This window comes from Heloderma suspectum, chromosome 1, assembly GCF_057233095.1.
Source record: "Heloderma suspectum isolate Gila_16-S chromosome 1, 16-S_ref, whole genome shotgun sequence".
Lineage (NCBI taxonomy): Eukaryota > Metazoa > Chordata > Lepidosauria > Squamata > Helodermatidae > Heloderma > Heloderma suspectum.
In genome coordinates, this window is record NC_139458.1 from 308,538,301 (window position 1) to 308,682,479 (window position 144,179).

The 144,179-nt window shown below is 46.2% G+C and overlaps 1 protein-coding gene across 1 annotated transcript; it reads right to left on the reverse strand.

Moving 5' to 3' along the window:
* Window positions 1-19,885: 19,885 nt before the first annotated feature.
* Window positions 19,886-61,680, reverse strand: LOC146359346 (uncharacterized). The gene is made up of 4 exons (XM_084814366.1): window positions 61,660-61,680; window positions 27,231-27,324; window positions 20,154-20,360; window positions 19,886-20,051 (listed from the first exon to the last, which is right to left on the reverse strand). Exons 1-4 carry the CDS (start codon window positions 61,678-61,680, stop codon window positions 19,987-19,989), a joined length of 387 nt encoding a protein of 128 aa, XP_084670492.1. The 3' UTR covers window positions 19,886-19,986.
* Between the last annotated feature and the right edge of the window lie 82,499 nt (window positions 61,681-144,179).

Consider the following 144,179-nt stretch of genomic DNA (forward strand, 5'->3'; position numbering starts at 1 on the left):
GGGAGAGGGAGAGTTTGGATAGGGCCTGTGAAGAGGTAGACTGAGAAGAGATAAATTGTGAAGAGATCAAGTGTAACTAGTGTGTGGAAAATACGTGTGTGCATGTGAGAGGTTACACATATACAGAAGCTTTAAGAGTTACTTATTTACTGTTTAACATCTTAATGCTGTAATTAATAAATATTTCTTTGTTCTATAAAATTCTGCGCCTATGCCTCATGGCTACAAAAGTGTAAAGTAATAAAGGGAATAATATGGGTTAGAATAAAGCCAGTGTGACCTCACATCTCACAGAGTAAAAGGGTTGGACCTGAGGTAAAGGTCCTGGTGTCTAGAGATGTATGAAAGTCATTTACCTTTTTGCAGGGGTGATTCGCAGTGGGGGGGGAGGCATTCTGCACCTCCCCCTGAAATCCTAACCTGGCTTGCTCCCCTCCACGGTAACTCTGCAGAGCCGCCGGCCGGGTGCATTCGCAAGCGTCTGGAGCCGGTGGACGCAAATGGCAGCGGCTATGGTGGCTGCCATTTGCGTTCATGTTTTTGGCCGTGATAGGCTATGTAAATATTTACGTATCTATCACAGCGAAAGACAGGGGTGCAAATGGCAGCTGCTACGCCATTTGCACCCCTGTTTTTTAATCACGATAGGCTACGTAAAGATTTACGTAGCCTATCACGGCAAAAAACAGGAATGCAAATGGTGGCGGCTACGGCGGCCGCCATTTGCGTTCCCTTTTTTTTGCCGTGATAGGCTACATAAATACTTATGTAGCCTATCACGGCCTCTGGAGGGATGCAAATGGTGTCCCTGCGTTAGCAGTGATAGGCTACGTAAGTATTTACGTAGCCTATCATGGCCTAAATGGGGAAGCGAATGGCGGCCGCATCAGATGCGGCCGCCACTCACAAAGCAGCACGAACAGCACCAGGTAAGTGCTCCGTTTCGTGTGCCGTTCGTGGGGTGGTGGGGCGAGGGGCTTCGTTCCGCCACGGATTTCGGGGGGCCGAATGCACTGGCATTCGGCTTCACTGAGATCCGTGGTGGAATTCTCTGACATCCCTACTGGTGGCAGCATTACTGTGTGTGGGGGGGGAGGTGTTGCCTGCTTTGGGAAAGGCTTATTGAAAAGGTATTCTCACTAGTCAATAGACGGGAATGCTACAAGAAGTTTGCGAATTCTGATAACTGTTTATCAAAACCAATCTGAAATTAAATTCTCACCCATTCCTAAGCTTCGTGCAGTCTTGGAAATATCAGGGGAAAATATGTTGGATACCACGAATGTCTTGTCCTATCACTTTTGGAACAAGGGTTTGAACAAGAATCACACAGAGATGTGTCTCTGCATATTCACACAGTATGTTTAGTGCTGCAGTAATTAGAATGCATTTTGTATCTTTAGTTTTCTGCTTCACCTTTTCAACTTGGTTTATGCTCCATGGTTTCTAATCTTTTATAACCTTTTCAGTCTGCTTTATGTATCTAATGATTTTGCCAAGGAAGCATACTTTCTCTGTCATTTTAGCATTTCCTCCAGCACCTTGTTTCACAATATTTCTATTTTACCTGGCAAGGTTATCTGACAGCCAAGGGCAGAACGTACACTGGCTTTCCTCTGTTAGCATAAATAGGAGGAGCCCTTGCTGCCCTTTAGTAAGCATGGGACTTCCTGAATGTGTAAATGCTCTGCCTCTACTACTCCCTGCACAGTTTCTAATCAAGTCAGGTGGCACATCTATTGATTGGCTACTTGTAGAAGGTAGAAGACACCATGGATGTAGCACCATGAAATTCATTGCTACAACAACACTATGAATCCATTAAGCACCCATTAAGGTTAGAAGCCCACACCCCAAACATGCACACAACTCCCTTTTTGCACCTTGTGCATTTCTGCACCCAACTCTCTAACGAGGAGATAATCTCACTGTAGAAAATCCAAGGAAAGGTAAATACAAAAGGAGCTGATCTTAACAACAGCCAAGGCAACAACAACAACAACAACAAATCAACAATCAAGTTGGAATATATAATAGCAAATGAATAAATAAATAAACTCAACAAACTATGCAGATACATGTGACAACTTTTATAGAATAGCCATGGTGGCTGCACTGTGGCCAATGGAATGTCACCAGGTAGTGAATGTAAACTGGAACAATGGATTTCCCCAAGAAAACTAATTGCACCAGTTTATGCTATTGGTGTACCGCTAGAGGTCGCTTATGCTAGCAGTACATCAATAGTGTAGTCGACCAGCAATGTTGCTGGTCGACTTACCTTAGGTTGTTAAGTTTTTGTTTTTTTGTTTCCCCCCCCCGCTATGTTTGTGTATTATTCCCTCTTTTAAGTTCACAAATGTAACACAATAATGCAGGCTGCCTAACGTCATGATTCGACATTCATCTTCAACACCAGCTCATTAACAGGTTACAGTTATGTTGTATTTTAATGTGAACTGCTTAGGGATTTTAATATGTCAAGTGGTATAAAAGTATTCTAAATATATCATAAATATATAAGTATAGCCTAAAAAATGAAAAGCAAGCAACACAACGCATCTCTAAATAAATAACATGAAAACTCTCGCGTGATGTCTGCTATATTATGAGCATTTTCATGTTATTTCTACCTTGTTGCATTTATCTCTCTATTCATTTGATACCACATATCCCAACCTAATTGTCGATGTTTTGAATGGGATTTTTTCAAAATCTACGTCACTCACTGACAGTGCCCTCCTTGTTACAGACAACTGCCTTTCTTTTGCTTGTGCCTGGGAAATCCCCTCCCAGGACTGCTCTTTTGTAAGGTGCTCTGCACCCAAGTCTGGACACACCAGCCCTTCTCCCTCTGGGTCTCTGCCCCTCAACATTACTGAGCTGCACTCCTTTCTCCTTCTAGTCTAGAGATGGGCAACTATGGGAAGTTCGGGGGGCATTTTCACCCCCTTCAGACCACCCCCGGGGGGTGGAAAAGCTCTGACCTGTCTCCAATGCTCCCTGAGTACCTCATGAGTACTCCTCTACCCAGACTAAATGATCTGAATGTTACACATGCTTGGCTCCTTTGTATTTTAGCCTGCATTGTCATCAGGCTGTTCTCCAGGGCCAGGGTTGCAACTTGTAATAGGAAGAGTTTTCCCCAGCATACCATTTCAGCTAAATTCCTCAAACATTCATGTTCCTGAAGGGCTTATTTCTTAAAAACAGAGAAGTTTACAGATGTGTTCCAAGTGAGTGTGGTAACAATGATGCAAGATGCTGCCAAAATAAGCTCATGGCATAATAAACCATTAAACTGAAAAGCACCATAGTACCAGTTTGTCTTCTTGAAATATTAATCTTCACTAGCAGTAGAAGTCTTCTCATCATTGTTTCTCTGAAATCAGTTTGTCTCAGCTGCTAAGCAAATATTCAGACACATGGGAGTACTGTTTACATAAGGCTGCACTGAAATAGGGTTATGGGGAGATAGATAATGATGAATCAGAAGATTGTTGGTTCTGTTGTAATTTGTGTAGGTGTGTGTGGGGGTTCCCCCTAACGTGTTATTTTTCTTTCTCATCAAGTCATTAATAAATGAAATTTTAATGAGGGTGGCTTTTTTGTGTGCTCTTTTGTATACATTCCTTACAGCTAAGAGATCAGTTAAAGGTACAGACATATGTGAAATCAATACTTTAATGTACACAGAATGACAAGGGCATGCAATAAATATACTGGGAAAAATGATAGCCACTCTGTATCTCATTCATCTCTCTTTACAGTAGTTATAGAAACACTCTTTACAATAGGTATAGAAATGTTTTGTGTCCTCCATTGCTTGCCCCAGAACAAACACAACAACAACAACAACAACAACAACAGGGTTTGTGGGGCTATACGTGAGGCTGCCTTTGAAGACGGTTCAGAAACTCCAGCTTGTGCATAATGCGGCCACCTGAGTATTGGTGGGGGTGAGGCGATTGTCAAGGGCTCCTTGGAGGCCTCTCTCAGTCTCAGTCTAATCCAGTAGCCAAGTCCAGACACAGACAAAGGGATTCTTTTCAAAGCTTTATTCCTCTTTTACAACTTAACAACTCTACTGTTAGCAAGTAGCAACTAGATACGAGCAGCAGAGTACCTATGTCCTAAGTTGGAACAGTTGGTCCCCGTTTGAAAGGGAATTACTGGCAGACCCCTGAACTTAAGGACTAGGGAGAGTCCCTCCCCTTTTCCCTTGGATCCTCTGGGCGCAGCCGTTGTTTGCGCGCCAACCGGGCACTACGTCTCCTTTCTGCGCCCTCCATTTGGTGCCGCTCTCTGCGTCGGCGTCGCGCGTCCATCAAGTCTGCTTCCCGCGCTCTGTCACTCCCAGGACTGCTACCTAAGCTAGGAATGCTGGTGGGAGGAATCTCCGTCAGCTGTTGGCCCTGGGAAAGAGGAGTGCGCTCCTCTCCCAGCAGCGACTCCTCTTCCTCAGAATCAGAACTACTCTGGGATTTTATGGGCTCAGTGTTGTTAGAAAAAGGGATGCCATAAGTGGCTGGCAAGCCAGTCATGTAGGCATAATCAGTAATAAACATATTGACACACTCATGACTAATGAGTCAGCTAACGGCTCAGTCAGTTGAAATGTCTTGTGGCTAACGGAAAGATTGTAGATGGGGGGAAGGGTATAAAAGACTTGGGCGTGCTTATCTCTGGGTCCAGACAGCTCTGCACCAGTTTTGCAAAACGACTAATAAAATATTGTTGGATCCACTGCTGCCTGCCTGGCATCCTTTCTTTCAACCAGAAGCAAGAACTTTTGTCTAACAATTTGGTGCCGTGACTCGGATCCTGCTTTGGGGCGCGTCCCCTTCTCGCTGAGCCAAGGGTCTGCGGAGGAGGAGTGGCCACAGGTAGTTGTTTTACACTGCCTTCTCCTCTCATTGGCGGCGGTGAAGGCACTTGGGGACCAACGCCAGAGGGAGAGGGAGACGTGATCACTCCTTTTAGGCACTGGCAGTGGATCAATAAGCAGCTGGACGCAGCTGCGGGTGGGACAAAAGAGGCCTTTGGGGTAAGTGAAACAGCTTACGTTAGGGGATAAACGTGGGACGGTGGTGTGTTTGTGATTGTGTGAGACGCCTATGGGCGAAGCGAGTGAGGAGCCCCGATCTGCATTTCCCTACCCCGGCGACGGGCTGGGTTAGAGGAGGACGAAGCGCGAGACTTGTTGATTGAAATTGCCACCATCATGGGCGGGTCCCAAACCAGGCCTGAAGAAGAGTCCCCTACGCCCTTAGGATGTTGTTTGTGCAATTGGTCATGTTTTAAGTAAGATTATGGAACTAAGATGACGAAGGATCAACTTGTCCTTCTTTGTGCCCGGGAATGGCCAGTATTAGAACCCAAATGGCCACCCAAGGGGTCTTTTGACCCAACCCTGGTATCTGCTGTGCATATAATAGTAACAAAGAGGGGAAGTTGGGACCAGTTCCCCTATATCGATTCATGGGCGACCTGCGTACCCCTTGGCGGCAAGCCTGCTTCATGGGTTGTCAAATGCATGTCTCTGGCCCTTCCCATGGTGGTCAATAAGAAACCAACAAAGAAAGGGCCACCTAGGGTCGTGGTCACGGCACCGGAGGACCCACTGCTTCCTCCACCCTATGGGACAGCCGTCGCCAGACGACCGTGCCCATTACATGCACCACCATCTCCTGAGGAGCCCACCCAGCGGCCAAATGCCCCCGAGGAGGACACCTCTCATGAAGTGGTGCCAGAGGACCCTGTCCCTCTAGTTGAGTTCCAGGACACTTTGCAAGATCGTCTAGATTCCCTTGAAAAAAGTTGGAAATACTAGAGGACACATGGGGACCATCATCACAGGAAAGGGCCCCTGAAAAGGGCAGGGAGACAAAAGGGGGGCCTAGCTACAATTTGCGAAAAGATCCCCAGCCACCGGTGAAATTAGCCTTCCCCATCAGAGAGGTCCCCGACCCTACCACCCAACATCCTCAAGGGATGATGTTTGTCTATATCCCATTCACGACGTCTGACTTGTACAATTGGAAACAATTTAACCCTCCTTTTGAGGAGGATTCCGGCCCACTCCTATCCCTGATGGAGAATATGAAGCTCACACACAACCCCACATGGGATGATACACAGATGCTGTTAAACACCTGTTTCCTTAGTCAAAAACCAACCAGCCTTGCAGGGGCACGGGCCAGGTTTAGAGATGAACACCCCCAGGCAACTGAGGATGAGACGGCAGCAGCTCTGCCCACAGGACGGCCCAATTGGGGGGTGGCCACAGCGTCACTGAGACAGCTACATGCTGAGTATTTTCAGTTCATTTTGGCAGGCATGAAGCAAGCCGCGCGGAGGGCCCCCAATTTGCAAAAAGTCTTGACTTTAAAACAAGACAAAAACGAACCTCCTGCCATGTTCCTCCAAAGGCTAAGGGAAGACTTCACCAAGTATACTGATATTGACTTGAATGACCCAAATAATTTAAGGATTCTCATGACTCAGTTCATGGGAAATAGTTGCCAAGACATCAGAAAGAAGTTGCAAAAGGTTGAGGGAGGATTGGCGGCTGACCTAGGTGTTTTAGTAGAGGTAGCTCAGAAAGTTTATGAAAGATGAGAAGAAGAAGAAGAAGAAGAAGAAGAAGAAGAAGAAGAAAAAGAGAAAGACAAGAGGCAAGCAAAGCTTCTCGCTGCGGTTCTCAGACCCGACAAAGGAGGAGCTAAGAAGGGAGGAAAAGGAGGGAGGAAGGGGTCCTCCCTGGGAAGAGACCAGTGTGCCTTCTGTAAGAAAATTGGGCACTGGAAGCATGACTGTGAGGCCTTGAAGCAAAAAGAGAGAGAGAGGAGGATGCGGGGATGGGGCAGAAAAGATTTTGCATGAACAAGAAAGAGACTAGGACAGACCGGGGCCCGGCCCCCTCTTAGCTGTCTCTGAGGCAAGACAGGACCCCATGGTCAAAATTAAAGTTGGGGGCCACTCCTACAATGCCCTTGTAGATACAGGGTCCGCCCTGTCCATCCTCCCCCTTAGCCAACCACCAACAGGAAGTGGGGGATCCACCACCATAATGGGGGTCGAGGGAAGGGCAACCCGAGTACCCCTTTCTCATCCCTTGCTCACCAAGGTTGGGAAAACAGACCTGGAACACGCATTTGTCTGTACCCCCTTCTGTCCAGTGGCATTGTTAGGAAGGGACTTATTGACTAAGCTCCAAATTGAGATTGCTTTCACTCCTGATGGAAGGATGGAAGTACGGCTCCCCAAGCAACAGAGCAGTAACTATCAAATGGCCCTTTTAAAGGTCGCAGAGGAGCCCGCCTCAGAGGCAGACGAAAACTGGTGCTTAATAGAAAACAGAGTCAATCCCCTAGTTTGGGCCGGGGTCGGAAGGGCCTCTCGTGCCCAGTCAGCAGCACCGTACAAAATTCCTCTCAAGAAGGGAGCCAAACCAGTTCATGTGAAGCAGTATCCCCTCTCCCGCCAAGGGAAGCTGGGCCTACAACCAGTAATAACGAAGGTCCGAGAGGAGGGCCGACTCACCGAGACAATGTCCCCCTACAACACACCCATTCTCGCTGTGCCCAAAGGGGAAGGAAAGGGGTTTTGCCTGGTGCAAGACCTCCGCCTCATTAACCAGCAGATCGAGGCCCCCCACCCTGTAGTCCCTAATCCACATACCCTCCTTGTAAGAATTCCAGAAGACCACGCATGGTTCACTGTCATAGACCTAAAAGACACTTTCTTCAGCATCCCACTCCACCCCGATTCAAGGCCCTTGTTCGCCTTCGAGTGGGAGAGCCCAGAGGGTGAATCAAAGGTTCAATTAACATGGACAGTAATCCCTCAGGGGCTCAACCTTTCACCGGTCATTTTTGGTCAGCAACTCCAAAAGGACCTGGAGCCTTGGGTCCACCAACACCCTGAGGTGCATCTCCTCCAGTGCTGTGATGACCTCCTGATTTCAGGCAAGACCAAAAGCAAGTGCCTAAATGGAACAGTCTCTCTCCTTAACCATTTAGCGGTGTGTGTGGGGGGGCTATAAAGTGTCAAGGGAAAAGGTGCAGCTGGCCCGCCTGACTGTAAAATTCCTGGGCTATCACCTAACTAAGGGGACCCGGAGCCTGGGGCGGGAAACTGTTGAAGTCATCTGTGACACCCTTGTCCCTGCGTCCCCCCGCGAATTAAGGGCCTATCTGGGGTTGACGGAATTCTGCCGGCTATGGATAGCAAACTATGGGGAGATGGCGCAACCGCTATATGAGACGCTGCAAAAAGATAAATTAGATAAATGGAAATGGACTAAAGAAATGAATAGGTCTTTCCTCAATCTCAAAGCTGCCCTTGTGTCGCCACCTGCCCTAGCCATACCAAATCCTAGTCGACCATTTAGACTCTATGTGCATGAGAATAAAGGCGTAGCCTTGGGAGTACTTTGCCAGCGAAAGGGCCCCTCCTGGAGGCCAGTGGGATATTACTCCAAGGTCCTTGATGTCGTGGCAAGAGGCTGCCGAGTTGCTTAAGGGCAGTGGTGGCCACAGCTGTAATCTGCAGTGAGGCCGAAAAGATGACAATGGGAGGACCCACCAAAGTCTGGGTGCCACATGGGGTGTCACAGATTCTAGGGTCAGGAGGAGGAAGCAAATTTCTCAACCCAGCCCGGCACTCCCAGTATGAGATAGGCCTGTTGACAAATGAGAATCTCACTTTTAAGGCCTGCTCTAGCTTTAATATCACCACACTGCTGCCGACACTACAGGGCACAAGTGGACCAGGGCCCCCGGATCATGATTGCCTCGAGGTGCTAGACCTAGATACCAAAGGCCGACCAGATCTCGAAGATGAACCAATAGAGGGAGCCAAAGATCTGTTTGTAGACGGGTCTAGTTTAGGGGTGGACGAAAGTGACTTACCTGTCCTCGAAGCTTGTTCACGGTGGGGGGGGGAGGCGCTTCGCTGCTCCCCCCGTGAAGTTCAGGCTGGGGGGGAGGCTTCCCGCCTCGCCCGGCTGAAATTCAGGCCGGGGAGGAGGTGCCTCATCTCGCCCGGCCGCGAACTCCGAAGTCTTTTTTTTTTTTTAAAAAAACGCCCCCGTGATAGGCTACATGACGATTTACTAGGGATGGCGGAGAATTTCTCCCCGAAACTTCGGGGGGCCGAGCACCAACGTGTTCGGCCCCCCGAACAAGTTTCGGGGAGAAATTCTCCACGCCCCCCCACCCCCCGCACCACCCCTGGGATGGGACTTACCTTTGCCGAATGTCCCTCCCGGCGGCGGGTCCGGCCGGCGGTTCAGCGGGTGTTCGTGCGGGGCGGGAGCGGCAGCTGGTCTTTTGACCGGCTGCCGCCACCGCCATTCCAATAAAAGAAAAAAAAACAAAAACGCCCCCGTGATAGGCTACGTGACGATTAACTATAAGGGCTATTTGCGTTGCCCTTATTTTCGCCGTAGTCTACGTAAATCTTTACGTAGACTACAGCGACCAAATAAGGAACGCGAATGGCGGCTCCCTATGGGGGCCGCCATTAGCGTACGCGCTTTTTTTTTTTAAAGTCACCCGTGATAGGCTACGTGACGATTAACGTAGCCTATCACGGCTGACTTTGCAGATCTAGCCGTGATAGGCTACGTTAATCGTCACGTAGCCTATCACGGGGGCGTTTTTGTTTTTTTTAATTTTGGAGTTCGCAGCCGGGCAAGGCGGGAAGCCTCCTGCCTGGCCTGAATTTCGGCCGGGCGAGGCGGGAAGCCTCCCCCCCGGCCTGAACTTCATGGGGGGAGCAGCGAAGCGCCTCCCCCCCACCGCGAACAAGCTTCGACGACAGGTAAGTGACTTTCGTCCACCCCTACGATTAACGTAGCCTATCACGGCTAGATCTGCAAAGTCAACCATGATAGGCTACGTTAATCGTCACGTAGCCTATCACGGGTGACTTAAAAAAAAAAAAAGCGTGTACGCTAATGGCGGCCCCCATAGGGAGCCGCCATTCGCATTCCTTATTTGGTTGCTGTAGTCTACGTAAATGTTTACGTAGACTACGGTGAAAATAAGGGCAACGCAAATAGCCAAGTATACAGCCAAGTCCCTACACAAGTCTGATTGCTTTGTATGCGCAGCTGGGAGATTTATCGCTAGGGTCTTGCCTTTCCCCTTAGGTTGGGGCCAGTCTTCCCACCTCACTTGCATAATTCATCTGTTCCAACACCCTGATGCATGGGGGGACAAAGATTGTCAGTATCTCAGCAGACTCTACCCTCCCTTAAAACTAGAAAATCGCATCATACCCCCTGTATCTTCCATAGAAGGGTGGAATCACACTGGATGCATCCACCGGCCTCTGGAGCAAGGTAACATTTTTCTGGGGAATCTCTCAACCTGCCTTAACACTTCAACATTCTATAATGCTTCTTTACCTATCCCACGGGCCGACCTGTGGTGGTATTGTGGGGGGCCTAGAGCTCTTTGAAGCCCTTCCCTTAAATTGGACTGGAACCTGCGGGTTAGTCCAGCTTGCAGTCCCCTTTTCCATCGCTTTCCACATGCCCCAGCAGCTGGCCCATTCCCGCCAGAAGCGCAGCGCGACCTCTTTTGATAGCCAAATATATACAGATTCAATAGGAGTGCCAAGGGGAGTCCCTAATGAGTTCAAAGGGCGAAACCAGATAGCTGCAGGATTCGTGTCTACCTTGTTTTGGTGGGCAACCATTAACAAAAATGTAGATTGGATCAATTACATTTATTATAATCAACAAAGGTTTATAAACTATACCCGAGACGCTGTAAAAGGATTGGCTGAGCAGCTAGATGCTACTAGCCAAATGGCCTGGGAAAATCGGCATGTTCTTGATATGATGTTAGCAGAAAAAGGAGGGGTATGTGTTATGTTAGGCGGACGGTGTTGTACCTTCATCCCTAACAACACCGCCCCAGACAGCACGGTAACAAGAACATTGCAAGGTCTCACCACCCTATCTGAGGAACTGGCCAAAAATTCAGGGGTTAACAGCCCCTTGACCGATTGGCTGGAGAAATGGTTTGGAAAATGGAAACATTTAGTGGCCTCAATACTTATTTCGCTTGTAGTGGTTGTGGGAGTTCTGTTACTATTTGGTTGTTGCATCATCCCCTGCACCAGAGGCCTATCCCAGCGGTTAATTGAGACCGCCCTGTCAAAACAAATGCTTTTGCTTTACCTAGGGATGATGGAGAATTTCTGAGAATTTCTCCACGAATCTAGGTGAGGCCGAATGCCAACGCATTCGGCACCCTGAAATTGGCGGTGAAATTCTCCGCCCCCCGCCCCCCCAGGATGGGACTTACCTCCTGCAAATGTCCCTCTCGGTGGCGGGTCCCGGTGGCGGTTCGGCGGCGGTTCGGCGGGGGCAGGGGCAGCAGCCGGTCTTCCGACTGGCTGCCGCCATTACAAAATAAAGTAAAAAAAACACAAAAACCCCGTGATAGGCTACGTAACGATTAATGTAGCCTATCACGGCTAGATTTCCAAAGTCAGCCGTGATAGGCTATGTTAATCGTCATGTAGCCTATCACGGGTGACTTTGGGGAAAAAAAAGCGCGTACGCAAATGGCGGCGGCCCATAGGTGCCGCCATTTGCGTTCCTTATTTTGGCACGTCTAGTCTATGTAAAGATTTACGTAGACTACAGCGAAAATAAGGGAACGCTATTTGCGTTGCCCTTATTTTCGCCATAGTCTACGTAAATCTTTACGTAGACTAGACGTGCCAAAATAAGGAACGCAAATGGCGGCGTCCATGGGCCGCCGCCATTTGCGTATGCGCTTCCCCCCCCCAAAGTCACCCATGATAGGCTACGTGACGATTAACGTAGCCTATCACAGCTGACTTTGGAAATCTAGCTGTGATAGGCTATGTTAATCGTTACGTAGCCTATCACGTTTTTTTTTTCTTTTTTCACTTTTTGTTTCGCGGCCGGGGAGAAGCGCCCCTCTCCCCACCGCGGCCTGAATTTCGGCCGGGCGAGGCGGGACGCCTCCCCCCCCTCACCTGAACTTCGGGGGGAGAAGCGAAGTGCCTCCCCCCCCACCGCGAAGCCAAGCTACGAAAAGGTAAGTGACTTTCGTACATCCCTATTTACCGCGCAGACAAAGAAACTCCGCTTTAAGACATGAGTAAAGACTTAAAGGAGGGAATTGTTAGAAAAAGGGACGCCATAAGTGGCTGGCGAGCCAGTCACGTAGGCATAATCAGTAATAAACATATTGACTAGGGTTGGCAGAAAATTTCTCCACGAATCTTTGGGAGGCCGAGCGCCGACGCATTCCGCCCCCTGAAAGTGTTGGGGAAATTCTCCGCCGGCCCCCCGCCCCCCCCCGGATGGGACTTACCTTCGGTGAATGTCCCTCTTGGCGGCGGGTCCCGGCGGCGGTTCGGCGGCGGTTCGTCGGGGGCAGGGGCGGCGGCCGGTCTCCCGACCGGCTGCTGCCGCCACCATTCCAAAAAAAAAAGTAAAGTAAAAAACACACACACGCACCCGTGATAGGCTACGTAACAATTTACATAGCCTATCATGGCTAGATTTCCAAAGTAAGCCGTGACAGGCTACGTAAATCATCACGTAGCCTATCGCGGATGACTTTGGGAAAAAAAAAGCGCGTATGCAAATGGCGGCACCCATGGGCGCCGCCATTTGTGTTCCTTATTTTGGCATGTCTAGTCTACATAAAGATTTACGTAGACTACGGCGAAAATAAGGGAACGCTATTTGCATTGCCCTTATTTTCGCCGTAGTCTATGTAAATCTTTACGTAGACTAGACGTGCCAAAATAAGGAACGTAAATGGCGGTCCCCATGGGAGCCGCCATTTGCGTACACGCTGTTTTTTTTTTCAAAGTCACCCGTGATAGGCTACGTGATGATTTACATAGCCTATCACGGCTGACTTTGGAAATCTAGCTGTGATAGGCTACGTAAATCGTTACGTAGCCTATCACGGGTGTGTGTGTGTTTACTTTTTTTTCCGCGGCCGGGTAGACGGGGCGCTCCTACCCGGCCTGAATTTCGCAGTCGAGGGTTGGGGCGGCTCCCCCCCAGCCTGAACTTTGGCCGGGCGAGGCGGGGCGCCTCGCCCCCCTCGCCTGAACTTTGGGGGGAGAACCGAAGCACCTCCCCCCCACCGCGAAGCAAGCTTCGAGAACAGGTAAGGGACTTTCGTCCATCCCTAATATTGACACACCCATGACTAATGATGTAGGGATGTCAGAGAAATTCTCTCAAAAGTGAAATGGGCTCGAAAACAGTCACTTTCGGTTCGCCGAACCCTTTCCTGAGACGAGGTGCCCAGGTCTACCTGAACGTGAGCTCACGCAACACTTTTTATTTTTTAATCTGCCGAAAGTTTTACGAAGGTATTTACGAAGGCAACTTCGCAAATTAGGACGAAAGATGGCGAAAGGGAACGAAACTATTTAATAAACATGCAGTTTCCTTTCCTGCTACGACGCGGCTTTCTTTTACTGGGAGGGATGGGGTCACGAAGTGCACGTAGCCTGTCTGCCCTGAGGCTGAGCTGCATAGCCTCATCTTTTGTTTTATACTTTTATTGTATGTGTGAGGTCAGGTTCAGGTCAGGTGAGGTCACCTGAGCGAGATCCCTCCAGGCCACCCCCCCACCAGGAAGATAATTGAGGGGAGGGAACTCATCGACCATTTATCCCCTGGATTCCCGCCTTTAGTTCACATAGGACGGCGGTCGTGCAGCAGCCTCACTTGCTCCAAGCTAGACTCCAGAGTCCAGAGACAGACTAGAACAGGCGCCGCTGCTGCTCCGTCCCAGCTGCTGCAACTTTCTTTCTCTGCATCCCCGCGTTCTACGGCACTGCAGTTCAACCTTTTTTCTTTTTTCTTTATTACAATGAAGGTATGTTTACTTTACCTGAATGTGCCCTTATGCTTAGTGATTTTGGGGTGAGATGGAGGAGCAGGGGGAACTGGGGGGGAAGGCATCCTGCAAGGACTCCATCCCCCATCCTCCTGGGCTTTCCAGGATTCACCCATGTGCCTGCCTATGTATTTCTTTCTGGGGCGGGGGGGGGGAACTGGAAGGCCTCCATCCATCCCCCATCCTCCTGGGCTTCCCAGGATTCACCCATGTGCCTGCCTATGTATTTCTTTCTGGGGCGGGGGGAGGGGGGAGCTGGAAGGCCTCCATCCACCCCCCATCCTCCTGGGCTTTCCAGGATTCACCCATGTGCCTGCCTATGTATTTCTTTCTGGGGCGGGGGGAGGGGGGAGCTGGAAGGCCTCCATCCATCCCCCATCCTCCTGGGCTTTCCAGGATTCACCCATGTGCCTGCCTATGTATTTCTTTCTGGGGTGGGGGGAGGGGGGAGCTGGAAGGATTCCATCCCCCATCCTCCTGGGCTTTCCAGGATTCACCCATGTGCCTGCCTATGTATTTCTTTCTGGGGCGGGGGGAGGGAGGAGCTGGAAGGCCTCCATCCATCCCCCATCCTCCTGGGCATGGATGGGCCACATCCTCCATCATGGGCTTTTCAGCCTAGTCTGCTGTACAATATGCCCCTGTTTAGTTAGCACTGAATGGCTGGATTGGAGGGTAACTACTTCTACACTGTACTATATCTGCGATTAGGCTGTTCACATGATTTCAGCTTTGCCACATGCATTTATGTCTGCTTCTGCCCAGAGACATGAATATGGAGAAAAGAGGAACCCGTGGTCAATCCGGCACTCAAAAGAGGCGTGGACGCCCGGCAAGAACATACACCGCTGAGGTTGCATTTCAGCGGTATTTTAATAATGAGATGGAAGTGGAGGAAGCCCAAGGTGTGACCAGCAGCGACAGCGGCCCCAGCCCCAGTCCACCCCGCACCCGTAAGCAGCGCACACCACCAATTTCCGCTACAGAAAGTGACACAGGCACAACCGGCCACAACTCCAGAGGAAGAGGAAGAAAGTTCTTGGATGGTGAGCGGAAGGGCAGTGTCTCCAAACCCAAAGTGGATGAAAATGTTCCCAAGGAGACTCTGCAGCGGCGGGATGAAAGTCAAGATATCTACCTCATTCCAAAGGATGAATCTGGTAAGACTCTGTCACCACAGGTGCTTGTGAATATCTGGATACAAGTAAATGTCTTTGAATATTTGAATAGTCCCTACATTAGCCTTCTGCAACCTGCAGCCTTCCAGATGTTTTGGGCTACAACTCCCAGCATTATTGACCATTGGTCATGCCGGCTTGGCCTGATGGGAGTTGAAGTCCAAAACCTTTGGAGGGGAGCATTTGGGGAAGGGATCTTCTTCTTCAACACAACAAAACATACACGACTGTTTTACATTCATTCATATTCATTGCTGTGAACATATTTCATATTATTTAAAAGTTACATGGTGCTCCAGTACAAAAGAAAACCCCAAGTCTTTAAAAGAACTGCAATACTTTCTCAAACGATACACCTTTTCGGTGGGAAAACACTTCAGTGTTTTGTGCTTGCTTGTTTCCAAAGCCATTCATCATAGTTTGCTGTCTTGTGGGCTTGATCTCTTTTAACTAGAGCTGCAATGTGAATTGATTAAGCAATTACATTTCTGAGGATGGTTTTTAAAATGTTGCAGAAATCTGAGTCAGAGACTTATTTAGTCCCTTTAGTCTGACCCCCGATATGGCTACTACAAAAAGAGGGCCTGACTAATCAGGCACTGCTCCTGGGGGACCACAAATGCACTCTTGAAAAAGGCAGTGGGATTCGCCAAGTATGTGCTCAGGCCAGGACCAGCCCTATCGTTAGGGAGCAGTGAGGTGTTGTGGCACAGAACTGGGAGTGCTCCTCAGACTGCCTTGCAGCTCCTCAGCCAGCTTGTTGTCCTCTGGTGTGGTGGAAGAGGCTTTCCCATTGTCACTGTTCAAGTAAGATTCAGCTATCGCCCTATGTAGGATGGAGGGGTGCCATTTTACCCTTTGCCTCAGGAAGCAAAACGCGTTGGGCCAGCCCTGTGGGGGATGAGTCCCACACAATGGTATAATAGAGCTGATGAAAGGAGTGGACCTTGCAAGGGAGCCAGATATCTCCTCCCCCATGCTTTTCATGTTTTCACCAGTGAGGACACATTTAGATAACTCTCGTTGAGTTTCCCTGTCTGTACAGTACCTTTTTTTTGCACCTAATGTGTTTTCTCAGTGCTCGGTAGTGCAGGAGTAGCTTACAACTGCACCTTGTGTCATGTGGATTGATTGCGAGTCCTCCAAGCTATGTTTCATAGATTGCTACAACAACACAGTTTTATTTGCTTGGCTATTACTCATGTGTAAAAGTCGCAGTTCTCATGAAACTCTGCTTCTATGTATTTTGAATCTTTACAGAGATGCCCACAACCGTCCTCCCTGCATCCGACAGCGGAAGTGGACAGGTGAACCAGGTCCACAGCTGCCTGCTGATGATCACCTCGTGGGCGGCGGCTCAGGTGATTTTGAAAAAAAATGCTGGAGGACTTAGCATCATCAGTGATCCGGACAGCGAAGATGATGAGGAGCTCTTCTATATCACTGATGTCCCTGCTGAGACTGGGTCTGACTCTGTTCTCCACTTCCAGCCTTCTGCGGGACCAATCCCAAACCTCAGGAACAAACGTCCCCTGCCAAGCACTGGTCAGCACCATCAACAACACCATCAACAACACCATCCACAGATGAGTGGAAACATGCAGCTCCAGATGCCACCTCATCTGGAACCGAAGGCCCCATTCCCCAAAGAAGAAATGGTGGTGGCAGGGTGAGCTCCTATGTGTGGCGCTTCTTCAAATATGCAGAGAACGACCGCTATGTCGTGATGTGCGATATTTGTCAAAGCCGTGTGCGGGCGGCTAGGAAAAGAAGGGGGCTGTCCACGAGTGGGCATGTCTGCCATGAGGCGACACATGGAGGTGCATCATCCGCTTCTTGTGCCCAAAGATAGCGACGGGAAGCCACAACCATCCAAAAAGAACAGTACCGCCTTTGCCTCATCTTCCAAAGACCTCACGCAAAGTGGTCTGGGTGGGAAGGGCACAGAAGGCAGCTTTGCTAAGAGGCAGGTCTCACTGGAGAAATGCCTTGCGCTGACACAGAAATTACCCTCTGACAGCGCCCAGGCACGACTGGAATCACCTCCCGACAGTGGCCATTGCAGCACGTATGCTTCCCTTCTCCCTGGTGGAGGATGAAGACTTTTTAACCTTACTTAAGAGCATCTGCCCTCGGTGGGATGTCCCCTCTCGTCACTACATTAGTGGCATAGCCATTCCAGCCCTGGCTTCTGCAATCAGACGGGTGCTCCAACAGGATTTGAAATGTGCAGTTGGAGGAAGTGTACATTTAACGAGTGACACATGGACAAGTAACCAAACAAAGTCTTATCTGTGTGTCACCGCGCACTGGGTATCCATCAGTGCGAGCCGCCGACTGAGTCGTAGAACAGCGACATTGTCCCTCACAATGCTCTCTGGGACACACACAGCGGAAAACGTCAGCAGCAGCATCAGTGGTGTTGTTCAGTCCTGGTTGGCCCCCTTAAATCTTACAGTGGGCTGTGTAGCAACAGACAATGCCACAAACTACCTAAAAGCAGCCCGCATTGCATGGCTAAACCACGTTCCATGCGTTGCGCACTGCTTGAACCTTGTGGTGCGTTCTGGATTGAGCAACGCCTCCCCCAAAATTGGCAAGCTACTTAAGGTGGCCCGATCCATTTGCACCCACTTCCGGCAGTCCTGCTCAGCAATGGAGGCAATCGGCGCCATCCAACGTAGCCGTGGCCTTCCAGAACACAAATTCATTTTGGATGTGTCCACACGCTGGAACAGCACATTGCATATGCTTCAGAGACTCTGTGAGCAGAGACCAGCTATAAATGACTACATCACTGAGAAGCAACACCACTCCAAATTTTTTGTCACACCACATCAGTGGCTCTGGATGCAAGACCTGGTGGACATTTTAAAAATTTTCGATGAATGCACAGCAGTACTGAGTGCAGACTATGCCACACTGGGCCAAGTGCTACCTCTGCTAAGGATCATAGAGGGGGTGCTGAGAAAACGCCATTCTGAGATTTGTGAGCGCACCAGTGCTGGAGGCAGGGAATTATTCCCCAATCCTGCAGTTAGGCTTGCAGAATTCCTTCTGCAGGAGCTGGGCACCAACAAACACATAACTTCAATCAGGGGGGACATGAAATACGTTGCTGCTGCATTCCTTGAACCACGGTTCAGGGATAGCTCAACAAGTGCGGAGCCTCCAAACGACAACCCTGACTTCCAAAGTTTAAAAAAATATTTGACTGAGAAAGTCATGGAGTGCTTCCAGAGAGATGGGCTGGATGAGAAGGAGCTGGGTGAGGCTAGTAGGACTACTACCTCCCCTGAAGACAATATCTGCAGCAGTAGCACCATCACCAGCAGGACGGGCAATGATGACGCCAAAGCAGCTGCACCACCAACAGAGTCAGACACAGGGGCATCTTGTCTCAAGTTCAGCTTTTACTCCTCAATGGCAGTGGAGCTTGGTGTAAGTGGGCGCAGGCGGGGGGAATGTGCCAAAGCAGCCAGGAAAGCATCAGCCTATGATGTGGCTGTCCGGGAACTTGAAGGTTATTCAAGAGAGAGTTTCTCAGGAACACAGATCAGCCCAGAGAGTGATCCTCTCCTATACTGGGATACAAAACGTGGTGTTTGGCCACATCTGACCAAAGTTGCCATTTGGCATCTATCTTGCCCTCCCTCGAGTGTGGCCTCTGAAAGGCTTTTCTCCACCACAGGCAACATTGTCACCGCCCACCGAAGCAGACTCACGCCACAACATGTCTCCACCCTCGCCTTCATACTCTCCAACAGGGGATGGATTCCCAAGGAGCACCTCCCCCCACCACCACCAGCTGTCAGCAGCAGAGTAAAGCAGTCATCAAATGACGAGGAGGAACCCAGGGATGATGACACTGCTGCTAATGTGAGCCAGAGTTCTGAGGGACAATGAGGCAGAATGATACAACTTGTGAGTGGTCACACTGAGGTGTCCCTCAGAACTTTGTCCAAACCTGCAGTCCCTGTTTGGCCTGGGCAGAGCCCAAAGCACTGGCGATATGTGGCGGAGCTTAATAATACCTCACATGCAGAATCCAGTTGCGCTACCCGACTGTGTGTGGCGGACTATGCAACAGCGTACATCCCTACTACACACACACACACACACACACACACACACACACGAGTTCTCTATGCATCCCAGTGTACTCCACTATCGACTGTATATGTGTATCTTTACCCCTCTGAATGTTAGTATGATTCTGATTCCCCAAATGTATGTATAGTTCTATTTCTCTTGATGTTGATGTATGCTTTTAATTCATTTAAAATTCTTTCATAAATCACGGAATTGCTTTCAAAGACCTTGTTGTGGTCTCTCCCTGGACTCCCTCAGCTTTTGGGTTTTCCTAAGGACCGAGAGCTCTATGTGAAAAGATCCCTCTGGTATGCGTCCAGTTTACATGTATGTGATATGCACCTACACATAAAACAAAGCATACTTCATAGAATCGTAGAGCCACAGAATCATAGGGTTGGAAGGGGCCTACAAAGCCATCGAGTCCAACCCCCTGCTCAATGCAGGTATCCAAGTCAGAGCATCCCTGGCAGATGGCTGTCCAGCCTCGTCTTGAATGTACTCATTCATAACATCAGGGATGCGGACTGTCCATCTCCCTATGAGGGAAGCTGTTCTTGTTTGGCTGGGATTCTGGGGAGGCATTCTTGTTGCGGTTAACAGTAAGCAAACACAGAGATCATTGTGTACAATGATCTAGATTTAAGAAATTATATCTGTGGACTTGAACCAAGGAATTGTAACCTATTTTTTACAAAGAACTTTATATACAAACAGAACAGATCAAGACAAAACACAGAAACAATTCAATAATTCAAAAACAATGTTGGGCTGGCTGGCTGTGGCTGCAGGCCTCAGCTCGTAGGAGGAGGATGGCTTTCCCGCTCCAGGGCTTCCACCCTCCTTCGAAGGTCGCCACCTGTGTGTAGAAAGAAAGAGAAGAATAAAGCACAATGGTAATATGCATCTTGCAGGCAGAGTTGTTAGCTCAGGTCAGGTGCCATTCTGTAGTACTACTTACAGGTCCTCCTGAGCATCTGGACATCTCTTATCAGACGCGTCAGGATCACAAGAGGAGGGGCTTCATCTGTGGAAGAAGGGTGGCCTTCCTCCACAGATGCTGCTCCTCTTGCTGCTGGCTCTTCCTCTTCCTCCTCCTCCTCCTCCTCTGTCCTCTCCCTCTCCGCGGCCCTCAGTGCCTCCTCCACCAGCAAGGCATGATGCGCAGCTGTGGGATGTCACAGTAACAGAATGAATGCCTTTATATATGTGGTGAGTGAACAAAACCACAGTCACTGATCTGTCTATCACCATCCCCACTACCATAAGGACCACTGATTCTGTCCTCCCACCACAAGGTCTAATGATGAGGGGATAATTAGGGAGGCAGATTATACAGTACTGACAGTTTTGGTGTGATGGGGACTGTTGGACTTCTGTAAACATGCACAGGATTGCACTTCTAGTCACCCCACTTCTACATTTGCAATGCCATGGTATCTGTTCATTCTAGTGATGCATTGCATAAATGCCACCTTTTTTCCTAGTGCAAGGAACCCAAGGCAGCGCACATTAGCCTCTTCCTCTCCATTTCATGCTCACAACAACAACACTGAGGTAGGCTGGGGCTTTCTGACTGGGCCAAAGTCACCCAGCGAGCTTCCATGGCTGAGTGGACTATACCCAGATCTCCAAGGTCTCAGATGAACACTTGCTCATGAGTTGATTGGAGTGCCAATGTCTTGGTAGAAAGTGGGGTGCAAAAATTCAGCAATCACTACATGAAGAAGGAAGACGACACCGAGAGGCTGGCCCTGTTGCTGCTGGGCTGGCGCCAGTCCCCCTGTGTGCACTGCAGAGACCGGCAGCAGTAGCATTTCCCTGGAAATGGACAGTGTGTCAGTGTGTAATATGAGTTGTAGTAGCCAGGCCCGCATAATCCTATGCATGTGGTTGTACAGGGAAAAACAATGCAGTTCCCAGCTTCCCATCTTCAACCAGCCAAAGTGGCTGGAAGATGATGGGACCTTTTTCTGTCCAAGTTCAGCAAGCATAGGATTGCAGGCTAAAAATGTCAGGATTTGTTTGTTTCTCCATGAGAGAGACCACAAAGAGATAGCTTCATTTTCGGTACACATCCTTGTCTTCATATTTAGTTGAGCTTGATGATGGGATAACTATAACTTACCAGGCATATACCTCTGCAAAAATGGGGGCCGGCCTGCTTGGACCCACACTCTGCGGATGCGCCAGTAGTAGGCGGGGGGGTTGGACAGCGGTGCCCTCCGCTCGGCAGCAGCAATCCCCTCTCTGACGAAGGACTGCTTGAGCACCTTCCATTTGGACCTCAATTGTCCAACTGTGCGATAGTGGCCCGCTCGCTCCATCCTCCTCTTTATCTGGGCCCAATAAAGTTCATTGCGGCAGGAGGAGCTGCCAAACAGCACTGCCACCGCCTCGCTGCGCTTAATGTTGCTGAGGAGGGCCTTGGTCTTCTCATGGTCCCACCTCCTGCCATGCACTGGTGCAGCCATTTTGCAATTTGCACACAAACAAACAAGACAGCCACGTGCACAACCACCACTTAACTACACACACACAGACCAAACCGTACAAAAACACCACAATGCACAACTACACACACACACACAGACCAGACAAAACCACAACAATGAACAAACAACAGAGGAAATCCAATAATAAGCAAGCACCACCACTAACACACCACCACCACCACACCACAGAACTCCACCCGCAAATCCCCACGCAGACGCAAGTGCAAATGCAGACGACATTCAGGAAGTTAGCAGGAAGTTGACGACAGATTTTGTGGAAGCGGAGCTGCAGCCCCGTTTTTTTTTTATTGTGACTGTGTGAGGCGGTTAGGTTAACAACAAGACCAGTAAACGCGAGGATCATTAAGCACAAATACACAGAAATTAATAAAATCCCTGTCCCTGTCCCTGTCTGAGAAAAGAAGACAGCGGGGAGCACACAGAAGGCGGGAAAGTGGGAAACATATTTCGGGCAGCAACGAAAAATACGTAAATAATTACAAAAATAGTGGAAAAGTTCTGGCCAAGGCAATCCACCTTCCGAGAGTACGGCGGAAGCAACAGGGGGATTCCCCCCTACGGAGGAAATCCGTAAGCAATCACAACGTAATATTTACAATTACATTGTAATTGTTAATCTTTACGTAGACTACGGCGAAAATAAGGGCAACGCAAATAACGTTGTCCTTATTTTCGCCGTGGTCTACGTAAAGATTTATGGAGACTACGGGGGTCAAATAAGGGCAACGCAAATAGCGTTGTCCTTATTTTCGCTGTGGTCTACGTAAAGATTTATGGAGACTACGGGGGTCAAATAAGGGCAACGCAAATAGCGTTGTCCTTATTTTCGCCGTGGTCTACGTAAAGATTTACGGAGACTACGGGGGTCAAATAAGGGCAACGCAAATAGCGTTGTCCTTATTTTCTCCGTGGTCTACGTAAAGATTTACGGAGTCTACAGGGGTCAAATAAGGAACGCATTTGCGTACGCGCTTTTTTTTTCCCCCCAAAGTCACCCGTGATAGGCTACGTAGCGATTTACATAGCCTATCACGGCCACGTGGTCTTTTTTTTCCCCCCCTTTCGTAGTTCGCGGCCCGGCGAGGCGGGAAGCCTCCCCCCCGGCCTGAATTTCGGCCGGGCGAGGCGGGAAGCCTCCCCCCCGGCCTGAATTTCGGCCGGGTGAGGCGGGAAGCCTCCCCCCCTTTGCCTGAACTTCGGGGGGAGAAGCAAAGCACCTCCCCCCCACCGCGAAAAAAGCTGCCAGACCAGGTAAGTGATCTTTCGTACATCCCTACTAATGAGTCAGCTAACGGCTCAGTCAGTTGACATGTCTTGTGGCTAACGGAAAGATTGTAAGGGGGGGGGAAGGGTATAAAAGACTTGGGCACGCTTATCTCTGGGTCCAGACTGCTCTGCACTCATTTTGCAAAACGACTAATAAAATACTGTTGGATCCACTGCTGCCTGCCTGGCATCCCTTCTTTCAACCAGAAACAAGAACATTTGTCTAACAGTGTCCACCCTGACAGTGGTTACTGGTGTATTTCCAAGCCCAATTCAAAGTGCTGGTTTTGTCCTTTAAAGCCTTAAACAGTTTGGGACCAAGTTACTTGAAGGACCGCTTGCACTCATATCAGCCTGCCCACAGTTAAAGATCAGAAAGAGAGGCCTTTCTCATTTGCCCACTCGTGAGAGCAGTCAGGTGGGTGACCACACGTGAGAGGGCCTTCTCTGCAGTGGCCCCACACCTTTGGAACAAGCTGCCATTGGAGGCCCACCATGCTCCGTCATTGCAGACTTTTAAGAAGGCCTTAAAAACATGTTATTTTACCTTGGCCTTCTATTGATATGACTGCTATTGTTGCTGTTACTGCTAACATCATTGCTGGTTTTATTGTTGGCTTTTATTGTTGTTTTTATATTTTTATCACTTTTGATATTTTAACTGTTTTTATGAATTTTATCGTTGCAAGCCGCCTTGGGAGGGCTTCTGCCCTGAAAGGCGGCCAGGAAATATTATAAATAAATACATAAATAAATAATAGAAATTCAAGGTGCCACATATAGCCATATTATCATTCTATCAAACAGTTCCCTCATACTGATCGTAGAATGTTTCAAGAGCCACCTGATGGACAAGACTGGATTGTCATACATGGCTGATTAGTGTCTATTCATACTTCACTTTGTTTTTATAGTATATGGTACTTAAAAAGAAAAAGATATAATTTCCTGCTGTTATGGATTTCTCACAGTTGTATGCTGTGCTTTTTATCTCAGAGTATAGAAGATAATGCTCATGTAATACCAATCCATGGACAAGTTGTGTGTCGATCCTTTCCTGTTGCAAGTCCTGCATCTGAAAGTGGGTTCTTCATTGGAAGAAGCATTGGAGGGGTGTGTGTGTGTGTGTGCATCATACTCCCACTGAACAGCAGCGGTTCCTTATTCACCTATAGTTAGGCATGTAAGAACACACCCTAGGTTCTCTGTGCCCCCTCACTGAAGCAGAGTCCCTGCTCACTTCCCACCCGAACCTGTGCTCAAGCCACCCACAAGTTCAGTGAATTCCCCAGCACTCACCACGTATCCATTCAGTGAGCACCGCCATTTTTGTGCTTTTGCTTTCTAGGAAAAACAGGAAGTTAAAAACATACACATATTCAAATATGCGCAGTTTGGAGCAGGGAAAGCTAAATAAGCGCAATATTAGAGGGATTATACCTCTAATATTGCACATTTTTAGCTTTCCCAGCTCCATACTGTGCATATTTGAATATGTGCATTTTTTTTAACTTCCTGTTTTTCCTAGAGAGCAAAGGAGTGAAAATGGCGTCGCTCACCGAATGGGTTTGCGGTAATACTTTGGAGCTCAAGTGGGCATGAGTTGGGGGTGAACAAGGACAGCATCTCGGTGGGCGCAGTTCAGAGGTCACAGGTGGGAGTTGCTCGACGAATTCCCGAACCCCGAACTGCGCTCGCGACATCCCTACCTATACTATACTTGTTTCCATTTTAGAAATTACATATACAAATATCTGAAAAACAAATAATAACCAAATAACTCTAAGGGTGCAATCCTATGCATGGTTAGACAGACAAAAAGGCCTACAACTCCCAGCATGCCCCAGCCAGTTGTGCTTGCTGGGGCATGCTGGGAGTTGTAGGCCTTTTTCTGTCTAAACATGCATAGGATTGCGTCTTAAATCAGTCTTCCCCAATCTCAAGTCAACAACCTAGATGACAGTCTACAACTCATTATACCAACCATTGGCCACACTTTCTGAGGATTATGGGAGTTGTAATTGAATGACATCTGGAAAGCCAAGGTTGGGAAAAGCTACACTAAATAATCTCAGGGTTACTCAGATTTTTGAGGCCTGCAGCAAAACTCATCCCTATATGTGAGGCAGATTGTTCTTCTTCTCCCCTGTTGGAGCTTAACAGTTGGCTTCAGTGTTAACAAGGAGCATAAAAAGTTGAAGCTCCCCCTTCCTGTATTTGCACAGCTGAGACATTTGATCAGTATTATACTCTTAATCAGTGAAAGGAGGAAAAATATGAACCTGGGTAATCAGAAAAATAAAATAATCTTTTTAAGAACAAGCTGCAACAAGTAAACAACAGTGGGTTTTTTAGTTTTTTGTTTTAAAAAGAGAAACATTTTGGATTGGATAGTGGGATCTGGTAAATGTGAAGTCTTTGAAATCTACACATTCCCAATGAAGCAAAAGTAAAATAAACCTTGTTATAATCTCTTGTTCTACGTCCCTAGCTAGGATCTGCAGCTTAGAACAAAGGAGGTGTAGCCCATAGCAAAGTTTTCATAATCCTGCAGGACTAGTTACATGCACTCAAGGAGGGTTTTGACTGGTGTTTCCCAAAGAACAGCCCCAACTGAGTTTCAAAAGCAGTTTGTGATGCAAGTAGTAGGGATGGCTGAATCTGTCTGTGTCCCTACAACGTTCACACTTTTTGAATCATAAGTGTGTTCCATCCCGTTTCTGCATCAGTTTGCAATTTGGGAGGTAAAAGGTCTGCACAAAAATCTATACATAATGCATGTATCCCAATATATGTGTTTTTTGTTTGCAGACATTAGGAGGAATGCATACAAAATGCACGCATTTGTAGCAGCACATATTTTTGTATGCATTGTTTAATCAGAGAACTCTACTGCAACATTCAGAGAAGTGCAAAAGCTGAAGGATAATTGTGTGCTGAAGATTTACACATTAGTGTCCTAAGTGCACAGCTCATATTAAAACACAAACCAAACTAATTTTTCCCCATTTCTAACATGTAGTAAAAATGCTAAGCTGGACTGTGTGTCAGAATAGTCATACATATTGTATCCAGGCACAGAGAATTAACCATTTATTGTCCCCTTAAGTACAGCTCCCCCTTAATCTCCCCTCTCATTCTTCCCTTGGATTGGGAAAAACCCTGCCACATACCTGTGTGCCATGCTGTATACAACCCTGTTTAAGAAACTTGTTACTTTTCCAGCATCTGTTTGTGGTTCAACTGGGCTCAACAGAAAACAAGGAGGAAGTGGAAGGGAGATGGAAACAACCCTTAGGTTAAAAAACAATTAGCTTTCAAGCCAAACTCCTTTTGAAACTTTGCTGTGCCTGTTTATGAGCCATTATGGGCCAGTATCAGCTGCCTTCATCTCTTTCCTCCCCTCCTAAAAACTTACCTTTCAAAAGCAATGATAGGTGGGAGGGAAAAGCCATACTTTGCCAGGGCTTTGAGGTCCTTAGTAAGGAATCAGAAACCCTGGAAAATTACAGTTCCCAGATATCTTTGTGCTAGGAACTTCCTATTGCTAAGATTTTGGGGGATAAGAAGGTCAGAGGAGAGCGCTCATCTTTTTGCCCTAGATTCTGCTTCCAGAAAGGGAAGGGTATGGAGGGAAGAAACTGGATGTACAGAAGGCAGTGGACAGGGAGGCATTCAGAATGGGCCAGGTCTTTCTGAGATCTCAGAGAACTTGGAGAAAAACTAGAACTTGTATTGCTAAAGAGATACTTCTGTGTGAAAGGGGCGGGGATCCCCAAATCTTGCTTTATTCATAGCCGCAGGAGAAACAAGGCAACAGAAGCAAACTGAGGTAATGATCCTGGTCTCAAGTGACAGCCAAGGCTCAGAGATGGAGGAGGTTGAAGCCCCTCAACATGTCTATGGCCACCATACTGCTGACTGAAGAACGCAACAAGGTTTCAGGTAATGAATCTGAGGGTGATGGTGGTAAAACTTCAGACACTGAGCAAGACCCTCACAGATCTTTCCCCTTAGCCCAATTGCTCTGAGCAGCCAAATAGCTCCTGCTTCACAACACCTGCCCAACAGCAGATGGAGCACACCAGGTGAGAAGCCCTAGAAGCATTCACCTGCAGGCCAAGGGATTGTCTTTTTAAGAAGTCATACTCATAACTCATCAGATATCGGGGGATGGGACATAGGAAGGGTTGTTCAGACTGTGGAAGTTATAGGACACAGTCAATTTCCAGCTTCCATTTAAGGAAGTTGCTTACCTTGAGCTCCCTGAGCCTGCCTTGATGCCTCATCATGACCTATGGTGAGCTTCTGCTTGAGGTCAGGACATGGCAGCCACTGCTTCCTTGTGGCCTCCAGCACAACAGAGAAAGGTAGGGAGCATTGCCTAAATATAATTTGTCAAAAACAAGTCCTGCCAGACAAATCTGATCTCATTTTTTGATCAAGTCACCTCCCTTGTAGACCGTGGGAATGCTGTAGACATCATATACCTCGACTTCAGCAAAGCTTTCGACAAAGTGCCCCATGATATCCTGATGAGCAAACTAGCTCAAAGTGGGCTAGACGAAAAAACGGTCCGGTGGATCCACAGTTGGCTACAGAGTTGGACTCAAAGAGTGCTTATCAAAGGGATCTTCCCCAACTGGGGAGAGGTAACGAGTGGGGTACTGCAGGGCTCAGTCCTGGGCCCAGTGCTCTTCAACATTTTTATTAATGACTTGGAGGAGGAGGTGCAGGGAATGCTGATCAAATTTGCAGATGACACAAAATTGGGCGAGATAGCTAATACTTTGGAAGACAGAAACAAAATTCAAAGTGATCTGGATAGACTGGAGCACTGGGCAGAAAATAACAGAATGACATTTAATAGGGATAAATGCCAAGTTCTGCACCTAGGAAAAAGAAACCAAATGCACAGTTACAAGATGGGGGATACATGGCTCAACAACACTACAAGCGAGAAAGATCTTGGAGTTGTTGTCGATCACAAGCTGAATATGAGCCAACAATGTGATGTGGCTGCAAAAAAGGCCAATGCTCTTTTGGGCTGCATTAATAGAAGCATAGCTTCCAAATCCCAGGAAGTACTAGTTCCCCTCTACTCAGCACAGGTTAGGCCTCATCTGGAGTACTGTGTCCCGTTCTGGGCACCACACTTTAAGAAGGATGCAGACAAACTGGAGAGGGTTCAGAGGAGGGCAACAAAGATGATCAGGGGACTGGAAACAAAGCCCTATGAAGAGAGACTGAAAGAACTGGGCATGTTTAGCCTTGAGAAGAGAAGACTGAGGGGAGATATGATAGCGCTCTTCAACTACTTGAAAGGTTGTCACAGAGAAGAAGGCCAGGATCTCTTCTTGATCATCCCAGAGTGCAGGACATGGAATAATGGGCTCAAGTTACAGGAAGCCAGATTCCGGCTGAATGTCAGGAAAAACTTCCTGACTGTTAGAGCAATATGACAATGGAACCAATTACCTAGGGAGGTGGTGGGCTCTCCCACACTGGAGGCATTGAAGACGAGGCTGGACAGCCATCTGTCAGGGATGCTCTGACTTGGATTCCTGCATTGAGCAGGGGGTTGGACTTGATGGCCTTGTAGGCACCTTCCAACCCTACTATTCTATGATTCTATGATAATATGTTAGGAAATATGCGCAGTGGTGGAATCATAGAATCACAGAATCATAGACTCATAGAATAGCCACAATGTGATGTGGCTGCAAAAAAGGCAAATGCTATTTTGGGCTGCATAAATAGTATAGCCTTCAAATCACATGAAGTACTAGTTTTCCTCTACTCAGCACTGGTTAGGCTGTGAAATGGATAGGGATTTACGAAAGTCACTTACCTGGTCCCGCAGCTTGCTTCGCGGTGGGGGGGAGGCGCTTCGGTTCTCCCCCCGAAGTTCAGGCCGGGGGGGGAGGTGCCCCGCCTTGCCCAGCCGAAATTCAGGCCAGGGGGGAGGCGCCCCGCCTTGCCCGGCCGAAATTCAGGCTGGGGAGAAGCGCCCCATCTCCCTGGCCGCGAAATAAAAAAGTGAATGTAAAAAAAAAACCAATTTAAAACCAATGTAACAATTTATGTAGCCTATCATGGCTAGATTTCCAAAGTCAGCCGTGATAGGCTACGTAAATCATTATGTAGCCTATCACGGGTGACTTTGGAAAAAAAAAAAAAAGCGCATACGCAAATGGCGGCTCCCATGGGCGCCACCATTTGCGTTCCGTATTTGGGCCCAGGTAGTCTATGTAAAGATTTACATAGACTACGGCGAAAATAAGGGCAATGCAAATAGCCCATGGGCGCCGCCATTTGCTTACGAGCTTTTTTTTTTTTTCAAAGTCACCCGTGATAGGCTATGTAACGATTTACGTAGCCTATCACGGCTGCCTTTGGAAATCTAGCCATTATAGGCTACGTAAATCATTACGTAGGCTATCACGTGTGTGGGTTTTTTTTTTTTTACATTCACTTTGTAATGGCGATGGTGGCAGCCGGTCGCAAGACCGGCCGCCGCCCCCGCCCCCGCCGAAACACCTCCGAACCGCCGCCGGGACCCGCCGCCGAGAGGGACATTTGAGGGAGGTAAGTCCCATCCCGGGGGGGTGGTGGTGGGGTGGCGGAGAATTTCACCGCCAATTTTGGGTGGCCGAATGCATTGGCATTCGGCCTCCCCGAGACTCGTGGAGAAATTCTCCGCCATCCCTAGAAATGGAGCCTACCTGGATGTGGCTCCGGCAGCGGCACTGGTGGCTCCAGCGGCAGCAGCAGCTCTGGTGGCTCCAGCCGCTGCTGGGCTGCAGCCACAAATGGCGGCCGCTACGCCAGCCGCCATTTGCGTCCCTGGCAAGCCGTGATAGGCTACGTAAGGATCTATGTAGTCTATCACGGCTCAGAGCAGGGACAGAAATGGCATAGCAGCCTCCATTTGCATCCCCGCTTTTGCTGTGATAGGCTACATATATATCTACGTAGCCTATCATGGCAAAAGCGAGGATGCAAATGGCAGCCGCTAGCGTTTGCGTCCCTTCGCTGAGCCATGATAGGCTACATAAATATTTATGTAGCCTATCACGGCAAAAGCGGGGATGCAAATGGCATAGTGACTGCCATTTGCATCCCTGCTTTTGCCTCAATAGGCTACGTAGATATTTACGTAGCCTATCATGGCTCAGCAAAGGGGCACAAATGGAGAATGCTATGCTGGCCGCCATTTGCGTCTGCAGAGCTGCCGTGCGGATGCACCCAGCCGGCGGCTCCACGGAATTGCTGCGGAGCGGAGTTGGCCAGGGTAGGGTTTCGGTGGGAGGTACGGAGCGCCTCCCCCCCCTCACGAATGTCACCCTTCAAAAAGGTAATTGACTTTCGTACATCCCTATTGAGAAGAGACAACTGAGGAGAGATATGGCAGTGCTCTTCAAGTACTCGAAAGGTTGTCACAGGGAGGAAGGCCAGCATCTCTTCTCGATCATCCCAGAGTACAGGACATGGAATCATGGGCTCAAATGACAGGAAGCCAGATTCTGGCTGAACATCAGGAAAAACTTCCTAGAGCAATATAACAATGGAACCAATTACCTAGGGAGGTGGTGGGCTCTCGCACACTGGAGACATTCAAGACGAGGCTGGACAGCCATCTGTCAGGGATGCTCTGACTTGGATTCCTGCATTGTGCAGAGGGTTGGACTCGATAGTCTTATAGACCCCTTCCAACCCTACTATTCTATGATACTATTCTATGAAAAGGCTTAGTAAGAATAATCGCATTCCAAACTGGAAGAATTTTTCCCAGCACTGGAAATAGGATGTTTTCAGTTTAATTAGACAGGCATCATTTAAAGTACTCTTTTGCACTGGTAGAGAAAAGATAGGGAACAAAACTTTTCAATGCCACAATGGATACCATACTGCCATTGAAGGAAAATGTGCCACAATAACCAAATGTCGCCATTGTTTCATCAGATGACATTTTGCATTGTGTTGCTGACAAGAACAACTATCTAGATGAATGGGAAAGAATGACAGCTTAACTGAGGAAAACCAAATGTGTTGAATGGTCTCTTTCTTGATGTGACAATTGTTAGACTAATCTGTGATCCTTAAAGTCCTGATGCTTGTATCTTTGCCAAAGTGATGATTGTCAACATTTTTTTTAAAAAAAATATATCTTGCAGTTACCCACTTTGGGAAGAATCTGATGAAGTGGCAGGGTTAGGATCAGTTGCAAGTCAGCCTTTTCCACCTAGTTAACAGCCCATCTTACATGAAATACCGACATCTCTAATAAGCAGTATCAGAGATATTAGAGCAATGTCGTTTTAGAAGGCCTGATCCTGTATTTCTCACACACTTTACAAAATACCCCCTCCAAACATAGTTCCCTAAGCATTTTTCTTGTCTTCTAGGTAGTAATTGACTTTCTCAAAGATGCAGCAGTTTTAATCCTGAATAGCTCTTCCCACATCTCAGTGCGCGTGCGCGCGCACACACACACACAAAATAATGCCTTCTTGGGAAATGTTGCTGATGATGTGACAGTAGGATGGTCATTACACAAGTCTCTGTCTCCAATGAAGATTGCTCAGTTGCTCATTTGCAAATGCAACATTCATCAAAGGACAGGATTGCTCATATGCTGTCGTTATCAGTTATCATTGGCAAGGGAATCTCTCACTCCAGTGCAGCTACTTAGTTCTTTTTTTTTTTCTTTTTGGCAATAGAATAGGGTGATTACATGTCCTTTTAAAAATGATATTCTCTTTCTCACTCTTTCCTCCGCCTGCCCTTTCTGGGATAGTTTTCATTTTGCTGAAAGTGGCCATTTTTCACTTGTTACTGATGGGCTGAATTCTTTGTGCTGACTGCCAAGATACTTTTGGAAACATGCCCTGTTTCTCTCTAGAGATTGCTGTAAAAGTTTTCAAAGCAAAGTGAAATAAATTGTATTTATTTATATTTTTAAAACATTTTCTGGAAGGGAGGCACCTCTTTCCTGGTAAGCCTGCCTTGCTAATTCTAGTCTCCCAAGTCAGTGACTAACCATTTTTAGAGACCATGGGCTGGATGCAACGCTGCCCTTGTTTCCACTCATTTTGGCTCTTGCCCTCGGAAGTGCTACATTGCGGCCCCCAGTGGTAGGAGCTGTGTGCAGCGCACAGCCCGACCGATGTGCCTGGCCTGCCAATGCAAAGGCAGCATTGGATACAATCCTGTATTTCCTCATAAATCTCACACCCATTATTTGGCACAGAAGGAAGAATTCAGGAACACAATCACAGGCTGATGTTTTCCACTAGCATTTCATTTTACTGATTATGATATTTAATGCTGATTGATTGTGAGAACAGGGGAAACATGGAATTAATGGGGTAAAATAATGATTTCAAGTGGCTTGTCATTTTTTTTTTTTAAATTATGAGTTAGTTTAAGGGACTAAGCATGCAGATATAATTCAGGAGTCATGCAGTTGATCATTGCTACCATTCTATACATACATTCTTGGGACTAAGTTCCATTTAACTCAGTGGGACTCAGGATAGGATTAGTATGTAAATATTGCTTAAAACCCCCCAAACAAACCTACCTTGGATGTACATTCACTAGCAATCACGTCTCTGTCATCACCATTCATTTTCCAGGAAAGGTTGCTGGGCAAATATTAATCCTTCCTGCAGCATCTAGCCCTGCAGGTAGAACTAGATAGATACTATAAGCTATCAAGAGCAAACAGTGTGATATTCAGTCTGGGTGTGTGTCAAGGTTCCACTTATGACCTGGAACCCTTGAGCAAGTCCTTAAGGATCTCTTGCCTCCCTCAGCGTCCCCCCTTCCTTCTTACTTCCTAGTAACATAGGGTTAGGCTGTAGACATGGGGTGACTGACATTCTAGACACAAGGTTTAGCCACAACAGTTTACTGTTATTGGTAATTGGTAAATTTAACAACTAAAGGTATATACACAATAGAGCTGAGTGATACAAAAGGCATTAAAAGAAAATAAAATTTGCAAAACTTAAGTTCCTTTACCCTAGATGTCTTTATGCTGTTCTAGGCTGCTTCTTCCTGCTCACTCTTCAGACTCTGCTCTCACTTCAGGCTCTGGCTGTCTCTGCTGTTACTGGCTCTCTTTATATACCCTCCTCCCTCAAAACTGAAAGTACTGCTTCACACCTGAAGAAATGAAACTCAAGCGGAGAAATGAAATTTCATTTCAGTAGGCAGATAACTGGGGAGCTGCTCTTAGTAGTTGCTGTCATTGATAGGAAGGTCCCAGGGGACAGTGCCAGGCAACTGGCTATAAACTGTCCTATGGGCTCCTGGAGGATCCTATTCTGTCCTTGTTCTTGGTCAATGTGTATATGAGGCCATTGAACAAGACTGCATGTAGGCTACATACTTCTGACATTCAGAGCCAGCTCTACCATTCCTTTGTACTTGAACCAGTGCTTTCACCGTGTCTAGGTAACCAGTGAGACCCACAGTGGAGTCATGCGGTCCTTTTAGCTGGAGATGCAAGGAATCTCATGCACTCTACCACTGACTTGCCACTCCTCCCCATCTAAGCCACCTTTGTGTCAAAAAGCAAGACTATGTATCTCCTCCCCCTGACAAATTAGCCTATTCAATCAGGTCCCGAAGTGCCACAAGCAAACAACAGTTGGATTGAAAGAGGTACTTATGGAGCTTCAGGTGATGCTTACCGGACAGCCATGTGATGTCTTCATAAGAAAACGATGGGGTGATCACAACTGCATGAATGAGATATTTCCATTCTTCCATGAAGCATTTCATAATAAAATAATTGGGAATGTTTCCTTTTCATCAATAAAAGCAGGCACCAGACCTGGCTGTGTTCATGATCCTGATATTAACTGTGATACTTCATCATAAACTATTTAATCCATGGATGTGGCTTTTGTGGCTCCTGTGCGCACAAGGCGTTATCAGTTGTGTGGCACAGTGTCTAATTGTGTGTCTGCAGTGGATGAAAGGAACAGACCAGAGACAACAGCACCAGCTGATCCACGAGGCCCCACTCTGTGCCAGGTGGATGAGATAGGGACCAACCTGCAGCTGCTCCCATTCAGTTTGTCTCTTCACGGCCCCAGCCCCGCCGAGCCAATCAGCCTTTCGATTGGCTCAGCACTATTGGGTGCCTGCTGGCTCCTTTCCTTTCCTACCACCAGACCCATGCGTGGCCACAATGGCAGCTCCCCAGTAAGTGGGGAACTCAGTTTCACCTTGGAATGGGGGGATGGCTCTGCTTGTATACTGGATGTGTACATGGGATTCCACCAATATGGAAATGAACAGTTGTTCTTGGGCATGTGAGAGCTCTGTGTGAGCAGCAGAGTTTATTAATTTATATTTTTTATTTATAAAAAATAATGTATATCCAGACTTTCAGCTCCCAATAGGGATGTACGAAACACTTACCTGGTTTCGTCCAGGGACATCTGCGGTGTGGGGGAGGCGCTCCGTCCCTCCCCCCGAAATTCTCTCCGGCCGGCTTCGCTCCGCAGAGATTCCACAGAGCTGCTGGCTGGGGCCGCCCGCAGCTGGACATCCAGCATTTGCATCCCTGTCTTTTGCCATGATAGGCTACGTAAATATTTACGTAGCCTATCACGGCAAAAAACCCACCAAAAACAGCAAACGCAAATGGTGGCGGCTATGGCGTCCGCCATTTGTGTTCCCTTTTTTTTGCCGTGATAGGTTACGTAAATTATTATTATTATTAAATTTATTAATCGCCCATCTGGCTGGTCACCCAGCCACTCTGGGCGATGTACAACATACAATAAAACAGTTTAAAACAATAAAATTCTACAGTAAAAACATTTTCTAAAAAACCCTAACCCACCCCAAATGCCTGCCTGAACAACCACGTTTTTAATGCACGACGGAAGCTCATTAAAGAGGGGGCATGGCGGAGTTCCCTAGGGAGGGAGTTCCACAGAGTGGGGGCCACCACAGAAAAGGCCCTCTCCCTCGTCCCCACCAGTCTAGCTGTCCTGGCTGATGGGACAGAGAGAAGGCCATCCGAGGCTGATCTTGTTAAGCGGCCTGTCTGGTGCTGCTGGAGGCGCTCCTTAAGATAGGCTGGGCCGGAACCATATAGGGTTTAAAGGTCAAAACCAACACCTTGAATTTGGCCTGGAAAACAACTGGTAACCAGTGCAACTCCTTCAGCACTGGAGTGATGTGATCTCGCCGGCGGCTGCCTTTAATCAGGCGAGCCGCCGTGTTCTGTACCAGCTGCAGCTTCCGAACCATCTTCAAGGGTAACCCCACGTAGAGCGCATTACAGTAGTCTAAACGAGAGGAGACCAGGGCATGTACTACCGATGGGAGCAGATGGTCGGGAAGCAAGGGGCACAGCCGCCGTATCAGATGGAGTTGATACAGTGCTGTCCGGCTCACAGCTGACACCTGAGCCTCCATGGACAGCTGGGAGTCCAAAATGACCCCCAGGCTGCGGACCTGGTCTTTCAAGGGTAGTCGTACCCCATTCAACACCAGGTCAACATCCCCCAGCCTCCTCTTGTCTCCCACCAAAAGTACCTCGGTCTTGTCAGGGTTCAGCTTCAGTTTATTCCTCCCCATCCAGCCACTCACCGTCTCCAGACATTTGGACAGGGATTCTATGGCCAACCTTGGTGAAGATTTGAATGAGAGGTAGAGCTGCGTGTCATCCGCATATTGATGACACTGCACCCCAAACCTCCTGATGATAGCCCCCAGTGGCTTCACATAGATATTAAATAGCATCGGGGAGAGGATGGAACCCTGTGGCACTCCACAAGTGAGTGGCCATGGGTCCGAAGCCTCCTCTCCCAGTGCTACCCTCTGGTACCTGCCGGAGAGGAAGGACCGGAACCACCGCAATACGGTGTCTCCAATGCCCAACCCCTCCAGGTGGTCCAGGAGGATACCATGGTCAATGGTATCGAAAGCCGCTGAGAGGTCGAGGAGAACAAGGAAGGAGCATTCTCCCCTATCCAGAGCCCTCCTCATATCTTCTACCAAGGCGACCAAGGCCATTTCTGTCCCATGCCCAAGCCTGAAGCCTGACTGAAATGGGTCTAGATAATCAGTTTCTTCCAAGTGTGCCTTCAACTGCATCGCCACCACCCGCTCAATCACCTTGCCCAAAAATGGCAGATTTGAGACTGGGCGAAAGTTGTTCAAAACTTGAGGATCCAAGGAGGGCTTCTTTAAGAACGGTCTTATCACTGCCTCCTTGAGGGCTGATGGCATCACTCCCTCCTCAAGGGAGGCATTCACCACCGCCCTGATCCCCTCACCCAGTCTCTGTCTGCAGCCCATAATGAGCCAAGATGGGCAAGGATCAAGTAAGGAGGTGGTCGGCCTTACAGATGAAAGCACCTTGTCCACTTCATCAGGAGGAAGAAGCTGGAACCGATCCCACAAAACTGGTTTGCCACAGGCCGCCTCTTGCTCACTAACTGTATTCACAGCATGCAGAGTAACACACCTAATCTGATCAATTTTATCTGCAAAGTGCCTTGCCAAGGCCTCATAGGATGCCTTAGAATGCTCCAGTGGTTCAGGAGCCACAGGACCAACCAGGCTCCGGACCACTTGGAACAGCCTCCTGGGACAGCACTCTGCAGACGCGATAGAGGCAGCATAATATTCCTTTTTTGCTGCCTTCACCGCCACTTGATAGGCTGAAGATACAGCTCTAGCCCGTGTCTGATCGTCTTTGGAGCGAGACTTCCGCCACCGGCGCTCTAGCCGTCTCACCTCCTGTTTCAGAGCTCATAACCATGGATTGAACCATGGTGCAGTCCGAGCCCTGTTCAGGGGGAGAGGGCATTTCGGAGCCACCTGCTCTAATGCCCCAGTGATTGCGGAATTCCAGCCACCCACCAGGGTCTCGACTGAGTGGCCGTTGGTGTGCCCCAGAGAATCCCCAAGTGTGTTCAGGAATCCATTTGCATCCATAAGACGCCTGGGGCGGACCATTTTAATGGGTCCTCCACCCCTGCGGACGGGTTGTGGAACCGAGAAGTCCAACATCACCAGATAGTGATCTGACCATGACAAGGGGGTGGTGGATATACCCCTGACTTCCAGAACACTCCCCGCTTCTCCAGAAACAAACACAAGGTCTAGTGCATGACCGGCTACATGGGTGGACCCAGTTAGAATATGGTGCAGCTCCCAGGAGGCCATGGTCTCCATGAAGTCCCGAGGTGCTCCGGTGAGGATGGCCTCCGAATGTATGTTGAAGTCCCCCAACACCAGTAAATTAGGGGACTGTACACGCACATCAGAGACCACCTCAAGCACCTCGGCCAGGGAGTCAGTCGTGCAGCGGGGTAGACGGTACACGAGCAGAATCCCCAGACTGCCTGTCGGGCCCAACCTCCAGTACATGCATTCAGCAACCTTGGTCTCCCGGAGAGGGGATCTGGTGAAGACCAAGGACTCTCGGTAGATAACAGCCACTCCCCCTCCCCGATCCCCAGCCCTCGGCTGCTGTGCATACGAAAATCCGGCTGGACACATGGCTGCAAGGCTTGGAGCAGCAGCCTCAGCCAGCCAGGTCTCCGTAATACATGCCAGGTCTGCAGCCTCATCCAGGATCATGTCATGGATGAGGGAGGTTTTCTGGGTAACAGACCTGGCATTGCACAGCAGCAAACGAAGGCCAGAAGATGGGGTCACCCCTCCCCCAGCCATCCTTTGGCTCTGGACAGGCCCGGAGCAGGGGACAGATACTACACATCTCTCCCTTGTTCCCCTCATCTGGCATGGCCTGCCCCTAGTGCTCTGCCAGCACCTGCCGCCCAGCCTCGGTATGTTCTGGCGACTACGCCGTTTGTGCTCCCTTTTTTTCTTTTTTGCCGTAATAGCCTACATAAATATTTATGTAGGCTATCAGGGCAAAAGAAAAGGGAACGCAAATGGTGGCTGCCGTAGCCGCTGCCATTTGCGTTCCCTTAGTTTTGCCGTGATAGGCTTAGGGATGGAAGAGAATTCCGCCACGGATCTCGGTGAGGCTGAATGCCAGTGCATTCGGTCCCCCGAAATCTGAGGCGGAACGGCCTGCCCCCCGCCCCCCTGTGGATCCCCCCTGGGACGAGGCTTACCTGGGGCAGATCTTCCGGGAGGCGGTGGCTCTGGCGGCGGCAGCTGCTGTGGCGGCTGGTCTTCCGACCGGCTGCCGCTGCCATTTGTCTGGTAAAAAAACACACAACAAAAAACGACGTGATAGGCTACGTAAAGATTTACGTAGCCTATCATGGCTGGGTTAAAAAACAACAACAACCCGTGTACACAAATGGCGGCGGCTACGGCCGCCGCCATTTGCTTTCCTTATTTTTGCTGTCTTAATCTTAGGGATGGACAAAAGGGACTTACCTGGTCCCACAGCTTGCTTCGCGGTGGAGGGGAGGTGCTTCGGTTCTCCCCCTGAAGTTCAGGCGAGGGAGGCGCCCCGCCTTGCCTGGCTGAAATTCAGGCTGGGGGGGAGGCGCCCCATCCCTCGCCGCCGAAATTCAGGCCGGGGAGGAGTGACCCGTCTACCCAGCCATGAAAAAAAAAGTAAAGAAAAAACAACAAAACACCCGTGATAGGCTACATAACGATTTACGTAGCCTATCACGGCTAGATTTCCAAAGTCAGCCATGATAGGCTACGTAAATCGTCACGTAGCCTATCACGGGTGTGGGTTTTGTTTTGTTTTTTACTTTTTTACTTTGCAATGGCGGTGGTGGCAGCCAGTCAGAAGACTGGCCGCCCCCGCCCCGCTGCCCCCGCCGAACCGCTGCTGAACCGCTGCCGGGACCCGCCGCCGAGAGGGACATTCGCACGAGGTAAATCCCATCACGAGGGGGGGGACAGGGGGCCGGCGGAGAATTTCACCACCAATTTCGGGGGGCTGAATGCGTTAGCATTCGGCCTCCCGGAGATTCGTGGAGAAATGCTCTGCCATCCCTACTTAATCTACGTAAATATTTACGTAGACTATGATGGCAAAAATAAAGGGTAACGCAAATAGCGTAGCGGGTGCTATTTGCTTCCCTTTTTGATTCCCCTCAGCTAAAATGGCAAATCAAAAAGGGACTCAAATAGCGCCCGCTACGCTATTTGCATTCCCCTTTATTTTCGCCGTCATAGTCTATGTAAATATTTATGTAGATTAAGACAGCAAAAATAAGGAACGCAAATGGTGGCGGCCATAGCTGCCGCCATTTGCGTACACGGTTCCCCCCCCCCAGAGCCCTTTGCAGCCGGAAATCCAGCTGCGGATGGCTCTGGCCTGGCTGGGCCTGGCCGGCTGCTCCACGGAGCTGCTGTGGAGCACAGCTGGCTGCGGAGGATTCCGGGGGGGAGGGACGGAATGCCTCCCCCCCATCAACATAATCTGCGAATAGGTAAGTCACTTTCATACATCCCTAGATAGGCTACGTAAATGCTTACAAAGCCTAACATGGCTTCCGCAGGGATGCAAATGGCATCTCTGCATTAGCCGTGATAGGCTACATAAGTAGTTATGTAGCCTATCATGGCTATATGGAAGAAGCGAATGGTGGCCTCAGACATGGCCGCCATTCGCAATGCAGCAAGGACGGCAGCAGGTAAGTGCTCCATTCCGGGCCCATTTTGTGGGTGGGGGGGCTTTGTTCTGCCACAGATTTCAGAGGGCCGAATGCACTGGCATTCGACCTCACTGAGATCCATGGTGGAATTCTCTGACATCTCTAGCTCCCAAAAGGTAGGGATGGTGGAGAATTTCTCCACGAATCTCTGGGAGGCCGAATGCCAACGCATTCGGCCTCCCGAAATTGGTGGGGAAATTCTTCGCCACCCCCCCGCCCTGCCCCCGGGATGGGACTTACCCTGTGCGAATGTCCCTCTCGGCAGCGGGTCCTGGTGGCGGTTCGGTGGCGTTTTGGCAGCAGCGGCGGCGGCAGCCGGTCCTCTGACCGGCTGCGGCCACCACCATTACAAAGTTTTTTTTAAGAAGTGATAGACTACGTAATGATTTACGTAGCCTATCACGGCTAGATTTTCAAAGTCAGCCATGATAGGCTACGTAAATCTTTAGGTAGCCTATCACGGCTGACTTTGGAAAAAAAAAAAGCGCGTACGCAAATGGCGGCACCCATGGGCGCCGCCATTTGCGTTCCTTATTTGGGCACGGGTAGTCTACGTAAACATTTACGTAGACTATGGCGAAAATAAGGGCAATGCAAATAGCGTTGCCCTTATTTTCGCCGTAGTCCACGTAAATCTTTACGTAGACTACCTGTGCCCAAATAAGGAACACAAATTTGCGTACGCGCTTTTCCCCCCCCCCAAAGTCAGCCGTGATAGGCTACGTAAAGATTTACGTTGCCTATCACGGCTGACTTTGAAAATCTAGCTGTGATAGGCTACGTCAATCGTTACGTAGCCTATCACGTTTTTTTTTTTTTTTTACAATTTACTTTTTTATTTCACGGCCAGGGAGATTGGGCGCTGCCCCCCGGCCAGAATTTCGGGGGGAGAAACGGAGCGCCTCTCCCCTCCACCGAAAACAGCTACAGGACGAGGTAAGGGAATTTCCAAAAGGTTGCATTGCTATCATCATGTTTAGACTGGGACCCTTATTTTCTTTATGGTCAGAGTAAATGTGAGTATACATTAATATCCTAATTTGAAAATGTAGAACAAAGTGTCACCTAAAATCATCCAGGTTAAGTAGAATTTGAAGTTCAAGCTTTATGAAATACCCACCACCCATACTGGTGCACAATGAAATATTAAGTTTAACATTTAATTTGCCATCATTTGCTGCACAACATCAGAGAAACTAAAGATGCAACTAGGTACACATGTAGGGATTTTATCATATGCATGCTGTTGCTTATATCAATTGGGCCTTCTCTCATTACTGCATTTGATCTTGAAAGAAACCCTGCTTGAAGAACTTAATTTAATAATTCACAGTTCCTGTGGGGCTTGTAAATAAGAGATTAAGAAAAGAGATTTGATTCAAATTAATAACAGCAACCTAAAACCTAGTGTTTTGGTCTGTAAAAGTCAGAGACAATGAATAAATATAGCTATCTCCAGTTAATACAGAGACCAAAGTGGATAGTGTATACATCTGTGATTTACATGGCTCTCTTTCACTTTTACATTTGGGGAGATTGATCTAGGGAGAATTATTCTGTTCAGCCATAGAACATGACATCAGGCAAGGCTAGAAACTGAGGTGGAATGTTAGGAGACAGACACATAGTATAGCAGGTTTGGTAGGGCCTTGTTGCGACTGGAATGTATTTCATTAAGTATGGGGAAACCAGACAGCCTCTCTCTGTCAGGTGTTGCTACATAGACACATGAAATACCAATAGATACAGAAGAAAATTAGATTATGGCCACACCTGCACCTACAATGGTGTGTGAACTGCTTTCCCTTGGCATCTAGGGATGTACGAAACAACTACTTGGTTCTGCGTTGGGGCATCTGCGGTGGGGGGGGAGGCACTCCGTCCCTCCCCATGGAATCCTCCCCAGCTGGCTCTGCTCCATGGCAGCTATGCAGAGCTGCTGGCCGGGGCCACCCCGCAGCTGGACATCCGGCCGCTGGGCAGCCTGCAGGGACGCAATTGGCGGCTGCCGTAGCTGCCGCCATTTGCGTCCCTGTATTTTGCTTTGATAGGCTACGTAAATATTTACATAGCCTATCATGGCAAAAAACCCACAGCGAACGCAAATGGCGGCCACTACGCCATTTGCATCCCACCCTTTTTTTTGGTGGTAATAGCCTACGTAAATATTTACGTAGGCTATCGCAGCAAAAAAAAAAAAGGGAACATAAATGGCAGCCACCGTAGCCGCTGCCATTTGCATTCCCTTTTTTTTGCCATGATAGGCTATGTAAATACTTACACAGCCTATCCCAGTTTCCGCAGGGATGCAAATGCATTAGCTGTGATAGGCTGCGTAAGTATTTACGTAGCCTATCACGGCTATAGTGATGAAGGGAATGGCAGCCGCCATTCTCAGAGCAGTGCCAACGGCACCGGGTAAGTGTCCCGTTTTGTGCGCCTTTCGCGGGGTGGGGGGCGGGGGGCTTCGTTCCGCCACGGATTTTGGGGGGCCAAATGCACTGGCATTCGGCCTCACCAAGATCTGTGGCAGAATTCTCTAACATCCCTATTGGCATCATTTCACACTTCCCAGACATGTGATGTGTCAATAAAACAACTGCATGTCGCCAGCTGGGAGGCGACATGTCCTGCACATGTAAGCTTGGTTGATTCTCAAGTGAACAGGCAACCAATGTAAATGATACAGAAGGGGAGTAAGATGATCCGAATGCCTGGCTCCCATGAGTGTTCTAGCTACCACATTCTGTACCAGTTGCAGTTTCTGAATCATCTTCAAGGGCAGCCCCACATAGAGTGCATTACAGTAATCTAAGGTGAATGTAAACAAGGCATGTGTCATTGTGGCTAGGTCAGTTTTCTCCAGATAGGGCCACATCTGTTATGAGCATATGCTGTTACAATCATATGTGCCATTTTCCTTCTTTGTCTTTTCTTTACCTAGCCTCATTTTCTCACACTGTCCTTGAAGCCTATTGGTTGTAGCAACTTTCTTTCTTGCCTGCTTGCTTTCTATTGTTTTCTTACAGGTAAGACCATACAGAGAATGACAATCTTGAAACAGCACAGTGCTGCATACTTCACAAAGACCTTACGACAATACATATAATGTGACGAAGTCACACTTGCAAACAAAATCATGTGGGCTGTCACAGCCAGGATTAGCGAACAATTTGTGCAAATGAGGCAGAGCACAAGAATGGTAAAGAAGGAGGAAATGGCATGGAGCAAAATGGCAGCAGCTGGGAACAAAGGGCCCAGAACAGGAATGAAGTAATGCAATTGATTTGTTGAGTATTTATTCACCATTCTTTTCAGCTGCGTGAAATGTGCAATTCTTGAAACAAATAGGAACATTAGAGAATATTCAGCATCAGTGCTGGCTCCAGATTTTGAGGGGCCCTTGGGCAAGATGCCCTCTTTGAATAGGCATCTTTGATGCCCTCTTTGAGTGGGCATCCCTGCCTAGGGATTGGTGAGAAATTTGTTCTATTTGGGGTTTTTTGGTAACAACTTACCAATATTCACTCATTTTCCCATAAACATGATGGAAAGAATTTGGGTTTCTTCACATGGAGCTTTTATCCTGCTATTGAGATTGGTCATTCATGGAAGTTTGCGGGCCCTTTAGATGATGTCATGAACCTCCAGGGCATCTCCTTGCACTAAATGACCTTTATTCCATTTTTAAATAGATTGGAGATAATTACCCTGCTTGAGTTCCCCTCCATGAAAAAAGGAAAAGCCGTGAGAAGAGGAGCAAAATCAATGAAACATCTGGAAGTCTCAGATAAGGGGGAGAAGGAGGGGGAAAAGGAAGGGGGGAAGGAAGAGCATGTAAAGGGAGTCCGTTGTGATACTGCATTTAAAACAGAAGCAGAATGCCGCAATTTGAATGCAGGATTTTAGGCTGGTGAAGAGATGCTCTTTGAGATTGAAATGTCTGACACTTAACAGATTTGCCCATTCACACAGCTAGCTTTGAGTGCTTAGCTCTTAAAAGTCTGGATTTGAATCTCTGTTTAATTCAGCTATGTTTGTCGTTTGCTGAATTAGGGTTGCCATCTCTTCTTTCTGACAGGCTCCTCAACTTTAACAGCTAAATGGTAGCCAGGTACATAATGGTCTTCTCCATGCTGGGAATAGTTCTACCTATCCAATTTGACTGGTGCAGTTAGGCGTTAATTTTGTTCAATTTATGTTTTAATAAGAACACACCAACATTTGCCATTTCTCCCCCATAAATGGGATGGAAAGAAATTGGGATTTAAAAAAAAATGAATGTAGGAGAAAGCAGAACTGACAAATTGTCCATTCCTATGGCTGCTTCTTTGCTTGCCCCGTCCCTCTGGGTCCAATCTTCACAACCACCCAGAGAGAGAAAGCACAAGGCAATGGAGGATGCTGTTCTATTTACTCAGTCTGGTCACTTTTTGTATCCTCAGAGAAGGCAGGTGGGAAAGCATCAACAGCAAGGAGAAGTGGCAGGAGGTCCTGGGGGATCAGCAGTGGTAGGTCTGCAGGTATCATGGGCTTTGGCAGGTGCCAAATGATCCTAATTCCAGATACTGGCCCTGTTCTGACATACTCCAATGGGCACCCTTTGAACTGAGCCACCCTAATCTGCCTTTGTGATTGAACTTTGTGGTTCCCACCCATCCCATCGCCTACTATAAGCTGTGTGTGTGTGTGTGTGTGTGTGTGTGTACTTCTGTATATCTATATTTATCCATGTTGGGTCCATTTATTTTCATAATTGCATCCTGAGAGTGCTCTCTTTATATCTTGCAACATTCTAAAGATAAAATTTTAAGGTTTTCAACTAGCCTAATTGCACCACACTTAATTTACACAAGGAGACAAAGATCTGAGGATGGAGTAAACCAGATGGAATCATCACACACATGCAATGCACTCTTAATTCCCCTTTAAAAGTTGGAATCTCCACTTCGTTGCTTAGCATTAATGAACTCTGATGTTGGACAAGGTTCAGTTAAAAACACACACACAAGGAAGAAGTAACAGCAGAGAGAATGTGAGGAAATAATCATCCAAAGAAAAACTTAACATGAATCTCCCCATGTCAATAAAGATTCAGGAGTAATTAGTTACATGGATCACTGCTCCTGCAGAAAAATATCAGACATCCCTGGAGCTCTCTCACACTCTCTGTGACTTGTACATCCACATCTCTGGAGATAGTTTGCTTGGGAGAGCGTTTGCTTTCATTGACTAAAAATCAAAAATAATACTTTCTAAGCCATGCTGGGTTTGTACTGGCCACGGTAGAAGGTGGGGTGGTTCTCCCCTGCTATTTTAAACCTCCTCAGCTATCCTTTTAAAATTTTCTCTCCCACTGGTTTCAGTGAGAGGGAAAATGACTATGTCAGCTCCATGGAGGGTGTCATTCTTCTCCCTCGTCAGGGATGAGGTGGGACAATGGGACTCCCATTGTCCCATCTCATCCCTGACAAGGGATCCTGCAGATCCAAGGCCTCTCCCCTCTTCTGTTCCTGACATGTCCCTTTTTATCCCCCATATCCACTGGAGCAGCTATGGCAGACAGACAATGGTGGCATACCTTTGCTTTCTGCAGGCTTCTAGTGGCGGACTTGTTCTCCGCCTGTGGACCACCCTCTCTGCAGGCAGAAAGGGAAGCAGAATGGGAGGTCTGTAACAACATTCAATGGCCCTTCAGCCTCCAGGATCTTAGAACCGTTCCCTTACCTAGAAGAAAGGTGCAGTGAAATTTGCTCCCTTCCTGGTGGTTTTCTACTGCTTTGCAATTTTAGTTGATAGTCATGTTTTGACTGTACTCTTTTTAATATCAGTTTTAATGTATGACTTCAATATGTTTTTTGGAATTGCTCTTTTCACTACAGTTGTATTGGTAGTGGGAATGACTGCAGGAATCAGTGGGCCTCAAGCATAACTGTTCTTTATTCAGCACACACAGAAGTGAAGAACTTAGCAGAAGCTCCACCCACTGTTGCTGCTGCCAGCTCTACAGGAGCCACCAAGGTTAAAAAACAATAATTAACCTACAGTACCACCCCCACCCTCCGGATACATAACATTCCTCCCCCCTTAGCTATCATAGTTTTCCAGCCAACAAGGAGGTACCCTTTCATGGCATGGTCTCTGCGCTCAACTAGTAGCTGTAGATTGCTCAGATGACTTTCTTTCAGTAACTGCCACAGGTAAGGAAGGAGTATTGCTCCCATCAGTTACTGGTTCTGGCACTTCAACTGGTGGTGAGAGAAACACATCAGTTCCAGATAGGTCTTCAGCAGCTACCTCTGCTGATGACAACCCACTCTGGCCAGAACACCTTCTTAGCTGGTCAACCCAGCGATGCCACACTGACCCATCTGCCCACTGGACCATTTATGACACAGGTCCAGTGACCTCAGTGATAGAGGAAGGATCCCACCTCGGTCCAGCACCATAGTTCCTAGCAAACACCTGATCTTGTGGGGCAAATGAATGGTGAGTAGGAGCTGAGAAGGCAGCATCCAGAGCTTGCTCCCATTTGCTTTGTAAGTCTTCAGCTAAAACTGGGTGGAGACAGTCAAGGGAAGTTTTTAGATGCTGCCCCATAAGTTCCTCTGCAGGACTGACTCCTGTTGTTGCAGAAAGAATAACATGTTGAGCAATAAGAAACCTGGCAAGGCATGTTGGCCAGTCTCCTCCTGCAATGCTCTTCAGGGCATCTTTTGCTGTCTGCACCATCTGTTCAGCTTGGCCATTTGCTTGGGGATGACGAGGTGCAATGGTGACAGCCCGGATAAGGTTCTTGTCTGCAAATGTTTTAAATTCAGCAGATGTCAATGCAGACTCATTGTCTGAGACTATAGTGTCAGGCAACCCATGGGTTGCAAATAAGTGGCGCAGTTCTGTGATTGTTGTAGCGGCTGTTTGTGGTGGTACAAAGACTACTTCAAGCCACTTTGAGTAAGAATCTGCCACAACCAAGAATATTTTTTCTTGAAATGGTCCTGCAAAATCCATATGGATTCTTGACCAAGGCTTCTTGGTCACTTCCCATGGAAAGATTAGTGCCCTTGGTGGGTTGTGCCTAGTGGCTTGGCAAGCACTGCACCCATTTACAGTTTTTTTCAATATCTGAGTCAATACCAGGCCACCAGACATAGCTCCTGGCCAATGCTTTCATGCAAACGATCCCTGGATGAGCTGCACGCAGCACAGTCAAGATGGTTTGATGACCCTTATCTGGAACAACAACACGGTTTCCCCATAGCAGACATCCCTTATGGGCAGACATCTCATGCTGACAGCATTGGAATGGCTTAAATTCCTCTGGCAGTTCCTCATCTGGCCATCCCTTCCATAGCCAGTTTAAAACATGATCCAGTACAGGATCTCAAGCAGTCACCCTACCAATTTGATCAGCCTGAAGAGATGGATAGGAAGGGCTTCTAGCTTCAAGACTTCCAATGGAGGAGCTACAACAAAATCTGGAATTCAAAGTGGTACCTGACTCAATCCATCAGCATCAGCTATTGCCTTTCCTGGTTTGTAGACAAGTGTATAATCATAAGCATGGCGCAGAATGCTCTGATGCTGCATGCGGGGTGACAATATGCAGGGAGTAGGCTTACCAGGAGAGAAGATTCCTAGAAGAGGCTTGTGGTCCATGTGTATTTCAAAAGCATGGCCATGGAGATAGTTGTGGAACTTTTTGACTCCTGCAATAACAGCCAAGGCTTCTCTGTCAATTTGTGCAAAGTTCCTTGCAGTGGATGACATAGTCCTTGAATAATAAGCAATTGGTGCCTCTGTACCATCTGGGAATTTGTGGCTTAGCACAGCACCAACCCCATAAGAAGAAGCATCAGTAGTAAGGATTAGTGGGTTTTTTCATCATAATGTACAAGCACAGAATTTGAACTCAACATGTGTTTGACATTCTGGGAAGCATTCTCATGCTGGCTGGTCCATTTCCATGGAACTCCTTTTCCCAGCAAGCGATGCAGTGGCTCAGCAATGGTAGCGTTTTGTGGAAGAAACACATGGTAGAAATTGAGAAATCCCACGAAGGCTTGAAGTTCCTGCTTTGTTGTTGGAGCAGGTGCATCATGAATTGCACTTATTTTTTCATCAGTGGGGTGAATGCCAGAAGCATCAATATGATAGCCCAAAAATGTTATGCTGGAGGTTCCAGTTTCACATTTCTCCTTTTTTTTTGCATGAATGCCAGATGTGTCAAAGCAATGTAGGACTTCTTGAAGTCATTCAGCAAGCCCTTCGTCTTTTGATCCCATGACCAGGACATCGTCAAAATAAAGTACAACACCTGGAATTCAAGAAAGTAGGGTTTCCATGAATTGTTTGAACAGTCCAGAGGCCACACTAATTCCAAATAGGGATGTCAGAGAATTCTGCCACGGATTCCAGGATTCCCCCAGAATCTGTGGCGGAACGGCTTCCTGCCCCCCGTCACCCCGTGGAATCCCCCCGGGATGGAACTTACCTGGGGCGGATGAGGTGGTTGTGGCAGCTCCAGCGGCAGCGGCTCTGGCTGGTCTACCGACTAGGGATGTCAGAGAATTCCGCCACAGATCTCGGTGAGGCTGAATTCCAGTGCATTCGCCCCCCCCCAAATCCATGGTAGAACGGCCTACCCCCCCACCCCCCACGGACGAGACTTACCTGGGGCGGATGTTCTGGATGGCGGCGGCTCCAGCGGTGGCTTCGGCGGCAGCAGCGGCTGGTCTTCCAACCGGCTGCCACCGCCGCCATTTGCAGTCCGGTCGCTTCTCTCTCTCTCTCTCTTTTTTTTACATAGATGCAATAGGCTATGTAAAGACTTACATAGTCTTTGTAAGGGGTTTAAAAAAAAAAGCGTACAAAATGGCGGCTATGGCCGCTGCCATTTGCATTCCTTATTTTTGGCCATCTTAGTCTATGTAAATATTTACGTAGACTAAGACGGTGAAAATAAAGGGGACCACAAATAGCTCCCGCTACGCTATTTGCGTTCCCCCTTGTTTTCACCATCTTAGTCTATGTAAATATTTACATAGACTAAGACAGCCAAAAATAAGGAACACAAATGGCGGTGGCCATAGCTGCTGCCATTTGCGTACACGTTTTTTTTAAAAAAACCCAGACGTGAGAGGCTGCGTAAGTCTTTACGTAGCCTATCACGGCTGAATACACGGACGCAAATCATGGCGGCTACGGCAGCCGCCATTTGCATCCCTGCTAGCCAGCGGCCGGATGTCCGGCTGCTGGCGGAGCCGGCCGGTGGCTCTGCAGAATCCCCGCGAAGCAGAGCTGGCTGTCGAGGATTCCTGGGAGGAGGGACGGAGTGCCTCCACCCCGTCGAGGATTCCGGAAGGAGGGACGGAGCGCCTCCCCCCCTTTGCGAAAGATTCCGCAAAATGGCACGTGACTTTTGTACATCCCTACTCCCGGCCAGCTGTGGCCGGGCTGCTGCTGCTGCCATTTGCGTCCTTGCAGCCGTGATAGGCTACGTATTTCTGTACCCTATCATGGCAAAGAACAGGGACGCAAATGGCGGCTGCTACGCCTTTTGCACCCCTGCTCTTTGCCATGATAGGCTAAGTAAATACTTATGTATCCTATCACCGCCACTACAATGGCTGCCATTTGCGGCCGCAGCAGCCCAGCCATGGCCGGAACTTCGTCTGTGGCCGGCCCTGGCTGGTGGCTCTGCGGAGCTGCTGTGGAGTGGAGCTGGCCGCGGAGGATTCCGGGGGGAAGGACGGAGCACCTCCCCCCCACCGCGGATGCCCCAGCACAGAGCCAGGTAAGGGATTCGTACATCCCTAATTCCAAATTGCAGGTGTTTTACTTGGATTGCCCTTCAATGAGTGATTATTGTTTTGGCATCTGCTGTAGAATCATTGATGACCAACTGTTGATATGCTTGGGCCAGATCAAGTTTTGCAGAGACCTCCCCTCCAGCGAGGAGTTGACTTGACAGCAAGCACTGGGTATGGGTGCTGCTTAAGTGCCTTATTCACAGTGCACTTGAAATCCCCACACAGTCTCACCTTACCATTAGGTAGCCCACTGGGTCTGTGTAACTGGTTCTAGGACACCTTGCTTGATGAGATGCTCAAGCTCTTCTTCATTTTTTCCCCACAATGCAAAAGGCACATTCCTGGCTTTCATTGGTGCAATCAATGTATCCAGATGGAGCGACATTGGCTTCCCTTTGTATTCTCCCAGTTCTTCAGAAAATACCCTTGGAATAAGCCAGGACCTATCTGCTCGCTTTTGTTCAGAATTAGCTATATTATTTGCTTCGAGATAGAATGAAAGCCATTCTGCTTAAGAATCCAAGGAAGAAGGTTGAGTAACATCAAACTCTTCGATATGTCCAAGAGCAGCCATTTTGATCTTAATTCTCTCTCTCTTTTTTTAACACAGGGGTTGCTCAAGTTCTTAAGTGGGTCTAGCTGACTGCTTACCGGTTAGCTGTGTAAATGGATTCACAGTCCTTGCTGCCTGTATAGCTCTCAGAATCCCACCTTCATTGCCCAAAAATATTGTATTGGTAGTAGGAATGACTGCAGGAATCAGCGGGCCTCCAACACAACTGTTCTTTATTCAGCACACACAGAAGTGAAGGCATAGCAGAAGTGCCACCCACTGTTGCTACTGCCAGCTCTACAGGAGCGGCCAAGGTTCGAAAACAATTACTAACCCACAGTACCACGCCCCCAGGGTACATAACAACTACTTTGAGAGAAGTAGCTGAAGAATGGGCTAGAAATCCTGTAAATAAACAACCTTTTAGACTTTTAAAAGAAATTAAATGTTGAGGAATATGTTTTGTGCGTGTGCGTGTGTGTGTGTGTGTGTGGATGGGGAGGGACCTCACTACACTTACTTTGGAGGAAAAAAATTAAAATAAATCACAGACTCAGCACACTAAAAAGTAACATGCAGTTGCTTTGCAGAATGCATATCTAAAGACACAGCGGTTGCATTTAGCTTCTCTTCCTTATACTTAACAAACTGAAGATATTTCCCTGTCCTTAAAAAGAGGACATTTTATTTGGAACATTGCTTCCAATACTGAACTGGGTCTGATAATTGGCCTATCTAGTCCAGCATCATCTACTCTGGCAGCAGTTCTGTAAGATCTCAGGCAGAGATCTTCCATTCCACCTGGAGCAATTTCAAGTGAAGATACCAGGGACTGAACCTTGGGAAAAGTTATACATGCAAAACATTTAGAGGCTTTTCTCAATATATAAGCATAGAAAGAGCAGCCACATACTTAAGTCTACTTTGGGTGAAATGCAACATTGTGCAAGCAGGAGGCAGCTCACACAGTGGATCTTTCCATTCCCCACATTCCATATGCAGCCCCCTGAAAAGCCTCTCCAGGGGGTTGGGAGAGTGGGCTGCAGGAGAAGGGAAATGGATGAAACTGGGAACCCCACATGAGTCGGCCGCCATTTGCTTCTGCAGCGGCCGGCCGTGGCTGGAACTCTGGCTGTGGATGGCCTTGGCTGGTGGCTCTGCGGAGCCACTGCGGAGCAGAGCCGGCCCAGGGAGGATTCCAAGGGAAGGGACGGAACACCTCCCCCCCACCGCGAATCCAAGCTGCGAAAAGGTAAGTGACTTTCGTACATCCCTACACACGAGTGGTGCAAGATTCCTCCACCTGATTGCAGGCAATTTCCTCCCTCCCACTGCAGCCCAATAAGACACCATTCACAGTGTTACATAGGTCCCACCTGACCCTCTAAAGAAGCTGCGGGGAGGTGGGTGAAGGAGGAGCACAGGTAGCTGCAGAGGGAGGAGTGGAAGTGAAATATTGATTGCATGTGCTTGCCTTGGTTAAATTGTACTCTCTGTCTCCAACTGGCTCCCCAAGATCTCATGCAGAAATCATTCCTAATCTTGCCAGCTGCAAGATCTCCTGCAAATTATGTGCTCCACCAGTGAGCTACATATGGCCCACCCTGATAATTTCTGGTTTTCAGGGAAAACAGGATCCAACCCTTCATGACCCATAGGGGAAAACATCCAACTAGGAAAATCCCTTTTCTACTCAATGCATTCTTTTAGTTAAAATGTCTACAATGATGCGGGGTTCAGCATTCCATGCTCTATTGAGCACATGCAATCCAGTCTATGCTATAAAAGGCTGATACATTGTTTTTGTCAAGGATTCAGCAAGTTTTGTTTTAAATATTTCATTACAACTTCCTTTCACCAGTGACTACCATGGTGAAACATGGAATCCAAAAGAAAATAACATACACTGGGGAGAGAAGAGAAAGGGGTGGGGGAAGATATTCTGCCCCAAGGATAAGCAAAAAGCTGATTTTAACTAAACGTCTCATCAAAGATGCTATTACGTTTCACAGAAAGCAATTAGCCTTTGTTTGTAAGCAGTCGGAGAGAGTAAATTGATCACATTTTTATAATAGCCACATAATCAATGTAGCAGATCAAGTTTCCATTTCATTAGCACACAAGAACATTTTGAAACACCCCTACGGACATGTTCACAGGATCTGTTTAAGGGTAATGTCTACTTCCAGGGACAGGCTTTTGACATGCTTTTCCTGATGGGACAGAATAATTAGACAGCCATTCTGTTTGAAAAGTGGACAGGGACAAGTACCATTCCTGAGGTTCCAGTAGATCACTCTTGCCCAACATGATGCCTTCCAGATGCCTTGGACAATATTGTTTGAGAATCAACTTTTTAGATTTTAAGGAATTGTACCTGGTAATTTTACCCTACAACAAAAATATGTATTTTATATATATTTTAAAACAGATTAATTGCTCGTGAAGAAAAGACATCATCTTGAAATGTGTGGAGCAGAGCATTTTAGAGAGTCTCACAATGAATAAACAATTATCATAGACCATATTCAGTGGCACTTTGGGAACTTTTCTTTCCTGGTGTTTTTTGTGACAAACCAAACTTACGATTTCATCCAGATCTGAATTGGGGCCATGAATATTTACTCTCAAGTAAAAAGAAAAGAAAGGAGGAAAAGAAAGAAAAAGGAATAGGCTCAGCTACATGCAAACAATGTAATGTATACTTTGACCCACAATGTAGTACCAGGGCAGAACAGAAGGAGGAGGTACATCTGAGGATCTCAGAATGCACGGGGGAATTTAAAGTTTGTTTGTTTGTTTGTTTTATTTGTACCCCACCTTTCTACCAAAAGATGGCACTTTTTGTAAGGCAGCTGACAGAACCAATTAAAATGGATTGATACAATATATTAAAATACAATAAAAACTTAACAATTACAGAAAAATATTATTAAAACCAGCACTCAACCCACCAGACCCACTTACACTCTAAAGGCCTTGTTAAATAAGGTGGTCAATACATAACTTAAATAAAGTTAAAGAGCAAATGTGTGGGTTGCAACCTGGCAGCTTGAACTAGTCTTCTATTTTGAGCAGGATGTATGAATCCCATTAGGGTTGTATTGAAGATTTTACACTTTTATTATTTTGATAGAATAGTTTTTTTCCGCTGAAAAACAGAGTGCAAATATTTTTTTACATTTAAAAAAAAATCCTATTTGGTACTGATATTCCAACTGGCTATAGCTTCACACTATTTTTTATCTTGGCTGCTTTTTCATCCTTCCTGGGGGGTGTCTCCATGGTTGATTTGCTGTGAGCTGGCTTAAGGTCATTTGGGGCACATGACCATGGCCATCCTGCAGCCACCCTGGAGCTTTTTGTGGAAAAACTGGATTTTCTGAGACTACTTTAAGTCTGATTCTTTTCCTTAAGTTGGGTTCTCCACAGTATAGTTGTTGTGTGACTCAACCCCCACATTTACTTCAGGTATGCTAGCCCTGCCCAGGAGTGTGCCTTTGACTCCAGTCAAAGGGCATTTCCTGTCCCTGTGTTCCCCTCCTGTATTTTCCAGCACATACTAATGTGCTGTCTACTCAGTCTGCTCAGAAGTAACTCCCATTGTGGTCAATGAGGCTTGTCCCCTGAATGCACACTTCAGAATTTACAGAGATCCCGCTCAATTGAAATAGCACATTTTAAAGCACTAATTCCCTAAAGGCTATAAAGGGCTATCTCGAAGCTGCAATTCTCTGTGGTTTGGTTTATTGATATTTGGAAGTAACTAATTCGCACCTTGGATCATGTACAACATCAGGTTAGAAAGGGGGCTCCTTTCCCATCCCTGTGTTTCCCATCCCTGTCTTTTCACCACACACATATGTGTGTCTATTCAGAAGTAACTCCCATTGTGTTCATAGAATCATAGAATCATAGAATAGTAGGGTTGGAAGGGGCCTACAAGGCCATCGAGTCCAACCCCCTGCTCAATGCAGGAATCCAAGTCAGAGCATCCCTGACAGATGGCTGTCCAGCCTCGTCTTGAAGGCCTCCAGTGTGGGAGAGCCCACCACCTCCCCAGGTAATTAGTTCCATTGTCGTATTGCTCTGACACTCAGGAAGTTTTTCCTGATGTTCAGCCGGAATCTGGCTTCCTGTAACTTGAGCCCATTATTCCGTGTCCTGCACTCTGGGATGATCAAGAAGAGATCCTGGCCTTCTTCTCTGTGACAACCTTTCAAGTACTTGAAGAGTGCTATCCTATCTCCCCTCAGTCTTCTCTTCTCAAGGCTAAACATGCCCAGTTCTTTCAGTCTCTCTTCATAGGGCTTTGTTTCCAGTCCCCTGATCATCTTTGTTGCCCTCCTTTGAACCCTCTCCAGTTTGTCTGCATCCTTCTTAAAGTGTGGTGCCCAGAACTGGACACAGTACTCCAGATGAGGCCTAACCAGTGCTGAGTAGAGGGGAACTAGTACTTCCTGGGATTTGGAAGCGATGCTTCTATGAATGCAGCCCAAAAGAGCATTTGCCTTTTTTGCAGCCACATCACATTGTTGGCTCATATTCAGCTTGTGATCGACAACAATTCCAAGATCCTTCTTGCTCGTAGTGTGGTTGAGACACGTATCCCCCATCTTGTAACTGTGCATTTGGTTTCTTTTTCCTAGGTGCAGAACTTGGCATTTGTCCCTATTAAATGCCATTCTGTTGTTTTCTGCCCAGCACTCCAGTCTATCCAGATCACTTTGAATTTTGTTTCTGTCTTCCAAAGTAAGACAGAATTAGCTATCCCTCCCAATTTTGTGTCATCTGCAAATTTGATCAGCATTCCCTGCACCTCCTCCTCCAAGTCATTCATAAAAATGTTGAAGAGCACTGGGCCCAGGACTGAGCCCTGCGGTACCCCACTCGTTACCTCTCCCCAGCTTGAGAAGGTCCCATTGATAAGCACTCTCTGAGTCCGATTCTGTAGCCAACTGTGGATCCACCGGATCGTTGTTTCATCTAGCCCACATCGAGCTAGTTTGCTCATCAGGATATCATGGGGCACTTTGTCGAAAGCTTTGCTGAAGTCGAGGTATATGATGTCTACAGCATTCCCACGGTCTACAAGGGAGGTGACTTGATCAAAAAATGAGATCAGATTTGTCTGGCAGGACTTGTTTTTGACAAATCCATGTTGGCTTCGAGTAATCACGGCATTGTTGTCAAGGTGCTTCCAGATGGATTGCTTTATGATCTGCTCCAGAATTTTCCCAGGGATTGATGTCAGACTGACTGGTCTGTAGTTCCCAGGTTCCTCCTTTTTACCCTTTTTGAAGATAGGGACAACGTTAGCCCTCCTCCAGTCATCTGGCACTTCCCCCGTCCTCCATGATTTCTCAAAGAGAATAGACAGCGGTTCTGAGAATTCTTCTGCCAGTTCCTTTATGACTCTAGGATGCAGTTCATCTGGCCCTAGAGATTTGAACTCATTCAAAGTAATGAGGTGTTCCTTGACCATATGCCTGTCGATCTCAAGCTGCAATCCTGCCCCTTCAGCCTGTACTTCGCCTTTGCCAGGGGGGTCATAGACCCTCTTTTGGGAGAAGACTGAGCCAAAGTAGGAATTGAACACCTCTGCCTTTTCTTTGTCATCTGTTATCGTTTTGCCATCCTTATTTAATAGCTGAACAACCATTTCTTTCCTCTGCCTTTTACTATGCACGTAGCTGAAGAAAGCCTTTTTGTTGTTTTTAGCATCCCTCGCTAACCTCAGCTCGTTCTCCACTTTAGCCTTCCTGACGCCATCCCTGCAATTCTGTGCTACCTGCCTGTACTCTTCCTTTGTTACTTGGCCTTCTTTCCACTTCCTATATGTGTCCTTTTTTGTTTTCAGGTCATCCCTACGCTTTTTGTGAAGCCACATTGGCTTCTTCTGTTGTCTTCCACCTTTTCTTCTTGTTGGAATTGTTTGTGATTGTGCTTTGAGAATTTCCTTTTTTAAAAGTTCCCACCCATCTTGGACTCCTTTTCTCGTTAGCGTCACTTGCCATGGGACCTTACTGATCATTGTTCTGAGTTTATGAAAATCAGCTTTCCTAAAATCCAGGGTACGCGTTTGACTACACTCGGCTTTTGCTTCCCTTAGAACCAAGAACTCAAGTACAACATGGTCGCTTTCCCCCAGAGTTCCTGTAACTGCTACTTTATCCACTAAGTCATCTCTGTTGCTTAGGATCAAGTCAAGGATAGCCGATCCTCTAGTTCCTTCCTCTACTTTCTGTAGGAGGAAGTTATCCGCCACACAAGTCAGGAATTTCCTGGAGGGGCCATGTTTTGCAGAATTTGTCTCCCAACAAATATCGGGGAAATTGAAGTCCCCCATTACTACTACATCATGCTTCCTTAAAACATTGGCTATTTGCTTTTCAAAAGTTTCATCCTTGTCTTCTCCTTGATTGGGTGGCCGGTAGTAGACTCCGACCACCAGGTTCCTTTTATTCTTTGCTCCATTTATTTCAACCCAGATGCTCTCGATGGGGCTACCAAGCTCCTCCTCCTGTATTTCTGTGCAGAGATATGTATTTTTCACATACAGTGCAACCCCACCTCCCTTTCTGTTCCTCCTGTTCTTTTTGAACAAGTTATATCCTTCAACTGCTGTATTCCAGTCATGAGAGTCATCCCACCAAGTCTCAGTTATACCTATCAAGTCATAATTTCCCTCCTGTATTAAGAGTTCAAGTTCGTTCTGTTTGTTTCCCATACTCTGGGCATTAGTATATAGACATCGAAGACCATGTGCTTCATAGTCTGGCTTTCTTCCTACATATGTCTGAAGACTATTATTGGGCGCTATCAGAGCTGTTCTCTCCATTGCAGTGCATGCGCCTATGTCCATCGTTACCCCCAACATTACATCTCCCTTCCCCGTAGGATTCAGTTTAAAGCCCTCCTGATGAAGTTCTTCATGCTGTGGCCAAACACATTCTTCCCAGCCTTTGTGAGGTGCAACCCATCCCTAGCCAACAGCCCATCTTCCAGGAAGTATAGGCCGTGGTCCCAGAATCCAAATCTCTCTTGTCGGCACCACCTTCGTAGCCAGTCATTCACCCGGAGTATTTTTCGTTCCCTTTCTATCCCTCTTCTAACTACTGGAAGGATGGATGAGAAAACTATCTGGGCCCCAAAGTTCTTGAGTTTCCTTCCCAAAGCTTCAAAGTCTGACGTGATCTCTTTGTAGCTCCGCTTGGCGGTATCATTTGTTCCCACATGGATGAGAAGAAAGGGATACCTGTCAGTGGGCTTTATGAGTGCAGGCAACCTTTCAGTCACGTCTCTAATCTGTACTCCCGGGAGACAACATACCTGGCGAGTCCATGGGTCTTCGCGACATACTTGGGTCTCGATCCCACGCAGCAAGGAGTCTCCCACTACTACCACTCTTCTCTTCTTCTTGTAGGCCTGGGTTTCATCGCCTCTGTTTGACTGACCTTTAGCCTCTTGCTCACTCTCATTCAGGTTCCCCTGTGATTCTTCCTCTGCAGGCTGTCCTCCAGTCTCATCCGCAAGTACCTGGAATCGGTTCCACAGCTCCACTGCTTCCACTGGTGCAGAGTGGCGTCTAGTTCTTCTTCTCCTAACTGTCACCCTTTTCCAAGGAGTATCCTCTATTCCATTTTTCTTCACCTCAGCATTTCCCACTGCCTCATCTTGCTGTTGCTCTTCAAGCTTCTGGTCTGCCCTTTGCTGCTGTAGTTCCCCCATTCTGTCCAAGAACTCTTCGTGTTCTCTTATTCCCCGGAGGGTCGACAGTCGCCGCTCCAGTCCACTTACTTTTTCCTCCAGCAGCGTGATCAACTTGCACTTGTTGCAGGTGTAGGCCATGTTGTTCTCAGGCAAGAAAACAAACATTGCACACACCTTGCAGGTCACCACCACTGGAGAGTCTTGTCCTTCCATAGCCTCTTTTCCCTTTTTGTGTCTAGCTTTGTGATTGTTCTAGACTAGCCTGTGCCTGCTCCTCTACTCAGTAGAGGTTAAAAGCAGAGTCCCACTGGTGTGGAAGTGTGTGTTACAAGACAAATAAATGAAAAAAAGTTAGTAAAAAAAAATAAAAAAAAAATGTTAGGGGCCTCCCCCTTGACCTCCCCTGCCGAACTCCCCTGGCCAACTCCTGTTTGCTCCCCCCGTTCGCTCGCTCTGTTCGCTCGCTCTCTGGGAGCTTGCCTGCTTCTGTAGTCCCTGGACCAGCTGGAGCAGCTTGCTCTGCTCTGCTCAGCTGGGAGGCGGGAAACAGGAGTTTACTGAGGCTTGTCTGTGATGTTTACATCCTTTCTTTTTGGAAGTAATTAATTTGCAGCTTCACTCCTTTGCAGCATTGGGAGCTTCAGTGGAAAGGAGAAAGAGAATTAGAGAAACAGCTGGTTGGAGCCACAGTGCTCAAGTATTCACAGGATTAAGTATCCTAAAGGCTCTGAAGTGCTTCACCAGCTGTAAGGGAGTAGTTAATGTGGTTAATCACTCAACCACAGCATTGGGAACTTTAATGGAGGGAGAAGGATCTACAGCTGTGTTTCTGTAATGTTTCATGCTGTAAGGAAGTAATTAATGTGGGGTGGGGGGACAGAAGGAGAGTGCTTTTGTCACAGGAGGAAACCTCCCAGGATTTTATAGAAGGAGAAAGTGGGGGGGGGAGCCAGGAGGGGGGCTCTCTTATTGGTTGAGCAGCCCGTGCCAGTCAGGTAATGTTCACTCAAACCCCCATCCTGAAGTATGTTCTGTGAAGTGACTTATGCTGGTGTGGTGCACTCACTCATGGAGCCCTGCGTGGACCAAAGCCGATTCCTAAGAAAATCTGGATAATTCTCCATTCACTTCTCCTTCTGTTGTCATGGAGAAACCCTCCTGGATTAGGCATTTGATGATCCCGCCCAATCAGGGATCATATAGTGATAAGGATGATTTAGCCAGTCAGCTGGCTGATGACATCACTGTTGGCAAATGAGGAAAATGTCAATGAATGTGTGAACATTTTCACAGGGGAGAACTTTTATTCATTGCTAAAATGTTACCAAAACCCCACACACCAACACACACAGAGTAGTTTCACCTCAGCCCTCATTCCAATATAATTTCAGTTTGTGATTTATTTGGGTAAATGATGATAACTGCCAGATCCATCCTCATGTCTTTCTGTAAGACTTCTTGCAGCCTTTTCTGTCTTATTTGTATTCTGCTCTTGTACATGCTTTGTTTAAAGGCACTACATAATTTAGCGTATGTAAGAAAACACTGCACTGGGTTGATGATATAGATAGAAACCTGAATTTTTTGCATGGATGAGGAAATAGCAGGGGCTGTCTGAAAATCAGTTAATTTCCTTTTTCTCATCTAAAGTATGCTCTTTGCCTCATGACCTCTGAAAACCTCTGTTCCCATATGATGGCAAGTGTGCAGCTCTCTCTAAAAAGGAAACACTCATTGTTCAGTACTGAGTACATAGAGACATCAAGTGCATACAGTGATAGGGATGACAAAATTTCAATGCAGAGTATTCAACTGTAGATGTAGAAACCCACTCCATGACTGATGAGAAGAGAAAGGGCTGATTAAATTTCCCCGATAGCTTCTGAGGAATGAAAGGAACCTGGCGTTTGTGTATATGAGTTGATCACAGAAGGAGTGATTCAGTGTGGTTTCTCTGTTATGGAAGAAAATCTTCCCTCTTGAGATTTGAAAATGGTGCTCTTTAGTGGGAAGCCATAAAATGCCCTGAAAAAGGGGAAGGGACTATGGGGGAAATTGCCACAACATCTGTGTGAAACTAAGGTCTGGAAAAGCAAATTAAATGCAATTTGTAAAAGTACTTCTAAAGTACTACTTGTATTATTATTTTTTAAAATGCTCCTTCTAACAAGTTGGGTTCAAGAGGACAAAGGAGCATCCAGTGAGACTCCAATCAACATATCTCAATTCCTCTCCTATTCTGGTCTGATGATTGGCTTGACTTTGAGAATGAATTACCAGTAGGGATGTCAGAGAATTCCGCCACGGACTGAAATGGGATAGAATTAGGGATGTACGAAAGGCACTTACCTTTCGTGGATTATGTTTATGGTTGGGGGGAGGCGTTCCATCCCTCCCCCGGAATCCTTGCTGGGGGGGAGGCACTCCGTTTCTCCCCCCCTGGAATCCTGGCCGGCTGGCTGTGCTCCGCAGGGATTCTGCATAGCCGCCGGCTGGCTCCGCCAGCAGCCGGACATCCGGCTGCTGGCTAGCAGGGACGCAAATGGCGGTGGCCGTAGCTGCCGCCGTTTGCGTCCCTGCAGTCAGCCATGATAGGCTACGTAAATGTTTACGTAGCCTATCACGGCTGACTTAAAAACAACAACAACAACGCGCATATGCAAATGGTGGCGGCTACGGCCGCCGCCATTTGCGTACGTGTGTTGTTTTTTTGTTTTTTAAAAAAAGTCAGACATGATAGGCTACGTAAACATTTATGTAGCCTATCACTTTTTTTTTTTTTAAACTGGAAATGGCGGCGGTGGCAGCCGGTTGGAAGACCGGCTGCCGCTGCCGCCGAACTGCTGCCGGAGCCGCCGCTGGAGCCGCTGCCACCAGGAAGATCCGCCCAAGGTAAGTCTCGTCCCGGGGGGTGGCAGGGGGTGGCGGGACGTTCCGCCACCGATTTCGGGAGGCTGAATGTGCTGGCATTCGGCCTCCCTGAGATCCGTGGCGGAATTTTCGTACATCCCTAGATAGAATTCCCTTCAGTCTGTGCCACGGAATCCTCTGCGGAACAGCACCACGAGGTACTGCGGAGCCAGCAGTCATGAGGCTTTTTTTTCGTCGTCCACAAAGAGTCGAGGAATTTTCATAAATAAAAATGCAGTGTAGTATATTCCAATAATAAATACATAAGTTTTTTTAAAAAATGAATTGTGCTCACTGCCTTGTTTGTGGGTGTTGTTTTTAAATTGCAATCCTCCATCTCCGTTTACTTTCAGCCAAAACACTTCCTCCTCCTCGGGGCTTCCCAAAAGAAGGCTGTCCTAGGTGTGCCTGAGCAATGCACTCTTTGTTTAAAGCAACACTGTTTTAAAGAAAGAAAAAACCTTTTAAAATGACCATGCCAGTCCTGGAGCCCTGCATGAGGTATTATGCTCCCTGCTAAGCTTTATATTTCCACATCCAGTGTTGTTGTTGATGTTGTGAGGCTAAAATGGAGAGGAGAACCAACTCTGTGCATGTCTACTCAGAAGTAAGTCTTATTCAGTTCAATGCGACTTACTCCTACACGTCAGCACCCCACTTGCCCCCAGCTCAGCTTTGTATTTCCACATCCAGCTCATTACCAAACCTCCTGTTAGTTATCTCACTGGGTGACTTTGGGCTGGCCTCTAACCACTACACCACACTTCTGTTATGAAACTCATGAAAAAGAGACAGTATAATGGAAAGTTCTTTCTGTAGCAGTCACACCTGTACAAATGCAGCATGAAGGGAAAGATTAGCAAGCTTCTCTTTGTTTGAATAAAAAGCACACTCTGACTCTGCACATGTTCAGGGAATGGACAAAATGAGGAATAAACATACCAGGGAATATGAAGAACTATATTCTTCCATTGTGTGTGTGTATGTGTGTGTGTGTGTGTAGATTCTGTCTCAATCCAGCTGTTTCCCTGGTATGCTCCCGGCGCCTCCAAGTCCTTACCTGAGTCACGTTCACTGCCATGCCGCTGTCTTTGCTGCTGCCATCTTTGCTGCCTGCTGCTGCCACTGCTGTTTTCGCTGCTGTCTGCTGCCACCATCTCCTGAGGCCTGGACACATGGCAACTGGTCTTCTTGTAGGGAGTCGCCATTTTAAAATGGCAACCTCCTGGAAGTTCCAGGAAGTTGCCATTTTAAAAATGGCGACTCCCTGCAAGAAAAGTCGCTGCATGTCCAGGCCTCAGGAGCTGGTGACGGGCAGCGGCAGGCAGCGGCAGTGCGGTACTCCTGCTTTCGCTGCTGCCACTGCCCTCACCACCGCCAGCTCCTGAGGCAGCGGCAGCGAAGAAGAAGAAGATGGTGAAGGCAGCGGCACAGCAACGTTTGCCATCTGAACCCCGCTTCAGGTTCGGGGCCGAGGCAGGTCGGGGGGCCCCTGCACAGCCCTACTAACTGCCTCAAGATGAGGCGTGAGAGGTCCTTGACTCTCCTGAATCATCTAGTGCATTACAAGATGTCTGATGGCAAATCCAGTGCTGGAGCAGTATGGCACAAAGAAGAAAGCGAAGTAATACAAGTGTATGAGGAGCCTTTCACATCTGGCTCTCTGGGTCAAACTACATGCCATGTTAAATACATAGCGTGCAACAGATCCTTCCTTTGTTTTGCTCTTTAAAGATCTTTTTACTGCCTTGGGGGGCCCATGGGGGGAAAAAACTGGGGCGTTATGGGGGAGGGTCAGAGACAGCCTTGGATTTGCTGGATCCAAACCCCTCTCTTCCACATTAGGCCTATTACCAGCCTGGAGGTTAGTTAGTATGGGTTATTTCTTCTTCCTCCCTTTGAAATGAATGGACAGTGACTTTGTGGAAAAGAAGACCTTCCACTGAACACTCTGGCAAAAACAACTATCCTCCCTCCCACCTTGTCTGGCATGATCCAGGTCCAGCAGGGTTTTGGAAGTGGACAATCCCACTTTGGATTTCTCTGTTATTTGTCTGAAAGGTTTCAAGAGAATGAAATATATGGATCTGGATTCTGGGTGTTATAAATGTCTCTCTAGTCTCTTGACATTTGAAAGGAAGACTCTTTTTCTGGTCCTCCTGTATTCCACTGTTTTTCTTTGTACAGCTAAGTAGGTTCAGTATTTCAGGTTCAGTGAACCTACTAAGTAGGTTCAGTATTCCTTCCAGAGTTCCTCTGGAAGGAACTACATTTCAGCCTGAGCAAACCTGTATTTTTATGTAAGTAATTCCTAAAAGACATATGATTGGAATCTTGCTTATCTTCACACAGAAAGCTAGCAGAAACAGGAAACAAGCAGAATTCTTCTTAAACAGAGAATGTACCAAGGCAATGCCATCAGAAATAAAGTTGTACAATAATGGTTACAACTCTGGGGAAGTTTTAGATCAGCCTTCCTCAACCTGGTACCCTCCAGATGTGTTGGACTACATGGCTATTGGACATGCCAGCTGGGGATAGTGGGAGTTGTAGTCCAACACATCTGGAGGGCCCCAGGTTGTGGGAGGCTATTTTAGATTGTGCTACATGTAAGCAGTGAATGAAGAAGCACAAGTGATGCACCTGACCTCTTTTGGTCCTTGCACCTGTAAATTGAAAGCAGAGACCTGAGCATTTCATGTGGTGAAATGTGTCAGCACCATGCACCTCTCACTAGGAATGGCCAAATGTCAGTCTCACTTTCTCCCACATTCAAATATTCTTTCCATCTCTCTTGTGAAGAAATTGGTGAATTTTGGCATGTTCTTCTTCTTTTTTTTTTAAATACACATACCACCAACTGAATAGAATTTGAACCCATACTTTCTTCATAACCATCTCTCGGTTCCCAGTGCATCCTAGAATTTTTAAAAATTGGTTTTAAAAATTCTATTTTTTATGTGGTAGGAAGTATGTGAAAAGAACAGCAATGCACATGTCTGTTATTTGTATTCAATCTTAGAGTTGGCAAACCACAACTCCTAGTTCACCTTCAATTGTTCCCACAGTATTCTCGCCCCCCAAAAAAGAGACAATCTGCTGATCAGACACACTCTAGCTGAGTATGTTTTGCTTATGAAATCATAGTATGGAACATTCCAGATTATTAGCTTCTTTACCTCATTCCTTCTGTTCATTTTCTCTCCTTTGATTTATAAGGGTTTCCAAAACAGGTCGTTTCCCAAGCTTACTGATAAGGGAATTCTCCATAGCCAATTAACAGGGTTTGTGTAACAGACTTGAACCTGGTAATTAAAGGAGAGAAAATACACAGAATAACCTTGTTTTACAGGCTTCTGTGGGTAATTTATTAAACTTTTTTTTTTAGGATGGGAAAAAGGTACATTAATGGCATGTCCTTTTGTTCTTCACAAACAAAAGTGTTGTTTCTCATGGCCTTTACAAAATTAGAGATAGAAGGACCTTCAGATACTGAGGTCCCAAGTGAAGAGCTCTATAGGTAAAAACCAGCACTTTTAACTGGGCCCAGAAAGAAGCTGGAAGCCAGTGCAAACGAGACAGTGCTTGACAGGTATCTGCTCCATCTGGGTCAGTTAACAATAAACAGTTGTTTATTTAATTAAATAATAATGTATGTCCCGCCTCTTCTGTCCAACTAGGGTTCTCAGAGAGGTTTAGCAACGCAATACAAACAATAAAATCATAACATGACCAATATTTATTTATTTATTACATTTCTATACCGCCCAATAGCTGAAGCTCTCTGGGCAGTTCACAAAGAGAACTACTCATACAACTGGGCCGTCTAACATGGAGCCCCTGCACCCAATATGCTTGTGTGGACACAGATCTTGGCTCCTGCCAGGCTCCTTGCCCCTCCAGATTTTTAGTTTATTATCTAATAATTTTTTAACATTAAAAAGAAGTCACTGGGAGGCTGGCATGCTGCAGAGCAAAGTGTCAACTGCTGGTATTGTCTTTATTTCCAAGAATGCCTCTGGATCCCATGTCCCTGAGCCTCAACAGTTTGCAGTGTTTGAGCAGAAAACTATGGGTTCAAAAGAGCGGGTTGGGGTTTTGGACCACAGACCTGACCTCTGCCTTGTACTTCGGTATTTGGGCAAGTTACTTTTCTTTTAGTCTCATTAGTCATGCCTTCTGTGAAATGGTTGCTTGTGCCCAGCCATGCCCACCATAGCAGCCATTTTGTTAGAGTACCCACAACATTCTCTCAACATTCCAAATGGATCTACTGATCCAAAAAGGTTGGGAATCCCTGTCATAGAGCAATGCATCATAAGAACTAACCAGCATCCAGGAAAAGAATCATATTTTGAAATCTTCAGTGTAGCTGAAGTTCTGGGCAAAATGTCAGATATTTCTCAATAGCCTTAGTGCAATACGCCAAGCCAAATCATTCCTGCAGCCTTCTTCTGCACTCCCTTATAGTGCAAGCAACTGAAGCTAATAGAGACCCAGTGTCAGCTCCAAGTTTTTGAGGGCCCTTGGGCAAGACACTCTTAATGGCCCCCCTCCCTAAGCGAGTCTACCTTCTCACCAGCACCATTATCTAGAGCTGCTATTGTTCTTCATTCTCTTTCTCATCATCACTGCAGCTTGCTTACTTGGCAGGCAGAGAACCTTGAGCAAGTAGGCTGTGGCATCTACTGCTTCTGCTTCTCACTGCTTCCATTGTCTGCACCAGAGCAAGAGGCAGGTGAACAAGCAGGTTGCAGTGGCAAAGAGGAGGAGCAACTCCAGGGGGCTCTTGTCAGTGGGCCCCTGTTGGGGTGTGGGCCCTTGGCAGATGCCCAACCATGCCTACCCTTAGCTCTGGCCCTACGGAGACCTGCGCAAACTTGGAAGGAATATCAGTTAGCATGTATAGACTGAAATCTACAAGCAACACTATACCTATCCAGCAAAAATGCAAAGCAATTTGAAACAAAAAGTAAAACTGAACCCTGCAGAGATACAGTCAGGGCCAGAAATATTGGAACAAGGATAACTCTTTTGGCACTTGGCCTCTGTACACCACCACATTGAAGTTGAAAGGAAACACACCCAGATGGGAGTGAAGTCAGGACTTTCAGCTATAATTCAAGGGGCAGTAACCATTCAGGAAGGACAGCCAGTGGCATACACCCCCCCCCATCGTTGGTGGCTCATAAGTAATGGAACAAACCAACATCATTTCAAACTGAAGGATCACCTTTAATACCTGGATGAAAATCCTTTGCAGTCAAGGACTGCCTGAAGTCTGGAACCCACGGACATGACCAAATGCTGAGTTTCCTCCCTTGAGATGCTTTGCCAGGCCTTTACTGCAGTTGCCTTCAGCTGCTGCTTGTTTGTGGGTCTTTCTGCCTTCAGTCTTGTCTTCAGTAAGTGAAAATCATGCTCTTTTGGGCTGAGATCAGGTGACTGACATGGCCATTGAAGAACATCCCACTTCTTTGCCTTCAAAAACTCTTGGGTAGCTTTTGCTGTATGTTTTGGGTCATTATCCATCTGCAATATGAAGCAGCATCCTATCAGTTTGGCAGCATTCGGCTGAATCTGAGCAGAAAGTATAGCTCTATACACTTCAGAATTCATCCTCCTGCTTTTATCAATAAACACCAGTAACCCGGTTCCACTGGCAGCCATACATGCCCATGCCATAACACTGCCTCCACCATGTTTGACAGATGATGTGGTATGCTTTGGATCATGAGCTGTTCCTTTCCTTCTCCATACTTTTCTCTTCCCATCATTCTGGTACAAGTTAATCTTGGTTCCATCAGTCCAAAGAATCTTATTCCAGAACTGGGCAGGCTTTTTTAGGTGTTTGCTGGTGAAGGCTAATCTGGGCTGTCTGTTTTTGAGCATTACCAGTGGTTTGCACCTTGTTATGAAGCCTCTGTATTTACATTCATAAAGCCGTCTCTTGACTGTAGATGTTGACATGCCTACCTCCTCAAGAGCATTCTTGACCTGGCAAGATGTTGTGAAAGGGTTCCTCTTCCCCATGAGCAGAATTCTGCGGTCATCCACTTTAGTTGTCTTCTGTGGTCTTCCAGGCCTTTTGCTGTTGCTGAGCTTGTCAGTTAAGTCCTTCTTTTTCGGGATGTTCCAAACTGATGTGTTGGCCACTCCCAATGTTTTTGCTATCTCTCCGATGGTTTTATGTTGTTGCCTAAGCCTAATGATGGCCTCCTTCACTTGCATGGACATCTCTTTGGACCTCATGTTGGGGGTTTCAGTGAACAGCTACCAAATGCAAAAGTAACACTCAGAACCACCTCCAGGCCTTTTATCTGCTTGATTGGTCATGGGGTACCCAGGAAACAGGCCACACCTGGCCATGCAGCTGCTTATCAGCCATTCGTTCCATTACTTATGAGCCACCAAGGATGGGTGTGTGTGTATGCCACTGGCTGTCCTTCCTGAATGGCTAGTGTCCCACTTTTGTCAAATCCCTTGAATAGGGATGGCAGAGAATTCCGCCACGGATCTCGGTGAGGTCGAATGCCAGTGCATTCGGCCCCCTGAAATCTGTGGCAGAATGGCCTGCCACCCCCACACCCCCCTGCGGATCCCCCCCAGGATGAGACTTACCTGGGGCGGATCTTCCGGGCGGCGGCAGTGGTGGCAGCGGCTGGTCTTCCGACCGGCTGCCGCCGCTGCCATTTGCAGGTTTTTTTTTTTAACAGAGACGTGATAGGCTATGTAAGTTTTTATGTAGCCTAAAACAACTGGGTAAAAAAAAAAAAAAAGGTGTACGCAAATGCGTTCCCTATTTTGGGCCGTCTTTGTCTACGTAAATATTTTGACGCTATTTGCATTCCCCTTATTTTCGCCGTCTTAGTCTACGTAAATATTTATGTAGATTAAGATGGCCAAAATAAAGAATGCAGATGGCGGTGGCCGTAGCCACTGCCATTTGCGTACGTGGTTTTTTTTTTTCCCCAGAGCCCTCCGTGGCCGGAAATCCGGCTGTGAACGGCTCTGGCCTGGCTGGGCCTGGCCGGCTGCTCTGCAGAGCGGCCGCGGAGCACAGCCTGCCTCGGAGGATTCCAGGGGGGGAGGAACGGATCTCCTCCCCTCCCGTCAAGGATTCCGGGGGGAGGGACGGAACGCCTCCCCCCCACCATCAACATAATCCGCGAAAGGTAAGTGGCTTTCGTACATCCCTACGCCTTGAATTACAGCTGAAAGTCCTGACTTCGCTTCCAGCTGGGTGTGTTTCCTTTCAACTTCAATGTGGTGGTGTACAGACACCAACTGCCAAAACAGTCATCCTTGGTCCAATATTTCTGGCCCTGACTGTAAGCAACAGTTTATCTGAAATAACATGATCATATTTGAAATGACACTTAAATCACATGCTAAAATGTATTTAAAATGTGGCAAAAATAATAAAGTACTTCTAGCATAGTACACTGATAGATAAACACAGAAACAGAAAATGAGTCATTTATGCCTTGGTTTCCTTAAGGTGTGAGCTACGTACATCTTGGATCAGCTGACTGCAGCAAAGTTGGGCCACTATTTCAGAATTCCACTGGCCCTGTTAGAACATGCATCAAAGAAGCCTGTGTGCACTTATGGTCCAGATTAAGTCATATTTTATCTCCACAAATGAGAAGCAGACGCAATACACAGTGCACCCATATGATTACCAGAGCGGGCAACGTTCTGTCCAACATCCCAGACTGAAACCTGCTCCTGTTGCTTGCTGTGTCATTGTTTTGTTTTGTGTTATTTGCGGGGAGAGATAAAAGGCTACAATCCTGATGGAGTGACAGCTTGATGGCCATGAAAAGAATTTTCAGAAAAGCATGTGTTTTCTTCTGTGGGTTCTCACAGAACACTCATAAATTCCAAGCTGGTTCCAGATTGAGATGAAGAGTGTTTACCCATACTAATTTTTAATAAATTAAAATGCAATCCTGCTCCCATCCCTAACGTCAGTGGTTGAGGGGGTGAAGTTGGTGCATTGGGGTCTCCCTGCCAGCCTCTGCCATTGGAGAGGAATGCTGTGGGCCGGGCGAGCGGCTCTGTTACAGTGAAGGCCTACACTGTGCCCAGGCAGCAGAGAGCTGCTGTATGAGATAGCAGGCAGAATGTCCCAAAATGAGGAGTTCAGGGTGAGGTAGAAAGGAGCCAGCTTTGAATCCACTGGATCCAAAGATCTGGCCCATCCAGATGGGCCAAATATAAGCCCAAGTAGCTAATTCCCCATATCCAATTGCTGTCAGGGGGGTGGAGGGGGGAGAGATAAATACATGGATCCAAAGCACCACTTCCACCTTCTGCCCTCATTGGCATGAGCCAGCAGGGTTGGGGATCAGGCATTAGGCCCACCTCATCACTCCCTACCAGCTCCTCTCAGGACTGTTCTGCCCAATGACCTTCACATCACAGTTCTCCAGCTTATAATCACCATCCATAAAAGCCCTGAAAGAGGCCTTTAAGAAGAAGAAAGCTGTGGAACATGGAATACAGGACTCGTAGTGTACAGAAAGAATCTTGCCCTGATGGCCTTTTATCAGCTCCCTTAGTTCACAAGCCTTCCCACATACAGAGTGTTAGAGAGGGAATGGAGATGAAAGCAAAACTGGGAGAGCTGTGAGATAATCAGTGGCAACGTGCCCAGGGACTTCAAAGGTACCATAATCTCAGCCCCTTGCAGTTCAGTATAATGGGATTTCTCAAGTTGGTATCTGTAGCTGGTCTGGAGAGCAATTCATTCTATCACCTTTGAATAAACAAAGACAGGAGGAAGGGTACAAAAATGAGAACATTTTTTTTTCCTGTTGGGGGGGAAGAAGATACAGAAACAGGCAGAGCATACCTCATTTATGTGTGAGCTGGCAGATAGCCAGGCAACATGTCTCTCAGTGTAGCTGGCCTTATAATGTTAATAATGTTAATAATGTTATAATGTTAATTTCATTATTTACCAGAAAAGCATAATACCTATTTTTGATTCGTTTCCTTGGGGTCATTATTCTGTATATCCCTAGCACAATTCCTCCCTCCCTCCCCCTCCCCTCCCCCTCTCTCTGTTACACACATATACACTCAGGGCCAAAACTTTAAATCTGTGTCTAGCAGCTGTGTCTCCCCCCCCCCCTTCATTTTTACTCTAGGGTAGATACAAGGGGCCCAATTTGGACTGGAACCCTAGTGTGGAAGTAGGGGGCTTTTATGATTCACATCCAACTGGCATCTACTCTAGAGTTTTTTAAAAAAGAAAAAGATAGTTACTAGACACAGATGTAAAGTAATGTCTGTTTTGGCCCTCATGCTCACAAATCATGTCCTTCAAACTAAAGTTAACCATGTGTAACTTTTGAGTAGTTCACTGGTGATAAATGGTCCTTGAATATTTCTACTGCATTCTATATCTGAGAATCAAACACTAATTTACTTTCTAGTAATTCTGAATGCAGCAACCCTATATTATCTGTGAGGGTATCTCAACATATTTGAGATGTGTTCACACTCATGCACTGACCAGGGACAGATCTACACCTTGTGTTATATCAATACGATTCCATCATAGCGACACTATATCCCTCTTGCACATTTATATCTCACTGTACACACAGTGACAACTGTTGTGGTATTTTGGATAATATGGAATAAGAAGAGGAAATAACACTAGAAAAGTGGTATATGGAATGCGTAATGTGCCCCAACAGTTAACAATGCACTTCAATCCCGATAAAAAGCACAAGTGTAGATCTAGCCTGGTACATGCACACACTAAATAAATACGCTTACAAATGTTTTGATGTATCCACTGGTAGTATATAATTAAATTCAGCTTGCCTGGGCTGGGGGTGCACAACCATTTGGGGCCCAAGGGCCACATGTGATGCTGGCTTGAGGATTGGTGTCCGCACACACACATATACACCCACACTCACATATTCACACGCGCACAGTCACACTCACACACACCAACAATCCTGACACAGATTTCTCTTTCCTCACTGCTAGCAACAGCACAGGAAGAGTGATCTGTATGGGGATCTGTGGGGGAAGGAGCGGAGAGTAGAGGCAACAGGGAAATCAGTGGGGGACAGGGAACCCATGGAGTGCAGTAAAGGCTGCAGGTTGTGCACCTCTGACCTAGGAGACGGGTTGCCCATACCACACTGTGACAAATGATCCTTTCAAAATCAACACTCATTAGGGAGGTATAAAAAGAGTTAGATTTATTCTTGACATGAGCTAGCCATCTATCTTTGCTTCTAAGATGGACTGGATTGTCTCTTCCACTTCTGCCTTTTAAGAGTGAGAGAGATCTGCGTAATGATAATCATGCAATGACATCTAAATCAAGCCAGGGTCAGTGTAATTTCTACAAGGTCATCCTACCAGCTTGTACAAAAATGGGTAAGAAGCTGAAAGAACAGCTGGAATCCTAACAGGAGGAATGGAGAGGAGCTAGACCCTTCCATCAGATCTCTGTATATCTTTTGCTAGCATAGGCAAGCAAGACCTCTTTCAGTTCTCCAGGGCCAAATTCATCTACTACTCCTTGAAAAGCTTCTTCTATAGGATGTTAGCAGGAGGCGAAGGTGGTAGGAAAAAATAAATAAATCAGGGAATTGCATGTTCTGTAGAAATCATATCACAGTTAACCAAACCAAACCAAACTGAAGAGGATCATTTGAGTCTCTTCATTTGAGAAGATTCTCTTCTTCCTGGTAGTTAAAGAAACTGTAGCTCCTGATGATCCAGAGCAGGGCTGGGTGAATGGTAGCCCTCCAGATATTTTGGCCTACAACTCCCATCAGCACTACCCAACTCACCAATGGTGAGGAATTATGGAAGTTGTAGGCCAAAATATCAGGAAGAAAACAGAAGGAGGTGAGCATCCAAAGTAGATCACAAAGAAGAGAAACAGGTTCTCAGGATGCAAAATTGAATTTATTGTAAGAAGCCTCTTTTTTTACTGATTGTATTAAATCAAGTTTATTGTACTAGCCAAGGGCCATGACAAATACATTAGGATATATATAAACAAAAGTACAAAATTTCAACTTTACAAATACAGATAAATCATATATTTCCATAGGCAAACTCAGTTTCAACTTAGCACTCTGAATCTCCAAGGCAGTTTATGGCAGTTTTGTCTAATTCTCTCTTCCTATTTTTTTTTTTTTTTGCAAGAAAACGGAAGGAGGTGAGCATCCAAAGTAGATAACAAAGAAGAGAAACAGTACTTTTAAGTAAGAAGTACTTTTAAGAACCTTAAAAGAAGTAAGATTCTTCTATTGTACGAAACTTCTTACAATGAAAACATCTGGAAGGCCACAAGTTGCCAACTCCTGATCTGGAGGAACAGCCATAGTCTATCAAGCTAGATTTGTGGGTGGGGAGGTTGCCAAAGTGATGCAGGGACCAATAAGGAACAATGGTCAACATACAGCTTTCTGGACCAGTAAACACACTCATATAATCTGACTGGGAAATAAGACAAAAAGTCATTGTTTCCCAAGCAACTTCTTCTATTTTGACAGTTGCTTAGAGAAACAAACTTTATTAGAGACATGTATGTTATCCAAGGAGAACAGGGACAGGTCTCCAATATTTTGGAACTTCCCCAAAACAAGATACAGTAGAACTTTAACTAAGTCTTAAGAACATGGGGCAGCACTGCCTACTGGTTGAAACTGTGGCTTACATTAGTTATTAGAGTGCAAGTTTGACCAGTAGTTGGCTTCATTTAACTTATTCATATGACGGAGCACAGGAGTATGGCGAACTCCAGATCACACAGAGCTGCTACTAGTCATAGAGTTGGAACTATAGAGTTTTATTCCACCAGTGAGAGCAGAATGCTCCTACAGGCGGAAAGTTGGGGAGGTGATTTTTGCCAGTTCCCCCATCCTCTCCAGCCCCTTGCAGCTTCTACACAGTTCCAGAGGCTCCCCCAACCCCTTGGAGTGAATTTTGGGGGGATATAGGGTACTGCAGGGAGAATCAGCAAAGATATCTCCTCTCCCAGCTAGCAGAAGGGCTTCCCTGCATCAGCAGCTTCCCAGTGGCAGAAAGAGCTCTTCCATCTGATGGATCCAGCCCATAAAGTAAGCCACATATGACCCAATCTTGTGCATATTCTCGTGTACACGCAGTTTTCCTGATTTTTGCTGTTTCATGGAAAGTGGGCCAATTGTATGTAAGGACAACTAGCTCACATGCGACTTCATACAAATAGCAGTGGGCACACATAGTCCTGATGCCCACTCCTGTGCCCCCAAGCCCAGAATCTACTCATTATGTTCTAAAGGTGCAATCCTATGGGATCATAGAATCACAGAATAGTAGGGTTGGAAGGGGCCTACAAGGCCATCGAGTCCAACCCCATCCCCATCCATTGATGCAGTCTGGGTACTCGTAAGCCTCTGAACTTGGAGGCTTATGTGTACCTTGCATCTCCTGCCCTGCATAGAAGGGGGATTTTACCCATCTAGTGGAGGCTGGCTTCGGGAGGGAAGGAGGCTGGGGAAGGCTGGAGATATCTCGTAGCTTGACGTCCCTAGTCTCCTGCCCTCCCCGCCTCTGGGAACGCCTCCTTTTCCCCATCTCCGAACTCCATTTTGCGAGCGTGGAGGGGTAGCCGGGGCGGTTCTCCCCATGCCAGCTACAAGGGGTAGGGGTGGAGAGCGCAGTTCCCTAGCTCCCAGTTCAGAGCCCAGTCTACCATCTCAGAGCCAGGAAACCGAACAATCCTATGTCCCGCCAGATGCTGTCTAGGAGACATAGGATTGCTCTCTAGACCACATTTTTGAGAAAAGGTTAGGGATAGGTGAGAATTTCATTTCAGCTTAGTTTTGATAAGAGTTTACCAAAATTCCTGAATTTCTCTATAGTTAGGACAAAAAGAATTTGAGTGTTGTTTTTTTTTAAATGTAGAAGAAACCCAAACTGGCAGATTAATCCATCCAGGCTAAGGGCTTAAGTACTTAGCTTTTAAAAGTCTGTGTTTGAATCCCTTGTATTCAAGCATGTTAGTACTTAATCAGAGTTGCCACCTCTTTATTCTTACAGGCTCATCATCTTTAACAGCTACACTGCCAGCAGGTACATCATGGTTTTCTCCATGCTGGAATAGCTCTACCTATTGAATCTGGCTGATGCAGATGGGTAAGAATTTTGTTTCAGTTCATTTTCTGATGAGAATTTACCAATATTCACAGTGTTCATATTCAGGAGAGAAAGAACTTGGAATTTTAAACATTCAAATGTGGGAGAAAGTGAAACTGACAGATTTGCCCATCCCTAGAAAAGGTAGGTTAGGTGTGACTAAGGGTTGAATCCAATGTTACATGTGCAGGCTTCCACTGATGGGACTTCTCCTTGCTCTCCTCCCCTCACCCAGCATGCCACCCATATCTGCTGCAGAAGATCCCACCAGAACTGATTTGTGAAGTTTGTTTCAGTGGGACTGCAGAGGGGAGGAAACATTTATTATGCCAGTGGTTTCCATTCTGCTGGTGGATGGCCAGCAGCTGCATCCAACTGTCATGCTGTTCAAGTAGCATAGGTTTCAATGAATCTCAGGCATTATTTTGTGAATTTCATGCACTGTCTGCCCTTCCCCGCCCCATGTAACCAAATATGCCATTGTATCTTACGCAACTCCTGCTTCTTTGTGTTAAATTCCTAAACACCAAATTCCTTGTCTAATTAATTCATTAATTAATTAGCCCAGGTTGTATAGGTGAAACTGACAGTGTGATACAGTGCCTGGAGCACTGGATCCGAACGGAGAATAGTTGGGTTCAAATCCTTGCTCAGTAACAAAACTCAGTGGATGACCTTGGGGCGGGTGGGCTGTCTGTCTGTCTGTCTGTCTGTCTGTCTGTCTGTCTGTCTGTCTCTCTGCCTAACCACCTCACTGGTTCTACTAAGGATACAATGGGAAGTCCATATACAGCATCCTGAGCTCCTCAGAGGAAGGGAAGAATTAAAAGGTAATAAATAAATACCTTTCCTTCCCTCAAAGAATCCCAGAAACTCACACCCCCCTTCCCAAAATTGTTGCGAACTATTTTTGAAGCTGAGATTGGTTCGATTAACTTCAGCTATGCAGACTCTGTACAAATGGATGTCCTTTCAAACCAGTGCACCAGCTTCCTGTTTCCCACACATTTGTAATGTAAAATATCATAAACACATAGGAAATCACAATTTGTGGCTCAAAAATCTGCCAGCCCTGCTCTGGATAAACAGACAACATTATTCCCTATGGCTTTTCTGAGGAGATATTGAAGGGAGTGATAATATCCCTCCAATTCTGAGACAGGAACCCCAGAAGAAAACAGGCAGGATGACAAAGAAATCAAATCCTGCATTCTTTCAAAGGAAATAGCTTAAGACTAGTTTACTTTATGCTCCTTTGTTTTCAGTGACATGCCACCCTGGGAGAATGGGAGCATCTGGCTAAGGGCAGATGGCTAAACTGTCAGATAATGACATTTCACAAAATTCCTGCAATCTAAGAGCAATATGGTTCCAATCCCCAAAGTAAACAATGGCATTGACATTACATCCCTAGCAAAAGACTATTGATTATAATTATTCAAGAAGAAGATTTCTTCCCTCGCAGCTCAAATCTGACAGGAAGATTGAGGAGCCCTCTCAAGGAAGGAATTCTGTGGCTGAGTGTCTGGAGCTGCTGTGAGATCAGTTCCTGCCACTATAGTTAAGGATATTCAGGCATGTCGTTAAGAACGTTTCTTCTCTGTAAATCTCTCACTGTAAATTGCAATTTATCTTGCATTTCCCACAACATTGGCCCCACCGTTGCTAACAGAAAGTGCCAGCTCTGCCCTTGGAATGTGAACAGACTTGGAATCTAAACAAATTTATTCATCTGCCAAGTTCAAAGAAGGAAAACCAGTTTTGCCTGAAAATGGCTAGACTAATTCAATGGAACAATTAGATCCTTGCTGTCAAATCCATCTCAGAGGGGAGAAAAAAAAACTGGGTGCACTGCACGGTCATGAGATAAATCTAAATAAAAACTATCTGTGGCAAAGAGGGCTTGTTACAGTGATGGGACAGTTTTCTGGATACAAAAGATGCTATTTTGGAACAAGATGATTCTTTTTCTCTTTATAGCGACAATTCCTACTATGACACTCTGCTGTCCTATACAGTATGAGGAATCTGGTGTTTTGTGATTCTATGCTGCTGAAGAGAAAAAAAGAAACAGCCTTATTTAAACAGATCAACTGTCATCAACAGAATTGACCAAGAAGGCTTGACTTCCATGAGAATAATGGGAAAAGCCAACCGTGTGGGTGTTCTTTCCTCAGATATATTACTCTTGCATTGCAGATTCTTTTCCTGCAATTCTTACCCTCAAATGTGAAAGCCTGGAGCTTTGAAAAATATTTAAGTACAGTTCTAGGCATCAGGGAAGGAGGTGGAGCTTGTTGTGCCTTACTTGCTTCCTTGTTTCCTTGCTTTAGCATTTCTTATCATTTTGCCTGAACTATTTCTCCAAAGTTGCTTCAAATATGGTAGCCAGAAATTAACTAAAAATGAAACCTACAGTTTGTCAGGTCAAAGACATACATGTTATACAGAACTGCTCAAGGGGCCAATTTGGAGGAACAAATGGTGATATCAACTTATTTAGCCTTTGTTACCTCATAATCATTTTTGTGCATATCCCAAACTCTGACTACTGGAATATTCTGCCATTTTATCTGACTGTCTGTCTCATACATTTAAACATTATTTATTTTATCTGCCTGCCTGTTACAGCTACACAAGAGACTTTTGGCTAAGGTTTAATACTGATTCTTAAGAAATGAAAGGCTGACAGGTTTACCATATACCTGGTACTTTGGTACACCAAAGGCCAGTGTAAATGTACTGAACCCATTCCCCTTATGGCCATTATTCATGGCAAACAGCACCTTAGTCCATAAAGGGCTCCATTGATTTTAAGGGCACTATTTCAGTAAGAATGTCAGGACCCTGGACCACATAATAGGCTACACTGTTTTGGAGTAATGGCAAGGTGACTGAGTAATCGTGCTATGGACACGTTCAAACGGTGCTTGTTCACATAAGGTACTATTGAGTTATTGATTATGGAGTTTCTGCTGAACAGGCTGGTCAAGGCTCATATAAGAGAGTGTCTCTCCCTGAGCTGAGGAATGGGTGTTAAATGGTGTGTTGTGCAAGGAGGCTGTGGCCCTTTATACCTCTACATTGGAAACTGATCCGGCTGTGTAAAATGTCTCTTTTCCTTGATCTGATTCTTGCAGCATCTGATGCATGTTTCACAACTGTAACAAGACCACAGGATGTCTAAAGAAAAAAAAACTTCCACCCAATATGATTTTCCTGATTCATGTTTCAGGGATTGCCAGTCAATTTCCCAGAAGTGCCATAGTAAACCAAAAGATCAAGTTTCTAAGCTTTGTGTGATTCTCTTAATAAACCTGGAATTAAGATCTATGAGGAATCCAAAGCACAGAATCAATGCACAAGGGTTTTTCAAAGCCAAGCAACACAGGGTGGAATTTTGAAGTCACATAGGCAGGAGTCATAAGCAAAATCTGAATGCAGAAGACATCAGCTGGTAACAATGTGTGTAACAGCCTAACAGGTAGAGTACTAGATGTGGACCAAAGAGGCCTTGTCCAGGTCTGTCCATGAAGTCTATGCTAGGGATGTTAGAATATTCTGCCATGGATTCCAGGGGGCCAAATTCACTGGAATTTGGCCTCCCTGGGATCCATGGCAGAATGGAGCAACCCGCCCCACCACCCCGCGAAAGCCCCGCGAAACGGAGCCTACCTGTCTGTGGTGGCGGCAGCAGTGGTGGCGGCTCCAGCTGCTTCCGGGCTGCGGCTGCAAATGGCAGCCGCTTCACCGGCCGCCATTTGCATCCCTGGCAAACCATGATAGGTACATAAATATCTACATAGCCTATCACGGCTCAGGGCAGGGTCGCAAATTATGTAGCTGCCGCCATTTGCGTACGTGTCTTTAGCCGTGATAGGCTACATATATATTTATGTAGCCTATCACAGCAAAAGACATGGATGCAAATGGCATAGCAGCCCCCATTTGCACCCCTGTCTTTTGCTGTGATAGGCTACGTAAATATATATGTAGCCTATCACGGCAATAGGAAGGAACGCAAATGGCGGCTGCTGTAGCCGTCGCCATTTGCGTAGGGATGGCGGAGAATTTCTCCCCGAAACTTCGGGGGGCCGAGCACCAACGTGTTTGGCCCCCCAAACAAGTTTCGGGGAGAAATTCTCCACACCCCCCCGCCCCCCGCCCCCCCCCGGGATGGGACTTACCTTTGCCGAATGTCCCTCCCGGCGGCGGGTCCGGCCGGCGGTTCGGCGGGTGTTCGCCCGGGGCGGGAGCGGCAGCCGGTCTTTCGACTGGCTGCCGCCGCCGCCATTCCAATCAAAGAAAAAAAAAAAACGCCCCCGTGATAGGCTACATGACGATTAACATAGCCTATCATGGCTAGATTTGCAAAGTCAGCTGTGATAGGCTACGTAAATCGTCACATAGCCTATCACGGGTGACTTAAAAAAAAAAAAAGTGCGTACGGATAATGGCGGCCCCCATAGGGAGCCGCCATTTGCATATGCGCTTTTTTTTTTTAAAGTCACCCGTGATAGGCTACATGACGATTACCGTAGCCTATCACGGCTGATTTTGCAGATCTAGCCGTGATAGGCTATGTTAATCGTCACGTAGCCTATCACGGGGGCGTTTTTTTTTTTTTAAAAAACTTTTGAGTTCGCGGCCGGGCGAGGCGAGGTGCCTCCTCCCCAGCCTGAATTTCAGCCGGGTGAGGCGGGAAGCCTCCCCCCCGGCCTGAATTTCGGCTGGGCGAGGCGGGAAGCCTCCCCCCCGGCCTGAACTTCGCGGGGGGAGCAGCGAAGCGCCTCCCCCCCACCGCGAACAAGATTCGAGGACAGGTAAGTGATTTTCATCCACCCCTACAATTGCGTCTGTGTCTTTAGCCGTGATAGGCTACGTATATATTTACGTAGCCTATGACAGCTAAAGACATGGACGCAAATGGTGGCGGCTACAGCGGCCACCATTTTTGTCCCTGTGCAGCCCAGCGGCTGGATGTCCGGCTGTGGGTGGCCCTGGCCGGCAGCTCCGGGGAGGTGGAGTGGAGCCGGCCGGGGAGGATTCCGGGGGGAGGGACGGAGTGCCTCCCCCCCCACTATGGATTGCCCAGCGTGGAGCCAGGTAAGAGTTTCATACATCCCTAGTCTATGCACACAAGCAGGCTTTTATCAATGGGTGGATGTGTACAAAAATGCATACATTTGAAAAATACCACCCAAATATGGACTAATTTCTGTGCAGGGAGCAAATTCTACATGGAACTGGGATGGAATGAGATAGGTGGTGTAAAAATGAGAACCTCAACTGGTCAAGCATGACAGATCCACCCATCCCTAATACAGCCATTAAGCTTTCTGGGTGATCATGGGTCAGTCTCAGCCTAACCTACCCAACAGGGTTATTGTGATGATAAACTGAGGTGAGCCCATGTATGCCATGTTGAGCTCTTTGGAGTAAGGGTAGGATAAAAATGTTATCTATACCTGTATCTATATCTATATCTATATCTATATCTATATCTCTATATCTATAATACACACACACACATACAGAGAGAGAGAGAGATTCCACAAAATAAATAAACATGAATAAAATCATTGTCTCTGCTAGTTCCTTGAGCCCACAAAGGATATAGAATAATAACCAAAACAACGACCAAAGAGCCTTTCTTTAATCCTTACTGTATCAGAGCAAGTGTGTCAATTGACTGAAGTTAAGCTTCTAAATAAATAGCTAGAAAAGGTATTAGCAATAAATTGAATAGGACATCACACAGCTTATATAACTGACTGTGATCTAGAGCAGCTAGGAGACATCTCGAAAGTACTGTGGCAGTACAGTGATCATAATATAGACTCATAGAGCTGGAAGGGGCTAATTAGGCCATCAAGTTGAACTCCTTGCTCAGTGCAGGAATCCAGTTTAAAGCATCCCTGACAGGCAACTGTCCCGTCTCTGCTTGCATATCTCTGGCAATGGAGAGCCCACCACCTCCCTAGGCAGATGGTTCCATTGTCTGACTGCTCTGACCATTAGGAAGTTTTTCCTGGTGTTCAACTGATCATTTTTGTCATTAGAAAGAGTAAAATCAAATCTCATTCTCCAAGCTATTCTCAAACTACTTGTAGCCCAGTCAGAGTTTTCTTGTCAATGTACTGTGTTGCCTAATTGGCTTTGGCTCCTCTAATGGCCTTATGGCATTTTCCACTCTCCTCCAAGGCATCACTTATTGACAATTACTGCAAGCAAGCTACTGCATGTGATGGACTAATAGTGCAATCCTATATATGTCTCCTCAGAAGTAAAGCCTGGTGAGTTCTGGGCTTTCCCCCAGGTAAGTGGGTATAGAATTGTAACCTAAAGGTTAGAACTTTAACATATGGCAAACTCTACTTTGTATTCCAATGGGGGGAGGAATAATATTTTTGCATGTCCCATTACATAAATCACATAATAAACTGTTTAAAGAATACAACTGTTGGCCGTAACATGCCCTATTGATGGTGACAGAAAAAGCAGTTGCAGGTTATCCTGCTTGATTCCTTGTGCAAAACTGACGTGGTTTGGATGATCCTGTCCCTTGCTTTCTCTGTGGGCACACTGTGGTAGCAAGGTTGTGCCTTCCTGTCCAGCACACCAGAGACATCTGCCCTAGCTCTGATAACTCAAACATCCATGTATGAGCAGAACATTTGAAGTGGTGTATGCATTTTAAATCTGGCAGAGTTAGGCACCAACTGCGTGGCTTATATCCAATGGTGGGAGAGAGAGAGAGAATTGACCACACAAGCTGAGCCTGCGCACATGGGATTTTTTGGTTTTATACAACCTCTTCAAATTTTTCACCCGTATATCTGAGGCCTCCTGCCAGGCAAAGAGGAAGAGATAGTATTGTCTCTGAAGGCAGCAGTCGACATGCATTCAACAAAAATCTGTTGTTATTCGACAGGTGTAGGGTCCTGTCCTTGACACTGCACTCCCCACTGGGCCCTGGACATCTGGGGTCACGATTGCATGGAGCACTGACATCTGAACAGCTGTTCACATGTAATTGCCCATTTGCAGACATCCATGCTGAACATCTGGACAGGAGTGGAGGCAGGCCGGGTGTGTGTGCCCTACATCAGGGGTGCACAAACCTTTTGGGACCCAAGGGCTCCATATGATGTTGGCTCAGGGGGTTGTGGGCCATGTGCACATTTGCACACACATACAAAAAGAGGTGTGCACATATGTGTGCACACATATCCAGCAATCCTGATACAAATGGCTGTTTTCTCACTGCTAGCAATGACAAGAAAAAGCAATCTGGATGTCTGGGGCAGGGAGTGGAGAGGCAGTGGGGCTTTCAGTGGGGCTGTGAATCCATTCTGGGTTTCAGTCAGAACCAGCCAGAACTCTAAAGGAGCTATCCTTGCATTGGAGCCAACAGCCTCTACTGCAGTTGAGAAATTGGGGGGGGGGTGATTTGGAGGCAGTGGAGTGGTGGTCAAGGGACCACATGCAGCTCCCAGACTTCAGGTTGTGCACCTCAGCCCTACATGCTAGTAACACATCAAAAGAGCTTATGTCACTAGAATAGACCTACATTTGTATTAGTCTGGCATATTTTATCTTTCTCTTATGAGGCAGACTCTCATGCTTCTCACAGGACAAGCAATCACACTATTCAATCAATTCTTCAACACCTTCTTATTGCTGAGGGACACAACACAGATAGTTATGCATGGATTTTGATAGGATTGTACGCATGGCTTCCTACTTCTAGGAGTAAAACTGACAGCCTCTAGAAACAGGAACCACCTTAAATTAAAACAGAAGAAGCCGAATGGTGGAAGGGGCGTGTGCGTCAAAAGATGATCCCAGTCATCAACAACTATTCCTCAAAGGTGTCAGATTTGCCCAGTCACAAGACTCTCAGTCATGACAGTAAACCTCCTCTTGCTTCTCAAACAATCTGATTTTCAGCTGTGTGGCCCACTGCTGATCATGAACAAAAGAGCACGCCTCAACAGAACAGCCATGTGGGCTCCGCTCCATATAGCTAAATCCAGAAGCATGTGTGTATCATATCCTTCCATCAGAACTAAGAGAGTTCTTAGAAACTGCATTTGTGTTGTGACGAAAGAGTGCAGAACTGACATGAAAAGAGTATCTCCTGCACTGAAAAAGGCAAGGTAGAGCTGGATTGCATGTTCGTTTTGTTGTTGTTGCTGTTTTTTTTTAAAAAAAATTCTTTGCTCCCATATCCCTTTCACCCCTGCAGTGTTTTAGCAAAAAAGTATGTTTATTAGTCTTGCCAGGGCATGCGCACACGCACACACAATACATACACAAACACACACTGACACTCACTACACCAATGGTCAATGAAGCAGCCTTTGCAGAAAAAAACACCACTGATAAGATAAACAGCTTCTGATCTACTTAATTACAATATTTCATACTCATTTAGCCATCTCCACATCACAGTGCTAACAAAGTGGATTTCAAACAGGAAACAAGGCTCCTTCCCTCAAGCCCAGAGGGCTAATTATAAAATAGCAACCTACTTTCTTTCTTTCTTTCTTTCTTTCTTTCTTTCTTTCTTTCTTTCTTTCTTTCTTGGTAGCAAGTGTATTCCCCCCCCAATAGAATTTATTGAGCTCATTACCAAGCTGCTTATGAAGTGATTTGAAATGAGGTAACATTAAAGCATTCTGAAAATCCCTTGTACTTAGTCATCTTGACACTTTGTTTGAACTTGGAGCATTAATATGAAATAACTGTGGCAGCCCCATATTTTTGACTCAGTTGTTTGACAGCACGTTTAGAAGCAAAGAGATGATATGATTAAGGTTTGGGGTGGGGGGTTGTGAGGGTTTGTTTTTTAAAATCAGTGCAGTAATTTGTAGGAGTGTCTCAAGCATCCATAACTGGAAGAGACCAGACAGGCATAACCCTGAGAAACAAGGCAGGTGCAATTCTTGTCAGTTTCAAGCAACTTGGCTTTGTTAATAAGATGGTAAAAGTGCTGTTGGCACGAATTTTTTTTTTTTTTTTAAGGCGAGATAGAAAATTGAAAGATGTACTTCAAAGCTCCTGCAGAGTTCCATACACTGTACCTTATTAGCCTGGTTGTACCTTCTATAATCACATTATTCAATATGCATCACCAGGGCTGACCTATTCAGGGTCATCAGAAGGCCAACATGAATATATTTGATGTGAAGTCTGAGAAAGATTCAAAGTAAAAAAAAAAAAAATCTATATAGAACGACTGCAAAATCCATGGAACTCTGGACGCACTAAAGAAAATGTGCAAGTTCCATTTCCATCAAACTCCAGCCTTCTATTTTTTGAGCTAATAATTGGAGGTAATGAAAAACATTCCATTTTTCAGAAGGGTAAGAGTAGTATTATAGTCACTCACCCGTTAAAAGCTGTATTTACCACTAGGAACAGTGAAGTGGCTGTTTGGGATACTGAGAAGAGGTGGGAAATTATTAGTTTTTCAATTATTTTAATATTTTTACTACCAAGTGAGATGTGACATCTAGATTATTATTATTTTGTGTAATGTACAAAATACTTCAGAGGAGCCTCACCCTCTAGGAAGGTTACAATTGCTTTCAAGTAAATAGATGGGCACTCCTCAACAGTCAAGCCTCTCTAAAACATTTAGATTACTTGCGGGTGGACAGGTAGGGGAAAAACTAGGAGGACTAGTAATATTTCTAGGTATATGCAGTTTGAAATATTGGGGGGGGGTTCTTTTTCAAATAAATTCTGATGCCTTACCCAACAACATTCTAAGGTTCTTCACAGGAGACAAGGCTGGGCCAAGATATTTTGCTGCCTGAAGTGAAGGACAAAATTAAATGACACCCCCTCCATTCTATGTACAGAAGCCAACTGATCTGGCAGTTGAATCGTACTTTAGCACTGGTAATGTTGTCCACCACACCTGAGGGTAGTAGCAGGCTAGTTTAGGGGGTTCAGGACAGGCTGTGTGGCACACACAGATCTGTCCTCCAGGAGAGAGAATATTGGGGTGGGGGTGGGGGCTCAGGAAGAATGGCTTGGGGAATTGCCAGTGCTGCCTCTAGCATCTGCTTCACTCTGTCAAATGGTAGGGCCAGCCCTGTCCAGAGAGTGAAACCTAATTTGGAGGAAAACAAGCTAGAGAATATAGACACTAGGTTGCCTGCCTGCCTGCCTGCTTGCTTCTTTCTTTCTTTCTTTCTTTCTTTCTTTCTTTCTTTCTCTACTGCCCAATAGCCGAAGCTCTCTGGGAGGTTCACAAAAATTAAAAGCAAACGGCACACAATAAAACAATATAAAATATTAACACATTAAAACCACAATATAACAATACAACCAGAATAAAACCTAGCAGCCATGCAGAGATTTAAAATACAGATTTAAAACAGCAAAGCTAAAATCCTAGAAAAAATAAGATGCTAAAATGCCTGGGAAAATAAAAAGGTCTTCACCTGGTGCTGGAAGGAATACAATGTAGGTGCCAGGCGAACCTCAGTAGGGATCTCATTCCACAGCCAGGATGCCACAGCAGAAAAGGCCCTCCTCCTAATAGCCACCTGCCTTACTTCCTTTGGCAGGGTTATTTACGTAACCTATCACGGCTAAAGCAGGGACGCAAATGGCGTCCCCTACGCCATTTGCATCACTGCTTTAGCCGTGATAGTCTATGTAAATATTTATGTAGCCTATCATGGCTAAAGCGGGAATGCAAATGGTGTAGGGGACGCCATTTGCATCCCTCCTTTAGCCGTGATAGGCTATGGAAATATATATGTAGCCTATCACGGGCTAGCATAGGGACTCAAATGGTGGCTACTACGATGGCTGCCATTGAGGATGCAGCAGCCTGGCAGCGGTTGGAGCCGCCACCGCTGCCGCTTCATCTGCCACTGGAGCTGCTGCCGCCGCCGCATCTGCCACTGCATCTGCCACCAGGTAGGTCCGTCCTGGGGGGATTCCGTGGGGTGGGGGGGAGGCCGTTCCACCACGGACTCCAGGGGGCTGGATTCTAAAGAATCTGGCCTCAATGGAGTCTGTGGTGGAATTCTCCGCCATCCCTAATCCAGATGAGAAGTGATCAGAGCATGGATAACTGTAGCTAGACTATCTCTGTCCAGATAAGGGCGTAGTTGGTATACCAGCGTAAGCTGATAAAAAGTGCTCCGTGCCACTGAGTTCACCTGTGCTCCTAGACAGAGGACTCCAATTGCTATCATTCAAAAGATGAAAAGGTTCCATCTTTCCTTCTTTAACAGATTTGTGTGTGTGTGTGTGTGTGTGTGTGTGTGTGGTAAGAAAAAAGATGGAAGCAGCAGTGGGAAAACATGAGTGGGTTGCAAATGAAAGATGATGACATTTGGACACACAGAGACCGTAAAATTCCATGAATGGGGAATTGCCCAATAAAAATCTGGAAGCACCCTTACAGTGCAACCCTATGCATAGTTACTTGGCTGCAATACTAAGCATATTTACTAGGAGTAATCTCCATTAAACACCAGGGGATTTACTTCCGAGTAAACATACCCAAGATTGTACTGTAAATGTTGAAAATAGATACAGGTAAGGTTCTCACTTTTGAACTGTGGTGCTGGAGGAAAATTCTGAGAGTGCCTTGGACTGCAAGAAGATCAAACCAGTCCATACTCCAGGAAATAAAGCCAGACTGCTCACTTGAGGGAATGATATGAAAGGCAAAACTGAAGTACTTTGGCCACATAATGAGAAGACAGGATACCCTGGAGAAGATGCTGATGCTAGGGAAAGTGGAAGGCAAAAGGAAGAGGGGCCGAGCAAGGGCAAGATGGATGGATGATATTCTGGAGGTGACGGACTCGACCCTGGGGGAGCTGGGGGTGGCAACGGCTGACAGGAAGCTCTGGCATGGGCTGGTCCATGAAGTCATGAAGAGTTGGAAGCGACTGAACAAATAAACAACAACAACAACAAGGTTCTCACTAGGAGACTATTTCTTCAATCTGTTTTGATCTGGGACAGATTCCAGATCAAGAATTCGCTACTTCTGGCTCATAAAACCAGTACTGCCCTGAAGTCCCTTCAGTTCCATTTATTGGATCTTGTTCAAATCTTGATCATTATTAAAAATATTAGTTTCTAGCCCTCATGCAGGAATAGATATGAATAATTTCAGATGCTACCCTCATTTTTTTTTTTTACCCCACAGGTTCATAGCATCAGCATTCATAGCTCACATGCTTATCATATGAACATGGGAAGAAGATCTTGCTGGAAGCAAGATTAGAACTAGCATGCTAGTGGAAGAGCCTGGATTCCTGAACAGTTGGACAGTGGCGTGGACAAATATGAATCTTGGTTTTAATGGGAAAACTATTAGGACAAATTCAGTCCTATAACAAGTGAGACAATTTGGACTCTGATGAATGAGTGGTATCCATTAATTGCATTTGCCATTGGTTAAATGCTTTCCTGAGAGAAAGATATAATTCTGGTTAGTTACGGTTATGGTATAAATAACACAAGTCACATAATAACACTACTGATTGTTTCCTACCATGTGTCAGTTATTATATTTCTGTATGTTACTCTTTTTTCTTTTCTATAAAAATTGTATGGAAATGTTTTCCTTTTCAGGGCCTTACTTGTGAGTAATGTCTGTAGAAGGCTTAGGAAAACCACACATCAGGCAAGTGTCAGGAAGTCTACTGCTTGATTATAATACTTATGTGAACAGCATGATTATATGAATGCATGTCTTTTCCAATTCTGGAGTCTATTTTTAAATCAAGGTCATTCCCAGATTCCACACTACACTGGGTACAGCCATAGCAAGTTGTCCCAGTATATATATAGGATGCTAAAATGTTTTTAGGAATGTCCTGTTGTCCCTCTTGAAAAGGGGGCAAAATATGTCTCTTGTATATGCCATGATCATAACTTAACTGGGGAAGCATTTTTTAATGTATTTGTTTATTAACAATGCTTGTATACCATGCCCATATTGTTAACCATCAGACATTCTCTGGCGGTTAACAATAAATGTTTAAAACCATAAAAATGAAACAACAACTAAGTGTTGCAGCAAAGGCTATCAATGGCTACTAGTCCTGATGGCTATATGTTACTTCTGGTATCAGAGGTGTATGACCATGTACACCAGTTGCTGGGGAACATGGGTGGGAGGGTGCTGTTGCACTCATGTCTTCTTTGTGGGTGGGCAGCTGGTTGGTCACTGTATGAACAGAATGCTGGCCTAGACGGACCCTGGGTCTTATCCAGCTTGTCTCTTCTTATGTTCTTAAGTAAAACAACCACAGTATGAACTAAATAAAACCAGCAAAAGAAAAAAAGTAATTAATACAGTAAATCTAAAAGCACATCTTAAGACTAAAACACCTGTGAAAATCAAAAATCAAAAAGTCTTCACTTGATGCCCCAAAGACCATAAAGTAGGGGCCAAGCAAGCTCCTCTAGGGAGGGTATTATACAACTGGAGCATCACCACCACCAAAAAGGCCCTTTCTCAAGTTGCTGCCTCCTGATTGGTTTTTGTGCTAGAGAAACTGACTGTGGGTGATATAACTGATGGGATATTTGGTCGTTCTTCTGGGCTCATTCATTTTACTATTCTGTCACTGCTGTTGGTATGTATGTTGCTGAGCGAGGATAGGATATTGATTAGAGGTGCTTCACAGAGAGGTCCTAGCACTATTCAGTCATTGTTCTTCCACTATAAGCTACAAATAGAATTGCCGCTGGCTTTGCACACTATTGGGGGCATTGAACTTTTTTCTCTGGACATCCAGTCATATTCTGATAACACTAGTGGGCATGACATCCAATTCAGCCAAGAGGCAATTTTTTTACTAATTCCTCCCACCCAATCCTTTTTTTAATGAGTTACTTAATTTGTGCCATAGCACAGTAAGGATGGGATCTTGACTAGGTTTGGGCTGATGCAAACAGCACAGCAGCAACATTTTTAGTGGGACCATAGAGTGGGCTGCCTGGGATGGATTGGTTTGACGTAACTATGAATAAGCCCCTAGGACAGCATACCAGTAATGAGAACAATTGTCATAGTAACATATTTCACTGTTAGGTGGTCCTCACTGAAAACTGGACTAGAATTATCAAAGCCGAGCAAAAGAAGTTGAAGGAATTTTGAAAGGCAGCACAAGACTGTCTCATTTAAAACCAGCCAATCTTTTTGTAGTTAAACATTTTGTAAATCCCCATTTTTCACTTCAGAAAAATAGCTTGGGAAAATAACTCCCAAGCTGTTTTTTGCTGATAAGTAGAAGCACTAGGAGGAGAAAGCTGTAACCATATTGCCAAGAACTCCAGCCTACCAACCAAAGCAGTATATTATGTTTAAGAGTGTACAATAAGCCTGTTCATAACTGTACTTTCTAACCCAGGCATGAGGGCATCTTTCTCAAATTTCTGGTTACGAAAAACTGCATGATAATTTATTGAGTAAGTTTTGCAGATAGTGGATAAAAGAATGAAGATCAAACACTTAACATTAAATGAAAAAAAAACCAAGCTGATCAGAGTTGCTGATTAATGCAGCAACAGCAACAGCAGCAACAACAAAGAAATTAGAAAGTCTGGGACTACAAGCTGCAAACCTTTAAATAAACATCATGGGTTACTGTACTGTGCTTTTGCTTATTTTACATTTAATAAACTGGTAAACTTGTGTGGATTCCATTATCATTTCCATTAGGGTCAAGTGATCTTTGAGGACACAAACACACACACAAACAGAGAGAGAGAGAGAGACAGAGGGGGAGAGAGAGAGCGAGAGAGAGCTGTAAGACTTGGGAAGGGGGTGAAGTTAAAAGAATTTCAACGAGGTTAGTAAAAATTTCTTCAAGCAACTTTTGCTCATATCTAGCCTGCACGTTTTTAAAGCTTGGCACCATGGTGTATTAGATTAAAGAAGGAAGTCCCATAAAACTCTGTGAGGCATACTTCTGAACATACATAAGATAAAAACCTGTTTTATTTATTAAAAGTATTTCTAGGCTGCTTTTCTAAACTATTCAAAGCAGCTTTTGTAAACTAAAAAATACCATTGGTGTGCTATATGCAAATAAAACAAAAGAATGTGGGGATCATTTTCTCCTTGAGAGTACTTTGCCAGATCATTTGCAAGAGCATGAAAACAATTTTCCCATTGCAGTAATTACACACTCTGAGCCCAAATTTATGTTTTAAAATGACAATTCTAGGCAGATGGTAAAAACGTTGCTTTGTAGGTAGCCAACATTCCAGCTTCTGAATGAAGCCATATCAATGCACTCAAGCACCTAAAAAGAATGCACTGTCTAGTGTATATTCTGTATACATTATTGTATACTACATCAATGAGTTTTCACAATCCTTTCTTTCTCATTTTTGATATTTAGCTTATTACCCTGCTACTGGGTCTGCCAGCATTTCTATTATAAAAGTCATTCTTCAACCCTGCTGTCTTTTGAGTAGCTGCACCAGTTTTACTCCGTTGTAGAGACAGGGAGTTCGGGAAGGGGGAGGGGGAAGAGATCCTGCTTGATTTTGAATAAAGTGTGCATCTCATTGCTTCCCAGTGATAGGATGCAGCATAAATCTTTAAAATAAATAAATTCATCAATAAATATTAACTGCATGTTCTCCACATTGCTATCCAACAGGCATAAAACCCCCCTCCTAGAACACTACATCAAGTGTTGGTTTTCTGTTGTTTAAGAAAAGAAAATAGGGTACTCTTCTAAAATAAGAAGTGGTTCATATATAATTTCCCAGTAAAATACACATTTGTGTCCATCATGTAAACATATTTTGTACGTTCCTCTATCACCTCCAAAATTCAAAGGGGAGGAGGATGTAAAACCTGCATAATGAGCTTGAAATGCAATCATTTCAGAGCAAGCATCGAATGCTCTAAGACTGATACTTAGGTTTTCAGAGAAAGTATAAGTGGCTCTTAAGAGACTTCTTGAAGTAATATTCCAGTCAGACATCTAGGGAGGAATAAGTCCAAAGAAGGCATCACAGGTCTCCTCAAAGTTGTCCAAAACCACTATGCTCTGTACTGTGTGCCTTCATTCCTGACGTGGAGGTAAAATGATAGGAAACACTTCTCCTGTTTAATTTCTGTATATTAGGCTGCTGTAACAAATGTCTGTAAAGAGATTGAAAGAAGGCAGCAACAGTGGCTGTACCACTGTAAATGACAGAATGGGGATTGGGTGTTTGAATAGTTCCCTGAAAAAAACAAAACAAATACTTCTGCATGTAACAAACAAAGAAAAAAAAAGAGCATGTCACAGAGAAGGTAAGGCTAAAACTGTCCTGTGCATGGAGGAAGTTTTTTTTAATGGATCTCCTGCCTCCAGTCAGGGATTCCCATTGTCAGGCATCTGCTAAGGTCCATGCCTCAGCAGATGGCTCTCTGTCAGTCCATGGAGTCCCCTGGCCCTGCTGCTCTTCCTCCTTGCTGTTGCGGCACATTCACTGGACTGGGAGTCGGGAGATCCGGGTTCTAGTCCCCACTCAGCCATGGAAGCTCACTGGGTGACTTTGGGCCAGTCACAGACTCTCAGCCCAACCTACCTCACAGGGTTGTTGTTGTGAGGATAAAATGGAGGAGGAGGATTATGTATTCCGCCTTGGTTCCTTAAGGAGGAAAAAAGGCGGGATAGAAATGTAATGAATGAATGAATGAATGAATAAATAAATAAGAGCAAGGAGAAGGGAAAGAAGCAGACACTTGTCTTCCCCTCTCCGTCTGGGCAGCCATGCTGACTGGAACCACTGGAAGGAAGAAGGCTAGGAAATGGACAGCAGCACGAGTGGTGAGGAACAGCTGGGCCTGCTCAGGGAATAAGAACATTAGAGCCATGCTGGATCAAACCAAGGGTCCATCTAGTCCAGCATTCTGTTCAAACAGTGGCCAACCAGCTGTCAACCAGGAACTCACAAGCAAGGCATGAGTTCACAAGGTTACCCACTGTTGTAACCTTCTCTCACAGGGGAGTAGGGATGGGGGAGAAATCTGCCACGGACCCCAATGAGGCTGGATTCCAAGAATCTGGCCCCACTGGGGCCTGTGGTGGAATGAAGCACTCACCTCCACCTCTGCGCGGAATCCTTCTGGGTCAGATCCGTCGCTGCCTTGATCCTGCAGAGCCGGCCGCGTCCCTGGCGAGTGTCGATACATTGCCATGCTGTATCGCTGTAAGTCAGGCTCCGGCCGCAAATAGCGTAGTGGGCCATTTATGGCTGCATTTAGGTGAATCTACCAGCTTTACGGCCGCAAATGGCATCCAGTATGCCATTTGCGTCCCTGTTTTAGATGTGATAGGCTACGCAAATATTTGCGTAGCCTATCACATGCACAGGGACTCAAATGGCATACTGGATGCCATTTCTGTCTCTGTTCATGCAATAGGCTATGCAAATATTTGCGTAGCTTATGACGTCTAAAAACAGGGATGCAAATGGTGTAGTGGACGCCATTTGCGGCCATTAAGCTGGTAGATTAGCCTAAATGGTTAATCTACCAGCTTTACGGGCGCAAATGGCATGCACTACACCATTTGTGTCCGGAGCCTGTCTTACAGCAATACGGCACGGCAATGGCTGCCGGCCGTATCGACATTCGCCAGTGAAGCGGAGCTGGTGGCTGGCAGTGGCTACGTAGGGAAAACCACTAAACCATTCAGGTATGACCTAAATCGTATTCCTTATGAATATACAGTGGAGGTGAGGAATAGATTTCAGGGATTAGACCTGATAGAAAGAGTGCCTGAGGAACTATGGACGGAGGTCCGTAACATTGTTCAGGAGGCAGCAACTCAATCCATCCCAAAGAAAAGGAAATGAAAGAAAGCCAAGTGGCTGTCTGATGAGGCTTTACAAGTAGCTGAGGAAAGAAGGGAAGCGAAAAGCAAGGGAGGAAGGGGAAGATATATCCAACTGAATACAGAGTTCCAGAGAATACCAAGGAGAGACAAGAAGGCCTTAAATGAACAATGCAAAGAAATCGAGGAAAGCAACAGAATGGGAAAGACTAGAGATCTCTTCAAGAAAATTGGAGATCTCAAGGGAACGTTTTGTGCAAAGACGGGCATGATAAAGGACAAAGATGGCAGGGACCTAACAGAAGCAGATGAGATTAAGAAGAGGTGGCAAGAATACACAGAAGAACTATACAGGAAAGATCTGAATGTCCCTGATAGCCATGATAGTGCAGTCACGGAACTTGAGCCAGACATCCTCGAGAGTGAAGTCAAGTGGGCCTTAGGAAGCATTATTAACAACAAAGTTGGTGGAGATGACAGTATTCCAGCTGAGCTATTTAAAATCCTAAAAGACGATGCTGTTAAAGTGCTGCATTCAATATGCCAACAAATTTGGAACACTCAACAATGGCCGCAAGACTGGAAAAGTTCAGTTTACATTCCAATTCCAAAGAAGGGCAATGTCAAAGAGTGTTCAAATTACTGCACAATTGCACTCATATCACATGCCAGCAAGGTGATGCTCAAAATCCTACAAGCTAGGCTGCAGCAGTATGCGAACTGAGAACTACCGGAAGTACAAGCTGGGTTTCAAAGAGGCAGAGGAACTAGAGATCAAATCGCCAACATTCGCTGCATCATGGAGAAAGCAAGAGAATTCCAGAAAAACGTCTATTTCTGCTTCATTGACTACGCTAAAGCCTTTGATTGTGTGGATGTCAACAAACGGTGGCAAATTCTTAAAGAGATTGGAGTACCGGACCACCTTACCTGTCTCCTGAGAAACCTGTAGGAGGGTCAAGAAGCAACAGTAAGAACCGGACATGGAACAACCGATTGGTTCAAAATTGGGAAAGGAATATGACAAGGCTGTATATTGTCACCCTGCTTATTTAACTTATATGCAGAGTACATCATGAGAAACGCCGGGTTGGATGAATCACAGTTCAGAATTAAGATTGCCGGGAGAATTATCAACAACCTCAGATACACAGACGATACCACCCTAATGGCAGAAAGCAAAGAGGATCTAAAGAGCCTCTTGTTGAGGGAGAAAGAGGAGAGTGCAAAAGCTGGTTTGAAACTCAACATTAAAAAAACAAAGATCATGGCATCTGGCCCCATCACTTCCTGGCATATAGAAGGGGAAGAAATGGAAGCAGTGACAGATTTTACTTTCTTGGGCTCCAAGATCACCGCAGACGGTGACTGTAGCCATGAAATTAAAAGACGCTTGCTCCTTGGGAGGAAAGCTATGGCAAACCTAGACAGCATGAGCATAGTAAGAAGCAGAGACATCACCTTGCCGACAAAGGTCCGTATAATCAAAGCTATGGTTTTCCCAGTGGTAATGTATGGCTGTGAGAGCTAGACTATAAGGAAGGCTGAGCGCTGAAGAATCGATGCTTTCGAACTGTGGTGCTGGAGAAGACTCTTACGAGTCCCCTGGACTGCAAGGAGGTAAAATCAGTCAATCCTAAAGGAAATCCACCCTGAGTGCTCATTGGAAGGACAGATACTGAAGCTGAAGCTCAAATATTTTGGCCACCTAATGCGAAGAGAAAACTCTCTGGAAAAGACCCTGATGCTGGGAAAGATTGAAGGCAAAATGAGAAGGGGACGGCAGAGGATGAGATGGCTAGATAGCATCACTGATGCAATGAATATGGACTTGAGCACACTCCTGGAGAGAGCAGATGACAGGAAGGCCTGGCGTGCTATGGTCCAAGGGGTCACGAAGAGTCGGACATGACAGAACGACAGGACAACAACAACAAGTGGCTCCACAGGATCAAGATGGAGCGGAACCGGCCTGGATGGATTCCGGGGTGGAGGAATGGATTGCCTCCCCCCGCCCTGCAGATCCCCCCCCCCAGAACGGGGTAAGTGATCCACCCATCCCTACAGGGGAGATGCTCCAGCCCCTTGATAATTTAAGTTGCCCTTTTCTGCACTTTTTTCAGCTCTACAATATCTTCCTTTAGGTGTGGTGACCAGAACTTGACACAGACAGTATTCCAAATGCAGCCACATGATAGATTTGTATAAGGGCAATATGATATTGGCAGTTTTATTCTAAGGATGTATGAAAATTACTTACCTTTTGGGGATTATGCTGATGGTGGGGGGGGCGTTCCGTCCCTCCCCCCAGAATCCTCACTGGGGGGGAGGCACTCCGTTCCTCCCCCCCCAGAATCCTGGCCGGCCGGCTGTGCTCCGCAGCGATTCTGCGGAGCCGACGGCCGGCTCCGCCAGCAGCCGGACATCCGGCCGCTGGCTAGCAGAGACGCAAATGGCGGCGGCCATAGCCGCTGCCGTTTGCATCCCTTCAGTCAGCCATGATAGGCTACATAAGTGTTTACGTAGCCTATCACGGCTGTTTTTTTTTTTTTTTAAAGTGCATACACAAATGGTGGTGGCCATGGCCGCCGCCATTTGCGTTCCTTATTTTGGCACGTCTTAGTCTACATAAACATTTACATAGACTAAGACGGCGAAAATAAGGGGAACGCAAATAGCGTAATGTCTACGTAGACTAAGATGTGCCAAAATAAGGAATGCAAATGGCGGCGGCCATGGCCGCAGGCCGCCGCCATTTGCGTGCGTGCGTTTTTTTTTTTTTTTTTAAGTCAGCCGTGATAGGCTATGTAAAGATTTACGTAGCTTATTACGGTGTTTTTTAAAATCTAGCCGTGTAGGCTACGTAAATCTTTACTTAGCCTATCACATTTTTTAATTTTGTTTTTAACTGGAAATGGCGGCAGAAGACCGGCCGCTGCCGCCGCCCCGCCACCGGAGCCACCGCCGGAGCCACCGCCACCAGGAAGATCCGCCTAAGGTAAGTCCCGTCCCGGGGTGGTGGCGGGGGGATGGCAGGCCATTCCGCCACCGATTTCGGGGGGCCGAATGTGCTGGCATTTGGCCTCCCCGAGATCTGTGGCAGAACTTTCGCACATCCCTATTTTATTCTCAATTCGTTTTCTAATTATGCCTAACATGGAATTTGCCTTTTTTACAGTGGCTGCACACTGGGTTGACATCTTCATTGAGCTGTCCACCACAATCCCAAGATCTATTTCTTGGTTGGTCACTGTTAGCTCAGATCCCATCAAGTTATATTTGAAGTTTTGATTCCTCTCCCCCCCACACACACATATATCACTTTACACTTGCTTACACTGAACTGCATTTGCCTTTTAGATACCCATTCTCCCAGTCTGGAGAGATCCTTTTGGAGCTCTTCACAATCCCCTTTTTGTTTTAACCACCCTAAATAATTTGGTGTCATCTGCAGACTTGGCCATGTCACTGCTTACTCCTAATTCCAGATCATTTATGAACAGGTTGAAAAGCATTGGTCCTAATACAGATCCCTGTGGGACCCCACTATTTACTTCTCTCCATTGGGAGAATTTACCATTTATTCCTACTCTCTGCTTTCTGTTCTTTAACCAGTTACTGATCCATAAGAGGACCTGTCCTGTTATTCCATGATTGCTAAGTTTGCTCAGGATTCTTTGGTGAGGGACTTTGTCAAAAGCCTTTTGGAAATCCAAGTAAACAATATTTACCAGATCAGCCCTGTCTACATGTTTATTGTAGACAAAGAATTCTGAAAGGTTAGTGAGACAGGACTTATCTCAGTAGAGCCTACTGAAGGCATCTTGCCCCAGGATCCTGGAGGCATCACTGCCTCCACTCTAAAGTCTTACTTTGCTTTGGCCAGATCTACACCTTGTGTCATATCATTACAATCCCATCATGGTAATGCGATAACCCTCATGCGCATTTATACCTCATAGGACACACAATGACATTTGTTGCTGTATACTGGATAAAGTGGAATAACAAGCAGGAAAGAACACTACAAAAATGGTTTATCGAATGTGTAATGTGCCCCAACAGTTATCAGTGCACTTCAATACCACTATAAAGCAGTAGTGTAAAACTAGCCTCAGTGATGGTGTCCTTCAGGCCTGAGCATGTGAATTGTTTCATCTTGGATTTGAGATGATTTGTGATCTGTGATCTGTGAGGGCTTTCTCCACTACATATTTCAAAAGGATGGTGATGATGATTTGCCATTGGATGACAGAGGAATCTGATCCTCATGAATTCTCAAATGAATGGCTCTGAGCCTTCATGGGAAGATCTACTGCAGACCTCACAGGACAGGAAGCAAGATGCTGAAGCCCTAAACATCAGAGGGGATGGAATTGCTCCCTGAAGCAAGAGGAAGAGAAAAGTAGTCATGGTTGGTGACTCTCTACTGTGAAAAATAGAAGGGGATGTGTCCCAGCCAGACTTGTTGGCTCAAGTATGTTACTCCCCAGGAGCATGGACTGGGGATGTGATGGAACAGCTGCCAACACTTGTCAAGTCCACTGATAGTTATCCCCTCCTGCTTATTTATTTTATTCTATTTAAAGTATTTATAGGCTGCCTTCTGGGAAGAAGAAGCCCTTCTAAAAGCTGGCAGTGATGGGGCCTGACAGACCCCAATGGCTTATCCATGTGAGAATGAGCAATGCTGCCAAACACAGCCATGACTGCATCATGTCAGACTATGAAACTCTAGGAAGAAAGCTCAAAAACTTTGGGGCTCGAGTTGTGCTCTCATCCATCCTTCCCATCCATGGAAGAACACTAGGGAAAGAAGAATTCTGCAGGTGACCAACTGGCTACAAAGATGGAGACATCACCAGGACCAGGAAACATTTGGTTTCTGGGACCATGGTTTACCCTTTGAGGATGAAGCACTGCTGGTGGGAGATATACCGCCCCTCACAAAGAAGACTGGGAAGAATGTCTTTGCCTGAAGAATGAATGACTTTGTACTGAATCCTGTGGGGGATGGAGATGAAATCCCAGAGGTATGGTCTTCAGATAAGGGCTCATGCAATGTAGCAGGAACTGCGGGAGCGGCTGTAGTGGGGCCTGTTAAACCTCTTAATAAAATGTAGGGAAATCCTTGGAGCATAAAGTTCATGGCTTTCAACTCCTTTATACTAATGCTCCAAGTAGGGGAAATGAACAGGATGAGCTTGAATTCTTGATTCAAGAAGGTAAATATGACTTAATAGGTATAACTGAGACTTGGTGGGAAATGTACACACACCTGCACAGAAATTCAAAAGAATGGCCCTGTTGAAAGCATCTAGGTTAAAATAAATGAAGAATAGAATAAAAACAATACTGTAGTTGGAGTCTATATTACCAACTACTCAACCAAGGAGAAGATGTGGATGATGCTTCCCAAAAGCAAGTGCCAATATGTCAGGGATGTATGAAGTAGGAGTAATGGGGAATTTTAGTTACCCCGATATCTGTTGGGAGACAAACTGAGGGGGAAGAAGACTGAGGAGAGATATGATAGCACTCTTCAGGTACCTCAAGGGTTGTCATACAGAAGAGGGCTGCAACCTTTTCTCTATCATCACTGTAGGACAAGACATAACTGGCTGAAGTTTCAGAAAGGCAGATTTTGGTGAAAAACTCCCTAACAGTCAAAGCAGTCAGACAATGTAACTGACGGCCTAGGGAGGTCCTGGGTTCTCCGTTGCTGGAGGTATCCAAGCAAAGACTGGGCAGCCATCTGTCAGGGATGCTTTACATTGGATTCCGATAGTGAGCAGGAACTTGGACTCAATGGTCTAAATGGCCCCTTCCAACTCTAATATTCTATGATCCCATGAACTAACCTGATTGTAGCTCTTGGATTAATGTGTGGATATTATGTTTCCACCAGTTTCCACATTTCCCAAACGTTCCAATGTGCTTCTTGTTTCACAAAATACATCAAAGCATATTTAGAAAAGTTTATTTTAAGAGAAATTTTTTTTTGAAATGCTAGTTTTGACAGAAAATATATTTAGAAATGCATATTTAAATAAATATTTAAACACCATTTTTCATCCATTTTTTAACCAAATTAATTCAGAACACATGCAAAAGTAACACAAACCAGCTATAGAATTGACAGATGTTGAGTTATTTATAAATGCCATTAATTTCATTACACCTTACTAGGGATGGACTAATCTGTCCATTTCATTCATTCATTCATTCATTGCATTTCTATACCATCCAATAGCCATAGTTCTCTGGGCAGTTTACAATGATTAAAAACCTTAAAAATACACTGATTGTACACAATATAAAAACCATTTGAATACAAACATATAAGACAGTATATACACACATTGAGATGTACAGATCATGTAAAATCCATCCCATCTGTGTATCGCAGGATGTTAGGTACTTTCATTCTGTTATCTGCCCATCAACGGAATTGGAATTTTTTTAGTTTCCAAATTTGTGCAAATTTGCACATGCGAAAGTGTGCGAATTCCCACAAAATGTGCTCTAGTCTATGGGGAAAATGTGCATTTTCAGCCATTTTTTTAAATCGTATTTTTTATTTCATTTATTATATTTCTATAATGCCCCATAATTGAAGCTCTCTGGTTCACAAAAATTAAAAGCCATTAAAAGCCATTATATAAAATATAAAACCATTCATGTAATGACATAGAACAAATAGCACACACAACCACAACATATATCTAAAACAATTTAAAACCATCAGCCAGAGACAATCAAGAGACTCACTATATGCTGCCAAATGCCTGACAGAAGAGGGCAGTTTTAAACTGGCACCTAAAAGATGACAATATTGGTTCCAGGAAGGCTTCATCACCAGGGAGATTATTCCATAAATGGGGGGCCACCACTAAGAAGGCCCTCTCCCTGTGGGCCCTTTCCTGTTGTACTTTTCCACAACAAAATCTGAGTAAAATTCCTGAAGATTAGAAAAATGGTCTGCAAGTCTTCGGAATCTGCCTGACAGGGGAAAAGCCAGTCCACTGTGGAATCCATGGGTCAGATTCATACAAATCTGAAGTTATTTGGTTCCATTGTGGATTTCTCCGACATCCCTATGCGCGCGCGCGTGCACACACACACACACACACACACAGATACCCCTAAACAATTGTAACAATCAGCAATAAGAAATCCAAGACTCGAATCAACAACTTTAACATATGCTGCCAAATGCTTGAGAGTAGAACAAGGTCTTAACCTGGCACAGAAAAGATAGCAATGTTGGCCCCAGATGGGCCTCGCTGGGGAGATTATTCCAACAGTCGGGGAGCCACCACTGAGAAGGCCCTCTCCCTTGTTGCCACCTTCTCAGCCTCTCTCAGAGGAGGTACCTGGAGGAGGGCCTTAGATGATGAGCATACCATACAGGTAGGTTCATGCCAAGAAAGGTGCTCCATCATTTCAATTTCTCTCTAGCCCTATTCAGGTATTCTGAACCTGAATGGCGCAAATGCATTAGGAGAAGGAGCACTCCAACCCCACCCCTCTCCCTCATCACTTTTGTCTCCCTCAACTTGTGAAGGATGACTGTCTACAGAGGAGAGCCTCCATGAACAGAGGAGGCTTTCTTCTTCAGTCACCTTCCATGAGTGCAATAAATGCAATGGAGGAGAGCGACAGAACTGGAGCGCTCTTTCTCCTCACACGTTTCCCCTGTTCAGGTTCAGAATGCCTGAATAGGGCTAGCATTTCTGATTTTTTTTCTTCCAAGCTTACATTTGCTTCATCCCAACTTTGAGATGTTTTTTAAAGCTTGCATGAAAATTTGCATACTTGCGTTTTTGTACACAATTTTCCTAATATAAATACTACGCAATTGATACAATGTTCCTAATATAATATATAATTTTCCTACTATAATGCACTTCTGTATGTTATTTTTACTATTGAACATGTTTCTGTATGCCTTTTTTGATTGGAGAACTCCATCACAAAATTAGGAGAAATGCAATTTTTGAAGGGAAACTTAGTTTCTGTTGTATATTTGTTCAAAAGAGCAAAATGAGGCAAGTTCATATTAAAATGTGAACGAAATGAATGCCTACACCTAGGGATGCTGGAGAAATGTGAGACAGACTAAAATAAGCTCAGATTTTTAAGAATCCAACCTGCGGAATCTGCTACAGAGTGCCCCCCTCCCCCGCCTCAGGCTGCACAGAGTCCATAGACTTCCAGATCTCTCTCTCTCTCTCTCTCTCTCTTTTTACTTTCCCAAAATGTATGCATATTTATTCATAGGAGAATACACATATTTCAGCTGAGGAAAAGTTGAATGGAGTGGGGGACAATACACTAAATGTTACATACTAAGGTAAATTATGTAAATTCTTACAAAACCTCTTATGTTATTATTTGCGAATTTTCCCACATGATGAAAAAAAATCGGATCTGTCTCTGAGCAGACGATGGAACAAAAGGTACCTGCCTAGGGATGTATGGATTCCCCACCATCCGTTCTGGTAGGGAATCCATGGGGGGCGGGGAGGCAATCCGTTCCTCTCCCCTGGAATCCTCCAGAGTGGCTCGGCTCCACAAGGACTTCCGGCCACTGCTGCTGCACTGCTGACTCAAATGGCAGCTGCTACACTGGCCGCCATTTGCGTCCCTGCCTTAGGCCGTGATAGGCTATGTAAGTATTTACGTAGCCTTTCACAGCAAAGAGCAGGGATGCAAATGGCACCCATTACACCATTTGCATCCCTGCTTCTTTTGTGATAGGCTACGTAAATATTTATGTAGTTAATCACAGCCACAGGCAGGGACGCAAATGGCGGCCGCTATGACGGCCACCATTTCATTCCGCAGGCCAGCTGCGGAAGGAGGACAACCCGACCTGGAGCATCCGCCGCCAGGTAGGGTCCGTCCTGGGGGGATTTTGGGGGGTGGCGGAAGGGGGTAGTCCATTCCACCATAGACTCTGGGGGGGCTGGATTCCAAAGAATCTGGTCTCACTGGAGCCCATGGCAGATTTCTCCAACATCCCTAGTGCCAATAATGTATCAGCAGCATTGGCACAAGGGAAGAAGAAAAGGGAAACTGGTATGGATTTTTAAAATTATAAACTCACATTTCCATAGGGATGGCAGAGAATTCCACCACGGATCTCGGTGAGGCCAAATGCCAGTGCATTCAGCCCCCCGAACTCCGTGGTGGAACGGCCTGCCATCTCCTCGCCCCCCCCGTGGATCCCCCCCAGGACGAGACTTACCTGGGGCGGATCTTCCAGGCGGTGGCGGCTGCTGCGGTGGCTGCAGCGGCCGGTCTTCCGAACGGCTGCCACCACCATTTCCAGTGTAAAAAAAAAAAGACGTGATAGGCTACGTAAAGATTTACGTAGCCTATCATGGCTAGGTTAAACACATACAAAAATGACTTGATAGGCTACGTAAATCTTTACGTAGCCTATCATGTCTGACTTTAAAAACAAACAAACTCACGTACGCAAATGGCAGCGGCTATGGCTGCCGCCATTTGCGTTCCTTATTTTGGGCCGTCTTAGTCTATGTAAATATTTACGTAGACTAAGACGGCGAAAATAAGGGTGAACGCAAATAGTGTCTGCTACGCTATTTGCATTCCCCTTATTTTCGCCGTCTTAGTCTACGTAAATATTTACGTAGACTAAGACGGCCCAAAATCAGGAACCCAAATGGCGGCGGCCGTAGCTGCCGCCATTTGCGTATGCGCGTTTTGTTTTGTTTTTTAAAGTCAGACGTGATAGGCTGCATAAAGATTTACATAGCCTATCACGGGTGACTAGAGGGATGCAAACGGCAGCTGCTACAGCCGCCGCCATTTGCGTCCCTGCTAGCTAGCGGCTGGATGTCCGGCTGCTGGCGGAGCCGTCTGGCGGCTCCGTGGAATCCCCGCAGAGCAGAGCGGTCCAGCGAGAATTCCGGGGGGAGGGACGGAGCGCCTCCCCCCCCAGCGGAACCCGGCGGAGACAGGTAAGGCCAATTTCGTACATCCCTACATTTCCACCATATCAGGTGACAATAGAAATCCTTCAGTGCCCGAAGTGCAGAAAGGTATTAGATCCAGAAGGGAAACTCTACTATAGCACTGTCAAATATTGGGCAGTGATCACAGATTTATAACAGTAACTTTCCAGTAGCTTATACAAAGCAGAGAAAGCTAAAGGTGTCTATAAGAAGATCACTATGCTTTTAAACTAGTGCTTAACAATGATTCCCCATCCCCTATCCCCAATACTCGCTCCACCTTACAAGTTGATCACAGAAAAGTCCTGGGTGGGTTGTAACACCCAGCTGTGCATGATCAGAGAGCAACTGCTGTGTTTCTTCCCAAAGACAGATGGGCTCTGTAATGGTGTAGGTCCAGAGATACCTCCTCCTGACCAGGGTCTCTGCTATTAAAGCTTCACACAAATAGGCAGAAATGAAATAGGTGGAGCTTTTCTCAGTATTTCAATTCAGTGATGGGGGAAAGCTGCACTGGTTGATGAATTTCTGCCTTTCAGAATCTCTGCGTCATTCACTAGGATTGGATGGATCTGTCAATTTCCATCTCAGATTTTTGAAGTCAAGCTTGTTCCATTTGATTTTCACACGAGCTTGCATGTTGTTGTTGTTGTTGTTGTTGTTGTTGTTGTTATTGTTGTTTTAAAAAATCTGTATGGAAATTCATACCTTATTCTTAAGGTACACATTTTTACGTGTGCATTTTAAAAATGTGTACATTTTCCCAGGTACTTTACATTGGTGAAATGCAGTTTTGTGCACATTTTCTGCACACCTTTTCTTAATCTGCACATTTTTGTATGCATTTTTCCTGACAGGAGCTGCCTCTGAAAGCACACAAAAATGCAGGTTTGTGGTTCACAACTCTGCCTCAGCTCTCTGAAAGGCTCCGGAGGTGCAAATATGGTAATTTTTTTTAAGTCAATGAAGCAAATTCCTCACCCATCCCTAGTATTCAGAGCCAGTGTAGCAGTGATGCCCATCGCTGGAGGACAAGCAATGGGGGTGCCTTCATGCTCTGCTTCTGAGTTTTTTTGGAAGCATCTTGCTGGCTGGCCACAGTTGGAAGCAAGATGTTGGGTTAGATGGATTCTTGGATTGATCCAGCAGGGTTCCTCTTATATTCTTACTTAATGAACCAATAATGATGATAGCTTCTGAATGTCCTTTCATTGCACTGAACCCAGGTTGAACTCTCTCAACAGGTATGCGGCTTCTATAATTGCATCTATACCTGTTTCTGCTTCCTCTCTTCTTATTCCTACCTGAAAAATAGTTATGCACAAACCTCCAAGTATAGTGCTCACATAATTAGTTTTCTATGCTTCAGTCTGTTGTGGCAAATGCCAGCTCACGCACTGCATGAGGGATCGTTAACCCAACTTATTCACCATTTCAACCTGATGTGATATAGAGTCATTGCCTTGGGTGACCAGAGGCAAAGGATAGGGCTCCTGAACATTTAATAGTTGGTGTAGAAGAAGGAATTTATTGCAGGTGCAGCACATTTTGAAGCACTATAAAACCCATAAAATTAGTTTAACAAGAAACCACAGCCAGACAGAAAATGAATATCATTAGCCAAAGCAAAGTTAGCTCCATCATTGCCTCAGATATAGATATTCAACTGAGACAGTAAGTTGGCTCCATCACAGTCTCTGTGAATTTACTAGCTCTACTCAGGCTCAGTAGGGAATGTCTGCCCTTTCACCATGTGAGAGCCCATGCGGTGTAGTGGTTAGTGTTTTTTTAATCTTTATTTATAGCACATTGGTGTTGGGATTAAATCTGACTCAGCTTCAAAGCTGACTGGATGACTTTGGGCTATTTGTGATCTCTCAGCCAATTCCACCTCACAGGGTTGTTGTGAGGATAAATGGGGCAGGTCATTTGTAGTAATTCTTCAAATCCAAATAACCCTGCAAGAATATGGCACTAATTCACAGAATTTCTGAACTGCAGAATATATAAGTAATAACTTTCCACCTGATGCAAATAGGAGCTCTGGCAGAATCATTTCCCTTGGGACCATGGCAGTGGGGAAGGGTTAAATTCTCTCTCCCCATCCGCTACCAACCCAGTCTCAAGCTTCCCTGCCTCCAGGGGTGCTGTTCACATGTTTTAAATATGCCTGTTCACTGCATTCATGGAATTCACATTCTGTCTAGTTTGGCCCTATCATGGACCAGCAATGTCCATGAGTGGAAGGGAAAACAGGCAAAAGAGTATGCCCTCACTCCCTGTACTTCCCTTTCCCACTGCCACTGGCTGGAATTCTTTTATGCTACTGGCTGCCTCCACCAAACCAGCCTCAATCCTTTTAAGATCTCAGGTAGCTACTTGAGGTAGGGTTGACTATTAAATGTGGGGTAGGTGCCTCTGTGCCTGCAATTTGCATTGTCTCCCCAAACCCTACTTGTTTCAATGAGAACTTTTTTGGCAATCTGGATCAGGACAGCAGCATGAGGCAGTGGATGGGTTCACACAACACAACAACTCACACTCAGGGTTGAGTGTGGGTTGTCATTGAACCATGGGTTGCTGTTGAACCATGGATTGTTTGTGTGAACCCAGCCACACTAACAAACCATGGTTTGTTAACCATGAACAACCCCCAGTTCACAACCCAACAACAAACCATGGGGTTTTGTTGTTGTTTGTTCATGTTTAACAAACCATGATTTGTTAGCATGGCTGGGTTCACACAACACAACAACCCATGGTTTAACAATAACCCATGGTTCAACGATAACCCACACTCAACCCATATTCAACCTCGAGTGTGGGTTGTCATGTTGTCTGAACCCAGTCAATAGGTTAATGTTCCCCTAATCCTGATCCAGAGCAGAGCCCCCTCACTGCCATTTGTGTGTGTGTGTGGAGGGAGGAACCACACTTAAGGCCAGAACAGTACAGCTAAGGTATCATGTAGTTTGGCCATGAGCAGTGTTCCTGAAGTGTCTGTCTTCACCACGGTAGTGGAATAGGGTGCCAATCCTATGTATGTTTAGACAGAATGAAAGTCCTACAATTCCCAACATGCCCCAGGCAGTACAACTGGCTGGCGGATGCTGGGAGTTGTAGGACTTTTTTTCAGTCTAAGCATGCATAGGATTGTGCCCTTTACTGTATTGAAAATGATTACATCATTTTTAAAACATAGAAGACATCTAGTTCGAGAGACTTAAATATGTCATGGGAAAGTATTAATTGTCACTCACTCATGGAACACCTCTTTCCACATAGGCCTATATAAAGATAGATAGATAGATAGATAGATAGATAGATAGATAGATAGCCTCATTCCCTAAGGTCACCTACAGAGGATCTCCACTGAGTGCCCCATCATTCTGAAGTTTAGAGGCTGAGTACTAGAGAGAGGGCCTTCTTGGTGGTGCTCCTTTGTTCTGGATGCTCTCCCCAGGGACAAGTTGCCTGATGTCAACATTGTATTCCCTTTGGCAGGAGCTGAAAACTTTTGTTGTTCTCCTAGGTCTTTATATCTCTGTTGTTTTAATCCTTAGGACATATTGGTGGTATTAGTTCCTTTCTTTATTAAGTGGTTTTAGTTTTTCATTTTATACTGGATTTTATTGGGCTGACTTTTATATTGCGTTTTTGATTGCACTGGCTTGTATTTCTTGTTGGTTTTCTTTGGATATCTGTTCATTCTTTAGGCTGTCAAAAAAAGATTTTATTGTGTTATTCTGTTTTTAAAATTGTACGACACTCAGGGAATTTATTTGATAAGCATCTCATAAATACAAGTACTAAATACATCAATAATAAAGGGCTGCTTGGACAGATGGTTAGGTTGTGTAGTTTAAGGAGGATGAGTAAGAGGTTTCATCAGGAGGAGGGGTTGGCCTTACAGAAAGAGCCTCTGTACATTTGTCTAATGAGGCTGGCTAATTCTGAGCTAGATTTGTAGTTGATATAATTTCGCTGTGATCAATGAGAGTTTCATAATGAGTAAGGGGCTAACATTAACAAACTTTGGCACATATGCCTACGAAGCATCCAGATCAATCTGAACCTTGACTGCCCACATGAAGAATCTCATTTTATATTTCAAGCTGGAGATGAACTATGCAGAGAAAAGATGTTTGATTCACAGTACGTCTGAGCATTATGAGCTGGACAAATTTGTATTCCAAGCCAGGTAATTGTAATGCCGGCAGTACCACTAAGTGTGCCAATGCCATCAGCTGCCAAAACTTACCAGGGCAGTGGAGAGAGCAAGAAGGGCCATTGACAGACTGCAGATGTACATTCAAGCTGGTCTTCCTTCCTTCCTTCCTTCCTTCCTTCCTTCCTTCCTTCCTCTCTTGGTGCTTGAAAATATAAATAGCAGAGATCCAAACACAATCCTGGGTAATGGTGTGCAATTTCTACTATACTGTACTTTTTAGTTAGTATTAAGCTGCTCCCCTGCTCCCCCCCGGTCCTCTGAAAACCTTCCATAAGGGAGAAAAAAAGCCATCTCTCTCGACATGAGGTTTGATTTGGCCTCTGCTAGGCATTCTATTGATGCTGCCAACTTCTGTAGCCACCATTTCACTGTTATTTTGTGACAAAATTGTTCCCCTCTCTGCTACTGCAATCTGTTTCGCCTGACCCCCATCCCCCCCGCAAAAAAAATAAATAAAAAAAATTAGAGAAGGGATCTAGGGCAAAGCAAACTGATATTGGATTAATACTGCATACAAATCCTGCTTCTAGTACTACGGGAAGAAGCATATTCATGTTTAACCCAAACAGACTTTTAAAATCTGATTGCTAATGAAGAGGTGACTTTGTTTGATAGAGGGCTTAGTAATGCGCAAGCAAACCTCAGTTCTTCAATCGGCAGAACTAAAGAGGTGATGCCCTCAGCAGGGTGTTCCAGTTGCTCCAGACCCTCTGTACACAGTGGGGAATATGTGTCCTCACATATTAAACATGCTTTAATGAAGAATAGTTATCTGAAGTCACTTTCTGTTTTACAAATGGTCTTATCTTTCCTAATAAGAAAAAAATCCCTTACAGAGTGAGCCTGTCGGTTAGTCATGGCTGCTGGGCAATGATAGGTCTCCCAGCAGCCTAAGTCTCCCGGTACTGGTGGAGAAATTGTTCTGCCAGGGGACAAAATTAGGGGTACACGAAAGTCCCTTACCTGTCCTCGAAGCTTTTCGCGGTGGGGGGGAGGCACTTCGCTGCTCCCCCCACGAAGTTCAGGCCAGGGGGGAGGCTTCCCGCCTCGCCCGGCTGAAATTCAGGCCGGGGAGGAGGCTCCTCGCCTCGCCCGGCCGCAAACTAAAAAGTAAAAAAAACCCAAAAAATTCCCCCGTGATAGGCTACGTGACGATTTACGTAGCCTGTCATGGCTAGATCTGCAAAGTCAGCCATGATAGGCTACGTAAATCATCACGTAGCCTATCACGGGTGACTTAAAAAAAAAAAAAAAAGCACGTACGCAAATGGCGGCCCCCATAGGGAGCCACCATTCGCGTTCCTTATTTGGTCACTGTAGTCTACGTAAATCTTTACGTAGACTACGGCGAAAATAAGGGCAACGCTATTTGCGTTTTCTCCCTGAACAACCTTCGGAGGACCGAATGCGTTGGCACTCGGCCCCCCGAAGATTCGGGGAGAAATTCTCCCCCATCCCTATGATGAAGAGGACATCTTTTTTTGGGTGTTAGTTCTAGAAGGTGTTGTAGGTCTTCATTAAACCGATCAACTTCAGCTTCTTCGGCATCAGTGGCTGGGGTATAGACTTGAATTACTGTGATGTTGAATGGTTTGCCTTGGATTCGTACTGAGATCATTCTATCGTTTTTGAGATTGTACCCCAGTACTGCTTTTCCCACCCTTTGGTTGACTATGAGTGCTACTCCATTTCTTCTAAGGGATTCTTGCCCACAGTAGTAGATATAATGGTCACCTGAATTAAATTTGCCCATGCTTGTCCATTTTAGTTCGCTGATTCCCAAGATGTCAATGTTCAATCTTGCCATCTCATGTAGGGGTGCACGAAAGTCCCTTACCTGTCCTCGAAGCTTTTCGCGGTGGGGGGGAGGCGCTTCGCTGCTCCCCCCGCGAAGTTCAGGCTGGGGGGGAGGCTTCCCGCCTCGCCCGGCCGAAATTCAGGCGGGAGAGGAGGCGCCTCGCCTCACCAGGCCGCGAACTAAACAGTTAAAAAAAAAAAAAACGCCCCCGTGATAGGCTATGTGACAATTAATGTAGCCTATCATGGCTAGATCTGCAAAGTCAGCCGTGATAGGCTACGTAAATCACCATGTAGCCTATCACGGGTGACTTTTTTTTTAAAAAAAGCGCGTACGCAAATGGCGGCCCCCATAGGGAGCCGCCATTCACGTTCCTTATTTGGTCGCTGTAGTCTACATAAATCTTTACATAGACTACGGCGAAAATAAGGGCAACACTATTTGCATTTGCATTGCAACGCTATTTGCATTGCCCTTATTTTCACCGTAGTCTATGTAAAGATTTACGTAGACTACAGTGACCAAATAAGGAACGGGAATGGCAGCTCCCTATGGGGGCCGCCATTATCCGTACGTGCTTTTTTTTTTTTTAAAGTCACCCGTAATAGGCTACGTGACGATTTACGTAGCCTATCACGGCTGACTTTGCAAATCTAGCCGTGATAGGCTACGTTAATCGTCACATAGCCTATCACGGGGGCGTTTTTTTTTTCTTTTATTGGAATGGCGGCGGCGGCAGCCGGTCAAAAGACTGGCTGCCGCTCCCACCCCGGACGAAGACCCGCCGAACCACCGGCCGGACATGCCGCCGGGAGGGACATTCGCCAAAGGTAAGTCCCGTCCCGGGGGGGGGGGTGCGGAGTGCGGGGTGTGTGGAGAATTTCTCCCCGAAACTTGTTCGGGGGGCCGAACACGTTGGCGCTCGGCCCCCCGAAGTTTCGGGGAGAAATTCTCCACCAACCCTAATCTCATGTTTGACAACCTCCAGCTTACCTTGATTCATTGATCTTACATTCCAGGTTCCTAAACAATATTGTTCTTGACAGCATCGGATTTTCTTTTCACTACCAGACACATCCACAGCTGAGTGTCTTTTCGGCTTTGGCCCAGCCGCTTCACTCTTTCTGGCGCTACTTGGAAATTCCCTCTGCTCTTCCCCAGTAGTATATTGCACACCTTCTGACCTGAGGGGCTCATCTTCTGGCATCATATCTTTTAGCCTTGTCATACTTTGTTCCATGGTGTTTTCTTGGCAAGAATACTGGAGTGGGTTGCCATTTCCTTCTCCAGTGGACCACATTTTGTCAGAATCTTCACCATGACCTGTCCTTCTTGGGTGGCCCTGGCCTGCACGGCATAGCTTATGGCTTTACTGAGTTACGCAAGCCCCTTCGCCACAATCCATGAAGGGGCTATTGAGGTTTACAAAGATTCAAATGCACAAGCTAGTTTTGGGAGAATTAGCTGAGCAAATGGATTTTACCAATTGGGGATGTTCCGGCCTTCGTTCCACCAAAGTTATGCTTTGGTGGGGAAATTAGCTGCATTCTTGGTAAAGCTGAGATCACCAAGGCCTAAAAACCGTTTTCAAGACTGTGGGAAGGAGTCTTCCTAAGGCTTGAAGCACGCACGCGTGCACACCCACACACGAGGACAGGGGGAGGCTACCATTTATAATAAGATCTTCTAAAAACAATTATACCTTTCCTTGGCTGAAGCCCTTTCCTGCAGACAGGAACTAGTGCATGTTGCAGTTCCTGGTCTTAGGTGAAGAGGAAGGAAAGCACAGAGCCTTGACTAGGGGAGGCAAAGCACCCACTGTTGGCACCTTGCTCTGGCAAGCAAGGAGCGTAGTGATTTTGGCGGTTTCAGCATGGAGCCTTTCCTCTGGGAGGAGAGACGCTGAGTGATTTCAGCAGCAGTGTGTCACCACACCCCTGCAGGGGTGAGGCACCTAATGATTTCAGCAGCATGGCCCCCCACCACTGGGAACAGGGGGACCACAGACCGCCCCAAGCTAAGGCTTATTATACAGTTCAGAGAAAGACAGTTACATCACAACTCTGATGAGCCAGACCCTGCTCATAGGCACTGGAAATGTGCTAGTTGCTGTGGGAGAAAGACTGAGTTGGCCTTCCATCCCATATAACAAAAGAGGGTGCTTGGGGGTGATGGGTGCGCTTGCCAGAAACAAAAGTCCTACTTTCTATCTCTTACTCTTTTAACAATAGGGGTATATGAAACTCTTACCTGGTTACGCTGACACCATCCTCAGTGGGGGGGGAGGCGCTCCCCCCCTGGAATCCTCCCCGGCCGGCTCCACTCTGCGGTGAATCCATGGAGCTGCCGGCTGGGGCCGGCCGCAGCTGGAATGCCAGCTGCTGCCGGGCTGCTGCGGCCGCAAATGGCGGCTGCTATGCCATTTGCGTGGCTGCCTTTTTCGTGATAGGCTACGTAAGTATTTACATAGTCTATCACGAAAAAGGCAGCCATACAAATGGCATAGCAGCCGCCATTTGCAGCCACAGCAGCCTGGCAGTGGCCAGGAGACCAGCTGGAGGAGCTGCCGCTGCTGCATCTGCCACATCCGCCGCCGCATCCACTGCATCTGCTGCATCTGCTGCATCTGCTGCCAGGTATGCTCCATCCCGGGGGGATTCTGCAGGGTGGCAAGGGGGGGGAGGCCATGAATTCTCTGACATCCCTATTTAACAAAGATGATGTTGCATGTTAATGACTGTCTTAAAGACAGGTGTCAAGGCTGGAGTTCAACAACAGGAGCATATTGCAGGTAGTTGACTAGGTAACTTACCAGATATCACCCTTGCTATCCAGCACATTAATGCTTTGCTGAATTTTTACCCCCATCTTTGCCTTTCCATTAGAAACTGAATTGCTTGATCTAGTCTTGCATGATGCTCTCAACCCCGTTCCTGCGCCTTTCTCCCACCTTTGCTGAGGCTGGGGATGAAGTAGGGATGTACGAAAGTCACTTACCTTTTCAAAGGGTGACATTCGCGGTGGGGGGGAGGCGCTCTGTCTCTCCCCCCAAAATTCTCTCCAGCTGGCTCCTCTTTGCAGAGATTCCGCAGAGCCTCTGGCCGGGGCTGCCTGCAGCTGGACATCCGGCCACTGGGCAGCCTTCAGGGATGCAAATGGCGGTGGCCATAGCCGCCGCCATTTGCGTCCCTGTATTTTGCCATGATAGGCTACATAAATATTTACGTAGCCTATCACAGCAAAAAACCCACAAATGGCGGGGTTTTTTGGCTGTTTTAGCCTAAGTAAATATTTACGTAGGCTATTACGGCGGGAAAAAAAAGGGAATGCAAATGGAGGCCACTACGCCATTTGTGTTCCCTTTTTTTCACCATAATAGCCTACGTAAATATTTACATAGGCTAAAACTGTGAAAAAAAAGGGAATGCAAATGGCGGCCGCTGTAGCTGCCGCCATTTGCGTCCGGTGTTTTTTTTTTTTTTTTGCCGTGATAGGCTATGTAAATACTTACATAGCCTATCACGGCCTCCGCAGGGATGCAAATGGCATCCCTGCGTTAGCCATGGTAGGCTACGTAATTATTTACATAGCCTATCATGTCTATAATGAGGAAGCGAATGGCGGCCGCAAATGCGGCCGCCATTCGCAAGTCAGTGCAAACAGTAGCAGGTAAGTGCTCTGTTTCGTGCACCTTTGGTGGGGTGGGGGCGCGGGGGGCTGATATATGAGTCAGTGTGCTATATCATGCTCAGAGAGAAACATTATTTCAGTCAATTATCCATATGCACACATGTGGAATATCACAAGCCTCAATATCTGAAAATGATCACAATGTGTTAATCCACAAATGTCACAGTTTGGGTGGTTTTATGCAACATATGCACAATTGTTACAAAATGTTGGACTTTGCCACCACACTACATTTGGTCAGGTTAAAAAAAAGGGACGTGGCCAATTCCCAAAGACAAACAACTTTAATGAACCCATCCTTTCCCCTTTCATTCTTTTATATCATGATCTTACTAAGCATTTAAAGCCATGGTAGGATAGTGGAGTGGCTCCCAAGTATATCAGTGCAGCTGGCAGCCTGCCCAAAGTTCAGTATACTTGAGTTCCTAACTACTATGCTGTGTCTTGAATTTTGATTAAGCTTTGATTAAACAACATTTGCTCAAGCAGTCTGGGGCTAGATTGGGTAGCTTTCCAATCCTCCTGGAGGATGTTCCAGGAAGCCCTCTAGGAAGTTAGGCTTTGTCTAATGAGAAAAATTAATCAAAATGAACTAAAGGTGTATATTGAATCTAGTTTATTAAAACTGGATTAAGTCTGTCTGTGGATGCTGCTAATGGGCTTTAAGGGCGTGCTAGATTAGTTTAATTTAGCTAGGAGAAGGGTTAAGAGAAAGCAGTTGAATCTCAGTGTATACAGTTCACAGGGGAACGAGTGGGATGATCTAGTTTAATTAAGGCAGAACAAGGGCCTGTGCTCGTAAGTCCTCAGTGACATATAAGTATTGTCAAAGAGGGAAGAAAATATATATATTCAGGGATACATTTGTCCATTAAAAGACAGCATTGTATCTACTGTATGTCATAGGTGGCCAACCTGTGGCATGAGAGCAGCCAGTTTTGTGGCTCATCCGAATAGGAGGACGTTCAGGTCTGGCTATGACATCATTTGGTCTACAGTCCTGCTTGATTCTCCTGTTCTGCGCTGCTGTCTACATGCTGCCTACCCCCCAGCTCAGCAGACTAGGGCCACAACCATGCCACAACCACACCACACCAAGCCACATCAACCCAAACCACACCACAAGAGACGTCTATATGAGCATATGTCCAATGCAATGTGCATTGGAGTGGCACTTACTTTGGACTTAATTTGTGGCACACTTGCCCCCCTCTCCAAACTGGTCATCTCTCTCTCTCTCTCTCTCTCTCTCTCTCTCACACACACACACACACACACACCATTTCCAAGATGCCACCATTTTTGGCTGGCCCTCATAACCAGTTAGAATTTTTGGCTGCTATATGTATTGACCCTGACCCTCCCCTGACTTGGTAGAGAGGCAATATCCTGTCACAGACATGGGGATGCATGCCTAATTTTGCAGACAATGTTGTGGCCTCACTGTATAGTCCTGGAAGCTAGGCAAGCATTTGCACATTGTCTAGGTGATTGGCCATGTTCATTCTTCATGAAGGGAGTGAGCAGTCCTTACATGTCTCAGTAATGCTTAGACATTTGATTTGCTGCCTTCCTACACTGTGCTGTGGCCTGTGGGACTGCAACACAGTATGAAAAGGAAGGGGATACATCTAGGGATGTCAGAGAATTCCGCCACAGATCTCAGTGAGGCTGAATGCCAGTGCATTTGGCCCCCCGAACTCTGCGGTGGAACGGCCTGCCACCCCCCCGCCCCCCCGCAGATCCCCCCTGGGATGAGACTCACCTGGGGCAGATCTTCCGGGCGGTGGCGGCCGGTCTTCCGACTGGCTGACGCCGCCGCCATTTCCAGGCTTGTGTAAAAAAAAAAAAAAAAAAAGACATGATAGGCTACGTAAAGATTTACGTAGCCTATCATGGCTAGGTTTAAAAAAAAAAAAAAAACCGTGATAGGCTACGTAAATCTTTACGTAGCCTATCATGGTTGGATAGGTAAAAAACAAACAAACAAACCATGTACGCAAATGGCGGCGGCTGCAGCCGCCGCCATTTGCGTTCCTTCTTTTTACCGTCTTAATCTATGTAAATATTTACGTAGACTATGATGGCAAAAATCAAGGGGAATGCAAATAGCGTAGCGGGCGCTATTTGTGTCCCCTTTTGATTCATCATTTTAGCCTACATAAAGATTTACGTAGGCTAAAACGGTGAATGAAAAAGGGACGCAAATAGCGCCCGTTACGCTATTTGCGTTCCCCTTGATTTTCGCCGTCATAGTCTATGTAAATATTTATGTAGATTAAGATGGCCAAAAAGAAGGAACGCAAATGGCGGCGGCTTTTTGCGTTTTTTTTTTTTAACCTACCCAGAGCCCTCCGCGGCCGGAAATCCGGCTGGGGACTGCTCTGGCCTGGCCGGGCCTGGCCAGCTGCTCCGCAGAGCTGCTGCGGAGCACAGCTGGCCGTTCGAGGATTCCGGGGGGAGGAACGGAGCGCCTCCCCCCCCACCATCAACATAATCCATGAAAGGTAAGTCACTTTTGTACATCCCTAGATACATCTCCATCTAGCCTAGGCAATATGGGGCATACTTCTGTCTCAGCATCCTACCTAATAGATGACATTTGCCTCTGTAGCATCAACAAAAAAAGCAGGTGGGGGGGACTTTGCAGCCCTTGATTGAGGTTGTGAACTTATGGAATTGTTTTGCTTTGGCCCTGGTGACACTACATTGTGCTGGAGACTAGGAGCATTCATGGTGGGGTCTCACAGAGAGAAAACCAATTCACTGAATTCCATGGTCCAGGGACAGGCATGTACTCACAAAAAAACCAGATTGTGCCTCTGCCAGTTGCACATATGCAAACCGAGGCATGGCTAGGCCTTTTTGCATGTGGTTGGAAAGGAATTTGGAATCTATTGGCTGGGCTCTCATGATCAGCAGGGGAAACAACAGTATATCAGCAGTATATTTTTTTTCACCTGCCCCCATACATGCCGCTCATGCGACTGGCATTTACCTAATTACCCACACTGTGTCACAGGTTGCTGTGTCATCTGGTCCTGGCATGCAGTAGGGCTGGGGTGGCTTCTTACCCATCCCACAATCCATGGCTTGTTGTAGGTGTTGTGGGGTGGGATAGAAGCTATCCCTGCTGAGCTGCGTGCTGGGTTCGGATGGCACGGCAACCCACAACACAGGACGGGTAATTAGGTAAATGCCAGTTGCTCAAGTGGCACATGCAGGGGTGGGGGAAACAACCCATACTGCGCTGTTTCCACCTGCGATCATGTGAACCCAGCTGTTATGACTTCTACTGTTCTCTTCCCGAGTTTCTGGAATAGATCCAGAACTGGTTCCATTCTCTCCCCCACCAAAATATTCTGGAGTAGAACCAAGTAGTTCCACATATCATGACCCATATTAAAATGTTATCTCACAATCTGGACATACGGGTTTGGATTCTGAGAAGGGGTCAAAGAAGAGAACTGGTAGAAGGCGACTTTCCTGCCCCTGACTCTTTCTCACCCTGGCAGTCTTGAGAACCCCAATGAGAAGCCTCTCCTGACTGACTCTGAGGGTCAGATGACTCTCCTCAATGGGGTGGGTGCTGGCACATGAGGTTCAGGGGGATGTGGATCCTCAGCCCCCATGCCATATCCCACCCAATTTAGGAGAGTCCCCAACCCTCACAAGAGGTCAGAGAGGAGGAGGAGAGGGCAGGAAAGTCACATTCCACTACTTTCTTTCTGCTAGCTGTACTCATCCAAGCCATGAGCTCATTGGCATGAGTGCCAACCAACTTGCAGTGGAGTGGTTCATTTAAACCTCCCTCAAGTGAATTGAGTAGTGAAGAGCTAAATTACAGCTGATGATCAACTCAGTCATACAAACAACTTCCCACTCTTCAATCCAAATCCCTAGCCTGGACAGGACCTCACTGCATGTATCATCTCAGTGAGCCTATATTGCTGTATGATAACTTCATTATGATGGATAGAGGAAACGATTTTGACAAAACAGGAAAATAAGACAAATCTCTTACCGGGTTCCACTTTTATATCAGATCTGGTGTCAGTAAAGATGTACGGATTTTGTTAAATCCATTCTGTCTGTGTTTTGTGGATTGTCAGACATAAACGCCTGTAATGTTGTGGACATTGCCCCTTTAAGACCCCCATTTGTGTAGATGGGAAACGTACAGAAAACAATGAGCAATCACTGAAGTAGCAAATGGCGCTTGACAAGGGAGTGGACATCTGTGTACCGCTGCTGAGCATCCCACAAACCAGCCAGCGGTTCATCCCCCACTGCTCATCTGGGTTTGGCAAGTGCTGGGGGTTTGGCGAGTGCTGTGCGGGGTGGGTGCAGAGTGGTCCATCCATCCCTATTGATGCGATTGGATTTTTTAAACCAGAACTTTTTTTCTACTTGCGCTATTTCACATCAGCGCTACTGCACACTAACTAGGGATGTACGAATCCCATGCCTTGTTCCAGGTGGGGGCATCCGCGGTGGGGGGGAGGCGATCCGTCCCTCCCTCCAGAAACTTCCCCAGCCAGCTCCACTCTGCGGCGAGTCTGCAGAGCTGCCACTGCCTGACTTCTGGCTGCAGCTGGTCTTCAGACGCAAGTGGCGTCTGGTGTAGCGGATGCCATTTGCATCCCCTGCCTTTTGCCGTGATAGGCTACATAAATCTTTACGTAGCCTATTACAGCAAAGAGCAGGGGTGCAAATGGCATAGTGGATGCCATTCGCATTCCTGCCTTTTGCCGTGATAGGCTACGTAAAGATTTATGTAGCCTATCACGGCAAAAGGTAGGGATGCAAATGGCATCTGCTACGCCAGATGCCATTTTCATCCAAAAGGAAGCAGCGGTGGATGGCGGAGGGCAGTTGGATGGACTGGACCTGCTGATGACCAGGTAGGGTCTGTCCCGGGGGGATTCCGTGGGGTGGGGGGGTAGTCTGTTCCGCCATGGACTCCGGGGGGCTGGATTCTAAAGAATCTGGCCTCATTGGAGTCCATGGCGGATTTCTCCGCCATCCTTAACACTAACTTCTGTGCATTAGTGCATTTGTGCAAGTGCAAATTAGCACAAATCCCTCCCAAATGTGAAAAAGCTGATCTGCTGAAGAATCCGCAGGTCAGATTCATGGAAATCTGAACTCATTTGAATCCATTGCGGATTTCTCCAAAATCCCTAGGTGCCACGGTCTAGCAAAATTGTAAGCAGGCATTTTGGAGTGCTCTCTCTACCCATTTCTGTTGCATTCTGCTTCTTCCCATAGGATTTATGGAGAGCAGCTACCTCTACAGTGGCCAAAAATAATAATGATGAGGAACATTGAATTTGCTGGGAAGCAGGCCAGCCTATCAACACTTTACCTGCTTCAGCTTGTCCAAATGTTGAGCTGCATGGAATATTGGGGTTAATCTGTTTAGGGCTCTGTAGGGCAATGACACAGATCTGAGACAAAGAAAATAATAAGTTGGCAGCTTTAAACAAAAGTTACAGGCATTTCAGTGGGTTATATCATAACAAACTGAGGTAGATTAGTTTAACTGTATGGACAAAATATCGTTGTCTAGGAGATTAAATAATATCAACAAGTATCCACTTAAAATATGGCCCACGTTTGTTATCATTTTACTATGTTATGTTGTCACTGGACTGTGATAGCTTGGAATAAAAATCTTTGCAGAGTAGGAAGATGCAATGCATGTTCAATAAAACAGAATTGAATTCCAGACCCACTGACTTTGTTTCCCTGCCCAAGGAGTGTGATTCAAATTTCTTGCAGTGTGTGCAATCCTATCCTATACATGTCTACTAAAATGTAGGTCCTACTGAGTTCAGTGGGGCTTACCTGGGACAGGGGTATAGGATTGTAGCCTTAATAGCATATAGGAAAAATGTAAACCATAGTCTTCGTTGAATTGTAGCTTTGACATAGCAACATCCAGATTTTCCCCAAACAATTCAGCCACATTAAATATAAATTGCTTGGCAATTATAGTTTTCTAAAGGTATGATGCAATGTCTGAAAGTTTTGTCCTTTTCAGCTTCAAAAATGTCTGTGGTACTTCATCACAAAGATTTACTTAGATGAAAATCCCCTTGATTTCAATGGAACTTCCAAGTCAATGTACTTAGGACTGAAGCCTAAATTGTATGGCAGAGATATTTGTTTAATGTACCATTGTAAACAGCTCACTCAAAGTTGAGAATATGTCAAAATTGTCTATGTACACAACAGAAAAATTGAGGAACCTTAATAATTATGGAGCTATTTAGCAACCACTTCAAGCAAATTAATCGTGTCTCTAAGAATCACTGGTGAAATGTTTTAGACAGAAATTAATCGTGTCTCTAAGAATCACTGGTGAAATGTTTTAGACAGAATGTTATTTTAGCATCACTGCCTATGATTCCTGTCAAAAGAGGATGGAGGCAGAACACAAAGATTGTTTTAAACTTTTAAGTTTGGTAGTTTCCTATCTAGTACCAAGGCTGGGTTTGTATATACTTTAGTGAGATAATGTAAGTGAAGCATTTTGAACACTGAAAAGAGTAGAGGCTGGAGCTCAGCCTCTCATGGTCCAAAACATGCACAAAGGCATGGAGAACAATATTATTATTTCTCTAATATGACACTATTAATATCGCCATAATGCAGAAGTGAGGCTGATGCTAAGAGAGAATGATTTGCCTATGGCTGCCTACTGAGTTCGTGGCAATGACAAGATCTGATAGATAAAGCTTGATTTGTAGCTCCAGTCTTTTAGTCACCAGCCCAGCACTGGAACTTTGAAAAATGCAATAAAAGTTAAATTCAAAGACTTTTTAAAATTGATATTTTATCTTCACCTTGAATAGGCATGGATGTTTTTATTAAGGCGCTCAAGCTAAAATGTTGTTGATTAATCATTTGAAGTTCAGTTGCTTGATCAGTTGATGAATTGATGTTCCCGGGTTATGGGACAGAGACTGCTTTGGTTGCCTTGGTGGATGATCTATGCTGGGATCAGGACAGGGGGAGCATGTCCCTGTTAGTTCTGTTGGACCTCTCAGCAGCTTTCAATACCATTGACCATAGCATCTTCCTGAGGCATCTGTCTGAGATGGGACAGGGAGGCACTGTTATACAGTGGGTCTGGTCCTTCTTGGAGGGGTGATCTCAGAAGGTGGTGCTGGAGGATTCCTGTTCAATGTTGTGACCATTGGCCTATGGTGTCCCTCAGGGCTCCATCTTATGACCCATGCTATATTTAACATATACATAAAACTGCTGGGAGTTTGGGGGTTCAGTATGCTGATGACACCCAACTCTATCTCTCTTTCCCCCACATATTCAAGGAAGCTGTTTGTGTAGTTAATGGACTGGATGAGGGCAAACAAATTGCAGCTTAATCCAGACAAGACAGAGATGCTCCTGTTTAGTCAAAAGACAGATCAGGGAATAGGGAATCAACCTCTACTGGAAGGGGTTACACTCCCCCTGAAGACTCAGACTCACAGTTTGGATGTACTCCTGGACTTGGTGGTGGCCAGCAGTGTGTTTGTGCAACTGAGGCTAGTGTGCCAACTGCCCCCTTTCCTAGAGATGTCTGATCTGGCCATGGTCAGACATCTGCCTCAGATGCATCACATTTGGACTACTGTAACGTGCTCTACATGGCGCTACCTTCAAAAACTGTTGAGAAACTTCAGCTAGTCCGGCAGAATGCTGCCACCAGACTGTTGATCAGGGATGGTTACAGGGAGCACGTGACTCCCTTGTTACAATGTCTTCACTGGCTACTAGTCTGTTTCCAGGCGGAATTCAAAGTGCTGGTTATGACCTACAAAGCCCTATATGGCTTGGGACCAGGCTATCTGAAAGACTGTCTTCTCCCATATGAGCCTGCCCAACCCTAAAGATTGGGTCACCTTCAGAGGAAGATTTGGTGGTGACCTGAAAGAGGGCCTTCCTGGTGGCCACTCCCAGGCTGTGAAACTTGCTAATGAGAGAGGCTAGGTTGGCTACCTTTCTGTTGTCCTTCCGCTGGCGGGCAAAAAGCTTCTTATTCAGGCAGATCTTTGGTTAGTAAGAGGGTCTGTTGGGTTTGCTGCTGTTTTCATTCTGTTGCTGTTGTGTTTTAATTGTGTTTTAACCCATTAGCTTTTATTATTGTTTTAATCAAGTTTTATTTGTGACTGTAAGCTGCCTTGAGTGCCATTTTTCTTGGTAGAAAGGCAGGGAATATGTCAAATAAATAAATAAATACATACATTTTGCATGTTGAAAATGTTTTTGCTCTGAAGCAAAAAGCACTGCATGGTGCATACATGGTTTGTAGTAGCCAGCATAATTTTAAAAGAGAGATTCCCACTTATGTGGGAAAGAAGAGGAAATGCCTCTGTCAAGGAGATGGCTGCGTACCCAGATCTGGCAATGGGGGTGAGGAAAGTGCCATACACAGCTTCTACCTTTAGATATTTCTGCCTCCATCCTGCCTCCAAGCCTTTTGGCTAGTGGGTGATAGGGATAACCATAGCCACAGGCTCTTACTCTGGGAATAGGGAAACTACCAGCAAACTCTCACTAGTCACTGGTGTTAGAAGTGTGTGGTTTTTTTTAAATCAAGTAATCTAATTAATTAATCAATTCAGTATTGCAGTTTTAAGAGTGCTAGATCCCAATGGAGGCTCCTTCATAGGGCAAAATGGGACTTCCCCACTCCCCCCACCCCCAAGAAAGAAAGAAAGAAAGAAAGAGAAAATGCATTTAACATTTTAATTGCATTAATCAATTAAATATTTCTAGGTGAAGTTCCTGACTAATTAATCCTTGTTTTCTTTTGGTTGTTCAGTCCCATTGCTTCTGTCTCATGTCTGAGTCTATAATTTCAAGATGGCTTTTCATTTGGGCCTCTCTGATCCTGTCAGGGCAAGGGAGAGGGGCTTGCATACTACTAGACACTCACATGACAAGGCTCCCTGACTCTGGTCTTAGTACATTATTGGGCCCCTCTTCTCTCAGGGTATTATCAAAGCTTTCAGCTGAGGCTGCCAGTAGTTGTAAGGCAATTTTCAGCCCATCACATAAATCCAGTGAGCCTTGGGTGGGGCTGGCCCCTCCGACACCTCTTGGATACCACTTCTCTGCAACTGGCTGACTTTACCCTATTAGGGCCATATAGGACCTGATCGCCATGTTAGGAACAGGCACAGTTCTAAACAGCAGATTCCCCCCTCCCTTTGCCAGAGTCCTGGTTCCTCTAACAGGACCAGTTGGTGTAAAAAGGTAGGCCTGGCCTAGTAGGCTTTGATGTTCAAATATATGTCCCCAATGCCCCCTCCCTCCTAAGGAATTATGTTCAAATTTGTGTCCCTTCCCCCCAAGGAGCTTTAAGAGCATGTCATTCCCTCAATTCCATTTTGTTTTCAAATGTTGTGATTAAGCTGTGATATAGTGAGTGGCCTAAAGTCACCCAGGGATCTAGCTACATGACTGTAGCTAGATCCCTATGTAAGGAGCTGAAGTACAGGGATGTTGGAGGAATCTGGTTGGGGGCTAGCGCTTGATGAGCTTTCATTGGCTCAGCCCCTGGACCTTGCCTTGTCTTCCATTAGCTGTGAATCAGGCCACCTAGCAGATTTTCCATGTCTTTTTTATTTGCACAAATAGATATTTACAATTTCTTCAATTTGTGCAAATTTTGACCATATTTTGTGGAATTTGCACAAATTTCAGCTAAAATTTGCACAAATTAGACAAATTTTGGCCACAATTTGAGAAAATTATGCAAATTGTGGCCACAATTTTCACATATCCCTATTTGTGCAAATTTAAAAAAATGGAAAAAGTTCCTGGACTTTGGGAAAAACCCATGGCTGAGTCCACAAATGCAAGCTGAAGTAGGCATACAAGAGAACTCCGGCAAGCCCCCAAAGGGCCAGATTTCCTAGTGACAGGCATCTCTACTGAAGTGTTTAACATTAATTATTTCTTAATAGTTTTTTTTAAGCATGTATGTTCTTAAAAGTATAAATTTCTGCAGTTCTGCTAAGGTTGCCACCACTCCAGGATTGGTCTAAAATCTCCAGGAATCAGCATTAATCTGTAGGAGATTCTTGAAAGCAATCCTGGAGGTTTTAGCACCCTGATATACAATATTGAGGGCAGTAAAAGGAAATCTCTCCAGGCATAATTTCAGTCAGAGTTGGCAACCCTATTCTGCACTGGAATCCTGGCAGTTATAGGGATGGCGGAGAATTCCGCCACGGATCTCAGTGAGGCCAAATGCCAGTGCATTAGCCCCCCCGAAATCCATGGCGAAATGAAGCCCCCCCACCCCCCCTGCGAAAGGTGCGTGAAACAGAGCACCTACCTGGTTCTGTTTGTGCTGCTTTGAGAATGGCGGCTGCGTTTGCGGCCACCGTTCGCTTCACGATTTTTCCTGTGACAGGCTATGTAAATACTTACATAGGGATGTACGAAAGTCACTTACCTGGTCTCGCAGCTTGCTTCGCGGTGGGGGGGAGGCTTCCTGCCTCTCCCGGCTGAAATTCAGGCCGTGGGGGAGGCTTCCCGCCTCGCCTGGCCGAAATTCATGCTGGGGAGAAGCACCCCATCTCCCTGGTCGTGAACTTCAAAAGAAAAAAAGAAAAAAAAAAGGCCCGTGATAGGCTACGTAACGATTTACGTAGCCTATCATGGCTAGATCTGCAAAGTCAGCCGTGATAGGCTACGTTAATCATCATGTAGCCTATCACAGGTGACTTAAAAAAAAAAAAGCACGTACGCAAATGGCGGCCCCCATAGGGAGCCACCATTCGCGTTCCTTATTTGGTCTCTGTAGTCTACGTAAAGATTTACGTAGACTACGGCGAAAATAAGGGCAACGCTATTTGGCTATCTGCCATAGCCGCCGCCATTTGAGTTCCCTTTTTTTCATCGTGATAGGCTATGTAAAGATTTACGTAGCCTATCATGGCAAAAAAAAGGACGCAAATGGCGGCGGCTACGGCGGCCACCATTTGCATCCCTGCGCAGCCCAGCAGCAGCCGGATGTCGCTGCGGGCGGCCCCCAGCCGTTGGCTCTGCGGAATCACTACGGAGCGGAGCCGGCCGGCGAGGATTTTGGGGGGAGACGGAGCACCTCCCCCCCACCGTGGATGTCAGGAAACGAAACAGGTAAGTCGTTTCGTACATCCCTAGGCAGTTGTGCTCAGTGTTGTCATTGTATTGTTGCCTCAGGTAGTCCCCAGTATGGAGATTGTTTATTGTACTGTGCAGATACTGAAAGGCTTTGAGCATGAACAGAGTGAACAGTAGAAATGTGTCTGTATGTGTATATTTGTTGTGTAGGAGAGACTTCATCTTTAGGAGACATAGAAACTGGCATTCAGTTTGCAGAATAAAAATAGCATTTATATAATTATAAATTAGTATTAAATAATAGTAATTTATAATTATATATAAGTATTATAATACATTAGTATTTATAATTTATTTATATAATAAGTATTTTGTAAGTACTTCACTGGTATAATTTCACTCACTATGATAACAGTAGTTTAGGGTGCAATCCTATGCTTGTTTAGACAGAAAAAAGTCCTACAACTTCCAGCATGCCCTAGCCAGCACGACTGGCTGGGGCATGCTGGGAATTGTAGGATTTTTTCTGTCTAAACAAGCATAGGATTTATTTGTTTTATTTATTTACAATATTTATATACCACTCCACATCAAAGATTTCAGAGCGGTGAGCAGCAGGATTGAAGAATAAAATCCCATAGGATTGCACCCTTAATATAGGTTACTTGGGGAAGTGGAATAAAATAATATCAGGTTGGCTATATATTAAGGTCACTTTGTATCTTTTATGTGAGGGGACATCCCTTCTTCACGTTTTTTTGGGATTTCCCAAAGATATGTTATAGCCTGGCTTCAGAGTGCCTAACTTTATTTACAAAAAATCAACAAGGGAGAAGTATAAGATCTAGTGTGATAATGAGGCAAGAAGTCTGTCATTTGCTGGAGGAATGGCAGATGAATGCTTTTGAAAAATACATAGGGGGAAGTACCTGTGAAGGGCTGTTGTTTGGCATACAGCGTTTATCCAAAAGTGTGCACACACACACACACACACGAGTACATGTGCGTTGTACGCGTGTGCCACTATAACTGTTGTAGTGATGCATGCCATACACGAGCAAAAGAAAGAAACTGCTCCCACCAGCTCCAAACCTCACCAGCCGTCACTGCTAGGTCCTTCTTTCATTGTAGACTGAGAATTTTTTTTATCACATTATTAGGTTCTGAACAATATCTCTGTGACAATTTCTCATTCTGCTTGTGCAGTAGGCAATTTGTCTTTTTTTGTAAGAAGGTGCTCCCAGAGATTAGAGAAGCTTTCATAAACTTGACCTCCCTCCAAAATGAAGCCCTTTCGTAATCCCTTAAGAATTGGGATCAAATGTGTAGGCCACCTCATGCTTCAGCAGGCAGTCTAACCAAATGATGGGGGAACTCCAATAGTATAGTTACTGGCATATATTTTCATGAAATATGGGCAAAAAATTGGACATGTGTTTATTAGCAGAAGCTCAAATAGTTTTAGCTAGACACTGGCTGGTGAATACGAGACCTGTTCAGAAAGAATGGATGAATAAGAGCAGAAATGAAAGTGTTTACGATTATTCAACATTCAAGTGATGGAGAAATAGAATTTATTTCCTCTAATAATAACTGGATAAAGCTGGTCAGATTTGGGGATAACTGTTCTAGCTTACACCAGATCCCAATTTATTCTTTTCCAGTCCTTGTAGCAATCACTAAATTCTATTTGTATCAGATGATGAACTCTCTTATAAAAAGATGGAGAACTCGATCATCTGAAGGAGAATGATAAAGCCCCCCTAATAAACAGTCCATCTGGAGCTATCATGTGACAAAGGAAGTTAAAGAGATCCCAAAGCATGCTTTTTTAAATCCAAGACACCTTCTGATCCAATCCCTCAACTCCTGCAGTCTGTCCTCAGGCAAGTTGGGAAAAAAACAATCACTGTGTTTTTAATTGAATTCCCCCAAAAGCTAATGAAGTGGCAGCCTCCTCAGCCACATCAGGAGACAAAGGGACATCCAATTCAGATGTTAAATCAATAAAGGCACATATGATTCATCAACGTTGCCCAGAGCTGCCTTGTCTGAAAAAAAGGAAATGATCCAGCTAATAATAAAGTGAATCAGGGCCTATTCATCTCCTCAACGCCAACTCTGGGAATGGACTAAACTCAAAGGCTGCTCAAAGGACCAGCCCATAGGCATATCAAAGTAAAGCTTGCCTTGAAGTGAGAAGGGAAGCAAATAATAAGAAAAACCCCTCAGGTGAACAAGAAGATGGCACAAAAGTGGACTTAATTTAGCCAGTTAAACTTCTGTTTCAAAGCTTCTGATCATTCCCACAGCAGAAAAAAAAGAATATAATGAACTGAACAAAAGTCAGAAGAGATGGTATCATTAACCAATTTACCTCTTGTTGTTCAGTCATTCAGTCGTGTCCGACTCTTCGTGACCCCATGGACCATAGCACTCCAGGCCTTCCTGTCCTCCGCTCTCTCCCGGAGAGTGCTCAAGTTCGTATTCATTGCATCGGTGATGCTATCTAGCCATCTCATCCTCTGCCATCCCTTCTCCTTTTGCCTTCAGTCTTTCCCAGCATCATCAGGGTCTTTTCCAGAGAGTTTTCTCTTTGCATTAGGTGGGCAAAATATTTGAGCTTCAGCTTCAGTATCTGTCCTTCCAATGAGCACTCAGGGTTGATTTCCTTTAGGATGGACTGATTTGACCTCCTTGCAGTCCAGGGGACTCATAAGAGTCTTCTCCAGCACCACAGATTGAAAGCATCAGTTCTTTGGCACTCAGCCTTCCTTATAGTCCAGCTCTCACAGCCATACATTACTACTGGGAAAACCATAGCTTTGATTAGATGGACCTTTGTCGGCAAGGTGATGTCTCTGCTTCTTACTATGCCGTCTAGGTTTGCCATAGCTTTCCTCCCAAGGAGCAAGCATCTTTTAATTTCATGGCTACAGTCACCGTCTGCGGTGATCTTGGAGCCCACGAAAATAAAATCTGTCACTGCTTCCATTTCTTCCCCTTCTATATGCCAGGAAGTGATGGGGCCAGATGCCATGATCTTCGTTTTTTTAATGTTGAGTTTCAAACCAGAAGGAAATTGGTGAAGACAGAATTGCTGGTCTTCTTGGCTTTCCTCCTTCCCCCATCTTTGAAAGTTTCACCCAAAAGCTCCCTCACCTTTTGGATAAATCATCATTTGTCATACCCTAATTTACCTCTAGGGTATGACAAATGATGAGTTATCCAAAAGGTGAGGGAGCTTTTGGGTGAAACTTTCAAAGATGGGGGAAGGAGGAAAGCCAAGAAGACCAACAATTCTGTCTTCACCAATTTCCTTCTTAACGTTATGTGCAGCAGATTCTACAACTTTACTGAGCGCAGATACTAAGCAGGTCCTTTGCACGAGGCTAAGTAGCTCTTTGAACCCTAGTCCAGCATAGAGACAGATCCATGAAAAGCAAAGGAAAGTTATTTTAAAGAGGGCACATTTGTAACATGTGCATGCACAATTGTGTATTTTTTTAAAAAAATATATAGAGGCAGTCTTTTGGAGTATGACAGAAAATAGTAAACCATGCCCCCATTTGTAAGTACAGCCCTCTTGCCCTGGAATAAGCTGTGGACCTAAGATGCATTTCTGTGCCAGGAAGATGGAAAGTTTTAAAACCTTAGGGCCTTCAAGGTGAACTGGGCAGAATAGGATTGAGTCACGGTGTGAGATTTTTTTTTACTTTACATTGAAAGGAAACCTCATTTTCCTTTGATAAATTACTCAGAATGCAACAAAAGAAGTCTTTTCCTAATTAAATACAACAGTATATGCCTTTTGGCTTTAAAGGAAAAAAGCTCTCAGACTCTGAGTCTCCTTAGATGGACTTATTTCTTTTGACAGTCTCTGGCTTTGACTTTCTCTCCTCAGAAATCTATTCCTGGCATCTCCTGCCAAACTGTCTTCTCTTCCTTCCTAGTCTAGTTTATTTATGCTAGGTTTCTTTGGCCTGCCCTTTCTAACATTTCCTTTCCTTCCTGCTGTCAGCATGACAAAGCCCGCACTCATATCTGAGTTCCTTTCTCTTTGTTTCCCTCTGTACCCTTTCCTTAGCTTTAACATTTTGCCTCATCCACCTTTGAAGTTGACTGACATTGCCTCATATACTTCTGAAGTTGAACTGATGGAGTGATTTCATGTCTGTGGACATACAGCAATGCCGCATCAGCGTTAGCGTACATGGTGGCTGGTATATGAGCACAAGGATTCTTCGGGTCCCCCACGAAGAAAAACAAAGGAGATACTTTGTTTTCTAAGAATCAATCAGTCAGTCAGGAATTGTTTCATGATTCTAACTGCCACAGTCCTGTACATAGTTAGGCTATGTAAGGCTGCAACCCTATATACACTTAGCAGGGAGTAAGTCCTATTGAATCAAATGGGACTTATTTCTGAATAGACATGGATAGGTTTGCACTGTAATTCTCATTTACTTCTATGGGGTTTTTAAGCCTAACTGTCAGGAAGGGGAAGGGAATAGAAGAAAGCAAGCAAACAAAAGTATTTGATTCAGAAAAGAAAATAATTCCACAAAAAATAGAAATGCAAAATTCCAGAAGTGTGCAAATTAAATTTCACTCAGCCATTTTGTTGTCATTCTTGATCAGGAATTCAGTGTTCCATTACTGTATATGTAATGAAAACACAGTACTTTCATAACAGGCTGTTAGTATTCCACCAAGATTGACTAAATGGATTCAAATTGGATGTCTTTGCTACATTTTATTTCCTTAGAAGTGGATACGTGAAAAAAGAGGAGATTAGCAATCTATAGAGTTATGCTAGACAACATGTTACTTCAAAATCAGTTGATGTTTTTCATCACTTATTTGCAACATCATATGCGAAACAAATTGCTTGGCATGTTGTACATGTCTTTTTCAATCCTGCTTTGCAAAGTATATATCATTTGTGCAGACACTAAAAGCGGATAGACCAAGTCTTAAAGGACCTGGACACAGGGACTCTAGGCTACAGGGCACCTGTGCTGATGTTATTCCAGGTTATTAAGATCTTCCTTCTTCATAGAATTTGATACTGTTTTATCTGGCTGTCTAGTTTTTATTTGCCGCCACTGTTTTATTTTGTTTTATGCATTTTTATGTTTGATTGTATTATTTTTTATTTTTAAACTGTGAGCTGCCCTGAAAGCACTTACATGAAGGTGTGGGATATAGATAAAATAAAACCAATGGGTTACCCGCGAACACAGTTTGTGGAGAAAAAAAATCATATCTAACGAAAGCTTTAACTTAACTAACTGCATTTATTGAAACATTCAAAGTGTTACATCTTTTATCTTTATAAGGCGTCCTTAAATACAATGTTCTTGGTGTAAACTCCAGGACAGCCACTGTAATGTCCTTGTCATAGATCATCGACAACTTGAATCTTGAGGTTTGCCAATGAGTGCACATGACCCATGGCAATGTAGATCCCTTCGTGTTTTGTTTACAGGCCATATGTTATTTTGTATTTTGTCTAAAGGCCAATGTAGATCCCTTCGTGTTTTGTTTATAGGCATAATGGGAAGGCAGTCAAAAAGGGATGATCAACTAATTTCCAACTTTGAATTATATATATAAGATAAATACCCTTGATAATAAAACTATGGCTGGGCAGAGGGGAGATCCAGCTATGTTCTGGAAAGAGTGCAGCAAGCCTGGGGGCCTCAAGGCCTTGGAAACACCCCCCCCCAAGACAGCACTGGTATATGTTGGGAATTAGAGTCCTAATAGCATTCTTTCTCTTAGGGATGTCGGAGAATTTCTCCACGAATCTCCCGGAGGCCGAATGCCAACGCATTCAGCCCCCCGAAATTGGTGGAGAAACGGTCCGCCCCCCTGCCCTCCCCCCCGGGATGGGACTTACCTTCGGTGAATGTCCCTGGCAGCGGCGGCTCCCAGTGGCAGTTCGACGGTGGTCCGTTGTCGTCGTCGGCCGGTCTTCCGACTGGCTGCCGCCGCTGCCATTTCCAAGTAAAACAACAAATAAAAAACAACAAATGTGATACGTAAAGATTTACGTAGCCTATCATGGCTAGATTTTCAAAAAACACCATGATAGGCTACGTAAATCTTTACGTAGCCTATCACGGCTGACTTTGGAAAAAAAAAAAAGCACGTACACAAATGGCGGCGCCCATGGGCACCGCCATTTGCGTTCCTTATTTTGGCATGGGTCGTCTACATAAATATTTACATAGACTACGGCGAAAATAAGGGCAACGCTATTTGCATTACCCTTATTTTTGCCGTAGTCTACGTAAATATTTACGTAGACTACCCGTGCCGAAATAAGGAACGCAAATGGCGGCGCCCATGGGTGCCACCTTTTGCGTACGCGCTTTCTTTTTTTCTCAAAGTCAGCCATGATAGGCTACGTAAAGATTTACGTAGCCTATCATGGCTGACTGCAGGCCAGGGACGCCATTTGCGTCCCGGCAGGAGGAGAACTTTCACGGCCAGAGAGGAGGGCCTCCCCCCCCACCCAGAATTTCGGCAGGAGGGATGGAGCGCCTCCCCCCCCACCGCGAAGCAAGCTTCGGGATCAGGTAAGTGACTTTCGTCCATCCCTACTCTTGTTAAAGAGTACACTGTACAGTGGTACAGTACATGCTTTTCCGGCAAAATGTTCCTGGTTCAGTCTTCGCCAACTCCAGCTAAGCTTGGAGTTCGTCCTGAAACCCAAGGTTCTCGAATTGGGAAACCTAGTTTCTCAAATTGCCAGATGTGCCCATGGGCCCAAAAAGGTTGCCTATCCCTGGTGTAGACAGTACTAAATTAGGTGGATCAATGGTCTGATGGCATAAGTAGCTTCTTACATTCTATGCTGTTCTCTGTGCACTGGAGGTGGGAGAGAGCGGGAGATACGGTTCCATTTGTGGTACACAGGCAGTGGAAGTGGCTTGGATTCTCTTGTGCTCATGTGGTGTTTTTACGATAGGTGGGCATAATGGGAGCTGTATTTCTCATTATGAATGCAATGTTAATGCTCAGGAATGTGGGATGCCTCCACTGTGCACTCTACAAACATGCTTCCTAACCCAGGAAGCAGCGCAAACTGTGGGCATTGTAGGTAGGATGGCCACTTATGAATAGCCAAAGAAGAGGAAAGGCATCACCAAAAGGACAAATGAGGACACAAAAGAGGACAATAGAGTTTGAAAATGCTAATTTATATGTATGGATGCATAAATAGAAATATAGTTCATCTCACCACTGTGAGGAAGATTGTGACCAGGTGACCTATGTGCCTGTGTGCTCAGTCCAGGTGCTGTTGAGAGGCCCAGCTCTTCCTTCTGATGGCTTTTCAACTATTTGCCAGACTTCAACTGGACAGCCCTTCAACGAAACAATACCTTCGAAACAGAGGTCAGTCCTCTTTCAGATAGAGGACTGTCCTCTGTAAAAGAGACATATAGCCACCTAAGTGGTGTTCCAATCCATGCTGGAAGGTATACAGGTTACATTAGGGTCTCCCTGTTCCTTTCTGCACCTGATGATAATAATTAGACACATGATAGAGCCTCAAGGCCTTCACTGACCCCAAATTAATTTTTTAAAAATGAGATTGTCAGACCTCTGACAGACATCCTATTAATTATTTTCTAAAATATTACAGTTGGGTGCAGGGTTGGGGGTGTGGGGAGAGGGCTACCTTTGAAAAAGGCTTCCAGTTCTGATTACAGTACAGAATATGAAATAATTGTATTTATTATTACATTTTTTATACTGCCCAATAGCTGAGACTCTCTGGGCATTTGACAATTAAAACCATAAAATACAACTTAACAAGACATAATAGAGTTTTGGCTATTGGGTGGTCTAGAAATGAAAAATAAATAAATAAATATTTTAAAAGTTTAAAAGTACCATGTAAAACTAAAGTAAAACCCAGCAGCAGTTACAGCCCAGGGAAAGCCTATGTGAAAAGGTGTGTTTTCAGGAGGCATTTAAAAGATGTTACATTTTCTGCCTCCTGAACTGGGAGAGTTTTCCAGAGGGTGGGTGCCATTACAGAGAAGGCCCACTGTTGAGGTTCTTCATGGAGACATTCTGGTCATTTTGGATTGACCAGCAGGGCCTCCTCTGAAGATCTTAAATGCTGTCTGGGTACATATAAGGTATCTTGGTCCCAAGTAGTTTAGGGCTTTATATGACAACAACATAACCTTGTATGTGGCTCAGTAGCTAATAGGAAGCCAGTGCAGTTCTTTTAACATAGCTTTCCTGAGCATAGCTAGGTGTCCCAGTGAGCACCCCAGCTACTGCATTCTGCACTACCTGCAGCTTCTGAACCATGCACATGGGTAGCCCCACAAAGAACACATTGTGGTAGTCTAATTACAAGGTTACCATTGGCTAGGCTATCCCTATCCAGAAATGGGCATAGTTGACGTACCAACTGAGGTTAGTAATGGGTGCTCCGGTCCTCCATTGACAAAGATGGGTCCAGAAGCACCCCCAAACTACAGACCTGTTTCTTCAGAGGGAGTGCAGCCCCATCCAAAACAGGAAAACACCCCAATTCCCTGATCTGGGAACCACCAACCCATAGGGTCACTGTCTTATCAGGATTCAGATTCAGTTTATTGGCCCTCATCCAAGCCATAACTGCATCTGGACACCAGTTCAGAATATGCACAGCCTCTAGGGATGGCGGAGAATTTCTCCCCGAAACTTCGGGGGGCCGAGCGCCAACGTGTTCGGCCCCCCGAACAAGTTTCGGGGAGAAATCCTCCGCCCCCCCCGCCCCCCGCCCCTCCGGGACGGGACTTACCTTCCCTGAATGTCCCTCCCGGCGGCGGGTCCGGCTGGCAGTTCGTCCGGTGTTTGAGCGGGGCGGGAGCGGCAGCCGGTCTTTCGACCGGCTGACGCCCCCACCATTGCAATGAAAGAAAAAAAAAAAAAACGTCCCCTGATAGGCTACGTGACGATTCATGTAGCCTATCACGGCTAGATTTGCAAAGTCAGCCGTGATAGGCTACGTGAATCGTCACGTAGCCTATCACGGGTGACTTTAAAAAAAAAAAAAAAAAGTGTGTACGGATAATGGCGGCCCCCATAGGGAGCCGCCATTCACGTTCCTTATTTGGTCGCTGTAGTCTACGTCAATGTTTACATAGACTACGGCGAAAATAAGGGCAACGCTATTTGCGTTGCCCTTATTTTCGCTGTAGTCTACGTAAACATTGACGTAGACTACAGCAACTAAATAAGGAACGCGAATGGCGGCTCCCTATGGGGGCCGCCATTCGCGTACGCGCTTTTTTTTTTTAAAGTCACCCGTGATAGGCTACGTGACGATTCACGTAGCCTATCATGGCTGACTTTCCAGATCTAGCCGTGATAGGCTACGTGAATCGTCACGTAGCCTATCAGGGGACTTTTTTTTTTTTTTTTTACTTTCGTGTTCGTGGCCGGGCGAGGCGGGAAGCCTCCTCCCCGGCCTGAATTTCGGCCGGGCGAGGCGGGAAGCCTCCCCCCCGGCCTGAATTTCGGCCGGGCGAGGCGGGAAGCCTCCCCCCCCCGGCCTGACCTTCGCGGGGGGAGCAGCGAAGCGCTGCCCCCCACCGCGAAAAAGCTGCGAGAAAAGGTAAGTGACTTTCGTTCACCCCTAACAGCCTCTCCTGATTCAGATGTCACACAGAAATAGAGCTGGGTGTCATCAGCATACTGGTGACACTTTGTCCCAAATCTCTTGATGACCACGGCTTCATATAGATATTAAATAACATTGGGGACAGGATGGTGCCCTGTGGTACCCCACAGTTCAGCTGCCATGAGACTGAGGTGCAGTCACCCAGTGCTATTCTCTGGAACTGACCCAGCAAGTACGAGTCCAACCAATGTAGAACAGTGCCTCCGACTCCCAACTCATGGAGGCAGTAGGGATGTGCGAAACACCCTTACCTGGCATCTGCGGTGGTCTGCGGGGAGGGGAGAGGCGATCTGTCCCTCCCCCCCCGGAATTCTCACTGGCCGGCTCCACTCTGCAGTGAGTCTGTGGAGCTGCTGGCTGGCTCCAAAGTGCCAGCGATACAGCTGCCATTGCCATATCGCTGGCTGGGCGGATTGACCGTGGCGTGGCCACAAATGGTGTCCGGGATGCCATTTGCGGCTGTAAAGGCCTTAGTTTAAGGTAAATGCAGCCATTTATGGCTTTATTTACCTTAAACTAAGGCCTTTATGGCCGCAAATGGCATCCCGGACACCATTTGCAGCTGCAGTCAATCCGCCCAGCCAGCGATACGGCAATAGCGGCTATATCGCTGGCACGCCGGAGCCAGCTGGCAGGGAGGATCAGGCCGGCAAGGATTTCTCCAGGAGGCAGAGGTAAGTCTTCCGATCCTCCACGGACTCCAGGGGGGCCGGATTCTTTTGAATTCGGCCTCACTGGGATCCATGGAGGATTTCTCCCCCATCCCTAGGAGGCAGTCCAGGAGGATACCATGGTCAGTGGTATCAAAAGCCACTGGGAGATCAAGAAGAAGTAACAGGGTCGCACTCCCCCTGTCCCTCTCCCGAAGAAGGTCATCCATTAGGGCGACCAAGGCTGATTCCATCCCAAAACCAGGCCTGAATCCAGAATGGAATGGATCCAGATAATCAGTTTTATCCAAGAGCACCTTAATGCTCTTAGGTGGTATGCTAACTGTTGTCTGGTCACAAACACCCCATTCTTGAGTAAGGTGCTCAAGAGGGTGGTGGAGTCTCAACTACAGGCACTTCTGGATAAAAGATGATCTTCATTGCTATTGTTATTATTGATACCAAACTGCTATAAACATAGCTTTGTATCAAGCAAATCTATATGATCAATAAATTAGACAATTTCGGCTGCAATCCACAACCTGGGAATTGCTTCTGAGTAGACATGGATAATATTGCACTGTTGAAATGGTTATAAAATCATGTTGTTGGCCTGGTCTGTGATAGTGTTTTACCCAAGAGGATACTCCAAATATTACATATATTAATGTTATCTGCATTCATGCCAAGAAGAGTTCATTCTGGTTCAAGTTAATAAAACAATTGCTGAAGGAATTAATAAGAATTTGCTACTTGTTGCAAAGCAGTTGAAACCCTGGAGGACTTGATCTTAGAAAACTCCTGGGTAGTTGCTTCTTGTGGAAACTTTTGAATTAAAGGCATTAAATATAAACATTTGTTAACTCCTGCAAGATTTACATTCCATGTCTCTCTTATAAATGACATTCCTAACTCTTACTGCTCCTTTGGGAATTATTTAATTTAGCAGTTGCTTCAGAAGCACTTCATAAAAAAAAACAATTATTGAATTAATTGTGATATTTCTAGCCTAACATTCATTTATGACATCCTCACCACCTGTAATCCCTTTCCCCAATTCCCTTATAGAGGCAAAATTGAATAATTTCAGATCCGATTATACTCTATATTTATATGATTATAGTAATAATCCTGGTATTCCTAATTCAGATCTTGCCATGCATCACTCTTATCATTTGGAGTCCTTTTGTAAGGTCTCTAATTCTCCTAAGTATCCTACATTAATCAGGACACTTACTATTTTAGGTTCATATTCCCATCTTTCTTCTTATTACCTCATTTCCAGTGCATATCATGACATTATTTTTTCATCTATAACAGGATAAAGAGACCAGCTTTTTAGGATTGGCAGAGCCAGCTTAGGTGAGATTGGATGGTTTGGGGGAGTGATGTGGTGCATCTGCTGCCACATCTGAAGCCCATCCGGCTTGGACAGAAGGTGGTGTGTGTGTATGTGTGTGTGGGCAGGGACAGTTTTGCCTGGCTTTTCAGCCCAGCAGATATCTTCAGTTTAAATCCTGTCCCATTGAAAGCAATGGGGTGGGGAAATTACCTACTAGAGCTCCAGAGTCTGCATTGGCCTTCCTTGGAGGAGCAGTAGCTTTCTGCTGAAGGAGCTTTCTGCAGGCACAGTGGGGGCCTCCTTTCCTCTGGCAGGGACTTGTATAGAGGCACTCCACCAAATCCAAATCCCCTCCAGAAGGCAACATCAGGGAATGCTCTTTAGCCATGGTTATTTGCCAAAGATTCTGTGGAAAATAATTCTTTGTGAAGTGTGGCAAGTTTGGTAAGTATATATATGTGTGTGTGTGTGTGTGTGTGTGTGAACTTGTCAAAATTCACACACACACACACACACACACAGAGACGTACGTATGAAACAAACTTCTCATCCATTCCTAATCATCTCACACTTCCCCACCCTATCACTTCAGCAGCACTATGTTCAAATGCTAGGGAGTGAGTGAAAGCATCAACTTAGCAATAGTGAATTTCAAAATGTAATGTGGTATAATGATGCGGCATATTGAGGTCTTTAGAATGGCAAGTAGTCTAACCATAGATGACACGTTAAATGGATTTTTTAATTTTATTTGTTTTTAATACAGAGTGAGTTTCTGCCATAAGCTGAAGCTCAATATATTCTCTTAATATAGCCAGCTTTGCTTTTTTTTTGTTTTAATCCACATTAAAATACTACTGTACATATGCAATTAGCATTCAGGCTGACTGAAAAGTTATTTGTTGGATGCTGATTTGAATGGGTTTTATCCAATACTGTCCATTTGCCAGTGAAAAACTACTGGCAGAATAGATTCTCCCTCCTGCTGCAGCAGGTTGCATGTCCCCCGCGCTCCAGATTGTGTCCACCAGCCACCTGGAGCAAAGTGAAAGTGCATGGGGGAGGCAGCAAGGAGAAGTCCCACTGTATGAGTGGAAGGCTCATGTGATGTTGGATAGAGCGCAATGGAACTCTCTCTTGTTCTTGGGTAAGTTTGTTTTTGTGATAGTGGTGGGAACAGGTTCAGTTTCAAAGGGAGATGGCCCGTGGTAGCAACTACAGTTCCCAAAGGAGATTGTATGCATTAGGGGTGGACGAAAGTCACTTACCTTTTCTCGCAGCTTGTTCGCGGTGGGGGGGAGCGCTTCGCTGCTCCCCCCGCGAAGTTCAGGCCGGGGGGGGAGGCTTCCCGCCTCGCCCGGCCGAAATTCAGGCCGGGAGGGGGAGGCTTCCCGCCTCGCCCAGCTGCGAACACGAAAGTAAAAAAAAAACAAAAAACAACGTCCCCTGATAGGCTACGTGACGATTCACGTAGCCTATCACGGCTAGATCTGGAAAGTCAGCCGTGATAGGCTACGTGAATCGTCACGTAGCCTATCACGGGTGACTTTAAAAAAAAAAAAAAAGCGTGTACGCGAATGGCGGCCCCCATAGGGAGCCGCCATTCGCGTTCCTTATTTAGTTGCTGTAGTCTACGTCAATGTTTACGTAGACTACAGCGAAAATAAGGGCAACACAAATAGCGTTGCCCTTATTTTCGCCGTAGTCTACGTAAACATTGACGTAGACTACAGCGACCAAATAAGGAAGGGGAATGGCGGCTCCCTATGGGGGCCGCCATTATCCGTACACACTTTTTTTTTTTTTTTAAGTCACCTGTGATAGGCTACGTGACGATTCACGTAGCCTATCACGGCTGACTTTGCAAATCTAGCCGTGATAGGCTACGTGAATCGTCACGTAGCCTATCAGGGGATGGTTTTTTTTTTTTTCTTTCATTGCAATGGCGGGGGTGGTAGCCGGTCGAAAGACCGGCTGCCGCTCCCGCCCCGCTCGAACACCAGACGAACCGCCAGCCGGACCCGCTGCCGGGAGGGACATTCAGGGAAGGTAAGTCCCGTCCCGGGGGGGGGCGCGGGGGGCGGGGGGGGTGCAGAGGATTTCTCCCCGAAACTTGTTCGGGGGGCCGAACACGTTGGCGCTCGGCCCCCCGAAGTTTTGGGGAGAAATTCTCCGCCATCCCTAGTATGCATATGATAAGCATACATATACACAGAGTAACCAGAACGGCAGCTGAGGCAGCAGAATTGTTCCTCAACAGCACCACTTCAGAGTGCAGGTAGAATTAACATGGGAAAAGGAAATATTTCCTACAAATACATAACTAGTATATCAGAAGGCTATGCTTAAATCTTTCTCCCTCAAACATCTATATGCATGGATTGTTTTTCTTTTAAAATGGGGAAGCATTCAGTCATGAAAAGGCCCACCCTGTGGAAGGTGGTACAGTCCAGGACAGCTTTAGTACCTCACCTGATGACTGTGGGAGCAGACAACTCAGATGGAATGCTAGAACCATGATGGCCCCCTTCTGTATATCCCAAGGGTGGGGTGGGGACTTTATTCCCCATACAATATTCCAAGGCACAGAAGTGTTTGGGGATGAGTCCCCAGCCCTTTCAGATGTCTGACAGCTCCAATTCTGAGTCAGAGTTAGAACTACAGATCAAGGTCAAGGTGTGGGGGGAGGGACCCTCCCTAGAGCACCTAGATGCTGGGAGAGATTCCTCTGAAGGCCTTGAAAAACTGATGGCCCAGGCTCAGTCCGTGCCCCCCCCATAGGAACTCAAGTTTCCGAGGAGGAGGAGGAAGAGGGGTGTGACTTGAGATATGCGAGGGTATGTCACAAAACAAAGCAGGAAAAGTTAGGGGCAGGGCTCAGACATTCTGCCAGGATAGCCACTCTTGGAAGCCAATGTAGGAGGGAGCCACCTGAAGGGAGGGGCATCACTGCGAAGCAAAGCTGGCCGTGAGGTTCACGGGCAAACTGTTGGCAACTTCACTACCCTCCGGTTTGTCTTGTCTGCTTAGATATCACAGATTAGTTGTTTAGGGCCTCACCTGAGGCAGTCTGAGAGCTTCCTTGAATCTGCATTTGTAGGGAGACAGCTTTGTCTATTCTGGTGTTGATTGTGAAGGGGAAGGACGATCCATTTCTGACAAGAAGTGTATTTTGTAGGGATGTAAGAAAGTCACTTACCTTTTCACAGGGGTGATTCGTGGTGGGCGGGAGGCGCTCCACACCTCCCCCCGAAATCCTAACCTGGCTGGCTCCACTCTGCAGCAACTCCGCAGAGCCTCCGCCCACCGGCCAGGTGCATTCGCAGGCGCCTGGAGCCTGCGGACGCAAATGGCGGTGGTACGGCGGCCGCCATTTGCATTCCCTTTTTTGCCGTGATAGGCTGCGTAAATACTTACGTCGCCTATCACAGCCTCTGTAGGGATGCAAATGGCATCCCTGCGTTAGCCGTGATAAGCTACATTAGTATTTACGTGGTCTATCACAGCCAAAAACATGAACGCAAATGGCGGCCGCCGTAGCTGCCACTATTTGCATCCGCAGGCTCCAGATGCCTGCGAATGCACCTGGCCGGTGGCTCTGTGGCATTGCTGCAGAGTGGAGCTAGCCAGGTTAGGATTTCGGGGGGAGGTGTGGAGTGCCTCCCCCCCACCGCGAATCACCCCTGCAAAAAGGTAAGTGACTTTCATATTTACGTAGCCTATAAGTATTTACATAGCCTATCACGGCCTAAATGGGGAAGTGAATGGCAGCCGCAGCCGCGGCCGCCATTCGCAAAGCAGTGCGAACGGCACCAGGTAAGTGCTCCATTTCGCGTGCCTTTCGCGGGGTGGTGGGCGGTGGGCTTCATTCCACCACGGATTTCAGGGGGCCGAATGCACTGGCATTCAGATTCACTGAGTGAGATCCATGGCGGAATTCTCTGACATCCCTAGTATTTTGCCACACCAAATGGCCTCTTCATGTTGATCTGGATCTTCATTGGCACCATCTAGCAGTAAGAGTTTTACAGTTATGGAAAAAGAGATATTAAAGTGTAGGCTCTTGGTTCAGAAAACATAATGAGATTTTGTATACTTTGTCATCTCTCTCTCTCTCATAATGCAAAATATCTCTCCCCAGCCCCCCCCCCCCGCTACAAACGTGGACAAACTTTTCACCGCATCTTGATTAAAAAACTGGGGCCAGTAGCAATTTTAATATTGTAAAGTAGCAAGTACCCCAACTTTGAAATCACGTCATCAGGTGATTGGTGGCATTAAACAAACAAACAAACAAACAAAATCAAACAGGTGCATATACAGATCATGTATGATGGGAATTTGGATTTCAGTGAATAAATGTTCATTTCATCAAATGAATTCTAGAAGCATGTGAAGCAACAATGAAGTGTCATTATTCCCCTTTTTTCAGAACTATTATTTTAACAAGCACTTAAAAATTATGTTACTTTTCCCTCCTATTTTCTACTAATCCATGGATTGTGCTGTGCAGAACTGTTGCCCATTAATTTCAATCGAGAAGGCTGATCTTTGCACCTTTTTCCTTTGTGGATGTGGATCAGGTCCCTGGGAGTTCCATATAGATATCTGCTTGCACACAGGTCTACTAGTGAGGCAGTAATTCTTTAGATTTTCTGACATGTTGTTATTATTATTATTATTATTAATAATAATAATAATAATTCATATCCTGGCTCTTTCCCAATACTGGGGCTCAAGGCGGCTTTACAACATTAAAACTTGTACAATTAAATCCTATAAATAGAAGTATACAAAAGTTAAAAGTTAAAATATAATTAAATCATCAATAATATTAAAAATGTATAAAATATTGAAATGTTAAAAGAACAAGAAATATAACCGTAGTATCCATCCATTAGGGATGTTGGAGAATTCTGCCACGGACTCCAGTGAGGCTGGATTCTTTAGAATCCGGCCCCCCGGAGTCTGTGGTGGAATGGACTACCCCCTCGCTGCCCCCTCGCTGCCCCCTGAAATCCCCCCCCGGAGCGGACCTACCTCACGGCAGTGTCAGATGCGTCAGCATTGGCAGTGTTGGTGTCATCTCCGGATCGTCTTCCGGCTGCTGCCGGGCTGCTGTGGGCAGCCGTCATAGTGGCCACCATTTGCGTCGATGCCTTAGGCCATGATAGGCTATGTAAATACTTACGTAGCCTATCACGGCCTAAGGCATAGACGCAAATAGCGGCTGGCATAGAGGCCGCCATTTGCGTATGCAGCACGGCAGCAGCGGTCGGATGTATGGCTGCAGCCGGGGAGGATTACAGGGGGGAGGGACGGATCGCCTCCCCCCCAGCGGATGCCCTGGACCGGAACCAGGTAAGTGATCTGCTCACCCCTACCATCCACCCTGTTCTCACAGGTTCAGGCTAGCTATCCCCAAAGGTCTGCTGGAACAAAAAGGTCTTTACATGCCTGCGAAAGCATATCAAGGAGGGTGCCACTCTCGCCTCCCTAGGAAGGGAATTCCAGAGCCTGGGAGCAACCACTGAGAAGGCCTTCTCCTCTGTTCCCACCAGACTGTGATGGTGGTGGGGCTGCGAGAAGGGCCTCCCCTGAAGTTCTCAGGGCACAAGTAGGCTCATAGGGGAGAATGCGGTCTTTCAGATAACGTGGACCCGAGCCATATAAGGCTTTATAGGACATGACCAGCACTTTGAATTGTGCCCAGAAACAGACTGGGAGCCAGTGAAGCTGTTTTAGCAGGGGAGTGGTATGCTCCCTGTAGCCCCAGTCAACAGTCTGGAAGCAGCTCTTTGAACCAGCCGAAGTTTCTGAACACCCTTCAGAGGCAGCCCCACGTAGAGCACATTACAGTAATCTGAATGGGATGTAACTAAGGCATGCATCACTGTGGCCAAGTCAGACATCTCAAGGAATGGGCACAGCTGGGGCACTAGCTTTAACTGTGCAAATGCACTCCTGGCCACTGCTGAAACCTGGGCATCCAGGCTCAGGGCTGAATCCAGAAGTACACCCTAGCTGCGAACCTGTTTCTTCAGGGGGAATGTAACCCCATCCAGCACAAGCTGAATCCCTATTCCCGGATTGACCTTTTGACTGACCAGGAGCACCTATCTCTTGTCCAGATTAAGCTTCAATTTGTTCGCCCTCATCCAGTCCATTACTGCCGACAGACACCGGTTTAGCTCCCCAACAACTTCCTTGGATTAGATGGAAAAGAAAAGCAGAACTGGGTGTCATCAGCATACTGGTGACACCAAACCCCCAAACTCTGGACAACCTTTCCCAGTGGTTTCATCATGTATATGTTAAATAGCATGGGGGACAAAACAGAACCCTGAGGAACTCCACAAGCCAATGGCTAGTAGGGATGTACAAATCCCCTTACCTGGGCTCCACAGAGGGGTCTGCGGGGGGGGGGGAGGCGATCTGTTCCTCCCCCCCCCGGAATCCTCGCTGGCCTGCTCTGCTCTGCGGTGAGTCCGTGGAGCCACCGGCTGGCTCCATTCCGCAAGCGATACGGCTGCCATTGCCGTGCCATATCGCTGTGGATGAGAAACAGGAAGTGATCCCGACGCAAATGGCGTCTGCTACACCATTTGTGTCCCTGTTTCTTCTTGTGATAGGCTACACGTCTGTATTTAAGTAGCTGTTTAAGTAGCCTATTGCGTGAAAAAATGTCCCTGTTTTTTCACGCAATACGCTACGTAAATAGCTACGTAAATATAAACAAAGAAGAAACAGGGACACAAATGGTGTGGTGGATGCCATTTGCATCTGGATCACTTCCTGTTTCTCATCTGCAGTGATACGGATGGCGATGGTGGCCATATCGCTTGTGGAATGGAGCTGCTGCTGAGGAGGATTTGGCTCCGCGACAATCTGGTGGGAGGCGGAGGTGAGTGGGAACATTCTGCCATGGACTCCGGAGGCCGAATTCCAGGGAATTCCAGGGAATTCGGCCTCATTGGAGTCCGTGACGGAATTCTCTGCCATCTCTACTAATGGCCAGGGAGTTGAACAGAAGTCTCTCAGCACCACCTTCTGGGTCTGCTCCTCCAAGAAGGAATGGACCCACTGTAAAACAGTGCCTCCAAGTCCCATCCGAGCAAAGTGGCCCAGAAGGGTACCATGGTCAATGGTATCAAAAGCTCCTGAGAGGTCCAGCAGAACCAACAGGGACACACTCCCACTGTCTAGTTCCTGGAATAGGTAGGGATGTACGAAATTGGCCTTACCTGGCTCTGCTGGGTTCTGCTGGGGGGGGGGGAGGCGCTCCGTCCCTCCCCCTGGAATCCTCGCTGGCTGGCTCCACTCCACGGGGATTCCGCAGAGCTGCCAGCCAGCTCCGCCAGCAGCCAGACATCCGGCCGCTGGCTAGCAGGGATGCAAATGGTGGCTGCCATAGCCGCCGCCGTTTGCGTCCCTGTAGTCAGCCGTGATAGGCTATGTAAATCTTTACGTAGCCTATCACATCTGACTTAAAAAACAAAAAACTGTGCATACGCAAATGGCGGCGGCTATGGCCGCCGCCATTTGCGTTCCTCATTTTGGCCCGTCTTAGTCTATGTAAATTTTTACGTAGACTAAGTCGGCGAAAATAAGGGGAATGCAAATAGCGTAGCGGACGCTATTTGCGTTCCCCCTTATTTTCGCTGTCTTAGTCTACGTAAATATTTATGTAGACTAAGACGGGCCAAAATAAGGAATGCATTTGCATAAGCGAGTTTTGATTTTTTTTTAAGTCAGACGTGATAGGCTACGTAAATCTTTACGTAGCCTATCACGTCTTTTTTTTCTTTTCTTTTTAACACTAGGGGTGCACGAAAGTCACTTACCTGGTCTCGCAGCTTGCTTCACGGTGGGGGGGAGATGCTTCGCTGCTCCCCCTGAAGTTCAGGCCGGGGGGGGAGGCTTCCCTCCTCGCCCGGCCGAAATTCAGGCCAGGGGGAAGGCACCTGGCCTCGCCTGGCCGCGAAATAAAAAGTTTTTTTAAAAAAATACGCCCCCAGGATAGGCTACGTGACGATTTACGTAGCCTATCACGGCTAGATCTGCAAAGTCAGCCGTGATAGGCTACGTTAATCGTCATGTAGCCTATCATGGGTGACTTTAAAAAAAAAAAAAGCGCGTACGCAAATGGCGGCCCCCATAGGGAGCTGCCATTCGCGTTCCTTATTTGGTTGCTGTAGTCTACGTAAAGATTTACGTAGACAACGGTGAAAATAAGGGCAACGCAAATAGCCGAGTGCCAATGTGTTCGGCCCCCCAAAGTTTCGGGGAGAAATTCTCCCCCATCCCTATTTAACACTGGAAATGGTGGTGGTGGCAGCCGGTCGGAAGACCGGCCGCCGGAGCCGCCGCCACCAGAGCCACCGCCGGAGCTGCCACCGCCCGGAAGATCCGCCCCAGGTAAGTCTCGTCCCGGAGGGGATCTGTGTTCGGGGGGCCGAATGCACTGGCATTCGGCCTCACCGAGATCCGTGGCGGAATTCTCTGACATCCCTAGGCATAGGACATCCACCAAGTTGACCAAAGCTTAGGGGTGGACGAAAGTCCCTTACCTGTCCTCAAAGGTTTTCGTAGTGGGGGGGAGGTGCTTCGTTGCTCCCCTCGTGAAGTTCAGGCTGGGAGGGGGAGGCTTCCCACCTCGCCAGGCCAAAATTCAGGCTGGGGGGGAGGCTTCCCGCCTCGCCCGGCCGAAATTCAGGCCGGGGAGGAGGTGCCTCGCCTCGCCCAGCCGCGAACTAAACAGTTAAAAAAAAAAAAGTGCGCCCGTGATAGGCTACGTGACGATTAACGTAGCCTATCACGGCTAGATCTGCAAAGTCAGCCATGATAGGCTACGTAAATCGTCACGTAGCCTATCACGGGTGACTTAAAAAAAAAAAAAGCACGTACGCAAATGGCGGCCCCCATAGGGAGCCGCCATTCGCGTTCCTCATTTGGTCGCTGTAGTTTACGTAAATCTTTACGTAGACTACGGTGAAAATAAGGGCAACGCAAATAGTGTTGCCCTTATTTTCGCCATAGTCTACGTAAAGATTTACGTAGACTACAGAAACCAAATAAGGAACGGGAATGGCGGCTCCTTATGGGGGCCGCCATTATCCGTACGAGCTTTTTTTTTTTAAAGTCAACCATGATAGGCTATGTGACGATTTACGTAGCCTATCATGGCTGACTTTGCAAATCTAGCTGTGATAGGCTACGTTGATCGTCACATAGCCTATCACGGGCGCATTTTTTTTTCTTTTATTGGAATGGCGGCGGCGGCAGCCGGTCGAAAGCTCGGCTGCTGCCCCCGCCCCTGACGAAGACCCGACGAACCGCCAGCCGGACCCACCCCTGGGAGGGACATTCGCCAAAGGTAAGTCCTGTCCCGGGGGGGGTGCGGGGGGTGGGGTGTGTGTGGAGAATTTCTCCCTGAAACTTGTTCAGGGGGCCGAACACATTGGCGCTCGGCCCCCCGAAGTTTCGGGGAGAAATTCTCCGCCATCCTTACCAAAGCTGTTTCTGTCCCATAACCAGGTCTGAAGCCAGATTGAAATGGATCTATATAATCTTTCTCATCCAGGAATCCCTGGAGTTGGGAGGCCACCACATGCTCCAATATCTTGCCCAGAAATTGAATATTGGAGACTGGCCGATAATTATTCAATATGGTGGGGTTCAGGGAAGGCTTTTTTAACAAAGGTCTCACCACCTAACCTTTAGGCAGGCTGTAATTCTGCCTTGACTAAGGGAGGCATTAACCACTCCATTTACCCACTCGGCCAGTCCACCTCTGACTGCATTTATGAGCTAGAACACACATGGTGGCTCTCACCAGTCTCATAAGTACAGTATTTGGATTACAACTTTAAAAGAAATATAAAAACCTGATGGGTTAGATCTAGATTCTTTTGAGCTGATGGGAGCATTTTCCCCATCATAATGCTCCTGCCAGCAAAGAGGGGGGAGCCAAGCTTTGCCCATTCCCCCTCCCTCTACAGCCCCTAGTTCCACGTTCCCCACTGTTCTGGAGAGTCCACCAACCACCT

Bases quoted from the DNA above. Each gene is read 5' to 3' on its own strand.
- LOC146359346 (XM_084814366.1), bottom strand. From the start codon at position 61,680: ATGGCAGTGAACGTGACTCAG. The intron at 27,325-61,659 runs GTAAGGACTTGG...GTTGTGCTGGAG, and splicing joins TGGCAGTGAACGTGACTCAG to GCCACAAGGAAGCAGTGGCT. The intron at 20,052-20,153 runs GTAAGTAGTACT...TTCTACACACAG, and splicing joins CCAGATGCTCAGGAGGACCT to GTGGCGACCTTCGAAGGAGG.